Below are 144,179 nucleotides of genomic sequence, written 5' to 3'. Positions count from 1 at the left end.
AGCTCACCAATGCCTCTACCTCCTCAGAAGGCTAAGGAAATCTGTCGCAACCTCAGTGATTCTTGCTATTTTTTTTCCTGATGTACCATAGAAAGCATCTTATCAGAGTGCATCACAGGTTGGTGTACCAACTGCTCTGCCCAAAACTGCAAGAGGTTGCAAAGAACACAGCCCAGCCTCCACTCCACTGGCACCATCTGTACCACCTGCTTCCTTGGGATAGCAGCTAAAATAATCAAGGACCCTCTCGACCCGATAATTCTGTCTTCCCACCACCCCCCCACCCCCAGTCAGGCAGAAAGATATAAAAATTTGAAATCTTGTACCAGTCTCTTGAAAGGACCTCTTAAACATTAAGGATAAATTCCTATTCCCAGTTCCTCTGTCACCGCCACATCTGCTCCCAGGATGAGGCTTTCCATTCCAGGACATCCCAAATGTCCTCTTTCTTTAAGGATCGTGGTTTCCCTTCTGGCGTCATCAATGATGCCCTCACCCGCATCTCCTCCATTTCCCGCACTTCGGCCCTCACCCCATCCTCCCATCACCACAACAGGGACCGTGTTCCCCTTGTCCTCTCCTACCACCCCACCAGCCTCCGGATCCAACACATTATCCTCCGCAACTTCCGCCACCTTCAACAGGACCCCACCACTAAGCACATCTTTCCCTCTCTACCCCTCTCCGCTTTTCGCAGGGATCATTCCCTCTGCGACTGCCTGGTCCACACGTCCCTCCCCACAGATCTCCCACCTCGCATTTATCCCTGCAAGAGTAAGTACTATACTTGTCCCAACACCTCCTTGCTTACCACCATTCAGAGCCCCAAACAGTCCTTCCAGGTGAGGCAAAACTCCACTTGTGAGCCTGTTGGGGTCATTTATTGCATCCAGTGCTCCCGGTGCAGCCTCCTCTACATCAGCGAGACCCGACACAGATTCGTCGAGCTCCTCCGCTCCATCCGCCACAACAGACAGGATCTCCCAGTTGCCACCCACATCAACTCTGCTTCGCATTCCCATTTGGATATGTCCATACATGGCCTCCTCTATTGCCATGATGAGGCCAAACTCAGGTTGGAGGAGCAAAACCTCATCTACCGTCTGGGTAGTCTCCAGCCCCTTGGCATGAAAATCGAATTCTCCAACTTCCGGTAATTCCCTCCCTCTCCCTTCCCCCATCCCAGTTTCACTCTGCCTCCTCCTCCAGCTGCCTATCACCTCCCTCATGGTTCCGCCTCCTTCTACTACATAGTGCTTTCCCCTTACATTCCTTCTTCACCTCTCCTGCCTATCCCCTCCCCCACCCCTTGATCTTTCCTCTGATTGGTTTTTCACCAGGCACCCACCAGCCTTCTCCTTCCCACCCTCCCCCCACCTTCTTTATAGGGCCCCTGCCCCCTCCCTCTTCAGTCCTGACGAAGGGTCTTGGCCCAAAACGTTGACTGTTCATTTCCACGGATGCTGCCCGACCTGCTGAGTTCCTCCAGCGTGTTGTACGTGTTGCATCTGCAGTGTACTTTGTGTAAGGATAAACTCTTGATTTCTGTATCTACCGCACCGTGACTCTTGCATTTTATTTGTTTACGTGCATTGTACTTCCCCTGTAACTTTATATTCTACAATCTGCTGACTTTTTACTACCTAGATGTATGGATGTATGAAATGTTTTGAGGACATGCCATGCATACAAAATCGTTTCACTGTATCTTAGTACATGGGGCAATAATAAACCAATAGCAGTCGGTGAGTTCCGAGTGCCTCACACGAAGGTCAGACCCACTGTCACGTTCTTCCCTCAGAACCACTCCAACAGGCTGAGTGAGAGTGCTTCAGAGTCACGGAGTTACACAACTTGGAAACAAGACCCATGACCCAGCTCATCCTTGCCAACTGAACAGAGCTAGTCCTATTTGCCTGTGTTTCACCTGCATCCCTCTACACTTTCCCTATCGATCTAACTATCCAAATGCCTTTTAAGTGAGGTAATTGGTCCTGGCTCCACCACTTCCTCTAGTAGCGTTCCATGTACTCACCAGCTTCTGTGTGAATAAATTTGCCCCTCAGTTCCCTCCTGCTCTCAGTTTAAACCCATGCCCTTTAGTTTTGGATTCCCCTACTCCAAGGAAAAGGACTTTGGCTATTCTCACCCTGGATCCCATGTGATCTAACTGTCCAGATAGGCCTACTGTCAAAGACCTTGCTAAAGTCCATGTCAACATCTATTGCACTTCCTTCAATCGTCCTTTCCGGTCACCTTTTCAAAAAACTCATTCAAATTTGTGGAACATATTTTCCAATGCACAAAGCTATGCCGACTACTCCTAAACAGTCCCTAATATTCCAGATGATAGAGATTCTACCTCTGAATCTCCTCCAGTAATTTACACACAGCTGGCTTAGGCACTAGTCTGTGGTTCCCAGGTATTTTCCGGCAGCCTTTCTTAAATAGAGGTACAACATCTACTGCATGGATTTGGCATTGGCTTGCCCACAGAAAGCAGACAGAGGCAGTGATAGAGACTATTCTGTCTGGAGGTCAGTGATTCACGGCGATCGGTTCTGGACGAGGAAATGGAAGGGTGGGTTCAAATAGCACAAAGATCAGTGGTGCTGTTGATAGTGTTGAAAGCAGTTGGAGGTTACAGTGACGTAGACAAGATGGGCAGAGAAGTGACAGATGGAGTGTGAAGTGATGCACTTTTGAAGTTTGAGCTTGAAGGCAGAGTACCAAGTTAATCACAGGATTCTGAGCTATGTGGGGTCAAAGTCTACAGATCCCTCAAAGTTTCTGAACAGATTGATAGGGTGGCGATGAAAGCATTTGCTGCTTTGGCTTTCGTCAGTCTGGGGTCTGAGTTCAAGAGCTACGAGATAATATTGCAACTTTATAAAAGTCTGGAGATCAGACTTGGAGTATTATATTCGTTTCTGATCAACTCATTATAGGAAGGATGTGGAAGCTTCAGGGGAAGATGCAGAGGAGATTTACCAGGTTGATGCCTGGATTAGAGAGCATGTCTTATGAGGACAGGTTGAACGAGCTAAGGGTTTTCTCGCTGGAGCAGAGGAGAATGAGAAGCAGTTTGATAGGGTGTACAAGATGACGAGAAGCATAGAGTACACAGCCAACACTTTCTTCCCTGGGCAGTAATGGCCAATACCTAAAGACATCCATTTACAGTGAGTGGAGAAACGTTGAGGGGAGATGGCAGAGGTAGGTTTTTACACAGAGAGAGCTGGCTGCCTAGAACAGAGTAGCAGGGGTGGTGGTAGAGGGACATTTAAGAGGCTCTTAGATAAATACATGCAAATGATAAGATTAGAAGGTTGTGGGCTGTGTAAGGGAGAAGCATTAGATTAATCATGGCATAGGTTTATATTGGTTGGCAACATATCACAAGCCAGAGGATCTGTACTGTGCTATACTGTGCGTTCTATATTCTATGTTCTAACATTAGCCACCCTTTAGTCTTCCATCACCTCACTTATGGCTATCGATGATACAAATACCATAAAACCATAAGACAAAGGAGCAGAAGTCGGCCATTCGGCCCATCGAGTCTGCTCCGCCATTTCATCATGAGCTGATCCAATCTCCCCTTTAGTCCCATTCCCCCACCTTCTCACCATAATCTTTGATGCCCTGACTACTCAGATACCTATCAATCTCTGCCTTAAATACACCCAATGACCCGGCCTCCACTGCCGCCCATGGCTACAAATTCCATAGATTCACCACCCTCTGGCTAAAAAAAATTTTTTGCATCTCTGTTCTGAATGGGCGCCCTGCAATCCTCAAGTCATGTCCTCTCGTACTAGACTCCCCCACCATGGGAAACAACTTTCCACATCCACTCTGTCCATGCCTTTCAACATTTGAAATGTTTCTATGAGGTCCCCCTCATTATTCTAAACTCCAAAGAGTACAGTCCAAGAGCGGTCAAACGTTCCTCATATGTTAACCCTCTCATTCCCAGAATCATTCTGGTGAATCTTCTCTGAACCCTCTCCAATGTCAGCACATCCTTTCTTAAATAAGGAGCCCAAAACTGCACACAGTATTCCAAGTGAGGTCTTACCAGTGCCTTATAGAGCCTCAACATCACATCCCTACTCCTATACTCTATTCCTCTAGAAATGAATGCCAACATTGCATTCGCCTTCTTCACCACCGACTCAACCTGGAGGTTAACCTTAAGGGTATCCAGCACGAGAACTCCCAAGTCCCGATGCGTCTCAGAACTTTGAATTCTCTCCCCGTTTAAATAATAGTCTGCCCGTTTATTTCTTCTACCAAAGTGCATGACCATACACTTCCCAACATTGTAATTCATTTGCCACTTCTTTGCCCATTCCTCCAATCTATCCAAGTCTCTCTGCAGACTCTCTGTTTCCTCAGCACTACCGGCCCCACCACCTATCTTTGTATCATCAGCAAACTTAGCCACAAAGCCATATATTCCATAATCCAAATTGTTGATATACAACGTAAAAAGAAGCGGCCCCAACACGGACCCCTGTGGAACACCACTGGTAACTAGCAGCCAACCAGAATGGGATCCCTTTATTCCCACTCTCTGTTTCCTGCCTATCAACCAATGCTCTATCCACGTATGTAACTTTCCCATAATTCCATGGGCTCTTATCTTGTTTAGCAGCCTCATGTGCGGCACCTTGTCAAAGGCCTTCTGAAAATCCAAATACACAACATCCATTGCATCTCCCTTGTCTAGCCTACTTGTAATTTCCTCAAAAAATTGCACTAGGTTTGTCAGGCAGGATTTTCCTTTAAGGAAACCATGCTGAGTTCTGCCTATCTTGTCATATGCCTCCAGGTACCCCGTAACCTCATCCTTGACAATCGACTCCAACAACTTCCCAACCACCGATGTCAAGCTAACAGGTCTATAATTTCCTTTTTGCTTCCTTGCCCCCTTCTTAAATAGCGGAGTGACATTTGCAATCTTCCAGTCCTCCGGAACAAGGCCAGAATCTATCGACTTTTGAAATATCATTGCTAATCATTGCTCCGCAATCTCCACAGCTACTTCCTTCAGACCACGAGGGTGCATTCCATCTGGTCCAGGAGATTTATCTACCCTTAGACTATTCAGCTTCCTGAGTGCTTTCTCTGTCATAATTGTGACTGCGCATATTTCTCTTACATCTCTACAAGGTGACCCTCTTTCTTCTGTAGCTTCCCATAATATCCTATGATACACTTGATCAGTCCCAAGGAATTTATCTACATTAATGTGTCCTATGGCCTTCAGTAACTCCTCTTCTATGATGTGGACTGTCTTCAATTTCCATGTCTTTCTCCACGGTAATGGCGAACTCACATCTCCCCAGATTCTTTACTCCCAGGTGAAGGAAGGTCAGTGAGCTGCTGTTAGGCAAAGGAAACGCTTCAGAGACAACATCAAAATCAGTCTGAAGAAATTCAATGTTACATCTAAAAACTGGAAAGACATTGCACTCAACAGATACAGCTGGAGGAAATCTGTTTGAGAAGGAGCTGTGCTACATGAGAACAACCTCAGAGAACAAACAGTCGCTGTGAATGGAGAGACGGAACAAAATTAATCATCATATCCAAGTCCCTTTGGCACCATTTGAGGACCCTGATCAATGGTTTGACCATGTCAATGTGGACCTTGTTGGTCCTCTTCTTCCCCCTCCCCCACACCCCTCGCGGTTCCACACACCTCCGTACCATGGTGGACCGTACCACCTGGTGGCCAGGGGTCGTCCCTCCAGCATTGACGATGGCCGCAGGTTGGCTCGAGCATTCATCAACACCTGAATTGGTGGCTTGTGCAAGCAGTTTCACCGCTCCTTAAAGGCTGCTCTGGGAGCACCCCTGGAGGATGAGTGGTGGCATGATCATCTCCCGTGGGTCCTGCTGGGGCTCAGAACAGTTGTCCACAGCTGAGTTGGTACACGGGCAGCCATTATGAGTGCCAGGTGATTTTATTCCTGATGCCACAACTGCCTGGTCGGACTCTCAACAGCGTTCCACCCTCCTCAGTAAATTATTCCTACCGCCCATCATGGCGTACAGCTCTGTTAGGTTCCTGTCGACCTACATTCTGCCTCATTTGTTTTTGTCGGCCATGATGCACACCGAAAGGCCCCCTTTCAGAGGCCCGTTCCATGTTTTGGAATGAGGAGAGAAGACTTTTATCACAGAATGTAACCTGAAAGTACTTCAGTAGATCACCTTAAACTGGCCCACGGAGATTTGGAGTATTCCGCTGCCACACCCCTGCCGTCATGGCATAACCATGACTGTGTCAACACACCTCTGGACGAGCCAAAGGCACCTGCTGTTCCTCCACCCGTGGAACACAGGACTCGAGCTGGGTGATCGTCCGAGCTCCAGACAGGCTCACAATACCAGTTTTAGTCAATTCTGGAGGGTCCTGTGTAGGGTAACATAATTGGTGGAAATGTACATAATTCACAACCACTGACATAGAGTTGGGGTTTCACTTTAAAAGGCTGGTCTGATGTGATGACATAATTACTTAAAGGGTTTTAGAGCACTTTGTGTTCAGGTTTCAGAGTTCAATGAATACGTTATGATCTTTTTCTTAAAGATAAAATGCCTCACGCAGTTTTGTTTGTAAGAACCTACAATATTACCACTGTTGTTCTGGCTGTGTTGTGCCAACGCTCAGCTCGAGCGGACGAAGAGCCTACTGGATTCTCCTGGGAGACATGCCTCCCAGCACTGGAATCTCCCTGCAGTGTGCTTCACTGCGGGTGATTGAGACAGAGGTTCTACCCAGGAAACGGCACGGCGTTCGGTGATGGCCCAAGTGCTCAGGGGAGGCACAGAAGCAAAATGAACAGCTTACAGAGTTTTAATAAGGACTTTGCAGAACAGGGCTGCTAACTAAAACTCTCAAACTAAAATGGTACACCATCGCTGAGGCTCGGAGGCAGTAACTTAATACTAAATTAATATCAATTTACTTGACAAAATTGAAATGAAAGGGTGTTAAATACAACCACAAAGTACTCCTATTTGGCTGGAACGTGCATAGTCACGAATGGGTTTGCTCAGTCCTTTCAGCTGCCCACCTGCGAGGGCCCCCAGACTCCACGGCACAGTCCATGGTTGTGACTGGAGTTGTGCGTGCGCCTCCAGGACCTTCTTCTCATCTCTCACGTTGAGAGAATAGAAACCTTTGCTGTGGTGGGGACCTGATTACAAGAGGGCAAGGGGAGCCCCCAGTGGAGCAGATCCCAGCAACCCGGATGCCATCTGCTCCACACTGAGATCAAAACATTTCCCTGAAATTACAGAGTCTGGGTGTTCTCCCTGATGCAGCGTGACCTCAGATGCTGGTCTGTCAAGCAAGTGAACGATAGGGCCCTGGGAAGTGCGGTAGAATATCGAGACTTAGAAGTCCAAGTACATAGCTCCTGGAGTGATGTCAGAGCTGAAGGAGATTTTTAGCCATGACAATGAGTTGTGATGTTATGTTGCAGCTGGGAGAGGATGGAGTATTGTCTTTCGGTCTGTTGTTGCGTGAATGAGGTCTCTGGAGAAAAGTACGAGTAGAATCGAAGTAGCCTCTTTATTCGACAAAACAAGGTACAGCCGGCATCATATGGAGACACTTCCAGTCGAAAGGTCTGCCTATGTCCCCCACTACACACATTTTATGTGCTAAAGAACAGAGAAAATTCAGGACATCCATATTTACATTCTTCCCACCACTGCACCCAAAACAAGCGCTCATCACCGTCGCAAGCACGCGATGGAAGTTTGACTGGACTCGTGCGCATGCAGACTATCAGCTAAGCGCCTGGTTCCTGCTCCGTGAATCTATTCAGAGCTGCATTAAAATCAAATCCACGATACATATTCAGAAGTGAAGACTGGTAGCCAAAGTCACTGGCTAAATGTAAACGTGCTAATCCCAAAAGTTGCTCTAACAGGTCACCCTGAGGTAGGGAAGATGCCAGTACGCTTGAAAGAATGCAGAAAAGGATGTTGCCAGACCAGAGGGACTGAGTTACAGGGAGAGATTTTGCACGGTAGGACTTCATTCCTTGGAGTTTTGGAGACTGTAGAAGTGTATAAAATAGTGAGGGGTGTAGTGTAGGTCGGGTGAATGCACAGAGTTGGGGAATACAGTGGACATAGATCCAAGTTCCAAGATGGCGGTGTGACGCAACTTGCAGCGGCCACTCCGGAGCTGATTATCTGTTATTTGTGAAGTGGGGTGCCGTGCGCAATCATAATCGATTGAAAACGGACGTGGGAGCATGGAGGAACATCGGGAAATCTCCAGGAAGGCCCTCTTCGTTGCTGCTGCTGCTGTGAGGTCCGGGTCTCTGCTGAGAAGAACAGGCCGCCAGTCCTCGGGGTCGCATTGCCGATGGCCGTTGGCGGGGCCATCTTAATACGCTCAGCAGAGGATGGTGCTCGGAGAAGCTGTGCCAAAGGGGATGGTCGTCGGCTCGGAGGTTTGACAGATTTGGAGTCCGCTGCAGTCAGGTCGCTTTCGGTGTGTGCTGCGTCTGCGAGGCTGGTTTCGACAGAGCTTTCATTGTATGCTGCGTCTGCGAGGCTGAGTCGGGCGGCGCCGTGAAAGTCCATAGTGGGGGTATTCCCTTCTGCCGCTGGCGTGGGATGACGAGTCTGTTGGGGCCCTGGGAACTTGTGGAAACTGTGTGGTGATTTCTTTTGAACTTATAGTCCTTTAACATCTTTGGACTATTTTTACTGTGCCCATGGTCTGTTTTTTTTTATCAATTATGCTATTGTTTGCACTGTTGTAACTACATGTTGTAACTATGTGGTTTTGTGCAGGTCTTGTAGCTTTAGTTTTTGGTCTTGTTTTTGTCTGGTGGGTTTGGAGCTCCTTTCCTGGGAACACACTAAGACGGTAGCGCGATATTAATACGCAGCAGCCTCTCCAGATTGGGGATTGCCAAACGTCATGTGGATTTTCTGGTGTAGTCTGTTTTGTCCTATGCTTTTGTGATATCATTCTGGAGGAACGTTGTCTCATTTTTTAACTGCATTGCATTTGTGGTTTCTAAATGACAAACAAAACTGAATCCGAATCTGAATCTGAATAGGCTTAAAATGAGAGGGGAGATATTTCAAAGAGATCTGAAGGGCAACTTTTTCACATAGAGGGTGGGTACATGTATGGAGCTAGTTGCCAGAGGAAGTGGTTGAGAGGTACAATATCAACATGTAAGTACATTTGGGTAGGAAAGGTTTAGACTTTAGAGGGATTTGGGTCAAACACTGGCAAATGGTTTTAATTGTAAGCAGTCTCCACTGGGATCCACATGATCCTCTACAGTGCGGGCATCTGCTACTCACCACATTCAATGCATTTCTCTTCAGTGTCATCCAAGGCCACACTACATCAGCATGGTGAAAAGCTGTTGCTACGCAAGGTTGCCCCACTGGGTATTCAGGTGCCCCCCCCCTCCCTCGGAGAACTCCACATCTAGCAGAAGGTGCTGATCAGGGGCAGCATAATGCATGTTACCAGAGCAGAGGCAGCACAAGACAGCAGATCTTTGGAAAGCTACCAGCATAAAACTAGTCAACAGAAGCAACAACAGATAGATGGTAAAAAAAAATCGCAGAGCACTGCAAATTTATTCTTCAGATAATCGCACGGCTCATTCATTTCCTTCGATTTGTGTTCATGTGCCAGTAAGGCAGATGTCCAAACTGTAACTCACATATTAAACTCTTGATGCGTTAGCTCCTTAAAAGTTCTTTGCACAGCAAATAATTCAAACACAACTCACTGACACATCGGTTATCACTGTGGATGTGTTCAGCAAATTGAAAATGAAAAAGAGGGCTTGTCTAAATGTACAAAATATCTCATAAAATAGCCCAACAAATCAGAGAAGCAAAAGAAAAAAACATGCTAGAAAGCAGAAATAAAAACAAAATATGGCAGAAAGACCCGGGAGTCAGGGAGATAAACCGAGCTATGGTCAGGTCAGTGAACCCTCTATCAAAGTTCTGTTTTTGTTCCCACAGTTGCCGCTTGACCTGCTGACAATTTTGAGCATTGTGTGGTTTTGTGTTAGGTAGTAGATCAGAACTAAAAGGAGGACCAAAGATGACAGTAGTTTGGCTCTTTTTAATTATCTGGCCCTGGAAGTTCTTGCCTATGAGAGCATGCAGCAGGAAGCAGATAAGGTTGACCATTGTTTCACTTTGGTAATGGCCTGCCCTTCCCCACAGGCTGATGCAAATTATGCATTCCACCATTACACACAGCATGCAGCAATGCAAACTCTGTCCAGGAACCTGAAGTAACTTTAATTTCCAGTCTAAGATAACAGGCCTGGAAGACCTATCAGTCAGCCTTCTAGTATTCTCATGGTCCAATGGTCTCATGGTCTCAAACCATAATGGTTTTGCATGCAGCAATGTACTCAGGAGGAAACAGCTCCAGGGTTGGGTAGCATCCTGGAGAAGGAACAGTGAGGATGGCAAAGGAGGAGGAACCGAAATGTTTGCTGTTCTTCAGTCATCTAGTTGAGTCTGACTCTTCATAGGGTCCTTATAGCAAGATACTGAGGTACATTGCGAGGCCTTTCTTCTGCGTAGATACTGCTACTGGGACCCAGCTGGGTTTGAACTCAGGACCATCTGCCTTGAAGTCCAGTGCTGATGCCACTACGCCACCAGCCGGCCTTAAGTTGTTCTGCTTTGGTGATATTGGATAAACGTGTCATGTGCTATTGTCAGTCAGTTGGTAAATGAGGGTGATGTACTGGCTGATATTTGCAGAAGTTATCAGCGCACTGATGATATCTCCTCGCATGGTGACAAAACGTTTGCAAATGGATTGTCAAGATTGGAGAACAACTCAACCCAACAGCAGATCATCTTTAAGCCAACCAGACTGGGTGAAAAATCATTGGAATTAAGGGAGATGTTCTTAAAATTGAGTGATAATGCTGTAAGCTGGTTGCAATTGACCCTGCAAAAGGAGGCATTATTGTATCCCTATCAGGCAGAGCAATCAAAGTCTCAAAAGATGTGACAGAGAAAGGGGCCATTTTACCACAATGTATTTGCACATGCCCACTTTTGTTCTTTAAAGAATTCAGTACTTTGAACTACACTTGTCACTTCAGCTCATTTGAAAAAAGGTCTGGGGTAATAAGCAGAGTTACACATTCCTGAAGTTAACCACCTCAAGCCTCTTTCTTTGGCTGTCCATCAATTTCGATGTTGACTGAGGCCTGAGCAGGGTTGTATGGAAGACCAGCAGTCTCCCCTCTCCACGCCATCGATGTTGTCCAAGGGAAGGGCACTAGGCCAATACAGCTTGTCGTCGCAGAGCAATGTGTAGTTAGGTGGCTTGCTCAAGGACACAACACATTGCCTCAGCTGAGGCTCGAACTAGCGACCTTCAGATCACTAGACCTACGTCTTAGCCACTTGGCCACATGCCCTGTAGATAAACTGGTGCTGACTGACAACCTTAAACTCACCCTTTCCTACAATGTGAGATGCAGCTTTAGGTAGGGTTATGATGGGAAGGTGCAGGGTGTAGAAGGGGTGGAACAGCTGCTGGAAGCCACAACTCACTAACCTGCAGGTTCTCTTACTTCCTACTCAACCCTTACACACTGGACACAGGCCCTGGCCAGGAGTGGATGGGGTCCTTGATCATTTCTGGGACTGGAAACAGAGGAGAGAGAGACTGCTGTAATTGGGAGAAAAGTACATAAATCACAACCACTGACATTGAGCTGGAGTTTTGCTCTAAGAGGTTGGTCTGACGTGATGATGGCTATATCTAAAGGGGTTTTTAGCATGCTTTGTGTTTGGTTTTTGTGGTGTTCAATAAATCAGTTTCTATGGCTTTTCTGAAACATAAAACTCCTCCACCATTTTATTTGTGAAAACCTACATTATGAATGTCTTTTACAGCTGCAAAATGTAATTCTGCATTTGATTACGATATTAAACCAACTGGCCATTTGAAAGTTTAGAGATACTCAGGTGATACAAGGATCTGTTAGCCAGTACTAAGTTCTGTGAAGTCTGGCATCATAATTCCCTCAGGTTTATTGCCCTCACCCTGCACCCTGACATAAAAGACATGGAATTAGCAGGCTTTTTCCACCTTTACCATCAAAGGGTTAGCTCCACTGGGCCACCGGAGGTAAAGCAGGTCTCTTTGTGTCGCCTGAGGGAAGGACAAGGGGCTCAGGCTGCTTCCTGTGCTCTCTTGCCACCTGTGGTTGTTCCTTGGCCGTCTCAGGATTAACGTGACCTCCCGACCCCTGACCCAGCCTTAGTGATCTTAGGAGGACGACCTGTGAATGAGAACATGGTTTGTTTGCTGATGGAATAGTAACATCATCTAGGAATGAAGCCCTTCAGACAGAGATGACTAACTTTACGCTCTGGTGTTGTCAGCAGGACTGGGGCAACTCTGGAATAAGAGTGAAACAGACAATGAAGAATGCAAGTCTTTCTTAAAGTCCAGTTTTAGTTCTCAGTTTGATCTTGTCTGGTGTTAATGAGGATCCAAACGTTGTTATAGGTGCTAAACCTACAGAAGTCACACACAGAACAGTTTTTGTGCACTGGTGCCTGTGAGCTCCTCACACCACGACACTGAGAGGTGTGGGGACAGGGTGTAAGGGAGAAGACATACAGGATGTGGGACACATGGTGTCCACCAGCTCCCACAGGACTTCAACTGTGTTGCCCTATATGTTACAATTTATTTTATTTAATTGTGAATGAGTTCTTACAACCTGTTATTCAAGTAACTGCTTCTATCCCAGAAAAAGCAGGATCTGCCAGAAACACTCAGCAGGTGAGGCAAAATTGATGGAGAGGGTCACCATCTCAGGTTCATGACACTTCACTTGAACTTTACTTTCAGATGCCTCCCCAGCATCCAGGCCACCTTCATGAAGCGAAGCCTCAAAACGGCGGCATCCATCATTAAAGACCCCCAGAACATGCCCTCTCTCTCATTGCTACCATCAGGGAGGAGGTACAGGAGTCTGAAGGAACACACTCAATGATTCGGGAACAGCTTCTTCCCCTCTGCCATCAGATTTCAGAATGGACATTGAACCCATGAACACTACCTCACTATTTTTTTCTCTTTTTGCACTACTTATTTAATTTAACTTTTTAAATGTATATACTGCATATACTTCTTGCAGTAATTTACGGTTTTTACTATGTCGAGGAAGTTGTAACATTCACTTTGCCTCCTCAAAGTGTCTGTGTAGATTAGTAGACTGAGAGGGAGATATTTCAAATGATCAAGGTATATATTACAGATCATTTTTCCATTTTGGGAAAGGGTAAAGCTAGAGGCGATAAATGAGAGGGAAGTGAACAATAAAGGAGAGAACTCAGAGGAAACTTTACCCGTTACAGTTGTGGTTGATCTCCCTCAGGCCTTGATTTCTCTCTTATGCCACTTCCCTATAACCCTCAATTCCCTGATCTTTCAAACATTTATCTACCTTCACTTTACAACCTTTTGTGAAAAGTAATTTCTGTGTGCCTCGGTGTTAAATGATCGCTTCCTAATCTTGCAACTGTGACCCCTCTTTTGAGATACCCCCATAAGTGGAAACATCTTACATCTACCCTACCCTATGCCATTGTGACCTTCAATGTTTCATTAAGATCAACCATCATCTATCTAAACTCCAAAGAATACAGATCCAATATCATTAGCCTCTCATGATAGTACACCCCTCTCGTCCTAGGAGTTAGCCTGTGAGCTTCCAATGCTAGTATATCCTTTCATTAAAAACTGCAATACTCAAGTAGGTCTTCACCAACACCCTATATAATTCTAGAAATGTCTCCCTTTTTCTAAACTCCAACCCCCTTGTAATGAAGGTCAATATGCCATAATACCCTCTAACATCTCCTGAGTGTTCTTTGGCATTCGTGAAAAAAAAAACTCAGCTCCCTCTGTACTTAACTCATTCACAATCTTACTCAACTAAGCTAAGAGTCTGCCTTTTGATTTCTCTTATCAAAGTGCATGACCTCACACTAGCCAAATTTTCACCTACTCACTCAATCTATCTTCATTTTGTTATAGACTCACAAAATCCTTAATGCAACATGCTCTCCTGCCTCCTCCTGTCATTGGCTAACTTAGTCACTTACATACTGCCTCCTTCCTGCAGGTCATTGACAGAAATGGGAAAAACTGGTCTGCGCTGGCCTATTAAGGACAATACTTATTATACAGAACATCAAATCCGTGTTTTCATCATGTCATTTTAATAGCACAGAATCCATTATCATTCAGACACAATCCTGTGATTTTATGACAGATTCCAACCAATAAGTTTGCAACAGTGCTTCAGTAGACCTGGAGTTTGGAGCTGGCCACTTCACAACACTTAGTCTCAAATGACACTTCACTCTGGGAGGTCAGTGAGTTTGGGGCAGGACAGAAGATGACACACAGTTCTGACCCTTATTTTCAAATCTGTCCACTGTCTTGCTGTAAAACCCCAAACTCAGCATCGCAGAGTCACCAAACGAAACTCAAAGCTCGGTGTGACACGATCAACAGTAGGTGGAACAAGGAACTTGGGAAAACTTTATCCAAAGCTGGTAAGAATGTGAAACTGGTAACACAAAGAGAAATTAACTTCATCGGTGCATGTAAGTGGAAGCTGATGGAGAGCTTGAGGGAGAGGGGAAGAAACAGAGGTACAGAGCAAGTCAACTGAACTTGAGTGGGCACAGGATGATAACTGGAGCAGTTTGTCTTGAATGAATTTGACATATGGGTCTTCCTTTAATGAAACTGTGTTCTCCAGTTTGGCACAGTTGCTCAGGTCATTGGGTCAAAGGATAATTCTTCCAAATGCAGTCCTCACTGTTAGTTGTTCTCTTGGGCTAGTTCCCATGCAGTAGGGCTCCTGCTTTGCAGGATTAATGATCCAGCCTCCAGTATTTCTGAGGTGCTCATCCTGAGATGGCAAGTGGTCTTCTTCTCTGCAGCATCCTCCTTCATCATGACTATGTGTAACCTGGTGTGTGATGGTATTGAGACAACACTCCCTTCTACATGTTGGTGTTTTGCTGATGTTGGCTTCATCTTCGCACCATCTCCAACACTTGGAGGTAACAAGCTGCTGACACTTCTGCTGTAGCAGTGTGATTGTCTGGCCAACCAATTACCATCCTCCATGTCTTCACACATAGTTCTGGCAATCTTCCTAAAGCTAGATCACTAGACAAGAAAAATTTTGCTTCCTGAATACCTTTAGCTGTATCTTATGTATTTTGGGCTACTGATCATGAAAATCACCATGAACTTTCCCTATCAATAGACAATAGACAATGGGTGCAGAAGTAGACCATTCGGCCCTTCTACCTATCTAGCTCCTTCTTGAAAGCATCCAGAGAATTGGCCTCCACTGCCTTCCGAGGCAGTGCATTCCACACCCCCACAACTCTCTGGGAGAAGAAGTTTTCATGCACCATTTTTTGAAATCACTTTTGTTTATTATTTCAATTCATAATTCAAGTCAATTAAAATGTTGCCTACAATGTAAGCTGGAAAGTTTCCTATCTTGTCCAGGCATGCTTAGGCGGCGTGGCTGCTGCATGGCAGGACAGGTTTTAGTAATAATTATTGGGTTCAGGACTATAAGGATGGAATTTGCTATCACCAGGCACAAAGATTTCTATGAAGGATTTTGATATTTGAGACAGATGCTTCCCAGAATAACTGATGCCAAGATTAAAGAAAGCACTTTTGTTGGTCCACAAATCAAACAGGTCATCAATGTCAGGATATTTGAAGAATTTCTAGTGGGACCAGAGAAAATCACATGGAAGGCATTTAAGGAACTTGTTGAAATTTTTTTCGGCATCTATAGAGCACCAAACTACATGCAGCTGGTTGAAAGCATGCTTCAAGCATATAAAACCATGAAATGCAACATGTCACTAAAGATTCATTTTCTGCATTCCCATTTAGACTTCTTCCCTGCAAATCTTGGTGCTGTTAGTGACGAGCATGGTGCAAGGTTTCACCAGGCCATTGCGGTCATGGAGAAAAGGTACCAGGGCAACTGGAATCCATCAGTGCTGGTGAATTATTATTGGACACTTAAGCGAGAAGCCTCAGACACTGAGTACAAATGAAAATCATTAACAAAATATTTTTAACTTAGTTGAACTATTGCAAAGCATCAGCACCATTATGCAATTAAACACATTATATTCAATAAAAGTTAATTTGTTGTTTCTCCAAATTCCTACGTGATACAAGTAGTCTGAAATTATATTTGTATTCACCTTCAAGCAGTCTATCATAAACAAAAGAAAATTCTGAGGAAGCAACACGTTTGAGAAAATGTGTTGTCCAGTGTTATTGTTCATTTCAGCACAGGACTGTTCATCACCCTGTGGGCTGGGTGTTAGGGAAGGATAGGAAGTTAAAAGTGGGATCTGACTGTAATAACTTCACAGCATTCTCTGCCTTCCTATACTCCGTGGATGGTGAGGTGATGCTGTGCAGCGTTATCAACGTGGCCTGTCATTAGAGCATACCACGCCCATTATCCATGGTCAGACAACACATATTCTCTTCAGTCCTGACGAAGAGTCTCGGCCCGAAACGTTGACAGCGCTTCTCCCTATAGATGCTGCCTGGCCTGCTGTGTTCCACCAGCATTTTGTGTGTGTTGTTTGAACTTCCAACATCTGCAGATTTCCTCGTGTTTGCTAACATATTCTGCTTTCTTGTTTTTCTTTTCACTAACTCAATGTTCTGATGTACGACATGATCTGACCAGATGACACACAAAGTTTTTCACTACCTCATGGTACATTTGTCAATAATAAACCAATCCCATTGCCTTTCCTTCTGTTGATGGAGCAGACCAGATCCACCTCTTCCCCAGGAATGCATCAGAGTGTTGAGGAGATTGGAACATCTTCTTTGGACGGCTCATTTTTAGGTATCTGCTGGTGTCAAACTTCTGCACATGGTGCTACTGCCCCCATTCAACCCTAGCCAGGAAATGCATCCCTCCTCCTGCAGAAGCAGTTGTTCACTTCCCCGTACGAGGAATACTGTTCCTCGATAATATTGTTCCGTTACAGCTTCCACCCTGGTGCGCCACCCGCCTCTGACGTGCAAATAGTCAGCTGCACGGCATGACTCTTCCCATCCTGTCGATTTCAACTGTTGTACCATTCCATCCTCCAATAGTTTCTTCAGCCTCTGCTTCAATTATGGACAGACTGGGATATTTACAAATAAAAACAGCAATTCTAGAAACAGCTGTCAGACAGCATCCAGTGAACGCCTTATTTTACGTTTCCAGTATCAGCAGTCATTTTTTATTTTAATTTACTGTCACATATACCCTGAGATTCATCTTCTTGCAGGCATTCACAGTAGAACAAATAAATACATCAGAATCAATTAAAAACTGCACACAGTGGATCTCTGTGAAGAGTATGAATTTCAGGTTGTATATGTATACGTTCTCTGATAGCAAAAGGACCCTAAAGACTGACGAACAACCTATAGTCATTTATTATGTTCATAATACAAATCCCTGCTGAAGGGAATCAAGGCATAAACTGGGGAATGACATTGTAGTAAAATATCAGACAAAAACATAATAAAGAGAAGAAAAGGCCTAAAAGGCTGGTAGTCCTCAGTAAGTTATAATTGCCCATAACATTTCAACTACCTCGCCTCTCGACACTGACATTCCCCAGGGTTGTGTACTCAGTTTCCTGCCCTACTCCCTGTATACCCATAACTGTGTGGCCAAATACAGTGCCATTTGATCTTCACGTTCATCAGTTATCAGCTAGGTCAACAACAATGATTAGCTGGCGTACTGGATGCTGAACCTCTATGGAGGAGAATAAACTTCGGGTCGAGACCCTTCATCAAGGCTCACAATCAGTCCAGCTGAAGGGTCTCAGCCCGAAAGGTCCACTGCTTATTCCTCTCCATAGATGCTGCCTGACATGCTGAGTTTCTCCAGCATGCTAAGTATGTTGTGCAAGGTTTCTAGCATCTGCTGAATCATTTGTGTTTAAGAAAGTGAACCTTGTGTCAATGGTACCAGTACAACAACCGTTAACTGCAACAAGATGAAAGAGCTGATTGTCCACATTAGGTAGTCATTGTGGTGAACACAACCTTGTCCTCATTAATGATGCTGCTAAAGAGATGGGTGAAGCATCAAATTCCTTAGCATCCACATCACCAGCAGCCTCACCTGGTTCCTTCACAATGAGGCAGTGGTCAAGGAGCTCATCGGCATAATTACTTTCTTGGGTTGTGTTGTGTAATTAATGTTTCAGTAATATTTGAGTAATATTGTAAATATATTGTTCAATTAAGCATTCTTTATTGTTTAAATAATTAATTACAGGTTACATTAAAAGTACATGAGTGAAATGCGTCATTACACCACTGCATCACATGTGCGTGTCTCACTAACATAAATAAACCAAGCATACACATTCTCCCGGTCTCCCTGTGTTGTTGTGCAATTAGCTTCATGTTTTGTGCTTACAAAACAGAACAGTAGTGAAGAGTAAGCTTTAAACAAGCCCAAAATGACTACCTGCCTGTTGAAGAGCAGCAAGACGTTTGAGTTTTTTTAAAAAAGCAGAAGCAAATGTGTTCGTAAACTGTAGGTTTAAATGTGAAACCTCCAGAAAGTGTAACAAAGTAGAACACACAGAAAGAGCGTGTTGGGCAGACAATAATAAATGGACTGCACAAGGTACAGAAAAAGATAAAAAGTCAAGTTGCAGTTTCAAAAAGAAAATGTGAAAATTAACATCAGTTAGTTATATGTAATAAATGTTAGATAATAATATGGCTAACATCAGAAGAGCACATCAGATTAATTAAACTGGTATCTGACACTGCTTGGCTGGTACAGTCATTCCACTGGGGTTGAATGGCATTTAAAAGATACTGAACTGAAGCCTGCAGATAGCCAACGAAGATCTTATACTCAGAAAAGCTAACTCCTGTGGGAATGACAATCATAACAGTGGATGCAATGACCAACAAGTCACATTAGGCTTGTTTGTGGTAAAAAGGTGAGGGCCAGCTTTATGGGGTCGTAATTGGCTGAGCCAACTACAGCTTGATTGGAGATCCATCCACATTTACATGCCACATCACTTGCAATAGAGTCAACTGCAAGTGAATTAAGAAAGGTACTGGATGATGCCACAGTGGTGTTCAAAGATGGCACTGGAAAACAAACAAATCAGGGATAAAATTGTGCTAAGTGGAAGTGCCACATCGAAGTTTTTAAAAGCCCATAGTGTTCCTTATACCATCTGTGATTAAGCACCCAGTGAGCTAGATCGAATGGAGGCTGAAGGAACTTTTTTGAAGCCCATGGGCAATGTCAGTTGTCCCAGTAGCCAAGAGGAATGGGTCTGTCAGGATCTGTGGTGATTTTAAAGTCACCATCAACCTGTACTGAAAGTAGATCAATACCCTCTGCCCAGATATCACCCTTTCTGGAGGAAAACACTTCTGCAAAGTGAACAGCTGAGGCCTATCTACAGATGGAGATGGTCCAAAGTGTTTCCCAACATGAACACTTACAAACAGCATTATCGCTATAACAGGCTTATTTTTGGAGTAGCATCTGCACCTGCACTCCGGCAGAAAGCTATGGACCAGGGGCTGTGAGGCTGCCCAGGCACTCAGTGTTACCTGGATGACTTCATCGTCACCAGTGAGGGTGACAAGGAACATCTCCAAAATCTCAAGACAGCATTAAAAAGATTAGAATGCTATGGCCTCAGGGAACAATGCAGTAAGTGTGGATTCTTTAAACCAAGCATCACTTACTGTGATCACACCACTGACGCACAAGATTTACATAAGTGTGCTGAGAAAGTTCAAGCACTGCTGCATGCCCCAAGGCTAAAGGACATGTCATAGTTGTGGTCCTTTTTCGGATTTGTCAAGTACTCTTAACAGGTTCCTGCCAAACCTGGCTACAGTGCTCCATCCCTTGAGCCCATTATTAGAGGTCGGGAAGAAATGGCAATAGACAAAGCCGGGTGAGGTGGCTTTCTGAACGGTAAAGGAAATGCTGATATCTGACACTGTACTCACACTTTATGATCCACAGCATCCAGAGAAGCTTGCCTATGATACTTCACCTTATGGTATCAATGCAGTCACGTCACAGGTTAGGAGTGATGGAAGTGAATGCCGCTTAGCCTTTGCATCACAGTCCCTTGCTTCTGCAGAGAAAAATTTCACACAGATTAATGGGGAGGCCTTGAGTCTGATTTGGGGTATAAAACATTTCATCCAGTTTCTTGTATGGAGGAGAGTTTACCTTCATTACTGATCATCAACCACGAGTGTTCAATTTCAATCCACAGATGGGAGTTCTGTGCAAAGATGGGTTCTGTTTCTTGGAGGACATAAGTACAAGATCAAATTCAAGAGGACAACTATCACAAAAATGCTGATGGATTGTCCTGTTTACACTTGGAAAAGGAAATACCTAAAAATTTTACAAAAGAGGACCCTCCTCTTAACATATTCTTGAGAACAGTGTCAGATGTCACTATTTCCTTTTGGAAAGCCGCCTCACACTATTTCTTCCATCTCTTCCCAATCAGTAATAATGAGTTCAAAGGGTGGAAGACAGTAGCCAAGTTTGGTAGGAACCTGTTATAGTAATTGACATATCTTACAATGGACCACAACTGACAAGTACTTTGGCCCTGGGGCTTCCAGCACTGCTTGAATTTTCTCAGGGCACTTGTGTAATTCTTGTGTGTCAATGGTGTGACCACAGTAAGTGATGCTTGGCTTAAAGAATTCACACTTGCTGCATTGCGCTCTGAGCCCATAATTGTTCTAATTTTGAACACTGTCTTGAGAATTTGGAATTTCCTTGTCACCCTCACTGGTGACGATGAAGTCATTCAGGAAACACTGAGTGCCTGAGCAGCCTCACAGTGCTTGGTCCATAGATTTCTGCCGGAGTACAGGTGGAGATGCTGCTCCAAAAATAAGTCTGTTATAGTGATAAAGCCCTTTGTGAGAAGTATTTTGGACTCTTCTTCCTGTCCTGTCAGTAAATAGGTCTCAGCTAAGTCCACTTTTCTGAAGTGTTCTCCACCAGAAAGGTTTGCAAAGATATCCTCTGGTACTGATCTACTTTCAGTGGGCTGATTGTAACCTTAAGATCACAACACATCCTGACAGATCAATTCTTCTTAGCTACTGGGATCACTGGCATTGCTCATGGGCACCAATCGACCTTGGAAAGAATTCCTTCAGCCTCCATGTAACCAGACGAGCTTTGCAAAAGTTGGCTGTGGCATTTTCATCTAACACCATTTTACCCTTGATATGTTTTGAGTTTTTCTAGTCCCATCCTTGAAACCTGTTACATCATCTGGTACCATTATTAATTTGTTTTGAATTGGCCCTAGTGCATGGGTGTGGCATTCAAATGGTGGATGGATCTTCACTGAAGTTTTAGATGTCTCTGCCAATTACTTCCCCACAATCCTGGCTCTGCTGATCAATCACATTCAAGCTAATGTGACTTATTGATTGTTGTATTTCACTGTTATGAATATTATTCCCAAATGAGTTATCTTTTCTCCAGTATAGGTTCTTAGTATGATATCTGCTGGATTCAGTTCGGAATTTTTGAAATGTCATTCTAACTCATTTTGTGGAATGACTGAGAGATCCATGCCAGTGTCCAATTCCATTTTAATTAATTTGCTGCTCAATTCTAGTGTAAGCCACATTGCTTGTCACTTGTTAGTTTACACATTGTAAATCTTAAGGCTACGAAGTCCTAAATCACTCTCATCATTATCAGTTTTTTCATCAACAGTATGCAAAATTGCTCTTTTAGAAACTGTAGCTTAACTTTTCATCTTTTTCTCTTCCCTGTGCAGTCCATTTATTTTTGTCTGGCTGATATGCTCTTTGTACTTGTCCTACTTTGTTGCATTTTCTGCAAGTTTCACCTTTAAACCTGTATTGTTCTGGTGTATGTGAACCTCTGCCATGATGGTAATACTATTTGTTCAGGCAGAATGGTTTCTCTTGAGCTGTAACAATTGTGTTCACGCTCACTGGCAACTGACTGCAACTTAATTGCATCTCCATCTGCTGTTTCCATTGAAACAGTGATTTCAGCTGCTCTTTGAAATGTGAGTTGTGCTTCAGTTAGGAGAAGTCTTTGAATGTTTTCTTGTAAAATTCTACAAACTAAACAATCTCTCAGTGCATTGTTAAACCTATTATAGAACTGGCAATGCTTATACAATTTCTTCAACTCAGTACGTAAGCTGAAATGGTCTCCTGTGCCTCTTGCTTCCACTTATGAAATCTAAAGTGTTCTGCAATCAACAAGGGTTTCAGTTCAAAATGTTCCTGGATTACTTTCACAATCTCAACAAAGCTCATTTCTGCTAGTTTGGTTGGACCAGACAAACCTCTATGCAAACTGTATGCCTTTCAACCTAATGCATTCAGCAAAACTGGCACTTATTTTTCATACATCAGAACAATACAGGTTTAAAGGTGAAACTTGCAGAAAATGCAACAAAGCAGCCCCACTACTTTCAAATCTCTTACTATCTTTCCTTTCGGTTAGTCCTGACGAAGGGTCTCAGCCCGAAACGTCGACAGCGCTTCTCCCTATAGATGCTGCCTGGCCTGCTGTGTTCCACCAGCATTTTGTGTGTGCTGTTGTTTGAATTTCCAACATCTGCAGATTTCCTTGTGTTTGCACTTATTTTTCATAAACAGTGAGTACCAAGTGATAATAATAATAGATTAAAATTCCAGAAACGGTTGACTAAATCTGAAAGATAGACTCATTCAATTGCACAAAAGATAACTGGCTGAAGTATACTGAGTGACTTGAACAGTATTTTTAAGCAAATGAAACTGTTTCTTTCCCACTTCCATCATAATTCTGAAACAATCACCTCTCTCACAATAATCAGACTCAATTCTACCCCTCTCAATTATTCCATTATTGACATTTCTGCAATTCTTTTTGCACTAGTTCAGATCTCGATTCCATCTACTGTTTCACACTCATTGCATTTGTTATTACCATGTATACTGTTTACTTTGTGAGCTTCACACATGCGAGGAATTGCTTTGCTATCTGCTACATATGATGATAAGCTGATCTAATCTAATCCTACTCCTAAACACAAGAGATTCTGCAAGGACTGAAAATCTAGAGAAACACATACAAAATGCTGGAGGAACTTAACAAATCAGGCCTACTCCTATTTCTAATGCTCTCTTGGAAACAGAAAGGTGCCACACAGACAATGTCCAGTGTGGGAAGGGAGGGGGTGTGGGGAGAAAATTATTAGTTGTATTCTTTACTGATGTGAGCTATAAAATAACCTCACTCCTGTACACACTAAGGTTTCCTATCATAGACCAGTGTTGGGATTTCTCAAATGTTTCATTAATTAACAAACTCTGCCATTCATATTTAAAGAAGTACTTTTACTTCATAATCTTCAAAAGGTCAGTAAAATTTATAGCCCTCATAATGGCAAGATTCCTCGTAATTTTAACTAGATAGCCACTTTCATCATATTTTGAAATGTCACTTTGTCCATAATATGTATGAGCTCATTACTCACATGGATCCAAATCATTCCTTGCTTGGCCACCTGACCAGATTGATAACATGGCAACAACTTGAACTTAATTTAGGGGGAATTACAATTTATGCAACGCATTAAAACTGCCAGTAATTGAATAAATGAACTTGATAAGCACATTTCTTCTAAGCATTTTTCCTACCAAAACCCTGAAAATGGACTTTTTTATTTAGGATTAGAGAACCCCAAGTCATTGTATACATACTTCAAGATCCAGAGGACAACTAGGGAGAGGGTGGAACAACTCAAAGATAAAGATGGCTGGAGGTGGAGGATACGGATATGATCCTAAATGACTACTTCACGTCAGTATTCAACAAGGAGAAGGACATGGAGGTTAGTGAGATCAGTGCAAAGCAAACTAATATGTTAGGGCATTTTAAGATAAAGAAAGACGTTGAGATGGATTTTAGGAAGGCACTTGACAAGGTTCCTCATGAGAAGTTCATCAAGAAGATTAAGATGTATGGGATCCATGATGAATTGGCCATTTGGCTCACCCACAAAAGACAGAGGGTAATGCCCAATGGGTTTTATTCAGGCTGGTGTTACACGGCCTGAATAACACCAGGCTGTTATTCAGTACAGACCTCTGCTGTTTGTGATATATATAAATGACTTGGATAAAAAAAAGTGGATGTGTGGGTTAGTAAGCTTGCTGATGACACAAAGATTGGTGGTGGTATGGATGGTGTAGAAGGCTGCCAAAGGATACAATGAAAAATACATCTGTTGCAGATAGGCACGAGAAATGGCAGATGAAGTTTAATCCAGGTGTTGCACTTTGAGAGATCAAGTGTAAAGGGAAAGTACACCGGGACCCTTACCAGTGTTGTTGTGCAAAAGAAACTTGGGGTCCAAGTTCATATCCGCTGTAAGTGGCTGCACAAGTCAACAGGATGGTAAAGAATGTATATGCCTGGCTTCCCTTTATTGGTCAAGAGGTAGTCAGTTATATTGCAGTTTTATAAAACTCTGGTTGGCTACATTTGGGTTTTGCATTCACTTTTTAAAGGAAGTATGTGGAACCTTTGGAGAGGGTGCAGAAGAGTTTCACCAGGGTCAAAGGGCACATGCTGTAAGGAGAGTTTAGACAAACTTTTTTTCTGGAGCAGCAGAGGCCAAGGGGGAACCTGATGGAAATTTATAAAATTATTCAAGGCACAGATAGAGTAGGCACCCAGTATCTTTATCTCAGGGTTGGTTTGCCCAATATTAGAGTGCAGTCCAATATTAAGGTGAGATAGGAACATTCAAAGAAGATGGGTGGGGCAAGTATTTTTTCATATGCAGATAGTAGTGGGTGCCTGAAACAGACTGCCAAGGGAGATACAACAGTGTCTTTTGAGACGCTCTTAAATAGGCAGATGAATATGGATTGTATGTGGGCAGCAAGGATCGGGCGTCATTAGGTCAACTGCTTTGGCACAACATCGTTGACCAAAGGTTTGCTCCTTTGCTGCAGTGTTCTATGTTCTAGGGCTCAGCCTGACTCACCGAATGTTCCTGGCATTTTCTGTCTTTAATTATTTAAATGTACATCCTGTTCCTAATGAGTGCTTCCTCAGTGAGACCCAACACACAGGTTACCACGACTGGTTATTACATGGTACCCTTGAAGAAATGTAAAGCTGGCTAAGAAAACAGCATTTTCTGTTTTTATCTCAAAAGTCTTCAGTGCGCATCAGTGCAAGTAAACGTGCATTAGTACAGGTGAACAAGTGTCGTGTCAATACTTGTTGAATTTAGTACATATTGCACCCACGAGGTTGGGTTCTCAAGTCACACATTTGATAGAACATCTTTTAAGGATATAAAGTTTTGGAATCTCCAGACCTTCAGCAAGAAATTTACTGGTTGTTCTTTGGGTTGGGAATTTTGTACTCTCCCAACCGACTGCTCTTTAAAACTGTGGAAGTACTGCAGCACGTGCAGCTTGTGTCCAATTTCTGTCCATCTTCCACGGTAGGAGCAAAGGAAATTCCCGTAGGAATTCTGCAAACGGCAGATCCTGGAATAAGTCACCTTCGGCAAGGATTGCTGGGGATAGGGGGAAGATTAGAAATTCATCCAATACCGGAGGGAAAACTGAATTTAACAAGTAGTGGGAGCTGGAGCAGATGGCTCCTGACATGTGGACACTGTGTAAGGATATTGGTTGCTAACACACATGCTGCATAATTAATAAATATTGGATTTATTTAAACGATCGTAATCCCCAAGGACTGACAGTACAAATCAATGTGAAATGTACAACCCAATATTACATTGCACTCTGAAACCAGACAGAGTTTATAGCTGTTAATTAAGAACAACATTTGGCTTTAAGATTTTCAGGGCATTGGAACATTTCACTTGCAATTAAACATGTATTTTTTTAAAGATACCCTGGTTTTCTTACTTCGGAACAAATACTGTTGGAAATGCTGCTTTTCAGAAAGTGGACTAAATTTAAGCCACAGAGACCATACAGTCAGGGGCCATTATTAATTCATTTTGACCAGTCTGCAGTTTATGTAAAAACAGAATTCAGCAGTCAATATTCTGCAGAGGCGGTGCAGATATAAAAATTTTGCTTTCAAAGTCAGGGCATGAGAATATACCATCATGTTTTTAACACAGATGCCATTTTCAACATGGCCACTTTCAGAAATAAATACCACAATAAAATGTCTCTAAGGACCCCCTTTCTCCGTGAGACTGCCGAAGAGAAATGTGCACAGAGAGCGATCTGTCTTGTCAGAAGAGAAACATAAAAGACAGGCTTCAATTAACAGATGAGCCAGATGGTGCCGAGGAGAAGCCGGTGAGAGGGGATTTGATGTATTAGCAGGAAGTAATAAAATCAGCCCTCACTGTTCGGGCAGCATGAGGAGCTACAGAAAGCAATAAGGACACAGGTGGAGGCAAAGAGAGAAAATAAGGTGCTGACAGTAGAAATGAGCAAAAGGAAATGACAGAGTGGGGCAGTGATGCAGGATATGATGGAATGACTGAACAAAATGGTGTGGATAACCAAGAGAAGTCGTTAGTTTCTGAATTTCTACATTTTACATGCTGTCTTCTTATGTATGCACACATATATGTGATTAAATTGGCAATTGAAAAAGCAAATTAACACAATATTAATATCATTATAATCATGGTCTTAGATAATATGCAACACCACAAAGAAAAAAAATGCCTGAGGTCACCGGATGCAAACTTTACACAGTTCATATATATTAACACACCTATTACCAGCAAAAAACTAAAGACAAAAGCAGCAGCATCAAGGACCCTACCTACTTCCAAACTGCACTAATGCCAGGCCTTTAATACAGCAAACAGTCCCAGGCTGATATACAAGAGTATTTTCGAGACCTGTTTGACATCAAGGACATGAGGAAGGGTAATAAATAGCTGAGAGCTTGGTCCAAGAGGCACGTTTTAAAACGGAGTCAAAGCAAATAGTGAGAGAGTGGTGCCTTGGAAATTCCAGAGCTTGGGCCTTCAACAACCAAAGGCAAGGCTGTGCAAGATAACATGATTAACACTGCATATGGTCACGAGGTCACAGATGGAGCAGAGTCAGGTTTACTATCACCGACGTGTGAGTGAAATTCATTAACTTTAGACCAGCAGTACACCGCAATACTGATAAATAAAACTGAATTACAATTCATATATATATATATATAGATCTGTACAAGAAAACCAGGTATAATGTGCAGAAGATTATTTCAAGAACAAAGGTACAATTCCAAGCAAGGTTGGAGGTGACATCGGATGGCAGAGTTTACAGGACATTGCTTCCTACAAAGCAAAACCCAATAGCATGAATGGCAGCGGTGTTTCACCTCTAGATGAACTCAATGCCTTCTATGCCCGCTTTGAAAGGGAGATCACCACTACAACTGTGAAGATCCCTGCTGCACCCGATGACCCTGTGATCTCTGTCCTGGAGGCCAATGTCAGGCTGTCTTTAAGGCGGGTAAGCCCTCGCAAGATGGCAGGCCCCAATGGAGTACTTGGTAAGACTTTGAAACTTGTGCCAACCAACTGGGGCGAGTATTCAAGAACATTTTCAATCTCTCAGAAGTACCCTCTTGATTCAAAAAGGCAACAATTATATTGGTGCCTAAGAAGAATAATGTGAATTGCCTTGATTACTATCGCCCAGTAGCACTCATATCTACAGTGATGAAGTGCTTTAAGAGGTTGTTCATGGCTAGAATGAACTCCTGCCATTGCAATTTGCCTATCGCCACAATAGGTCAACTGTAGATGCTATCTCACTGGCTCTTCACACGGCCTTAGAACAGTTGGACAATACAAACATCTATGATAGTATGCCATTTGGTGACTATAGCTCAGCGTTTAACACTATCATTCCCACAATCCTGATCAATAAGCTAAAAAACCTGGATCTCTGTACTTCCCTCTGCAATTGGATCCTTGGCTTCCTAACCAGAAGACCACAGTCAGTGTAGACTGGTGATAATATTTCATTTTCAATGACAATCAACATTGGTGCACCTCAAGGATGTGTGCTTAGCCCACTGCTCTACTTTCTCTATACCCATGTCTGTGTGGCTAGGCATAGCTCAAATGCCATCTATAAATTTGCTGAAGATACAACAATAGTTGGCAGAATCTCAGACAGAGATGAGAGGGCATACAGAAGAAAGATATACCAGCTAGTTAAGTGGTGTCATTACCAGTAAGCATAAAGAGTTGTTTGTGGACTTCATGAAGAAATCCTCATAGAGGGATCAGAAGTGGAGAGAGTGAGCAGCTTCAAGTTTCTGGGTGTCAAGATCTCTGAGGATCTAGCCTGGTCCCAACATATCAATGCAGCTATAAAGAAGGCAAGACAGTGGCTATACTTCATTAGGAGTTTGAAGAGATTTGGTTTGTCAACTAAAACACTCAAAAACTTCTATAGATGTACCATGGAGAGCATTCTGACAGACTGCATCACTGTCTGGTATGGGGAGGGTGGTGCTACTACACAGGATCGAAAGCTACAGAAAATTGTAAAACTAGTCAGTCCCATCTTGGGCACCAGCTTCTGTATTATCCAAGCCATCTTCAAAGAGTGGTGCCTCAGAAAGGCTACATCCATTATTAAGGACACCATCGCCCAGGACATTCCCTCTTCTCATTGCTACTGCCAGGTACATTAGCCTGAAGGCAAACACTCAGCAATTCAGGAACAGCTTCTTCCCCACTGCCATCTGATTCTTAAATGGATTCCTAAACAGTCCTCTGTTTCCTTCTAGAAAATAGACCTAACAATTTCCTCTCCTCCACCACCCTCCTCTATCTGGCAGAACTGGCTCTCACCCTCAACAATTTCTTTTTTGGCTCCTCCCATGTCCTTCAACTCCATAGAGTAGCCATAAGCACCCACATGGGCTCCAGAATGCCTGCCTTTTTGTCAGTGATGTGGAACAGTCCACGTTCCAGGCTGGTGAAGCTCCACAACTCTTTCTCTGCTACACTGACGACAGCATTGGTGCAGCCATGCTGGGCTTGTCAATTTCATCAACTGTAACTCAGACTTTCACCCTGCCCTCAAGTTTACTTGTTCCTTCTCTTTCTCCTCTTTCTCAATCTCCCTGTCTTCTATCAGACAGACGACCTACTGACATCTTTTTCCAAGCCTATTGACTAGACCCAGCTCGGGAAACACCCAGCTTCCCTACTTGGGAAAATGCTACCCTTTTATCTCAGTTCTTCCATCTTTGCCACATCTGTTGTCAGGATCCGGCTTTCCATTCCAGAACATCTGAGATGTCCTCCTTCTTCAAAGAATGGAGTTTCCCTTCCACCACCATCAATGCTGCCCTCAGCCACATCTCCTCCATTTCCCAGATATCTGCCCTCACTCCATCTTCCTGCTGCCATAACAGGGATAAAGTTCCCCTTGTTCTTACCTACCACTCCACAAGCCTCCATATCAAACACATCATTTGCTGTAACTTCCACCATCTTCAATGGGATCACACTATCAAACATATTTTTACCTCCTTCCTAGTCTCCACTCTCTGCAGGAAACAGAGCTTGCCCACTCAGCCCTCCTCACTGATCTCCCTCCTGACATTTATCCCTGTAAGTACTACAGCTCCTCCGTCATCACCATTCACAGCCCCAAACAGTCCTTCCAGGCAAGATGGAACTTCTAGTAATCCAGTAACCTCTATAATCAGGTTAATCTAATCTAGTAACCTCTTCCTTCTCCCTTTTTCCACATCCCATTCTGGCTCCCCTCTCACCCTCCCATCACCTCCCTCTGGTGCCCCTCCTCCTCCTTCCCTATCCCCATGTCCCACTCTCTCAGATCCCTTCTTCTTCAGTCCTTTACCTCTTCCATCTATCACCTCCGAGCTCCTTACTTCAAACTCCTCCCCTGCCCACTCAGCTTCTCCCTCACAGATTGTTCTCTTTCGCCTCGCCCCCCACCTTCTCGTTCTGGCCTCTCCCTGCTTCCTCTCCAGAGCTGATGAAGAGTCATGATCAAAAACATCGACCGTTTATTCTTCTCCATAGAGGCTGCCTGACCTGCCGAGTCCCTCCTGCATTTTGCATGTGTTGCATTAACAAATGCAACTTGTTGAGAGTTCTGCAAGACCTCCAAATAAAATAAGAAAGATATAGAGGAATATATTGTCTTTGCCACAGGTTAATCTGGTTAATTTCAGTACATTCATCGTGAGCACATGCACCATTAATATGGGACTGTTGGGGGTATCTTTAATTCTTAAACAGGTCATTTGTTCAATCAGTAGCATCAGCAGTTTTTGACACTTATGCTAGCCTACAGATTCCTTCTAGGATTTTTCACTGAAACTTCAATGAAATCAAGAGCCAACTCTGTATGGCCCTGACCAATGAAACTGAAGAGTCCATACAGAGACACAAGTTGGAATAGTGATTTGAATAGCTGATCAGGCATGGAAAGAGGAGTGGTAGAGAGGAAGGAGAGGGCTATGAGACAGGACTAGAAAGGCAAACAGAATATTTAAATCTGCTTAAATCTGATGGCATGAGACTCCACAATTGCACAAGTTATGTTCAGAGAGTTTGATTAAAAGTAATGATAACTGATTGTGCTACTAACTGGTCATGTGGACAAAACTAAACAAGACCTGTTTTGGGCTTTGCTTGTCCTTTAGGCTAGATTCACTTCCATGATTTTCACTCATTAATCTATAAATCAGATACATTGGAATTCCCATGGCAACTCTGGCTTCACCCTAATGGAGATATTCCATTTGTCCTATCCAATACTTTCCCACCCTCTCTTCAACTTAACACTTTTTAAGACACTTTTCTCTCTTCTCCATTCCTGAACCATTGGCTCTGTTTCTCTCTACAGAGATGCTGCATGGCCTGTTGTGAGTCTCCAGCATTTTGCAGTTTTATTTCAGATTTCCAGCATTTGCAGTTTACTTTGATTTCCAACCCTATCATTTCCTGGACAGATTAGTTTTTATCTGAGGCAGCTTTATCCTTCTGAATGCATGGTCAGATAATGCTGCAATCAGATACTCTGCTATCAAACACTTTCAGGAGCAGAAAGGAATTCAGGCGATGTTGCCTCGATTTATGCTTTTTATTTGAAAATGCTGTAAACAAGTCGCAGTCTATTTTCTAGATAACAAGAATGAAGGTCTGTAGTCTGTCACTGTTATAACAAAAACCATCTCGAGTATCAACAACACAATTTTCAAAGTGTAGGAGTTCTGTGTTTTTAATATTCCAGTAATATTTGAGTGATATTTTATATGCATCAGTTGATTAAGCATTCTCATTCATTACAGGTTATATATATTGTGAATTGCATAGGTCATCAAGCTACCACATAATATGTGCGCACTTCACTTAAAATAAACTTAAAGTTAGACTGCGTTCCCAGACTTCCTTTGAATTAGTTAAATATTTTGTAATTTATAGAACATAACAATGAGGGACAAGAGGTTCAGACTATGGAGTGAGTAAGTGCTCAGAAAAGGACAAACTCTTGATTGGTCACAAGGAAGAGGAAGAATGAGAAGATTTTCCTGCAATATAAACAAAAAAGAAAAATGAAAAAAAATAGCTGCAGATGCTGGTAATCTGAAGTTTGCAGAGATTTAGCATGACATCTAAAACTTTGACAAACTTCTATAGGAGTGTGGTGCAGAGTATATTGACTGGAAGCATCACGTCCTGGTGGGGAAACACCAATGCCCTTGAATGGAAAACCTTACACAAAATAGTGGATGTGACCCAGTTCCTCACGGGTACAGCCCTCCCCACCACTGAGCAACCTACAAGGAGTGCTGTCACAGGAAAGCAGCATCCATCATCAGAGACTCCTGCTATCCAAGCCATGCTCTTTTTCCCCTCCTGCTATCAGGAAGAAGGTACAGGAGCCTCAAGACCCACACCAGTAGGTTCAGTAACAGTTATTACTCATCAACCATCAGACTCTTGAACCAGTGGTGATAACTTCACTTTCCCACAACCTATGGACTCGTCATCTAACGTTCTCAATATTTATTGCTTATATATTTATTTTCTTTTATATTTGCGCAGTTTGTTGTCTTTTGCACGTTGGTTGTTTGTCCATCCTGTTGGGCGCAGTCTTTCATTGATTCTATTATGTTCTTGGGTTTACTGTGAATGCCCACAAGAAAGCAAATCTCATGGATGCATACGGTGGTATACATGTACTCTGATAATAAATATACTTCGTACTTCTTTGAAATAAAAATACAAAGTCGTGTAAACACTCAGCATGTGTAACGAGAGAAGGTGTCAGTATGTTAGGCTGAAGACGTTTTATCAAATAGCAATGTTGAAGTTCTGATGAAGGGTCTTTGACCTAAAACATTGATTATTTTTCTCTCTCTGTAGGTGCTAGCTGCCCCACTCTGGGTATTTCCAGCATTTGCTGTGTTTGTTTCTGCTTTAACAACCAGGGATCCTTGTAGCTAGTTGATCAACAGCACCTTCTGGGCTGAACCAGGTGGTGAAGCACCTGGAAGTGAGGCTGCCGGGGAGCTTCGTGCGTTTCCCCGGAGGGCTGTGCTGTTATCCTGCTTTAACACCCTGGCGGTGGAACGGGCTTTGGGAAGAAAACGCCAAATGAGCAGCAACCAACAACGTGGGATGAAAATGGCTTGTAGTCTGAACAAATTAGCATCCTGTCTCAGTGCTTGGGCATAAAACGCCTTTTCAAAATGAGGTATTTCTGCGGTAGTATGCCTTGTCTTGTCCTGTCCAGACTGCACCAACCGCCGCCACTAGGCAATAAACGTGCAGGAGCAGAGTGTGGTTAACTGCCTTACTGAAGGACACACACACTGCCTCGGCTGAGGCTCGAACTAACGACCTTCAGATCGCCAGCCCAAAGCCTTAACCACTTGCCCACACGCCACACCACCATTTTGATCCCCATTTCACCTTGAATGAATCAGAATCAGGTTTATTATCTCTGTCTTGAGTGACATAACATTGTCGCTCTGCAGCAGCAATACAACACAAAAGATAAAATTACCTGAAATTACAAAATTAGTAAATAGTGCAAAGGAATTAAGGGGTAGTGTTCATGGGCTCATGGACCATTCAGATTGTGGAGAGGAAGAAGCTGATAGTAAATCATTGAGTGTGGGTCTTCAGGCTCCTGCGCATCCTCCCCAGTGCAAACAGAGCATTCCCTTCTTGACATTTCCTTCGAAGAAGTCCTCAAACTGTCAGTGCTGGTGACTTCAACATGGATGGGCTGACCCTTGGCCTGAGTACTGGCTTCCTGTTTCGCTGCAGTGTGAGGCTGTCGTTTCTGCACCCTCTTTGCTTTCTTACTAACGGCACAGATGCAGGCCATGCAGTCTCTCAGGTCCATGCCAGCACCCGGTCCCATTTCCAAATTCAGAACCAGAATCACAGGCATACATTGTGAATTCTGTTACCTTGTGGCAGCAGTACATTGCAATACATAATGATAAAAAATACAAATTACAATAAGAAGAAATATATATATAATTACATTAAATAAGTAGTGCCAAAAGAGAGCAAAGAGAACAGTGAGCTAATGTTCATTGTCCATTCCGAAATCTTATAGTGGAGGGGAAGAAGCTGTTCCTAAAACATTAAATGTATGTTCTCAGGCTCCTCCTTCATGGTAGCAATGAAAAGATAGCATGTCCTGGGTGATGGGAGTTCTTAACGATGGTTGCAGTCTTTTTAAGGCATTGTCTTTCGAAGATGTCCTCAATAACTTGAGGGGCCTCAGTCTGAAACTTTGAGTCTTTATTCCTCTCCATAGATGCTGCCAGACCTGCTGAGTTCCTCCAGCATGTTGTGTGTATTACAGAGACTGAAAAGTGCCAGCATTCAGGTAACCTGGATCCCTAGACACTGACTACTGAAAGCTGCCACTGACTGACCCTGCATTAGGAAGACTAATGTCAGCCACAAGTAAAGATGTTTTACTCCAGTTATATAGGGCACTGATAAGGCCTGGAACATTTGCCATAGCATGCAACAAATTGATCTATGGGATGGTGTACAAGGCAAAAGTAAATAGCATAAGCCTTTAAACTCTTGAGTTTCAAAGCATGTGAAGTGTTTTCATTGAGGTAAACAACATACTTCTAGAGTTTGATGAGGTGGATAAGGGAGAACTGGAGTGATTACATACAAACAGAAAACCTACAGCACAATACAGGCCCTTCAGCCCATAAAGCTGTGCCAAACATGTCCTTACCTTTGAAATTACCTAGGGTTACCCATAGCCCTCTATTTTTCTAAGCTCCATGGACCTATCTAAAAGCCTCTTAAAAGACCCTATCGTATCCACCTCCACCACCGTTGCCGGCAGCCCATGCCACGCACTCACCACGCTCTGCTAAAAACTTTACACCTACATCTCCTCTGTACCTACTTCCAAGTACCTTAAAACTCATGCTAGCCATTTCAGCCCTAGAAAAAGCCTTTGACTATCCACATGATCAATGCCTCTCATTATCTTAGACACCTCTATCAGGTCACCTCTCATCCTCTGTCGCTCCAAGGAAAAAAGGCCGAGTTCACTCAACCTATTCTCATAAGGCATGCTCCCCAAACCAGGCAACATCCTTGTAAATCTTGTCTGCATCCTTTCTATAGTTTCCACATCCTTCCTGTAGTGAGGCAACCAGAACTGAGCACAGTACTCCAAGTGGGGTCTGACCAGGGTCCTATATAGCTGCAACATTACCTCTCTGTTCTTAAACTCAATTCCACAATTGATGAAGGCCAATGCACCTTAAACACAGAGTCAACCTACGAAGCAACTTTAAGTGTCCTATGGACTCAGACCCCAAGATCCCTCTGATCCTCCACACTACCAAGAGTCTTAACATTAATACTATATCTATCATCATATTTGACCTACCAAAATGAACCACTTCACACTTATCTGGGTTGAACTCCATCTGCCTCTTCTCAGCCCAGTTTTGCATTCTATCAATGTCCCACTGTAACCTCTGCCAGCCCTCCACACTATCCACAACACTCCCAACCTTTGTGTCATCAGCAAACTTACTAATCCATCCCTCCACTTCCTCAGCCAGGTCATTTATAAAAATCAGAAAGAGTAAGGGTCCCAGAACAGATCCCTGAGGCCGACTGGTGACCGACCTCCGTGCAGAATATGGAACCACTCTTTGTCTTCTGTGGACAAGCCAGTTCTGGACCCACAAAGCAATGTCCCCTTGGATCCCATGCCTCCTTATTTTCTCAATAAGCCTTTCATGGGGTACCTTATCAAGTGCCTTGCTGAAATCCATATACACTACACCTACTGCTCTACCTTCATCAATGTGTTTAGTCACATCCTCAAAAAATTCAATCAGGCTCATAAGGCACAGCCTGCCTTTCACAAAGCCATATTGACTATTCCTAATCATATTATGCCTCTCTAAATGTTCATAAATCCTGCCTCTCAGGATCTTCTCCATCAACTTACCAACTACTGAAGTAAGATTGCCTGGGCTATCTCCGCTCCCTTTCTTGAATAAGGGAACAACATCCACAACCCTCCAATCCTCCAGAACCTCTCCCGACCCATTGATGATGCAAAGATCATTGCCAGAGGCTCAGCAATCTCCTCCCTCGCCTCTCACAATAGCCTGGGGTACTTCTGGTGACTTATCCAACTTGATGCTTTCCAAAATCTCCAGCACATCCTCTTTCTTAATGTCTATATGCTCAAGCTTTTCAGTCCACTGTAAGTCATCCCCACAATCGCCAAGATCTTTTTCTGTAGTGAATACTGAAGCAAAGTATTCATTAAGTACCTCTGCTATCTCCTCCCATTCCATACACACTTTTCCACTGTCACACTTAATTGGTCCTATTCTCTCATGTCTTATCCTTTTGCTCTTCACATACTTGTAGAATGCCTTGGGGTTTTCCTTAATCCTGTCTGCCAAGGCCTTCTCATGGCCCCTTCTGGCTCTCCTATTTTCATTCTTAAGCTCCTTCTTGCAAGCCTTATAATCTTCTGGATCTCTGTCATTATCTAGTTTTTTGAACCTCTTGTAAGCTTTTCTTTTCTTCTTGACTAGATTTTCAACAGCCTTTGTACACCACGATTCCTGTACCCTACCATCCTTTCCATGTCTCATTGGAACGTACCTATGCAGAACTCCACACAAATAACTCCTGAACATTTGCCACATTTCTTTGTACATTTCTCTGAGAATATCTGTTCCCAATTTATGCTTCCAAGTTCCTGCCTGATAGCCTCATATTTCCCCTTACTCCAATTAAACACTTTCCTAACTTCTCTGTTCCTATCCCTCTCCAATGCTAAAGGAGATAGAATTGTGATCACTATCTCCAAAGCGCCCTCCCACTGAGAGATTTGTCACCTGACCAGGTTCATTTCCCAATACCAGATCAAGTACAGCCTCTTCTCTTGTAGGTTTATCTACATACTGTGTCAAGAAACCTTCCTGAACACACCTAACAAATTCCACCCCATCTAAACCCCAATCGATATTTGGGAAACTAAAATCTCCTACCACAACAACCCTGTTATTATTACACCTTTCCAGAATCTGTCTCCCTATCAGCTCCTCAATGTCCCTGTTACTATTGGGTGGTCTATAATAAACACCCAGTAGAGTTATTGACCTCATCCTGTTCCTAACTTCCTGCCACAGAGACTCAGTAGACAATCCCTCCATGACTTTCCTTTTTTCTGCAGCCATGACACTATCTCTGATCAACAGTGCCACGCCCCCACCTCTTTTGCCTCCCTCCCTGTCCTTTCTGAAACATCTAAAGCTCGGCACTCAAAGTAACCATTCCTGCCCCTAAGCCATCCAAGTCTCTGTAATGGCCACAGCATCATAGCTCCAAGTACTGATCCATGCTCTAAGCTCATCCACTTTGTTCTTGATACTCCTTGCATTAAAATAGACACATCTCGAACCATCAGTCTGAGCGCGTCCCTTCTCTATCACCTGCCTATCCTCCCTCACACACTGTCTCCTAGCTTTCTCCATTTGTGAGCCAACTGTCTCTTCAGTTCAGTTCCCACCCCCCAGCAATTCTTGTTTAAACTCTCCCCAATACCCTTTGCAATCTTAGAATGAGGGGTCAGCCATTCAGGAATGAGAACTCTCCTCACTCAGAGCGTGGTGAATCATTAAAGCGCATTTCCCAAGCAACGCTGGTGGCTCAGGGTAGGTTCGAGACAGAGATCAATAGATTTTTGGATATTGAGGGAATCAAACACAGCTGTTATGGTCGCTCCAGATATTCACCTTTACAGAATTTATAAATCACCACTGAAAGATTTGAATATAAAATTCATTCTCAAGGAAATTGTGCATAAAGAAAGTAAATAAGTCAACATAAGAATTATATCTTTGCAATTTGTGCTTCTTGACCCAGGCACAGATGAAATGGCTTCTTGTTGCTGAACCATCGGCTGTAACTCAGGGTTGCCTGTACAGTCTGTTCTCTCTAAGCCACGCAGGTGCACTGCCGCACAGTAACCAAAATGCTTCCACACACATAGACTTTGTTGCCACGCAGTTGGAATAAAGTCAGATGAGGAAAAAGTTTACAAAATGTGGAAGGGAACTTTGGCCTGCACTATGGGGATGCAACAATAAAATGGTGCAATCCTATTGAATGCTGGAGCAGGAATGAGGGGCTGAATGGCCTCCTCTTGCTGTGCTGACCAGGCCCATTCCAAAGCCCCAGCACACCTGCTATCACCAACCCCCTCTTCCCCTCGACCCCCTGCCGCCCACCTTGGCAGAGGACTGGTTGTTTCTCTGTGTACAGTGCACATGCAGTAGCTGCCAATATGAGCTGTGGATGAGTACAACACAGCAGGTCTGCGATCGAAGCAGCCACAGCTACACCGTTTAACAGTGCGTAGAGCACCTGCTATACATTGCTGCACTATAACGCGTGTGTGTGCAAACGGGTTCCAGCTATTGCTGCTGCTGATGGGTTGTGTGCTGTTCTGGGAGATCCTGAGTTCAGGAGCGGAGAAAGCTCTTCACACCCTCCTGTCCTCCAGGTCAGCGTGGCAACTCTCTCCGACAGACTCAAAACATTCGGCCAATTTCTCTATCAATGAAGGGATGGGAAAAACTCTGATAGAGACCAGTATCAGTCAGCGCATAAGAGGGAGATTGAAAACCTAGCTGAACGGTGCCGCAACAGCAACCTCTCACTCAATGTCAGCAAGACCAAGAAGCTGATTATTGACTTCAGGAGGAGGAGACCAGAGGACCATGAGCCAGTCCTCATCAGGTGTTACTAATCCTCGATGTTATTATTTTGCAGGACCTGAGCCCAGCAATTATGAAGAAAGCACAGCAACTCTCTTACTTCCTTAGGAGGTTGTGAAGATTCAGCATGACATCTAAAACTTTGACATACTTCTATACAGAACGGAAACTGACCTTTTAACGAACTTACCCATGCTGACAGAAGTGCCGATCTAAGCTCGTCACACTTTCCTGAATTAAGCCCATATCTCTGTATACTTTTCCTATCCATGTTCCTGTCAAAATATCTTCTCAACATCTCAACTATCTCCCATGGCAGTTCTTTCATATTGCTCGTCGTTATGGGCCATGTCATATGACGTAGATGATCATGGTCTTTCCATGACCATGATTGTCCTTGGTAAATTTTTCTACAGAAGTGGTTTAAAAATTGCCTTCTTCAGGACAATGTCTTTTCAAGACAGGTGACCCCAACCTTTACCAACACTCTTCAGAGAGTGTCTGCCTGGCATTAGTGTTCGCATAACCAGGACTTGTGATATGCACCAGCTGCTCCCATGGCTTCACGTGACCCCAAATGGTAAAGAGGTGGGGTCTAAGCAGGTGCTACACCTTGCCCAAGGGTGACCTGTAGGCTGATGGAGGGACGAGTGCTTTACACTTCCTTTGGTACAAGGAGCTCCGCAGGGATATGTACTTAGCCCCCCCACCACCACCCGTTCTACTCACTTTACACCTATGACTGTGTGGCTAAGTACAGCTCCAACGCTATAGACATTTGCTGATGATACCACTGTTGTGGGCTGTATCAAAGGGGGTGATGAATCAGCATACAGGAGGGAGATTGAGAATTTGGCTGTGTGGTGTAATAACAACAACCTCTCAGTCAATGTCAATAAGAGCAAGGAACTGATTGTCGACCAGGAGAGGGAAATCAGAGGTCCATGAGCCAGTAATCATTGAGGATCAGAGGTGGAGAAGATCAGTAACTGTAAATTTCTGGGTGTCACTATCTCAGAGGACCTGTCCTAGACCCATCACATAAATAAAATTGCAAAGAAAGCATGACAGCGCCTCTACTTCCTCAGGAGTCTGCGGCATGTCATCGAAAACCTTGGCAAACATCTACAGATGTGTGGTGGAAAGTGTGTGGACTGACTACATTATGGCCTGGTACGGGAACACTAACGCCTTTGAATGGAAAATCCTCCAAAAGGTAGTGGATTCGGCCCAGTACGTTATGGGTAAAACCCTCCCAACCATTGGAACACCTCTGCACGAAACATTGCTGTAGAAAAGCAGCATCTATCTTCAAAGATCCTCACCACCCAGGCCATGCTCTTTTCTCGCTGTTGCCATCAGGTAGAAGGTACAGGTGCCTCAGGACTCACACTGGCAAGTTCAAGAACAGTTACTATCCTTCAACCATCAGGCTCCTGAACAAAAGGGGATAGCTACACTCATTTAAGGACTCTCATATTGTTAATTCATATGTGTTATTTTTTGCTATTTATTTATATCTGCTTTTGCACAGTTTGTCTACAGTTAACATTTCCTGATGTTTACAGTCAGTTACTGTTCTACAGATTTGCAAAGTAATAAATTTTACTTCAAACTTTGGTAGAGACATATCTCCATCCCAACTTTCATATACCCACTGGAAAAAATATGACCCTCAGGCCTGCTTTAAAGCATTGCTCTTTCACCTTAGACCTATGCCCTCCAGTTTTACACTCTTTGTAAGCTGCACTGAGACGTTCTAAGAATGTGAAAGGTGACAGAAATCCAGTCTAATAGTTACTGCACTTCATTATCCATGAACAGAAATTCTTGTTCATGTTCGTTTCCTGCTGGAATAATATCAATGCCAAAAAATCTGTAGTTATAAAGACCAGAAATTCTTTGGACATAATTGCCTGACATTGTAAGAGATTACAACGATTGCCCACAGCAGTCTATAATTTTGTCAAAGACACTCTCATGGATTTCTGGTTGTGCTGGTGATGTTGGTGTTATTTAGCAGAAGTAACTTGGTCTTTGTACTGGTGTCTGCTGGTGTTCAAGGGGTCCCAGCTATCTGCAGAGCACAACTTGGCCCTAACCAAGTTCCCAAGTTCTGTGAAACTGTGCCTTCTGTTTGTTGCATCAAGCAAAGGGTGTGATTGACCACAAACACATCTCTGTTCCCTTTTACAGTGCATTGGGGGGGGGGGGGGGTGCTGCAAAGAGCCTCTCAAATCACTGTGAGAAAACACAGTAAAACATTACATTATGCATGTATCGCCAATAATACAGTAAAACTCTGATAACCTGCTAATCAACAACCCAGAAATTGCAATGCTTTGTGATCTGGCTTACCAGGTCATGTTTGTACAGTTCCCTGACTCTCACCAAGGCACCTCATTCCCAACCAGTTACTAGGATTCTGGTTCCTGGCCTATCTCTGGAGCCTGGTCCTCATATTCCCCAACCACTCATTGAATCCATAGTCCCCATCACTGGGGCCTTTCTCCATACTCCCAGACAATCACTGGAGTCTTGCTCCATACTCCCCAACCAATCACTGGGGCCTTACTCCATACTCCCCAACCAATCACTGGGGGCATGCTCCATACTCCCAGCCAATCACTGGGGCCTTGCTCCATACTCCCCTTCCAATCACTAGAGACTTGCTCCATACTCCCAGCCAATCACTGGGGCCTTGCTCCATACTTCCCAACCAATCACTGGAGCCTTGCTCCATACTCCCCAACCAATCACTGGGGCCTTGCTCCATACTCCCCAACCAATCACTGGGGCCTTGCTCCATACTCCCCAACCAATCACTGGGGCCTTGCTGCATACTCCCCAACCAATCACTGGGGCCTTGCTCCATACTCCCCAACCAATCACTAGAGACTTGCTCCATACTCCCAGCCAATCACTGGGGCCTTGCTCCATACTCCCCAACCAATCACTGGAGCCTTGCTCCATACTCCCCAACCAATCGCTGGAGCCTTTCTCCATACTCCCCAACCAATCACTGGGGCCTTGCTCCATACTCCCAGCCAATCTCTGGGGCCCTGACCCCCATAATACACAACAAATCTCTGAAGCCTGATCCCCATACTGTCTAACCAATTACTGGAGTTCTGCACCATACTCTCCTGCCAGAGACTGGGACCATGACCCGCATATTTCCCAACCAATCACCGAGGCCATGGTCCTCATACTCCCCAGCCAGTCACTGCAGTCCTGACATCCCCTACATCTCTTTCCACTCACTGGATCCTCAGTTCCTGTACTCCCTCTAAACTGTTGGACACTTTCCCTTGAAACTTAGCATGTTTCCTGAAACATTGCTGTATTATACATGTGTTTGAAAAAGGAATTAAGAGGTTAATGTAGTATTAATAAAATAGAATCTAATAGTCTGGAAAATCAGCAGGTCTGCAATACTGAAGTTCTGAGAGTTATGACGTGCTGTTAAAGAATGCAACATCCATTTCATTTCCTATGTGATGCACCATCAATAACTCACTCTGAGACGTAAAAGCGAGGTATCGGATTTTATTGACCGGAAGAAGGAACAAGCAGTGAGTGACCACCATACTACATCCTGGAGACTGAGAGGCCGGGCTCAGACCTCCATCACCTTTATACAGGGGTCTGTGGGAGGAGCCACAGGAGCAGTCATCAGGGGGCGTGTCCAGACAGGTATATGTAGTTCACCACACTATGTTCACTTCTTCAAATTATTGCCATTTTACAAAGTTTCAACTGACTTAATAAAAGAGGGTTCTATACGACTTTTCTTTCTCGATTTCTCCATTGAATGCTGTCCTTTTTCATACGTATTTCCAAGCTGTGAACATAATTTTCCAATTTATATTCTGTGTGTGTCGGTATTCCATGTGGATTTCATTAAAGTCTATGGTGAGTTGCTCTGCCAGGAAGGGTTATCTTTATTCATGTAGTCTGCTGCATTGACAGTATTTAGTCACCATTAGAAAGAACTGCCCAACAGCCTGACACTCATCCAGTCTTCCTGTGTATAATGACACTGTGCAAAACTCTCAAGCTACAACATACAGATAGCTTCATTTAGCTATATTGCAGTAAAACAAGGAGGATTTTGCCATCTGACATGTGAGACCAGCAAACAATTCTCTCTCTCTCTCTCAATCAGATCTATGAATTGTGAACTCCTTCCATGCACTGTTCAATCAGCATAGGAAAACCATATAGAGCCACAATCACCTCATGGAGTAACATTCATAAACTGTCAAATGATAATGTTTACTCTTCTTCCTCGCACAACTTTAAAAGGACAGGAAGGCTAAAGCTTTAAACTAATTTCTTTAAATGCTTAAAATAGTATCACTGACACATAGTTAACTAAGTTAATAGAAAACTAAGTTGACTTAATTAATAGAAAACAGAATATTGGGAACAGTGGATCAGCTGTCGGAGGACTGTTCTCAGTGAATTTTTCTCTCTTCTCTCTCTCTCTCTCTCTCTCTCTCTCACCCTCCTTCTCTCTCCCTCCATCTCTCTCCCTCTCTCTCTCTCCCTCCTTCTCTCCCTCTCTCCCTCCCCTCCCCTCTCTCAATTTCTCCCTTTCCCTCTCTTCCTCCCACCCTCTCTCTTTCTTTCTCCCTCTCTCCCTCCCTCCCTCTCTCCCTCCCTCCCTCTTTCTTTCTCTCTCCCTCCCTCTCTCTCCCTCACCTCCACCTCTCTCTCTCTCTCTCTCTCTCTCTCTCTCTCTCTCATTTGCTGCCGATTCTCAAGTCAAAGAACTTGAAACAAAGTGATGTAGCAGACTTTATCAGTGTACTCAGCGAGTTATTTCATTTTTGTCTCCCCTCTCAGCCCCTTTCTTAGGGAGAGAGAGACAGAGAGAGGCAGTTGCGTGTTGAATTGTTGGGAGAACGATTAGTTCTTCCTGTACTGTAGATCACGGTCTCTCTTGGGGGTTTTGCAATTGCTTGCTTGGAGTGTGGTGGCTGCTGAAATAATTGGGGGAGGGGAGGGTTGATGCTTTTCTGCTGCTTGTGTGTGGGAGTGTGGTGAAGGGGGCTTTGGGGTTCTAACATTTTTACTCATTCTTTGGGGGAAACTCCAATTTTTGTGGGTTTCTGCGAGGAGCAAGAATTTCAGGTTGTACATTGTAAACAATCTCTGATATTGAACAGAACTATTGAACTACTGAAAGAAGTACCAAAAATCTTCAGACAAGTTGGTGAATTTTAAATGGTCAGGGGAAGATAGAGAGTTCCAGAGCTTAGAGGCAGGGCAGTGAAAGATTGAAGGAGTTTACAGTGATGTGGATACTGAGCTGTAGTCAAAGTCAAAGCTGAGTTTATGGTCATATGCACAAGTACACGTATGCATAGTTACAATGAAAGACTTACCTGTGTCAGCATCAGATCAGCAGCATTCCTAAAAAAGCAGAAATTTGAAAAAATGTTTATAAGAAAGAACATAATTGGAACAAAGAAACCACAAAATCAATTTCAGTGCACACCTGAAGATTTGAGTTGAATCACACAGGGCAGTCCAGCACTGACTGTAATGATGCCTGGGCCCACCTCTTCAAGGTGAGGGCATTTTCTGGGGCCAATCTTCATTTCGGTCCTGACGAAGGGTCTCGGCCCGAAACCTTGACTACTCATTCCAACGGATGCTGCCTGACCTGCTGGGTTCATCTAGCTTGTTTGTACGTCTTCATTTTGGTTAACTGGATATCCCTTTGTCGATCGCTTTATAAATGCCCGATGTGTTCCGTCCACTAAGTAGTCATAGTGTGAGGCTCCAGTGCCACTTGTGGTCTATCAGTGATGGATTCACACCTCTTCAGGGTTGGGAAATTTACATTTAAGTTGCTGGCAAACAGAATAGGTCAGAGGTCATTGCCCGTGCTCTGTTTACCATCTTCACTGGAGGCTGAGGCACTACTAGGTGTTCAGAATCAGAATCAGATTTACTATCGCTGAACTATGTCATGAAAGTTGTAGCTATGCAGCAGCAGTGTGGTGCAAGAAATGAAAACTACTAGAAGTTACCAAAATAAATAATTATTGCAAAAGATAGGCTCATGGGTTCATCAACCAATCACGGAGGGAGAGAAGCTGTTACTAAAGCATTGAATGTGAGTATTCAGGCTTCTGTACCTTCTTTCTAATGGCAGCAATGAGACAAGAGTATGTACCAGGCAGTGTAGAGGGGCTGCTGTTTGGGAATAGAACCGTTACTACAAGTATTTGCGGCTTCAGGGATGCACGCGAGTTGTGATGCTTACATCAGACCCTGGTTTTGTTCACACCTGAAGATTTGGGCAGAATCACAAAGGCCATCCCAGCACTGGTTGTAATAATGATTAAACTTGCCTCTCAAGGTGGGGGGGGGGCGGGGGTGTTCCGGGGCCTACGCTTTGTTTGCTTCAAGCAAATATATATTTGTTCACTTTGTTTGGCAAAAGGGATACAGAGCTGGAGAAGGTTGAGGAGGCCTAGGGAGAAAGAAAGGGGGAGGGGAGCACCAGAGGGAGATGGAAAACAGGCAAAGAGTGATTGTGAGAGGGGCAGAGAGAAAAAAAAGAGAGAGAGAAAAAAGGGGGGGGGGATAAATAAATAAATAAGGGATGGGGTAAGAAGGGGAGGAGGGGCATTAACAGAAGTTTACAAATCAATGTTCATGCCATCAGGTTGGAGGCTACCCAGACGGAATATCAGGTGTTGTTCCTCCAACCTGAGTGTGGATTCATCTTGACAGTAGAGGAGGCCATGGATAGACATATCAGAATGGGAATGGGACGTGGAATTAAAATGTGTGGCCACTGGGAGATCCTGCTTTCTCTGGCGGACCGAGCGTAGGTGTTCAGCGAAACAGTCTCCCAGTCTGCATCGGGTCTCACCAATATATAAAAGGCCACACCAGGAGCACCGGATGCAGTATACCACACCAGCCGACTCACAGGTGAAGTGTCGCCTCACCTGGAAGGACTGTCTGGGGCCCTGAATGGTGGTGTGGGAGGAAGTGTAAGGGCAGGTATAGCACTTGTTCTGCTTACAAGGATAAGTGCCAGGAGGGAGATCGGTGGGAAGGGGAGGAATTTGATGAATGGACAAGGGAGTCGTGTAGGAAAACTTTGTTTTCTATTTTACAGATGCCCCATGAATCTGGCCATCCTATCACTGCTCAGGATAGGGAAACCCATTGGAGCCCAGTCTTTATCCTGCATCATTTTTTAAAACAGTGGCATGATATTTCCTGCCTTCCAGTTCTCTGGGTCCTGTCCAGAGTCCAGAGAATTTGGGTAAGTTATCACAAATGTATCTGCTACAACTTCTGCCATTTCTTTCAGTAACCTGGGATACACCCATCAGGACCAGGGGATTTGTCTATCTTTAGGCCCACTAGTTTGCTCATTGCTACCTCTTTAGTGACATCAATTGCCAACGTTTTCAGCTATACCTTTTCTCTTTGGCACGTTAGATGTGTCCGCCACCATGAAGACTGACACAAAATTGCCAATCAAGGCCTTGGCCATTTCCACAATATCCAATATTAATTCTTCATTCTCATCTTCCAAGGGACCTACTTTCACTTTGGCCATCGTCTTTTGATTTAGGTAATTATAAAAACGTATACTATCTTCTGTGCTAGTTTAGTTTTATAATCTAAATACCCACTTCTTTATCGCTTACTCAGTCGTTCTTTGCTGTTTTTAAAGTTTTCCCAACTTTCCCATTTCCCATTACTCTTGCAGCTTTGATGTCTTCCTTTATCCAAAGCTGCCACTCCCCACTCTTGCTTTTAATTGGAATATACTTTTAAAGAGTACCTCAAAAGATCTTTTTGGAAGTCTTCCACTGTTCCTCAACTTGTGCCACCATATAGCCTGTGTTCTCAAACTACCATAAACATGAAGAAGTTTGCAGATGCTGGAAATCCAAAGCAACACACACAAAATGCTGGAAGAACTCAGCAGGTCAGGCAGCATCTATGGAAACAGTCAATGTTTTAGGCCGAGCCCCTTTTTCGGAACTGAAAATGAAGGGGAAGACGCCAAAGTAAAAAGGTGGGGGGAGGGGAAGGAGGATAGCAAGAAGATGATAGGTGAAGCCAGGTGGATCGGAAAGATAAAGGACTGGAGAAGAAGGAATCTAATAGGAGAGAAGAGGAGAAAGGGAAGGAGGAGGCAACCAGGGGGAAGTAATAGGCAGGTGAGAAGAGTGGGGAATAGAAGAGAAGAGGGGTGGGAAAAATTTTTCTGAGTTCACATTAGCCAGCTCTTGTCTCTTGTCACGTTAGCCATGCCTTGCTTAGGCATAATACACTGGTTTTAGATCAAACTACTGTACCATCGATTTGTATGAGAAATTGAATCTTAGTGATTTTTCTTTCCTAGAGGATCCCTAACAACAAAATTGTTCATTTTACTTGTCTCATTGCACAGGACTAAGGTAGCATATTGCCTCGAAAGTTCACTAACATGTTGTTCAAGAAAGCTATCAACAGATGTATCCTCAAGGCTGCATCGACCAACTCAATTTGCCATTCCGTTCTTCCATGCATCACATATTTCTTGGCTCAGTGCCTATGCCACTGTGAAGTTACTAACTGGTGGTCTGTAGACAACTCCTGCTGTGGTGTTTGCCTAAACTATTCGTAACCCCTATCCAGATGGACTCAGCGTTCTACTCCTGAGCACATAGCACATCTTTAATTAAGAGTGCTATCCCACTGTCCTTTCCTTCCTGTCTATCCTTCTGTATTACCTGCTATCCTTTGATATTTAATTCCCAACCATCTCCGCCCTGTAAGCATGTTTCTGTAATGAACACTAAATCATTATAACCCGTGCAACACCAGTTCACTGACCTTGTTTTGAACACTACAGACACTCAGATAATGTGCCTTTGTAGAAGATATTTTCCTCACCTCATGCACAATATACAAAGTTACTCACCCACACCACTCACACACGGCTCCCTGATGTCAGAATCAGAATCAGGTTTATTATCACCAGCATGTGTCGTGGAATTTGTTAACTTAGCAGCTGCAGTTCAATGCAATACATAATATAGAAGAGAAAAAAAAGAAAAAAAATTAGTAATAAGTAAATAATCAATTACAGTTTACATATATCGAATAGATTAAAAATCATACAAAAACAGAAATAATAATTATTTTAAAAGTGAGGTGGTGTTCACAGGTTCAATGTCTATTTAGGAATCGGATGGCAGAGGGGAAGAAGCTGTTCCTGAATCGCTGAGTGTGTGCCTTCAGGCTTCTGTACCTCCTACCTGATGGTAACAGTGAGTAAAGGGCATGCCCTGGGTGATGGAGGTCCTTAATAATGGACACTGCCTTTCTGAGACGCTGCTTCTTGAAGATGTCCTGGGTACTTTGTAGACTAGTACCCAAGATGGAGCCGACTATCAGCAGTTGTGAGCTAACACCACCCACCTGAAGGTTTCCCTCCAAACGAATATATCACAGGTCTACCATTGTCACTGGGGCTAAATGATGACATTCCCTCCCCAATAGCAGAGTGGGAGCACCTTCCACAGGAGGACAACAGTAGATCATCACCCCCTCCTCAAGGGCAACGAGTGCTGGTCCTGCGCATAGTGATGGGGATGGATGTTGCCGAGTTTGAGGTGTCCTGCGCCATGTACAGCTTCACTGATCAACCTCAGAACAGCACCTTCCTGTGGGACTGAGCCCGAGGCCACACGGGAAGAAAGAGCCCATCTACTCCGCATTCTTACCGGCCACAGGGAGGTATGTGCCCAGATCATCTCTCATCCTTCATCGCTCCACACTGCACTGATACCCCATAAGCTCCCAAACTCTGGCGGGCCCTCCGGCACCGGTGTTACCTGCTCCTCCTCGTGTAAGCTATCCACCCCACGTCTGCTCACGCCCCGCCCTGACTACCCGCCTGCCAGCCTGCCGACAAACTCCCATCTTCTGACAAGTTGCTCCCCAGTTATTTCCTCTTCAATCTGCAGATGTGCTGAAGTCTGCATTCCAAGTCTTCCAGAAAACAGGCCCAGCCCACTGATGCCATGTACAGTGTTCTGTCCTCGTACAGCATGGGTTCTGTTGGGAAATGTGCAGAATTTAACCACTTGTGCCTGAGGCTGTTACGTGCACTCTGCTCTGTACCATTCAATGCACCTTTCCAGAGCTTCAGAATCTCAGGGCGGAGGGATTTATAATCCCATTGCACTGGGCACATCAGTTCTGGAAAGCCATGAAACATGTTGCCAACACTAGCAGATCAGGCAGCATCTCTGGAAAGTGAAACATGGTCAATGACTTTTCACCAGAACTAAGGACGGTAAGTTTAGGTTCTCCAGAGAGTTCCTAGGGCTGATTGGGACAAATAACAAACTCATACATCAGTCTGTGAGTAATACATGTTTAGAGTTAGAAAGAGATTTGTTACGGTAAATGCAGAGAAGACACTTTCATTGTATCTTAGACAAGAATTTTAAATTATAAAAATCAAAATTAGAGCTAGATTGCCAGAGGTGATATCAGTAAACTTTAACAAGCAAGCAAGCGTGTTAAAATTTCCAGATGCCACAGCTCCCCGGAGGAACCATTCTTTCCCAGGTATCAATCTCTACCAATATCGCACCCCCCTCTCCCATCAGACGTACATAGCTGCCCGGCTGTGCCTCGTTCAATAATTCTTGCCAGGGTTGATCCGAAAGATTGATATTAAACCACTACAGTGCTGGATCTACTGTTGATCTCCGTCCGAGTACAGATACAGAAGGGCCATTCCTCAGAGAGGGAGGGGTCTACATTAGCAAGACCCCCATGGTGGGCCAGAAGGCTGAACTCTGATTCTATGTCTTATGGTCTTCAATACATTGACGTTTGTGAGGATATCTTCAGCTTTATAAACTTTGCCTCATCTCTGTCTTCTTAGATGATTTCTTATTTACAAACAGTAAGCCCGAGTTCCTAGATCTCCCACAAGAGGAAACACCTTCTCCCCATTCACCTGTTAAGATGCCTCAGGGTCTTGACAGAAATAGGCGATTCTCGAACATGATCAGAACAATCTCCCAAAATGGTTACCAAAATAAAAATGACGATTGGGTGAGGATTTTAAAGACATAACCAACCAGACAGACAATAATGAACCAGTTCACTTGATGTCGGAAACCCTTTGATAAAGTGCCACTCAAAAAAATAGTAAATATAATTGGAGTGCATTGAATTGAGGTGAAATACTGGTGTGGACTGAGGATCCACAGTCATAGCAATGGGTAATGCAGTAAGCAACATCGTTTAAAGACATTTTAAAAATCTATTGATCCTCAAAATCTACGGACCCTGGACAGTAGACTCGGGATACGAGTGTGGTTCCCCTTTCAGAAAACGTAAGTGTAGAAAGAGGGCTGGTCTGCAGATACGATTGAAACACAGAGACCTTAGGCCCCTACTCCCAACTGTCCTGCTGTCTCTGGAAAATAAAACTGAAGGCCTCAGAGCAGGCTTGCAGTATTAGAGGGACGTCAGGGACTGCTGTGTATTTTGTTTCGTGGAAACGTGGCTCGCCCCTCCACCATTTCAGATTCAGCACTGCAGCCCACAGGCATTGCCATCCACCAGAAAGATATGACAGCTGACTCTTTGGAGGTAGTGGAGGGGGAGTATGTTTCATGATCAACTCATTGTGGAGCACAGATGTGATGGTTCTGTCTTAGTTCTGCTCACCCCATCTGGAATATCTAGCGGCCAAATGTCGTCCATTTTATAAGCCGAGGGAGTTTTCCACCATCATCCTGGCAGCGGCATACATTCCACCTCAGGCCAATGCCAGGCAGGCACTGGAAAAGGTGAGAACTATAATCAGCATGAAACAGTCCACCATCCCTATCACTGAGGGGGATTTTAACCAGGCCAACTTGAAGAATTCTGAACAGCTACCACCAACAAATCTCCTGTGGAATTGGAAGAGACAGCACGCTTTACCACTGCGTGAATGAGTCTGTGCCTTCGAGAACATACCAAACAAAGCCACGCCAGAAGCTGCGAATGAACCAGGAGATTCGCAGTCCGGTGAGGGATAGATCTGTGGAATTCAAGACCAGTGATCCAGAACTACACAAAAGTCCAAGTACAAAGGCTATTTCAACAGTGAGAAAGTAAATCTGATTGAAGACAGAGATGGAATCGGATGCACGTCAACTCTGTCAGGGTTTGCAAGTCATTACTTCCCACAGGGTGAAACCCAACAGCATGAATGACAGTCATGCTTCACTCCCAGATGAGCTCAATGCCTTTTAAGCATGGTTTGAAAGGAAGAATAAAACTACACCAGTGTGGATCCCTGCAGCATTTGGCAACCCTGTGAGCTCTGTCTCCGAAGCTGATGTCAGAACATCTTTTGAGAGGGTGAACACTCGCAAGGCGTCAGACCCTGATCTGGTAGGGCTCTGAAAACCTATGCCCACCTTCTGGCAGGCGTGTTCAAGGGCATCTTTAATCTCTCATTGCTGTAGCTAGAGTTTCCCACCTGCTTCAAAAGGGTGAAAATCATACCAGTGCACCAGAACAGGGTGGGCTGACTCAATGACTGTCGCCCAGCTGCACTCACATCGATTGTGAATGTTGCTCATTACCGGAGTCAACTCCTGCCTAAGCAAGGACCTGCACCCACTGCGTTCTGCCTATCACCACAATAAGTCTACAGTGGATGTACCCTCACTGGCTCTCCTGGACAACAGACTGCCGTTTGTTGATTGCAGCTCAGCGTTCAACACCATCACGCCCTCAGTAATAATCAACCAGCTCCAAAACCTGGCCTCTGCAATCAAATCCTTGACTTCCTTGTCGGGAGACCACAGTCAGTGTGGATCAGAAATAACCTGTCTTCCTCGCTGACAATCAACACTGGAGAACCTCAAGGATGCACGTTTAGCCCACTGCACTACTCTCGCTACACCCAGAACTGTGTGTCCACACACAGCCCAAATGGCGTCTACTAATTTGCCAATGACACAACTATTGTTGGCAGAATTTCAGATGGTGACAAGGAGGCGTACAGGATTGAGATAGATCAGCTATTTGAGTGGTGTCACAACAACAGCCTTGCACTCAACATCAGTAAGACCAAGAAACTGATTATGAGCTTCGGGAAGGGGAAGTTGGAGGTACACACTCTCACACACACACACACACACACACACACACACACACACACACACACACACACACACACACACACACACACACACACACACACACACACACACACACACACACACACACACACACACACACACACACACACACACGTCCTCGTCAAGGAAACAGCAGGGGAAAAGGTGAGCAGTTGCAAGTTCCTGGGTGTCAACATCCCTGAAGATCTATCCCTGGGCCCCACATATTGATGCAGTTACAAAGAAGGCACAACAGTGGCTATATTTCATCAGGAGTTTGAGGAAAGTCACCAAAGACTCTCATAAATTTCTACAGATGTACCATGGAGAGCATTCTAACTGGCTGCATCGCCTTCTGGTACGGAGAGGCCACAGCACAGGATCGGAAAAAGCTGCAGCAAGTTGTGAACTCAGCCAGCTCCATCATGGACACCAGCATGGAGGACATCTTTAATAGATGGCATCCATTGTTAAGGACCCCCTTTTCTCATTGACGGGGAGGTACAGACCCTGAAGTCACACAGTCAATGTTTTCGAACAGCTTCTTCTCTTCCGCCATCAGATTTCTGAATAGATAATTAACATTACCTCAGTATTTTGTGAATGTACACTACCTCAATATGTTTTATCTGTCTTGCTCTCTTTTTGAATTACTTATTTAATTTAATTTTTTTAAATATTTCTTATTGTAATCTATAGTTTATTATGCATTGCAACATACTGCTGTTGTACAACAAGAAAGTTCATGACATATGCCAGTGATATGAAACCTGATTCTGATCTGATTAGTTACAGACAAAAAGCATAGGAATAAATGTTCGTTTTCAGGTTGGGAAACCTTTGAGCAGTGGGGCACTGCAGGGACTGGTTCCAGAGTTCCACATGTTCACAGTTTATACCAATGACCTGGTTAAAGGTATCAAAACTGATATTTATTCAAGTTTTCTGACAATACATAGTTGTTATGCCTTGATGCTTCTCTACATCCTCCTCAAAGTGGGTTATGAGAGTACAAAGACATACCGGGCAATCTGGTATCGGGGGGGTCTACTGCACAGGATCAAAGTTAAGTTGCAGAAAGTTGTAAAATTAGTTAGCTACCTCATGGTCACTAACCTCCATGATATCCAAGACATATTCAAGGAGCCATGCCTCAGAAAGGTGGCATCCATCATTAAAGATCCCCACCAGCCAGGACATGCCCTCTTCTCACTGTTACCATCAGGAAGGAGGTACAGAAGCCTGAAGGCACACACTCAGCGATTCAGGAACAGCTTCTTCCCCTCTGCCATATGATTTCTGAATGGACATTTAATCCGTGAACACTACCTCATTACATTTTCAGTCCTGTTTTTGCATCACTTATTTAATTTAACTATTTAGTATTTACAGTATGTATACTACAATTCACAGTTTTTTCTGCATTATCATGTATTGCATTGTACTGCTGCTGCAAAGTTAACAAATTTCATTACATATGGCAGTGATTCTGATCTACACAGCTGAAGTTAAACTGGCAAGGATGTGGCTGAAGGAACGTGTTGATGAAAAGAAGAATTTTTTTTTTTAAAAAGCAAAATGTATTGTAGGGCTCTCAGTACCACTAACTGTGGTGTTAACTGTTCAGGCTAACAAAATGGCTTCTCTGTATTGTTATAATGAAATGACTTCTCTGTAATATTATTTAATGCTGTAATGGGTTTCTGTGTCTGAAATGCATGGGTTATGACTGCAGATAAGGGGGGAACTAACCAATGGAGAATTGTTATGCTATCTTGTATGTGTAAGCTGAGCAGGAGTTTGCGGTCTTTTTCGGGAGGCGAACGAGGAGGACGGACGTGTGAGGAGCAGACAGCGGTTCCAGGGCGGCAGATACTGGACATCGGCAGTTCAAACGGTGACCGAAGGCTCAGAAGATCGTTGTGAATGGAACCGGAGGCGTGAGCTCCAACGTATTAAAATATTTTGTGCACAAACTGATAAACTTACTGATTTGGCACCTTTAGGTTATCTGTTTCTGCTAACCCATCACTAAGAAATAACTATAAGGTTGCAATTATTTACTTGCCTTTGGTGTATTGTCTGATATTTGTGTTGTAAACGTGTACTGGGGGGGCATTACACCATATTTACGCTGAAGTACTGCACTATTAGCGGGGCGACGGTGGTTCACCCTAGGCAAACTGGGGTAAATTGGGGGCACAGATGCTACGTTTGTGGGGGCTCATCCAGGATTTGAATTTGTCACATACGGTGTAATTCACCCCGGTTTAAATGAGGGGAGATGGATTCAGATAAGATTGAACTCTGGTGTGAGATCGAGGATATACCAGTTATTCATGCCTGCATATTAAGTGGGGTGGACATGCGTACCTCGGACGAAGAGTTAATTCAATGTTTGAGTACGGTTAGAGCTATCGGTAAGGTCGAAATCGTAGGCAGGAAGACTGGTAAAATGGGGGATTTAGGCTTTGTGTTAACGTGGATTGGTGCTGACGTCTCGACGGTGGGACTGCCGACGTCTCGACGGTGGGACTGCCACCGTCTCTCGGTGACCTCAGTGACGCAGGGCCATGGGGCGTGCACATTGTCACCGAGGAAAGGTTTGACATGTCTGATGGGACACCAGAAGAGTTGACAGCAGCTGAGGGCAGAGATTTTCGAGAGCGGGTCCTATCGTTTCTGAAGGATGAAGGAAGGGAGTGGTCAGATTTGGAAAATCTCATTAGTTCCCCCCTCCCACGGAAGGGGAAAGATTCGGAGTTGGTGTCAGCCATTAACTCCTTGGTGAACAAGGCGGCGGGTCCTCGTCAGAAGTTAAGAATTTTCTCAGGGAGGACTCCCACCCCTGAAGGGAACGATGATTTTGAGACCTGCATAGAACATGTCTCTGGGCTGCTGGGTGAGTGGCAGTGTTCTGAGGAAGAGAAGTGGCAGATATTGGTTGACAGTTTGAGAGGGGTGGCAGCTGAGGTAGTAAAAGGCAGGAAGGGCAGCAACCCCTTGGCTACCTGGAGGAGGTATCTGGAAGCATCGGAGGAGGCTTTTGGTCTGACAGGGAGGCACAGTGGAGCTCTTAGGGGGTCTTCGGAGCCTGCGTCAGGAGAAAGGGTAAAAGCTTTCTGAGTATCTTTTCTGGGTAGAGCAAATGATAAATTGTTTGAGACGATGAAGGTCATTTCAGAGATGGAGGTGAATCAGATAAGGATAGACCAGGTAGCCCGGGGTGCCCAGAGGCATGATGAGATTGCTACGAGACTCCAGCAGTCCCGTAGATCACGGGCCCACCCCCCCATCCTTTGTTCGATTGCTCAGAGAGGTGAGGGAGGAGTCGGACGCATTGGAAGAGGTCTCCGTCAGTACAGTGCAGTCCTCCATGGTAGCCCCTTGTAGTGAAGTGACTGGGGCCAGCTCCAATGGGGAGATAGTGAGGGGGGGTCACGGCAGGTGGGGTCCCTACCATGTGAGGGGACTGGCAGAGAGGGCCCGTCCCTGAAGGGACGGACTGCACAGAATCCCAGGAAGGCTGGGATCCTGCGAGACGAGGTGTGTGTTATAACTGTGGGGAAGAGGGCCACTTCAGGCAGGAATGTGACCAGCTGGGAGCCCCTCGGAGGAAGAATCCATGGGTATCCCAGCAGGAAGGGGGGGTCGGGAAACGTTAAAGGATACCCAGTGAGGGAACGGCCTGGAGTCTCTGGGAAAACAGGTTCCCAGCAATGTGCCACGGGACCCCGGAGAGGAGAGGACCCTATCCCAGAAGGATTAGTGGGACCCCGATCCAGTGTGTCGATCCAGATAGAGGGAATAGATTCAAAAGCCATACTCGACACTGGGTCGCAGGTCACGCTACTGTACCGGTCATTCTACGATCAGTATTTGTCGCATTTACCCTTGACGCCCTTCAGTGCCCTGGAAATTTGGAGTATCAGTGCTGGTGATTACCCATACGATGGTTATTTGTCTGTGAGGCTGGAGTTCCTAGAGGTCGAGGTGGGGGTGTCTGAGGCTCATGAGGCCTTGGTGGTAGTTTGCCCGGACCCAGTTGTGACTGGAGGTGTGTCAGTTCTGGTAGGGACCAAAACCAGAACTGGGGGGAAGGCGGGTGAGGACTTTTTGGAGACCCAGTGTTTCAAGCTGCCTTTGAGGAGGTGTGTGGTCGCACCGGGCAGGACACGGCATTGGAAAGAGGAACTGTATGGTGTGCCCAGTCGAAGCCCGGGGTGAAGTAGCGAGAGCGATGGGGATCCCCAGATACCCCGGAGTGCCTGAGGGTGAAGCCTTTTCAGTGGACACCCCGGAGGATCTCGAGGGGGAATCGAGATTCCCGGCTGGGGTGCTGGTGAGACCTGAGCTGCCGAAGCTCTCGGTGGTGCAGGCACGCCGGGTGATGGTGATCGTCAGGAACACCACGTAACGGGAGGTCACTTTTAAACGAGGGAAGCCCCTGGCGCATTTATTCCCAGTGACGGTGCCCCCGTGAGGCTCGCTGGGAGGGCCATTGGAAAACAAGGATAAGTTGCCCAGTCCCTGTGAGGGATACTGACTCGGAGGATGATGTCTTGGATGATTGGCACATGCTGCCGTTCGTCGATGCCCCCGTGATGGAGGGAGAAGCTCCTGGCCTTCCCCCACTGGGTTAGACAGGGTAAGGTGGGCTAGTGATGGGCCGTCAGGGGTACCACAGGGCGTTGGAGAGGAGGATGTGGGGCCCAAGCAAGAGATAGAGGGTTCCGAGGTGCAGAGGGGTTTGGGTGACCGCTCGCGGGAGGGTTCGCCTCGTAGTTCCCATGAGTCTCCCGTATTGTCCAAGGTGGAGGAGCTAGAAGAAGGAGTGCACAGGTCTCAGAGAAGTAGGCACCCCTCCAGGTAGGTTGGCCTAAGTAGCACCCGAGGAACAGGGTATGATCTCCACTGTTATGGGGAGTTATGTCACTGCTTTCTGCACTTGGGTTGGGCTTTGTGTTTTGCAGGAAGGGTTGGCAAATTATCTGAGTGTCATGAAGGCATGACTAAATTTGGTGGGGGGAGAATGTAGGACTCGCAGTGCCAGTAACTATGGTGTTAACTGTTCAGGCTAACAAAATGGCTTCTCTGTATCGTTATAATGAAATGGCTTCTCTGTAATGTTATTTAATGCTGTAATGGGTTTCTGTGTCTGAAATGTTTGGTTTATAACTGCAGATAAGGGGGGAACTAACCAACGGAGAATTGCTATGCTATATTGTATCTGTGAGCTGAGTGGGAGTTTGCGGTCTTTTTCAGGAGGCGAGCGAGGAGGATGGACATGTGAGGAGCGGACAGCGGTTCCCGGGTGGCGGATACTGGCGGTTCGGACGGTGGCCAAAGGCTCAGAAGGTTATTGTGGATGGAACCGGAGGCATGAGCTCCAACGTATCAAAATATTATGTGCACAAACTGATAAACTTACTGACAACAACACACACAAAATGCTGGTGGAACACAGCAGGCCAGACAGCATCTATAGGGAGAAGCGCTGTCGACGTTTCGGGCCGAGACCCTTCGTCAGGACTTACTGATTTGGTGCCTTTAGATTATCTGTTTCTGCTAACCTATCACTAAAAAATAACTGTAAAGTTGTAATTATTTACTCGCCTTTGGTGTATTGTTTGATATTTGTGTTGTGAGTGTGTACTGGGGGGCATTACACCGCATTCACACCGAAGCGGGGCGACGGTGGTTCACCCTAGGCGAACGGGGGTAAATTGGGGGCACAGATGCTACAGTATTATTTTTTAAACAGTGAGATAGAGAAGACGATTGGTGCTCCAAGGGACCAGCATATTCTAGCATACAAATCACCGAAGATTAATGTGCAGGGAAAGGAAGCAATTGTGAAGGTCAATAGTAATTTAGCCTTTTCTGCAACAGGATTTGAGTACAAGAGCTGATACATCTTGCTCCAATTATATTGAGCACTGGGTGTACAGGTCAGGTCTCCCTTCCTAGGGTATGATATTCTTACCATAGAGGCTGAATCCTGGGAAGAGGAGGATTTAGCGGACAGCGCTGACCCTGAAGATCAGAATCAGGTTTATTAACAACGACATACCTTGTGAAGTTTGTTGTTCTGCAGTACAGTGCAAGGCAGAAAAACAACTGCATGTAGCAGAAGTAAATAAACAATGCAAAAGACAAATAACAAGATAGTGTTAATGAGTTCATGGCCCATTCAGAAATCTGAGGGTGGGGGCAAGAAGCTGTTCCTAAAACATTGAGTGGGTCTTCAGGCTCCTGTACTTCTTCCCTGATTGTAGTAAGGTGAAAAGGGGTATGTTCAGATGGTGAGGGCCTTTAATGATGGATGCCCTCTTCTTGAGGCACTGTCTCTTGAAGATATCCTCGATGGTGAGGAGGGTTGTGCCCGCGACAGAAATTCTACAACCCTCTGCAGCTGCGTGTGACCTTCATATCTGCTTCGAGGCTTCATATCGAGATGTGATGCAATTGTCAGAATGCTCTGCACGGTACATCTGTAGAAATGGTGACAGACAAATCTCCTCAAACACCTAATGAAGGAGAGCTGCTGGTGTGCCTTCTTGAGGTCTCCTGTGTTAAGCAGAATTTTTCAATGAGGCCTGACAGGCTAGATGTGGAGCAGATGCAAAATGTCAAAATCAGATGATAAGATGTTGGCCTGTCAACACTAGGTAGGAAGAAATTTCTTCAACAAGAGGGTGGTAAATGTTTAAAATTCTCTGGCCTAAAGAGCTTTGAACTCATCGGAGGAAAGATGCTCTTGCTACAAGAGGGACTGCGACAAAGGATTATTAGCCTGATTCTTGGAATGGCTGGCCTAAGGCATAAGGAGAGAATGGGTCAGATAGTGAAGCATGAAAGGATGAAGACTAGAACATTGCAACAAGACCAGACAGATGAGATGCAAGGAAGATGTTCCCATTGGCAGGAGAATCCATGACGGAAGCTCACCACCTCAAAAGACAGTAATTGCCAAATAGTCATTTAGAGACATTGGGAAATTTTCTACAAGCAGAAAATGGTAAGTGTGGGGAATTCTCTGCCACATACTGTAAGGCCAAATCATCAAATATCTTCAAGAAGGAGGTAGATTTACGAATATTAAAAAGTTCAAGAGGTATGCAGAGAAAGTGAGAACTGAGCCCTGAGCAGCCATGGCCATATAGAATGATGGTGTAGGAGGAATAGGCCCAACACCCTCTCTCTCCTGTTCTCCATGTTTCCTTGGTTTACACAGTGTTGTACAGCATCTGGTACTCAACATATTCAAAATCAGAGATAGATTTTTAGAGATTGCAGGAATCAATGAAGACGGGGTTAGTACAGGACGTGGAGCTGAGGCAAAAAGCCATAGTGATCTTATAAATTGCCAGTCTAGAAATGAGGAACTGAATGGCTGCTTCTATTTGTTAACAGTGAGCTTCAGTGGGTGACAAAGTTATTTACAGATAATGAGGAACTTTTGGAGTGCGGTCACTGTGCTAAGAGAAACTGCAAGTATGTTCTCCAACAGCAAACCCCACAAACAGCAACGTGGCAATGACCAAGTAACTTTCTTGAGTGAGGTGCATAGAATAAGTCCTGACCAGGACCGCACTGAGAAACAGCCTCCTCTTCCCCAAAATAACATGGCTATTTTATTTGCCAGTCACGGTATAGAGAGATATTTCAAAAAGACTACACTAGATTCAGTGCTGACTTGTTGGCACGCTGCGGCCCTAGTACTGCACTGGAGGACAATCATCTCTTTCGCATCAGTTGTCCCCAACAAAGATGGTTGTGGCTGCTAGAGGTCCATCATCGCAGTTCCAGGACATTACTGAAGAATTCCACAAGGCAGTGATTAAGGCTCAACCATCTTCAGCTGCTTCATCATTGACCCTCCTTCCGTCTCGAGATAAGGAGAAGGGGTGTTTGGGGTGTTCACTGATAACTGTGCAACATTCAGTTCCTCCGCACATGAAGCAGCCCATGCAAACTTCCCTCCAAATCACACACCATCTTGACTTGGAAATATATCATCAGTGTTTCATAGAACAAAAATAGCTGCCTGAAATTTCTTCCCTTGGTATCCATGTCACTCTGTCGTATTTCTAAGTTCTACCAGTATAGCATCAGTGCCTTCATCATCACTGGTTGAAAATCCTGGAAATCTCTCTGAAATAGAACTGTGGGAGCTCACTCACCAGAGCAACCTTCTTGGTGGCTCATCACTAAATCATTTAGGGGATTTAGATAACAAATGGTGGCTTTGTGAATGAGAGAAATACAGACACCAAAGATGAATATTTTTTAAAAATGCAAAAAAAATGTTCCTGTAGAGTGGATTTGCACAGCTCCATTCATTAGTATTAAATCCATGAGTATAGTTTTGTCTTCTTTGCCCTGGTAAACATAAAATCTCACTTGGATGATTTAATGCAAAGCTGCATATCAAATCATAAACTAATTGATTGCACAGAACTCCCATCCTGTTACTAATGCTTCGACAATTTGCCTTTCCCATATCAGTCTGAACAAAAGAATATATTTCATATTTTCAATTGACTTGTTACACAGATGACATTTCCAAAATGTCACTTGTTATTGTTGATTTATGCTCAGCCACTTTCCAGAAGGAACAAATTAGCAACTACAAATTAGCTGTAAAGTAATGCCCACCATTTGCTTTGAACCTGTTCTCTTATCAAGATCAGAGTTAAAGCGATTTAGTCAGCCCACTATGATCTTTTCATAAACAAACAAGACATAACTCATGTTTAAATTTATTCCAGACTTGCAAAGTTACACCAAAAGCAGTGAGAGAACCATGTAATTACCTCCTTTCCCAATTGAAGACCAAGTATTTTCAGGCCACATTGCTTTGTGATACAGCTGTTTGATCAGGAGCAGGTTGTAAACTTTACTCCTACAAATGAAATTCAATGCTAGATGTTGTACTTACCCTGAGCGCACTTTCAAAGGCAGTCAGATCACAGCGAACAATTCAGATTTTCCGTATTAATTGAATTGGCACTCAGGTCGTTTTAACTTTTGCAGGAGTCCATTAATCTGTCACCGGTACTAATGTGATTAGTACCACCTCAGTATAGTCATCATGTGTGTACAACTTTAATGAGAAAGAGATTTACTCTGCTGTGCAAATCTTTCTTTTAATTTACACAGAATCTGAGTGAGACATTTCTGTAGAAAACTGAGCAGGATTACTTCATGGATTTTGACTATCGACACCATTTTGATGTCCCTCTCATTGACAACTAATTTGAAGGTCAATACAGGGGTGTACAAGATGGAACATCATTCCCCAGTGCTTGAGGCAAGGTGAAGGCATCTGGGTCAGGGTATTCTTTATGTGGGGTGCAATAAAAGTGCAAATTGCGGCCACTTCAGTGAAAGGTGCATCCCTGAGGGTTAGGGTTATCACTAAGTAGGCATCAGTGAATGGCCACACAACTCTCAAGGACCTGTCTGTCTCACTCCTACTAGACAGACAGCCATGGGCAGCAGATGCTGAGGCCACCTGCACAACACCCTGGTGGCATTCTGACATAGAAACATAGAAAATAGGTGCAGGAGTAGGCCATTCGGCCCTTCAAGCCTGCACTGTCATTCAGTATGATCATGGCTGATCATCCAACTCAGAACCCTGTACCTGCTTTCTCTCCATACCCCCTGATCCCTTTAGCCACAAGGGCCATATCTAACTTCCTCTTAAATATAGCCAATGAACCGGCCTCAACTGTCTCCTGTGGCAGAGAATTCCACGGATTCACCACTCTCTGTGTGAAGAAGTTTTTCCTCATCTCGGTCCTAAAAGGCTTCCCCTTTATCCTTAAACTGTGACCCCTTATTCTGGACTTCCCCAACATCGGAAACAATCTTCCTGCATCTAGCCTGTCCAATCCCTTTAGAATTTTATACGTTTCAGTAAGATCCCCCCTCAATCTTCTAAATTCCAGTGAGTATAAGCCTAGTCGATCCAGTCTTTCTTCATATGAAAGTCCTGCCATCCCAGGAATCAATCTGGTGAACCTTCTCTATACTCCCTCTATGGCAAGAATGTCTTTCCTCAGATTAGGGGACCAAAACTGCACACAATATTCTAGGTGCGGTCTCACCAAGGCCTTGTACAACTGCAGCAGAACCTCCCTGCTCCTGTACTCAAATCCTTTTGCTATGAATGCCAACATACCATTTGCCTTTTTCACCGCCTGCTGTACCTGCATGCCCACCTTCAATGACTGGTGTACAATGACACCCAGGTCTCGTTGCATCTCCCCTTTTCCTAATTGGACACGGTTCAGATAATAATCTGTTTTCCTGTTCTTGCAACCAAAGTGGATAACCTCACATTTATCCACATTAAATTGCATCTGCCATGAATTTGCCCACTCACCTAACCTATCCAAGTCACCCTGCATCCTCTTAGCATCCTCCTCACAGCCAACACTGCCGCCCAGCTTCATGTCATCTGCAAACTTGGAGATGCTGCATTTAATTCCCTCGTCTAAATCATTAATATATATTGTAAACAACTGAGGTCCCAGCACTGAGCCTTGCGGTACCCCACTAGTCACTGCCTGCCATTCTGAAAAGGTCCCGTTTACTCCCACTATTTGCTTCCTGTCTGCCAACCAATTCTCTATCCACATCAATACCATTCCTCAAAACCGTGTGCTTTAAGTTTGCACACTAATCTCCTGTGTGGGACCTTGTCAAAAGCCTTTTGAAAATCTAAATATACCACATCCATTGGCTCCCCCCATCTACTCTACTAGTTATATCTTCAAAAAATTCTATATGATTCGTCAGACATGATTTTCCTTTCACAAATCCATGCTGACTTTGTCCGATGATTTCACCTCTTTCCAAATGTGCTGTTATCACATCTTTTGATAACCGACTCTAGCATTTTCCCCACCATCGATGTCAGACTAACCGGTCTATAATTCCCCGGTTTCTCTCTCCCTCCTTTTTTAAAAAGTGGGGTTACATTAGCCACCCTCCAATCCTCAGGAACTAATCCAGAATCTAAGGAGTTTTGAAAAATTATCACTAGTGCATCCACTATTTCTTGGGCTACTTCCTTAAGCACTCTGGGATGCAGACCATCTGGCCCTGGGGATTTATCTGCCTTTAATCCCTTCAATTTACCTAACACCACTTCCCTACTAACATGTATTTCCCTCAGTTGCTCCATCTCACTGGACCCTCGATCCCTTACTATTTCCAGAAGATTATTTATGTCCTCCTTAGTGAAGACAGAACCAAAGTAGTTATTCAATTGGTCTGCCATGTCTTTGTTCCCTATGATCAATTCACCTGTTTCTGACTGTAAAGGACCTACATTTGTCTTGACCAATCTTTTTCTTTTCACGTATCTATAAAAGCTTTTACAGTCAGTTTTTATGTTCCCTGCCAGCTTTCTCTCATAATCTTTCTTCCCTTTCCTAATTAAGCCCTTTGTCCTCCTCTGCTGGTCTCTGAATTTCTCCCAGTCCTCAGGTGTGCCGCTTTTTTTTTGCTAATTTATATGTTTCTTCTTTGGACTTGATACTATCTCTAATTTCCCTTGTCAGCCACGGGTGCACTACCTTCCCTGGTTTATTCTTTTGCCAAACTGGGATGAACAATTGTTGTAGTTCATCCATGCGATCTTTAAATGCTTGCCATTGCATATCCACCGTCAACCCTTTAAGTACCATTTGCCAGTCTATCTTAGCTAATTCACATCTCATACCTTCAAAGTTACCCTTCTTTAAGTTCAGAACCTTTGTTTCTGAATTAACTATGTCACTCTCCATCTTAATGAAGAATTCCACCATATTGTGGTCACTCTTACCCAAGGGGCCTCGCACGACAAGATTGCTAACTAACCCTTCCTCATTGCTCAATACCCAATCTAGAATGGCCTGCTCTCTAATTGGTTCCTCGACATGTTGGTTCAGAAAACCATCCCGCATACATTCCAAGAAATCCTCTTCCTCAGCACCCTTACCAATTTGGTTCACCCAATCTATATGTAGATTGAAGTCACCCATTATAATTACTGTTCCTTTATTGCATGCATTTCTAATTTCCTGTTTAATGCCATCCCCAACCTCACTACTACTGTTAGGTGGCCTGTACACAACTCCCACCAGTGTTTCCTGCCCCTTAGTGTTATGCAGCTCTACCCATATCGATTCCACATCCTCCAGGCTAATGTCCTTCCTTTCTATTGCGTTAATCTCCTCTCTAACCAGCAATGTTACCCCACCTCCTTTTCTTTCCTGTCTATCCCTCCTGAATATTGAATATCCCTGCATGCTCCCATCCTTGGTCACCCTGGAGCCATGTCTCTGTGATCCCAACTATATCATATTCATTAATAACTATCTGCACATTCAATTCATCCACCTTGTTACGAATGCTCCTCGCATTGACACACAAAGCCTTCAGGCTTGTTTTTGAAAAGTGGCTCTTTTTGCTTTTTGCCCTGGATTTGCCTGCCTGCCACTTTTACTTTTCACCTTACTACTTTTTGCTTCTACCCTCATTTTACACCCCTCTGTCTCTCTGCACTTGTTCCCATCCCCCTGCCACATTAATTTAAAGCCTCCTGAACAGCAGTAGCAAACACTCCCCCTAGGACATTGGTTCCAGTCCAGCCCAGGTGCAGACCGTCCTGTTTATACCAGTCCCACCTCCCCCAAAACTGGTTCCAATGCCCCAGAAATGTGAATCTCTCCCCCTTGCACCATTTTTCAAGCCACGTATTCATCTGAAATAGCCTCCTATTTCTACTCTGACTAGCATGTGGCACTGGTAGTAATCCAGAGATTATTACCTTTGTGGTCCTACTTTTTAGTTTATCTCCTAACTCCCTAAATTCACAGTGTAAGACCTCATCCTGTTTTTTTACCTATATCATTGGTACCCATGTGCACCACGACCACTGGCTGTTCACCCTCCCATTCCAGAATGTCCTGCAGCCGCTCAGAGACATCCTTGACCCTTGCACCAGGAAGGCAACATACCATCCTGGAGTCTCGTTTGCGGCCGCAGAAATGCCTATCTATTCCCCTTACAATCGAATCCCCTATCACTATAGCTCTCCCACTCCTTTTCCTTCCCTCCTGTGCCGCAGAGCCACCCATGGTGCAATGAACTCGGCTGCTGCTGCCTTCCCCTGATGGGACATCTCCCCCAACAGTATCTAAAACAGTATATCTGTTTAGGAGCGAGATGACCTCAGCGGACTCCTGCACTACCTGCCGACTGCTACGCTGTCTAGTGGCCACCCTTTCCCTTTCTGCCTGTGTAGCCTTTACCTACAGTGTGGCCAACTCATTGAGCGTGCTATTCACGACTTTCTCAGCATCGCGGATGCTCCAATATGAATCCAATCGCAGCTCCAGACGCTCAATGTGGTCTGCCAGAAGCTGCAGTTGGACACACTTCCTGCACACATAGTCGTCAGGGACACTGGAAGTATCCCTGATTTTCCACGCTGCAGGATGAACAAACCACGGGGCCGATCTCAGCTGCCATGACTTACCCAATACTTGCCTCAACTTTTGAAACTTTCTCCTTTGAGAAAGTTTCTCCTTTCTTCTTTCTTACCCAGCCTTACCTCACTTGGAGTGAAACTCGTCCTCTGCCTCTTCTTGTCGAAGCCTCTTGAGTCAAAGCCTCAAATCTCCACTCCTTCACTGGCCCACTCACTCACTGGCCGCTTTCCACAGGCCACTCCACTTGAGGTAACCCTCTATTTATTTGTTTGAGCTTGTCAAAATGCTTGGTCACCTGACCTCAATTGCCCAATCAGCTGCTTTCTACTGAGTCTGAGCTATTCAAATCTTGATTGTCTAATCAACGGCTTTCTGCTGAGCTATTCAAATCTTGATTGACTTGATTGCACAGTCCAACTGCCAAAACTGCCAGAATCTCTTGAGTCAAAGCCTCAAATCCCCACTCCTTCACTGGCCCACTCACTCACTGGCCGCTTTCCAGTAAGTGTCCCAGGTATTCCTGGAAAGTATGAATTACTAGAAGAAGGGGAAGCTTCATAGATGAAAGGTTTAAAGTTGGTCTAACAGACCATCAGTGAGGCACACAGACTTTCCATGGCAAACATAACTGCTTAAAATGTGGCCAAGGAAATCAATCGAATTTGAGGAGGAAACTACAGCACTATGTGACACTTTTTTCCACCAATACTGTTGACAACTAAGTCAGTCCAGCAAAATGAGCACACACAAATTGGCTTAATATAGCAATGGCAAACTGTAAGGTTAGGCTCTAAAACTGTTGGTTTTCTTCTCCATTAAGCGTTGCTGAAGTCGCTCAATTTTCACCTTACAAGATGAATAGATTGGGAACTGAGAAACAGGCTTCTCACAACTTTCTGATGCTTCGATTTTTCATTGTGGTTGCTTGAGTCCACGTGTATCCACATATTTGCAAAAACCAAGCTTTGATGTAATACAGAATTATGTTTTGAAAATAAAATTAATTATATAAGTTTCAAAATAAAAAACCCTTTTGAGTTATAGTACACATTATTTATGCATGAACTAAACTGATGTGCTTATGGATACATGCCAATCCTTGCAAGAGAAAACTTCACTGCAAAATAACAAACTAGTATCACTGGCAAAGGCCTCATTTCATTGCTCCCTCTCCAGAACATGATTTCTTTCTTTCTTTTCAAATCTTTTTATTATTATTATTATCCAAAATAACAAAAGTACATCGAAGTAAATAACACTTACAATGTCTCAAAGGGAAAAAAAGACAATATTAAGGATTGAAAAATATAGTGACCCAAAAAAAAGAGAAGAAAAGAAAAACAACCCTACTAAAGCGAGAAAAAAAGTGAGAAAAAGAAGAACCCATTAGGTGTTGAGCCCCGGAGCCATGCGTCATACAAAAAGCTTCTAAAGATAAACATCAAACCGCCAGCAAAAAAAATTATACCAAAATTTACAATTAGATCCTAGAGGAAATCTATCAATTAACTCAAATGGTAGTAACAAGCAAATGAACCCCATCTTTTCTAAAAATTAGACGGTTCAACTTCTAATTTTCTCCAAACTAAGACATAACATCACTTGAGAGAACCATTGTGACAGAGCGGGAGCCGACAAATCCTTCCACTTCAACAGAATGGCCCTCCTAGCTATCAATGTAACAAACGCAACAACATGTTGGTCAGACAAAGAAATACCACGGATATTTTGAGGAATAATTCCAAAGAGCACAGTTAATTTGTTATGTTGTAGATTAATTTTAAGTGCTTTAGAAATTGTAGAAAAAAACGGACTTCCAAAACTGTTCCAGTATAGAACAAGACCAAAACGTGTGTGTCAGTGTAGCTGTCTCAGTTTTACATCTATCACAATAACTATCAACATTAGGAAAAATTTTAGACAATCTCTCCTTCATCAAATAATAACAATGTCCAATTTTAAATTGAATCAATGAATGGCTAGCACAAGTAGAGGAAGAGTTAACCAACTTCAAGATCCACATCCAGTCCTCCGTTATAAAAGTCAAATTAAGTTCCTTTTCCTAATCTTGTTTAATCTTAAAAAAAGGGCGTTTATCCCATTGTAATAATAAATCATAAATTCTTCCAATCGAACCCTTCATCAAAGGGTTCATACTCATAATAGTATCTAAAAGGTCAGCCTGTAATATGCAAGGAAAATTACTTAAATATTTTTGTAAAAAATGTCTAACTTGAAGACATTGTAAGGTGTGAATATGAGAGTATTTATTAACTAATTGTTCAAAAGACATCAGTCTATCTTTTTTAAATAGATCCAAAAAAGAATTAATACCTTTATTTTTCCAAAATAAAAAAAATTGGATAACTCAAAGAAGGCTTAAAAAACAAATTTGATAAATTAAACTACAAAGTTTAAAAAAATCTTTAATTTTTTTAAAGATTAAAATGAAAAAACCTCACTGCAAAATAACAAACTAGTATCACTGGCAAAGCCCTCATTTCATTGCTCCCTCTCCAAAACATGACTTCCTTTCTTTCTTTTCAAATCTTTTTATTATTATTATTATTATTATCCAAAATAACAAGAGTACATCGAAGTAAATAACACTTACAATGTCTCAAAGGGAAAAGAAATCTTAAGGATTGAAAAATATGATGACATAAAAAAAGAGAAGAAAACAAAACCCTACTAAAGCAAGAAAAAGGTGAGAAAAAAAAAGAACCCATTAGGTGTTCAACCTAATGCTCAGTCCACTGAAGCCCAAAGTTAAAGACACAACCCTAGCACCAATGCAGCCACACAGGCTATGTGGCTAATTGGCACATTCCTTCCAATGATATCAGTGCAGCTATATATATAGCTCAGCATTTCTTACACACAAACTTGTATCCTCAATTGAAAACCCTCAATTGAAAGTTGATGGGACACAAAGGATGGATAAGCAGAGAGAATGCATGGGATATAGTTGGACCAGGCACTACATGGATGTGTATTCCAGCTGAATTTTATAGTTCCATGTAATATAGAAGGCCATTTGGCCCATTAGATCTATATGAACACTATAGCAACCCATCAATCCCAATTCCTAACTCATGTCCATGTAACCTATGCTCTGTCACATGCCCATGAACTCGCCAATGATCTTCCTGCCATCCACTTACACCAGGGAAAACCTACAGTGGCCAATGGATCCATCTTGGAGATGTGGGAAGAAATAAAAGCACACAGAGGTAACCCATATGGTCATGGGGAGAACATGCAAACTCCATGCCAGCAGCACTGGGGTCAGGATCAAAGCCAAGTCAAAGGACCTGTGAGGTACCTGCTCTGTCACTGTGCTACCCTGGCAGTGCATGTAACTGATGGGATTGTCAGTATCTTAGGCCTCTGCTGTGGCCAGAGCCAAAGCAAGTTAACCATAATAATGTGTAATTGTACTATGAGAGATCATTTGGGACAATGATCCCATAACAATGATGCCTGGTTGGCTTCGTTTTTATGCCTGTGACTACAAAATGGCAGCTAAATCACCTTCACTAACATTGTCACAGAATACAGTACATGTATAATAAATTGATTGTCAATTCCCCTTTGATTTCGTAGACTGCAGTTTCCTATAACTCTAAATTTCAACTACACAAATGGGATAATCAATACTAGACAGCGACCCATGTAATTCCTAAGTGAAGGAATAACCAACAGTTGTTTGTCATGATGAAACTGATGCAGAATGTGAGCTTGTTGGGGCCAGGTCTCATTTGATCATTAAGAAAGGGTTGATAAATGCCTATTGCAAAATGTCTCGTTCTTCCCAAACCCATCAATTGTACAGCTGTCACCATGAAAATTTCACCTTCACACAAGTCAATATGTAGAAACACGAAATGGTGCAGCAGAGAGTACTCCTCTCTCCACGGAGCCTGTGTCAGCTACTAGGAAGAATAGGAACACATGCCTCTGAAAGAAAGCAACAACACTTCACCTCCAAATCATTTGGGGTTGTCTATTGTGTCCAGTGCTCCCGATGAGGTCTGCTTTATATTCGTGAGACCCATTGTAAATTGGGGGACCTCTTCGTTGAGCACCTCCACATCATCCACCACAAGCAGGACTTCCCGGCGGCCAAGAATTTTAATTCCGATTCCCATTCTGTCATGTCAGCCCGTGGCCTCTTCCTGTGCCAAGGAGAAGCCACCCTCAGGCTGGAGGAGCAACACCTTATATTCTGTCTGAGCAGCCTAAAACCTGATGGCATGAATATTGATTTCTCCTTCTGGTGAACAAATTCACCCCACCCCTTGTCTATTCCAAACTCTGACCTGCCTATTAATTCTCCTGGTTCCCATCTTCCTTCCCTTTCTCCTATTGTCCACTCTCCTCTCCTGTCAGATTCTCACTTGTCCAACTGTTGACCTTTCTCTAGCCCAAAACGTCAACTGTTTACTCTTTTCCATAGATGCTGCCTGGCCTGCTGAGTTCCTCCAGCATTTTGTGTGTGTTGCTGTGGATTTCCAGCATCTGCAGATTTTTTTGTGTTTATAAATTAAGTACTGTTACGAACCCCGTAACTGGGTCACTTACCAGCAAAGATAGAGAGGTCCGTTGAAGTCTGATGATACTATTTTTAACAGTATTTATTAGTAAAAATACACAAAAATAATATCAATGCAAACATACAGATAATATACATTGTCAATACTAAATCTAAAAGTGCGGGTATAATAATAATCAATAAGAAATAAGCTCTATCGTTGTCTAGGGGATAATGTATTGTCCGATGGAAATATAAATGTCACTCAGTTCATGCAGGCTGCAGCCTTTGGTTGGAGAGAGAGAGATTTTTAGAAACTTGCCGGCTTTCCTTTTTATGATTTCGATCCTTCGGGAGTCCCATTGGTGTGGCTGTTCACTTGTGGCCTCTCCTTTAGCTAAAGCCGTTCTTCCGTGATGAGCCCGCTACCCTGGCAAGGGAGGACGCACACGAGCCCTCACCGGCGTTCACTATAAAACGCTGTCACTGGCTTTCCAGCGTTTCTCCTGGTGCGTCTAAAGGGGTTGTTCCCCAGACCCTCTTTTATCCTTACTCACGGGGTCTCAGATGTCAATCAGGTTGGGATGATGCAATCCCTCAACCAGCCCACTCTGGTCATCCCCGAGGGGCTTCAATGAATAGTACAGTACTCAATACACAATTCCGTCTCCAAGAGACAATAGCCGCTATCAGGGGTTTTGTTTTCACTGAGGCCAGGACACATTCCAACCCTTGTGGATTCTGCGTGTCTCTCTCTCATTTCCTGGGTCCCAGACCCAAATTAATAGCGATCTTGCGATTCTCAAAAAGGAGGGGGCGACTTTGTACCCTTCGGCCCCTCAGAGTTGTGGCACATTCGTAACAGTACCTACAGTTTTGTGCATTGTTGCATTGTCTATAGTGGTTTACATGCAGAATGTATGAACAAGATTCATACAGGAGTAAACTAATGGCCTGTGATGAGGAATAGATGTATACACACAGACTATTCCGAAATTCTCAGTGATTCCTCTTGAAGAACTACACTCCATGCTCACTTCATTAGGTACAGGAGGTGCCTAATAAAGTGGCCACAGGGTGTATTTCTGGAAGTTCTGTGGTCTTCTGCTGCTGTAGCCCATCCACTTCAAGGTTCAAAGTGTTATGCATTTAGAGATGCTCTCCTGCACACCGTTGTTGTAACATGTGATTATTTGTGTTAATGTTGCCTTTCTGTAAGCTTAAATCAATGATCTCTCTCATTAATACGCATTTTCGCCCACAGAACTGCTGCTCATTGAGATTTTTTTTGTCTTCCCTACCATTTTCTGTAAACTCTAAAGACTGTTGTGTGTGAAAATCCCAGATCAATAATTTCTGATATACTCCAACAACCCCATCTGGCACCAACAGTCATTCCACGGTCAAAGTCACTAAGATCACATTTCTACCCTATTCTGACATTTGGTCTGAACGACGACTGAACCTCTAGACCATGTGTGCATGCTTTCATGCATTGAGTTGCTGCCACATGATTGGCTGATTAGATATTTCCATTAACAAGCAGATGTACAGGCGTACCTAATAAAAAGGCCTCTGGGTGTACAGTATATGACAAGCTTTAGATCATCCTGGGTTAGCAAAGGCTCCAACCAGGTGTAAGTCCTTGTCCCTTCAAGAATACTGATTGTGCTGCTTTTCAGCTAACGATTGCAGTGCACGAGCTGGCTGGTTGACAACTTCTTCTACTTTGATTACAGCTCAGATGTCAGGAGGTCAGGTGCTGGCAAATTTGACTGCTCAGTCTGCCAGGATGATTGACATTTGGTGGGGAGGAGGGACTCAGATGTGGTAAGAGACAAATAACATTCCACCTCTCACCCTACCTCAGCCACATTAGTCTGTGCAGTGTGTCACCCACTCATGAGAAATAGGGTCATAGGCAACTGTAAATAAGTTGTATGCTCGTAGGGTTTTTCTTATTTTACTTAATCTTCATGTTTTTAATTAACTTCTATCATATAAACACATACTTATGGAGCATCGAATGAAGCAACATGGAAACAAGCTCTGCAGCCAACCATGTCCAAGCTGGCCTTCAAGTTTCTGTCTATACCATTTCCATTTACCAGGATTTTATCCACAGCCTTCCATGCCTTGGCAATTCAAATCCTCTTTATAATTATTCAAGAGATGTGGGCTTCATAGGATGAGCGTTTAATTGTCCATCTTAATTGACTTTGAGAAGGTGCTGGTGAACCACTGTATTCCTTAAGGTGTTAAGGATAAACCTCCAGAATTTTTACCCAATGATAGTGAATCTCCAAGACAGGATGATGCATATCTAAAGGGATGCTTCCAGGTTCCCATTCTTTGCTGCCCTTGTCCTTCTAACTAGTAGAGGCTTTGGAAGGTGCTGCCTAAGGAGCATTGATGAGATGTTGTAGTATGTTTGCTGATATTACAAACTCCTGAAGACCTGATTATTAAAAGCCTGGTAGTGATGGCAGGCGAGGCCAACATTTATACTATTAAATGATTAAAGAACCTTGAAATTTTGAAAAAGGTCGAGAAGTTTCAGAAGAATGGGAGAAGAAGTGCTCCATGAAGAATTCAAAATGGAGTTTGGGCACTAGGAGGGAGGTAGACTCAAACTTGCAAGTCCATGTGGTGATCCTGGGAAATGGAAAAATGGGCTGGCATTGTCAGGGCAACACAATTTTAAAAACAATAACATCTCTAACTCTGGGATAAGTCAGAAAGTCAGAAGGCATGGGATTCAGGGAAGTTTGGCCAGGTGGATTCAGAATTGGCTTGCCTGCAGAAGGCAGAGGGTTGTGGTGGAGGGAGTACATTCAGATTGGAGGGTTGTGATTAGTGGTGTCCCACAAGGATCTGTTCTGGGACCTCTACTTTTTGTGATTTTTATTAACAACCTGGATGTGGGGGTAGAAGGGTGGGTTGGCAAATTTGCAGACAACACAAAGGTTGGTGGTAGATAGATAGATAGATACTTTCAACTTTTTTTCCCCAATGTCCCATACACTTGTTGTAGCAAAACTAATTACATACAATACTTAACTCATTAAAAAATATGATATATATCTAAATCACTATCTCAAAAAGCATTAATAATAGCTTTTAAAAAGTTCTTAAGTCCTGGCTGTTGAATTGTAAAGCCTAATGGCATTGGGGAGTATTGACCTCTTCGGTGTTGTTGAAGATTGCAGAGAGACATTGATAGGATGCAGAAGTGGGCTGAGAAGTGGCAGATGGAGTTCAACCCCGGAGAAGTGTGAGGTGGTACACTTTGGAAGGAAAAACTCCAAAGCAGAGTACTTGGTAGTGTGGAGGAGCAGAGGGATCTGAGGGTACATGTCCACAGATCCCTGAAAGTTGCCTCACAGGCAGATAGGGTAGTTAAGAAAGCTTATGGGGTGTTAGCTTTCATAAGTCGAGGCATAGAGTTTAAGAGTCGCGATGCAATGATGCAGCTCTATAAAACTCTGGTTAGGCCACACTTGGAGTACTGTGTCCAGTTCTGGTCGCCTCACTAAAGGAAGGATATGAAAGCATTGGAAATAGTACAGAGGAGATTTATCAAGATGCTGCCTGGTTTAGAGAGTATGAGTTATGATCAGAGATTAAGGGAGCTAGGGCTTTACTCTTTGGAGAGAAGGAGGATGAGAGGAGACATGATAGAGGTGTACAAGATAGTAAGAGGAATAGACAGAGTGGATAGCCAGCGCCTCTACCCCAGGGCACCACTGTTCAGTACAAGAGGACATGGCTTTAAGGTAAGGGGAGGGAAGTTCAAGGGGGATATTAGAGGAAGGTTTTTTACTCAGAGAGTGGTTGGTGCGTGGAATGCACTGCCTCAGTCAGTGGTGGAGGCAGATACACTAGTGAAGTTTAAGAGACTACTAGACAGGTATATGGAGGAAATTAAGGTGGAGGGTTATATGGGAGGCAGGGTTTGAGGGTCGGCACAACATTGTGGGCCGAAGGGCCTGTAATGTGCTGTACTATTCTATGTTCTATGTTCTGCCTCTGTCCATCCAGACACTTTTTAAATGTGTGGGAGTACCTGCCTCCAACTTCTCAAGCGGTGTGCTCCAGACTGCAAACACAGTCTAGGTGAAAAGATTCTTTCTCAAATGCCCCTGTGAACCTCTTACTTGTCATCTTAAACCTATTCCCTCTTGCTTTAGGCACCAAAGTAGCCTAATTGTATTTTATTTCATTTTAATATGGTCTTCATTTTTTCTTTACTTAAATCTATTTCAACTGTTTTAAATGCCTTGATTGTAAGAAACGTGAAAAGTTAGACGTTCCTTGATGACCTGACAAAAAGGTATCTTTATCCATCCACCAGCATCTCCTGATAGCCACCGATTTCAAATCTACTTCCTGTTCCCATTCCAACATGTCAGTCCATGGCCTCTTCTTCTGCTGCAATGAGGCCACACTTGAGTTGGAGGAACAACACATTATATTCCATCTGGGTAGCCTCCAACCTGATGACACGAACATCGATTTCTCGAACTTCCTGTAATTGCCCCCTCCCCTCTCCCTTACCATTCCCCGATCCCATTTCCTTCTCTCACCTTATCTCCTTATCCCTTATCATGTCCCTCTGGTGCTCCACCCCTTCCCTTATTTCCATGGCCTTCTGTCCTCTCCTATTAGAGTCCCCCTTCTCCAGCCCTTTATCTCTTTCACCAATCAACTCCCCAGCTCTTTTACTTCACCTCCTCCCTCTCTTCCAGTTTCACATATCACCTACCACCTTGTACTTCTTCCTCCTCTCACTCTGACTTCTCTTTCTTTCCAGTCCAGATGAAGGGTCTTGTCCTGAAATGTCAACATTGACTCTTTTCCATAGGCGCTGCCTGGACTGCTGAGCTCCTCCAGCATTTTGTGTGTGCTGCTTTGGATTTTATGCATCTGCAGGTCTTCTCATGTTTGTGAAAAAGGTATCTGAGCGATTTCGAGCAAGGTCTCAGGATCAGCCACTTTAGACTAAGATGCCATTTGTGCCTGGTCTACAGAAGTGATTCCATGACAATCCCTGAATCTATGAAGCAAAACGTGTGGCCACAGAAGTGGCAGAGGGTTCTAGCACAACTGACCCAGCATTATCCTTACTTCCATCCTGAACATGCAGAGAAAGCAAGTATCAGTGAAAGGAATCAGTGAAACATTTGGGAATTGGGGAAGGTGGAAAAATTTATTAGGAACATGAGGGGTAACTTTTTCACTGGGAAGGTGGACTATATATGGAAAGAGCTGCCACAAGAAATGCTTAAGGCAGTCACATTAATGTTTAGAACGTACTTGGACAGGTACACAGATAGGAAAGGTTTAGAGGGATATGAGCCAAGAAAGACAAATGGTACAAGCTTAGATGGGAATCTTGATCGACATAAACCATTTGGGCTGAAGAGTCTATTTCCAAACTGTCCGATTGTATGAGACCATAATACAAATCATTAAAACTAACAGACAGTTGAAGAAAGCAGAAGGTTAGCAAACTGTTGGTTTTTACCTCAAGTGGGCTGGAATGCAAGGGGGAGGAAGTCACAGTTCAAATGTGTGGCATCTTTTATCAGTCCACCTCTGGAGCCTTGTTTCTTCCTTGAAAGCCTGATAAAATGTCATCAACCTGAAAGTTAATCATTGTTTATTTTCCTACAGTTATTACGTGATCTGTTGGCTGTTTCCAGAACTATTTTCTCTGGAGATCTGTATACTGTTCTAGGAACCTACATCAGGAAACCTATTTTGGCCTTGCAGAGAATGCTCTGCAGGTTCACCAGAATACTAAATAAGGTTAAAGTGGTAAATTATGATGACAGGGTAAATAAATGTGATGTATTCCCTTGAGTGGAGGAGGCTGACGAGTAATCTGACTTTCCTGTATGAAAAGGACTGTCTATGATGGATATAGAGAAACTTGGAATAAACATCTGCAGGAAGCTCCAGCTGCAAGTGTGGGAATGTAGGATGGAAGGGTAATGAAGGGATGGCTGAGAATATGCTGTGGTGGAGAATAAGAAACTTCGGGGCTACATGGAAGGAATGCTGTATGTGGGATGGGCTGGCTTGTGGTTTGTGAAGAAGGAGGAAGGATGAGAGCTTATTACATAGGGTAGAGTGATCAGGTATGATGGGGGGGATGTAAGATACTGGTTGGTAATAGGAATTTTCAGCAGTAAGCTAGATTTATTTTTGTTGAGTGGGCACCCTTGGTTAGGGGTTTTTGAAGTTTGCAGAACCTATTGGTTGGTGAATTTGCAGGATCCAGGGATTTCCCCGGGGACTGGAATCCCCATCAGCTTCACTTAGACCGGACACTAATTATGTCAAAGATTTTGAAAAATTCCAGGGTGATCTCATTCTTTGTAGTACTGATGAAGATAGGTTTGTCACTGATCAACACCGGGATACAGTCATAGAATATAGAACACCCACAGTGGGCATAGTTTACAGTAGCTCGATTGCAGAAATGGGAACCAGCAGACAATGTATTATATTTACAGTATATGTATATTTTCTTTTTCCTTTCAGTTCCTTAAGAACAACTTGATCAACATCCACAGTCAGAGCAAGTTTATCCTATTGAGCCTGTCCAACTTCAGGATCTCCTCTAAAATAGTTGGGCTTTTGGTCCCAGCCTCAATCAATTCTCATTCACTAGCACTTGCAGTTTGGACTATTTGATGGGAGAAGCTTTCAGCCTGCTGTGTAAGCAAACACAGTGAGACAGCCGTGTCTGGAGAGCTTTCAAGCAGACAGAGCAGCCCCCACTTGGTTACAATTTCTACCTGCCAGGGACCCCCACAGACATCTGTTCCCCAGATCACAACATGGATTCTGCCCATGTAGAGACATGGTCATTACAATGTAACTCCAAGGGAAATGAAGGGAACTGCATCAAATATGTGCGCCCTCTTGGTAGATTAATCAGTCACTGTAAATCACCTCTAGTGCATAGGTGATCAAATATGGGTGGTAGAATGGATGGGACAGGTTTAGCTCTCATTCGGTACATGGTGTACACTTTACAAAGTTCAATATCGTGCTCAGTGTACTGTATTGCAGTTCTGCTCTAGTATCCCGTGTGTACAATGTTCAGTTGCAACGGGCCGTCCTTCAGTCCCATTTAGTGTTCTGTAAGTGCCTGCTGCACTGCTAAAGAAGGAAATTAAAATTCATGCTGCGTTGGCATGCTGTTGTAAAGCATTAGCGTCATACCCTGAGGAGTATAGGGAACACAATGAGAGAAAATCTGGATCAATGACTATTCTGCTGCAGCCCCTTTATGAATGTTAAATAGGAGCAGAGCAAGATTGTAAAGAACTTATGCTGTGTATGTGATGTGTACATGTCTATGATATGTAGATAAGTTAGAAATAATAATAAATTATACAAAATTGTGCCAAATTGAAAATAGCTTGTTAACCAGACAGCTTGTTGATGAATTGGGGAAGGAACTTAAGTTTTTGGTTATTGGAATGTATGCAATTGACAAAAGTTCGCCAAATTTAACTCAGAGGGTGTTCAACTAAAATTACATACACACAGTAGCACAGTGACAGCGGGACCTTTAAAATCCTTCCCCTTCTATTCCCAAGCCATTTTTGTCCTCAGCAGGAAACTTTTTTGATTCCAGCTGAAGCCCAATTCTAATGTGGTGAATGGATCCTAAGGCATTCAATGTGTACGATACTGCTGGTGGTCAGTATCCTTCACACAGGAACTAAAGTACTGGTGCGATGTGCCACTGTCACACTCCTATTTACACTTCTAACTACATATTTTGCAGTTACAGCAAATGAGCAGTTAGGTAAAAAGGGGTAGAAAAACAGTTTAAATTCCAGCATTTCTTCCTGACAACAAAGCACATCTAGATGTCATTCACATGGAAGAGACCTAAACTACTTTACGTACAGGACATTTTAGCAGTTGCAGACCAGAAAACAAATCGTCTCTCCCCTTCAACAATCAGCCAGTTTGTGTAGCCACATGCCCCATCTCAATGAGCACACAGTTGATAGCTGTGAGAACCTTTATTCCTGGCTGCTTGGCAACTGCAGGTTGCAGACATATGTACACAAAAGCCATGACAAACAGAAACAAAGTGATGGATTGCCATTAAAACAAAGCCCTAAAAGTGCTTCTCTCTCTCTCACGCTGTTGTTTTTCCTCATTTCTAGGTTCATCCCACCACTGCCTCAGCAATCTCCATCTTCTCAGTCGGCAGGAGGACAAGTTTACACTCTCAGGTTATGGGCTCTGAGGTGTTTGATGAGGCCAAGGTGGAAGCCACAGCCGGAAATCACAGAAGCAGAACTTATCAGCACAGCTCATCCACGCTGACCATATCCACCTACACTAATCCCATTTTTCACTTTAAGAACCATACCCCTTTCTTATCTAAGTACCTGTCCAAACGCCATATAAACAATCTAATTGTCTCTGTCCCCACTATCTAGTCAGGTAGATGGTTCCAGATAATCACCACTCTCTGTGTGAAAAACTTACCCCTCAAATCCCCTTTAAATTTTTCCACTCTCACCTGAAGCCTGTGACCTACTCTCCAGCCTTGGTAAAACTACCTTACTATGCTCCTTATTATTTTATAAACATCTATAATGTCAGCCTCCAGTGTTCTACTGTTAATGAAACAACCTATCTAATCCCTCCCTATAACAGTCCCCCAATCCAGGCCACATGCTGGGGAGTCTCTTCTGCGCGCTCTGTTGCAACTACAGCCTTCCTCTAGTGTGGTGACCAGAACTGTGCTACTATAAGGCAACAACTCATGCTCATTGCATCAGCCTATAAAGGCAAGTATTCCAAAAGACTTTTTTACTGCTCTATTCATGTGTCACCACGTTCGGGAAGCCATGGACCCAAGATTTCTCTGTTTATCAACTCTCTTAAGGTCCCTGCCATTTACTCTATGTGTCCTACCAGAATGTGACCCTCCCCCCCCCCCCCAGGTGCATTACTTCAAACTTGTCTGGATTAAATTCAATCTGCTATTGCTCCACTCAACTGCTCAGATGGTCCATGTCCCTCTGTGTCCTTAGATGACTATCTTCTCTATGACTCCACCAATTTTTGTGTCACCTGCAAACTTGCTCACCTTATCCTACATTCTCAACCATTCATGTATATGAACAATGAATGCTCATTGCACTGATCCCTAAGATACACCTCTTGTTTCAGATTTCCAGTCAGAAAAACACCCTCCACACCCAATGCAATGTTGTTACAGCTCGGGGTGTCGTGGTTCAGAGTTCAATTCCAATGCTGTCTGTAAGAAGTTTGTATGTTCCTTCGGTATTGTTTTCCTCTGGGCATTCCAGTTTCCTCCCACAGTCCAAAGACATAGTGGTTAATAGGTTAATTGACCATTGTCAATTGTCCAGAAATAAACTAGGCTTCAATAGATGGGTTGCTGGACAGTGCAGACCTTTTCTGTGCTGTATCTCTAAATAAATAACTTATTAAACTCTCTGCCTCCTGTCACCAAACTGATTTTGGATTCAGTATGCCAAAACACCCTATATCCCTCATTGCTGGTGGAAAAGCTCCATTCAGTGTAGATAGGCACTTCCATTGTATCCTGGATAATAGACTACCTGATTGACAGATCAGTTTGTGTGGCTTCGGAGCTGCTATAAGCAGCACTGTGGTCCCACAGGGGACTGTACTGGCCCCCTTCCTTTATAACTTGGACTTTAGATATAACACTGAGTCATGTCATCTGCAGAAATTCTCTAATGACTCAGCAATAGTTGATTTATAAAGGGAGGATGGAAGGATGGGTGGAGGACTTTGTCAAATGGTGCAAGCTGAAGTATCTGCAGCTCAACATCAGTAAGACAAAGAAGATGGTGACGGACTTTAGGAAGACTAAGCCTTCATTGCTCCCTGTTACTATTGACGGTAAGGACATGGATGTGGTGAGGACCTACAAGTACCTGGGGATACACCTGGATGACAGGCTTGAGTGGAGCAGCAACACAGAGGCTGTAAACAAGAAAGGCCAGACCCACCTCTAGTTCCTGGGGAGACTGAGGTCCTGTGGAGTATGCAGGCCTCTCCCTCATTTGTTCTACCAGTCTGTTGTCGCCAGTACAATCTTCTATACGGTGGTGTGCTGGTGCAAAGGCATCAACACAAGTGATGCCAACAGGCTCAATAAACTGATAAGAAAGGCTGGCTCTGTTATACAAATCAATCTGGACACTGGAGGCTGTGGTGGAACAAAGGGCCCCATGGAAAATCCTGGTAATTCTGGACAATATTTCTCGCTCTCTGCATGCCACCTTGGCTGAACAGAGCACTTTTAGTAATAGGCTAAGACAACTGTGCTGCTCCAAAGAGCGCTATATGAGTTCATTCTTACCCTTGGCCATTAAGCTCTATAATGAGTCAAGCTATAGTCAGCTGCATTTGGATTGCTGATAAATGGCAAAAAGACCAAAGTTATGGTGATAAGCAAAACTGCAATTCAAGCTGATATCTACATCGGAAACAGTAAGATCGAACAAGTGTCCTCCTTTGTATACCTTGGTGCAGAACTAAATGACACAATCAAATGCAGCAAGGAAATAAGGCAAAGGCTAGCAATGGCCCGCACAAACACTACCAAACTCTGGAACATCTGGAAAGCTAGATCTGTGAGCAATGACACCAAGATATGCCTCCTCAAGAGTCTCGTCTGGCCAGTAACCCTATATGACTTTGAAACATTGACCCTAAAAGCAGCTGATGAAAAGAAGTTGACAGCATTTGAGATGTGGACATACAGACAAATCCTCAGAGTATCATACACTGAAAGGAGATCCAACAATTTCATCCTAGAAAACATTGACATGAAACCAATACTTCTGGAAACCGTTATCCAAAGGAAACTTCACTATTTTGGACACATCTCAAGAACTGATGACACACTGGAATGCACTGTGCTTGAAGGTAGAGTAGAAGGAAGCTGCTCCCGAGGCAGACAGAGGACAACCTAGATCGCCAATATCAAGAAGTGGACCAGCTTCACCACAGAGATGCAAGAGGTTTGACTGCCGACAGATCGCAGTGGAAGAAAGTGGTTGCTGAGGCTCTGGCAGAGCATGGCACATGATGATGATAGTCAGGGAAGTGATTACCCGCTCCTGTTAGGCAGCTTCTCTTCTAATATTTGTATATCTGTGCAATTGTGATGCTATTGAGACAGTGTAATTTCCTTTGGGATCAATAAAGTATGTTTTCTTTGTGCCTTAACATTCTGAACCAGTCTATCATGAGGGACCTTATCAAAAGCCTTACAAAAATCAAGTAGACCTTCTTGAACAACCAAGCAACATTAGTTATCCTCCAGTCCTCAGTCACCTCACCTGTGGCTAAGACTGTTTTACCTATCTATCCAAGGGCCTCTGTAATTTTGGCACTATCCTCTCATAAGGTCCAAGTACGGTGTGGATTGCAGCAGATCAGAATGCCATTGCCAACAAGTCCACTGATAAGTACATCTGCATTATGGACCTTGATATGGTCGTCATGTAGAACTGGTGTTAAACAGTGCAGGAACAGAAAGTGGAGGCCAGAACCAGACTTACAACATCATGATGTGTAATTTCATAGGACAAAGAAGAATAAGTTTTCTTGTTTTACAAGAACAAAGAAATAATTGAACAAGTTGCTATAGCAAATCTTTTTATTAATTAAAAATGTTAAATTAAAATGTTAATTAAAGATGTATTTTATTTTCTTCATTTAAAAATATATAAATGTATTTATTTATTTATCAACATGCAGCACCGAGTAGGCCCTTCCGGCCCTTCACTGTAAATACAGAGTTGATTCCATTTAATTGGGACACATCGGGAAAAGTACATTTTGGCCTATTTAAGCAGCTGCCCTTATTAGCCAAAGTTTCATTGAACTGATTAAAAAGGTATAAAAGATATACAGAGTAGCCTTTAACTGATTAACATATTACTTAGGTGAAATACAGAACAAATCAGAACACTATCAATACTAACACAGTACTATAATAACTGTATTATTAGTTTCTAATAATTATTGATAGAGGAATTCCACGTACATTGCCACATTCTTTTGATTGACCGCAAATAAACAAAATTAGCTCATGTAGATAATGGACTGCCTTCAACAATGCTGTTGATGATTGCAGCCTCCAAATCTTCATGTTCATTGTAATATTCAAGATGATTGTCAGTACCTTCAAATTCTTCATAATTTCTGACTTGTTGAAATAATGAAATCCTTTCATTTTGACTCCCGCCGTTTCTGGCATCTCCAACCCTGAATGCTTGAAATCACAGTGAGCAAAACAATTTTGCATTGTCTTACTGCTTACTTCTCACCAACTATCAGTGACAAAATCACTGCTTTTTGAACACAATCACACACAACTGACGCTATTTAAAAACTGTTCGCTCTAGGCACGGTGCAACAGGTGTTTGATGCTACTTAGAAATTGTTCAGCAACAGTCTCCTACCCAATTAAGTGCTATAGTATCCCAAATAAAGGAAGGGAATCACAGCTAGATACTGGTCTTTAAGTTGTCCCAAATAAGCAGCTGCATCCATTAACCAATGGCTCAATTAATCAGAATCCTCTGTATTTTTCCAGTTTTATGAAGCAATTCGTAAGTTGTACTTTATTTCTTATCATCTGTGCCATCAATGTTTTTCACAACAGATCAGCAGAAATTGAGATTCTTTTCCTATTAACATTAAATTGTTTTTGCAATGTGATTATTCTTTTCAACATTCATGGATAATTGCTGTCCTTTATTTAAAATGAGCTTCCTGTCTAATCCACAAGCTCTGATGAACTCACCTATGGCATCTCGTACAATACTTCATCAATTGGTTTATCATTTTCAGTTACAGGCACTAGATCACATATCTGCTCCTTGAAGGCCAAGGCAATAGTGTAGGGTCTGCCCTTTGGCTGCGCCAGACAACGCTCCAGGTAAGTGTCATAGTAACCTTTCCCTCTTCCCAATCTGTTACCATGTTTGTCGAAACCAAGACCAGGCATTAGGATTAGATCAAGGCCTCCTGTTTGAAAGAGAAAATAATATTAATGATATAACAATGCTAAGGTTAAAAAAGCACTCTGCTATAACTGTATGTCAGAAGAGAGTTGCTAGCTAAGGGACTTGCAGAAATACACACAATGAGTACATGTTTGGGGTCCTCTGCTGTTGTAAGCCCATCCACTTCAAGGTTTAAAATGTTGTGCATTCTGAGATGTTCTGCTGCACACCACTGTTGTAACACATGGTTATTTGACTGTCACCTTCTTGTCAGCTTAAACCAGTCTGGTCATTCTCCTCTGATCCCTCTCATTAACAAGGCATTTTCACCCACAGAACTGCCCCTCAGTGGATTTTTTTGTTTTGTTTTTCACACCATTCTCTGGAAACTCAAACTAAAACTCTGCATTAACATCCCAGGGGATCAGCAGTTTCTGAATACTCAAACCACCCCATCTGGCACCAAAGTCACTTAGATCACATTTCTTCCCCATTCTGATGTTTGGTCTGAACAGCAACTGAACCTCTTGACCACATCTATATGTTTTTATGCTTTGAGTTGACTGATCAGATATTTACATACAATGAGCAGGTGTGCGGGTGTACCAAATAAAGTGGCCACTGAGTGTACATCCTGTTTTTCTTTTTCATGTGTTGCATGGGCTGCTGTCAAAACATTCTGTACTACGGCTGTGTAATTTTTATTCAATACAGTAGAAAAAGATAGTATAAAAGAACAATATAAGGGTTTAGTAAAGTTTAATAAAGCTGCTGTGAAATACCTCAGGATTTTAATTAAAAATAATGCAAGTTGTCATTGTTGCCCTTGGGATATCTGTTGGGCCAACAAAATTACAGTCAACTCCTTGTCTAACATATCATACTGTTGATGTGGAAGTATTAGACTATTTAGACAATGATTATGACGTGGGAATGCTGGACATGACATTCTAGAAAAAGCTCTGCACAACTTTTAAGAAATAATACAAAACCCTGGTATTCTACAGGTAAAAATTTTGCAGATGCTGGAAAATTGTAGTAAGAACAGAAATTAGTCACATTTTTTAGGCCAATGACCTTTCATTAGAAATAAATATAAACTATTTTAAGACAAGAAATAAGTGACACTATTATTAGTTTGAGAAAATGTGAAAGGTTGAGAAAATATAAAGGTTACTGTTAACAGGTTTGTAAAAATGTCATTTTCATCTTTTTCATGGTATTTTAACGTTTTTTACAGTTGCTTACTTGCATCAGATGAACAGGTTTCTGAACATTAATGGATATTAGGATAATAGAGTATACAGGTGTCCCCCACTTTACGAAGGTTCGCTTTATGCCACTTCGCTTTTATGAAAGACCTACAGTAGTACCTGTTTTCGCTAACCGAAATAAATCCGAAGAGAATTTTCGCTTTTACGAAAAAAGGTGCCCACTTTAAACTTGTGTTTACCCTGAGAAAAACTACCATGACTGTGAAGACTTGCACGGACAGGTGTGTGCGCATTCAAGTACATGGGCATGCGTGTATGTGTCAATTTTTTTCTACAAATTGGTTTTGGCTATATCTTCCCGATTCTGGTACGTGAAAACACATTATTTATATTTTATATAGGCTGTGTATTTATTATATCATTCTTGATTTTACTATATGCTAGTGTTATTTTAGGTTTTATGTGCTATTTGGGTATGATTTGGTAGGTTACTTTTTAGGTCTGGGAACACTCAAAAATTTTTCCCATATAAATTAATGGTAATTGTTCTTCGCGTTACGCCATTTCAGCTAACGAAAAGTTTTATAGGAACGCTCTACTTTCAGATAGTGGGGGAAACCTGTACCAGCCATTATCTTGTTGCTGGCAGAATTTCAGAAAGCTTGCACTCAGCATCAGTCAGATCAGGAAACTGATTGTGGACTTCAGGAAGAGAAAGCTCCAAGAACACATGCCAGTCTTCATCGAGGAATCAGCAATGAAAAGGTTGAGCAGCTTCAAGTTCCCAGATGTCAATCCTGGGCCCAACATATTGATACAATTATGAAGGGGGCATGCCAGCAGCCACAGTTGCAGGAAAAAATTTGTGAACCCTTTGCAATTACCTGCTTTTCTGCATTAATTACTCAAAATGCGGTCTGATCTTCATCTGAGTCATGATAATAGACAAACACAATCTACCTAAACTAATAGCACACAAACAATTGTACTTCTTCATCAATACTGACTACACCATTTAAACAATTAAAGTCTAAGTTCAAAAAAAAAGTATGTGAACCTCTGAGGTAATGTCTTCTACAAATGTTATTTGGAGTCAGGTGTTCCAATCAATGAGGTGACATGGGAGATGTGAGTTGTAGAGGTGCCCTGCCCTACAAAAAAAGACACACAAACTCAGGTTACTAAGGGCCTGTTTTTCTCAAAAAAAGATTTCCTTATGTACACCATGCCTCGATCAAAACAACTTTCAGAGGACCTTAGAAGAATTGTAGAGATAGATCAAGCTGGAAAAAGTTACAAAAGCATTTCGAAAGATCTGAGTGTTCAGTCCACAGTAAGAGAAATAGTCTACAAATGGAGGAAACTCAGTACTGTCGCTACTCTCCCTAGGAGTGGACATCCTGCAAGATCACACCAAGAGCACAATGTTCAATGCTGAAGGAGGTGAAAAAGAACCCAAGGGTAACAGCAAAAGACCTGCAGAAATCTGTCCACTATAAGAAAAACGCTGAACAAGAATATTGTTCGTAGAAGGAAACCATGGATGAACCCACTGCTCTCCAACAAAAACATTGCTGCAGGTCTCATGTTTGCAAGAGACCACCTGGATGTTCCACAACACTGCTGGGACAATGTTCTGCAGATAGATGAGACAAAAGTTGAAATTTTTGGCAGAAGTGCATATCACTACGTTTGGAGGGAAAAGCAGCACTACACATCAACACTAAAACCTCATCCCTCTGTGAAGTACAGTAGAAGGAGAATCATGGTTTAGGGTTGCTTTGCTGCCTCAGCGCCTGGACAGTTTGCAGTTGTTGAGGGAACAATAAATTCAAAATTGTATCAAGACATTTTACAGGAGGAAGTCAGGACAGTGCTCCATCATCTGAAGCCTTATAGAAGTTGGATGACGCAACAAAACAATGATCCAAAACACAAGAACAAACCAACAACAGAATGGTTTAGAAAGAAGAAAATTCATGTTTTGAAGTGGCCAAGTCAGAGTCCAGGCCTTAACCAATTAAGATGTTGTGACATGTCCCGAAAAGAGCTCTCCCAGAAATATTGATGAACTGAAACAATCTTGTATGGAAAAATGGTCTAAAATTCTTCCTTGTCATTGTGCAAGTTTGATCAGCAGCTACAGGATATATTTGGTAAAGGTTACTGCCACGTAACTGTTAAACTAATTATTAAATACAAGGTGTCACATACTTTTTCCTGCCTAGGCTGTAAATGATGAAACAATGCGTTCAATAAAGACATTGTAGCGATGTACTACAAACAGAGCTAGAGACAACGACACGCAGTTGGTAAGTCGTTTCGAGATTAGTTTATTCAAACTTTGCGGCGCTAGCATTTAATCCCTAGCGCCCGCCCTCTCCGGGCGGAAATGACGTCAGAGGTACATTACAAAAGTCTCCCCTGCGCGCTGGCTATTTGTGAGCCGGTTCGCCTGCACAGAAAGTGGGTTGCCACATAACCCCCCCGCCCCAGAACCGGCGATACACCCCCCAATGTCCACAGTCTGGATCAGCCTCTGTTTGGGAGGTCTGCCTCTGCGCCGTGGTGCCTGAACCTTGACCGGCTGCGCCAAGTCCACATGGGGTGGTTTGAGTTAGTCCACCGTGAAAACCTCCTCTTTCCCCACAATGTCCAGAACGTACGTGGACCCGTTGTTGTTGATCACCTTGAACGGCCCCTCGTACGGCCGCTGTAGCGGTGCCCGGTGTCCGCCCCTTCGTACAAACACAAACTTACAGTCCTGCAGGTCTTTGGATACATGGGTCGGGGTCCGTCCGTGCTGTGAAGTCGGCACGGGGGCCAGGTTGCCGAGCCTTTCGCATAGTCTGTCCAGGACTGCTGTCCAAGCCAATAGGCTTTACAATTCAACCGCCAGGAGTAAGATATGTTAAAGTGCCGGGGTTGATTGTATTTAATGTATCTCAGTAAACTACTTAAGAACTTTTTAAAAGCTATTATTAATGCTTTTTGAGAGAGTGATTTAGATGCATATCATATTTTTACTGAGTTAAGTATTGTATGTAATTAGTTTTGCTAAAACAAGTGTATGGGACATTGGAAAAAATGTTGAATTTCCCCATGGGGATGAATAAAGTATCTATCTATCTATCTATCTATCCATTAGCCACTGGAACGTCTGTGCGGCATTCTTCAGGCCGAACGGCATTCGGATGAACTTGAACGGGGTGGTAAGTGCTGTTTTGGGGATGTCTTCAGGGTGCACCGGGATTTGATGGTATCCCCGGACGAGGTCTACTTTGGAAAATATTCTTGCCCCGTGCAGGTTTGCTGCAAAGTCCTGTATGTGCGGCACGGGGTAGCAGTCTGGAGTGGTAGCCTCGTTCAGTCTGCGGTAGTCGCCGCATGGTCTCCAACCTCCGGCTGCTTTGGGCACCATGTGCAGGAGGGAGGCCCATGGGCTGTCGGACCTCCGTACGATCCCCAATTCCTCCATCCTCTTGAACTCCTCCTTCGCCAGGCGGAGCTTTTCCGGGGGGAGCCTTCGTGCGCAGGCGTGGAGGGGTGGTCCCTTGGTCGGGATGTGGTGCTGAACCCCGTGTCTGGGCATGGCTGCCGTGAACTGCGGTGCCAGAATCGATGGAAAGTCCGCCAGGATTCTGGTGAATTCGTTGTCCGACAGCGTGATGGAGTCCAGGTGTGGGGCCGGCAACTTGGCTTCACCCAGGGAGAACGTCTGGAAAGTCTCGGCATGTACCAGTCTTTTCCCTTGCAAGCCGACCAGCAGGCTGTGAGCTCGCAAGAAGTCTGCCCCCAGGAGTGGTTGGGCCACCGCGGCCAGTGTGAAGTCCCACGTAAACTGGCTGGTGCCGAACTGCAGCTGCACTGTGCGGGTGCCGTGGGTCCGTATTGTGCTGCCGTTTGCGGCCCTCAGGGTGGATCCTGGCTTCCTGTTGCGGTTGTCATACCCCGTCGGGGGCAAGACGCTGATTTCCACTCCGGTGTCCACCAAGAAGCGGCATCCCGACTGTTTGTCCCAGACGTACAAGAGGCTGCCCTGGTGGCCAGCCGCCATAGTCATTAGCGGCAGCTGGCCCTGGTCCTGGCCCTTGCAGGGCAGGCGACAACGGCAGGCTTTTGTGCCCCACCGCTGGTGGTAGAAACACCACTGTTCACTGGCCTCCTAACTCCTGCCTCTGTGTTGTGTGCACCCCCATGCCGGGCCTGGTCTGGTCCGCTGTTGGGCGCGTGGCTTGGTAATCTGACCGACGGACGCCACGTTCTCCCTCTTGGCTTTCCACAGCACGTCTGCCTGGGCCGCCACCTTCCGGGGGTCGCTGAAATCTGCGTCGACCAGCAGCAGATATATGTCCCCGGGCAGTTGCTCTAGGAACGCTTGCTCGAACATGAGGCAGGGCTTGTGTCCGTCAGCCAGGGCCAGCATCTCGTTCATCTATGCTGACGTCAGTCTGTCTCCCAAACCGTCCAGGTGAAGCAGGCGGGCACCCCGCTCACGCTGTGAGAGGCCAAAGGTCCCAATGAGCAGCGCTTTGAATGCTTCATATTTGCCTTCTTCTGGGGGCGACTGTATGAAATCCGCAACCTGGGCGGCCGTCTCCTGGTCAAGGGCGCTCACCACATGATAGTAACGCGTGGAATCAGAGGATATCTGCCGAATCTGGAACTGGGCTTCTGCTTGGCTAAACCACACGTGTGGTCGCAGCATCCAGAAAGTTGGCAGTTTTAGCGAAACTGCATGAACAGATGAAGAGTTGGTCATCTTTGGTCCAAATCCCGTTTGGACCGTCGGGGTCACCAATGTAGCGATGTACTACATACAGAACTAGAGACAACGACACGCAGTCGGTAAGTCGTTTCAAAACTAGTTTATTCAAACTTCGCGGCGCTGACATTTAATCCCTAGCACACACCCTCGCCGGGCGGAAATGACATCAGAGGTGCATTACAGAAGTCTCCCCCCACGCACTGGCTATTTGTGAGCCGGTTCACCTGCGCAGAAAGTGGGTCGCCACAACATGAAAAGTACAATTGTTTGTGTGTTTTTAGTTTAGGCAGATTGTGTTTGTCTAATACCCTGACCTAGGCGAAGATCAGACCACATTTTATGAGTAATTAATGCAGAAAACCAGGCAATTGCAAAGTGTTGGCAAACTATTTCTTACAATTGTATATTTCATTAGATGTTGGAGTAGATTTGATATATCACCAAGGTCTCTAACAAATTGTGGTGAGCATTCTGACTGGTTGAATGACCATCTGGTACGCGGGCACCAATGTACAGAATCAGAAAATGCTACAGAGGGTTGTAAACTTAGCTCCAACATGGGCGATGCATCAAGAATGCAGCATCCATCATTAAAGACCTTTGTCATCCAGGACATGTCCTCTTCTCATTATTAACATCAGTGAGGAGGTACAAGAGCCTGATGACACACACTCAACATTTTAGGAACAGCATATTCCCCTCCACCATCAGGTTTCTGAACAGTTACTGAATACGTGAACACTATTTTTCTTTCTTTCTGCACTACATTTTTATATCTATTCCTCATTGTAACTTATAGAAAGTTTTATGTACTGCACTGTACTGTTACTGCAAAACAACAAATTTTTAACACGTCAGTGATAATCAACCTGATTCTGATCTTCAAACAACAGTGGAATTTGCTCCTGCTCCAGTTTGTTATGTAACTTAGAAGAGGGTTAGGGGGAATCAAAAACTCCCCTAATAAAAATGCTTTGGGGAAGAAGAACTGGAAGCTAGCTTGAGAGGATCACAAGATAAAGATGTTAAGGTTATTATGTTTGTGCATGTGTGAGGTGACAATAGCACTGTCCTTCTCAGATGACTGTACAGCCTACATTTTGTTTAGCAACAGTGTCACACCCTGGCAGACTCTGAAACCTGTACCTAAACAGTTTGGGCATATTTATCAATAAAAAATTGCTACCAAGGAGGTGGGACTTATACCTTTGGAGGGAGGGTTAAGATCTTATCAAGATCTCATCCTACAATGCTTTAAAAGTGAGATGAAGGAAGAATTAGAAACTACAGACCAAACCTGAAGACCTAACACACAAGTTGAAAAAGAAGTGGAGAGAAGAACATTGCTCTGCTGAAAATGGTATGTGAAGTTGCAGCAGCAACATTTTAAGAATGTGTTTCTTTATGGATAACTTAGAATATGTGCTTTATTTTATTTCAGAGAAACCTGCTGTATTTGATCCTCTTTCACTGTATCTGTCAATCCAGCACTCTGGAGAATGATATTGAAGATTTTCTGGTAAGGACAGAAAAGTAAATGCTTGCATTTTCTTACATTCAGTTTGCTTACACTAAATATTTCTTTCTCTGTCTGCTTTCCTTCCTGTCATAATCTTTGTCTATTTTCACTTTTTTCCTTCACCTTTCTGTTGGTGTCATTCTTTTGACTCTCTCTATAATTATCTTTGATTTGGCATCAGCTTTCTGTAACTCACTAGCTTGCCTCTACCTGGGGCTGTATTTCCCCTTCTTTTCTCTTTCTTCTAGTCCTATGTTCTTTCTCTCGTCTATGTTTATTCTTTCTTCACCTGATTTTTTCTTTCTCTCTGACTCCCTTTTTAGCTGTTCCCTAGATATCCTATCTCAACCTGTACCTCAGCCAATTCTATCCTTGTTTTGGAACCCCAGCATGGCCAATATAAAACTCTCATCCTATTATTTGAATTTGTTCTTGACTATGTCCCTTCCTAACCATGCAATTTCCCCTGGAAAAATTGTTCTACATAACCCATGACAGAAGCAAGACAGACATATCCTGGGGCAGCAGCTAAAAGTAATTTTGTACTTTAAACTTCATGGCAATACGAAGTTTAAGAAATAAGAGTACTTTCTTACTCCATCAATTAGGCAAAGCTCAGGTTCTCTGTTTGGAGAAGAGGGAATTGTGAACAGGCATCAAAAGCCTTCAAAATTACAGCTAGCATCAAGGGAGAAATTGTTCCCATTGACAAGTTAGTTAAGAACTTGGTACAAAGACTGAGTGTGATTGGTTAAAAAAGACAAAAGGTGAAAAGGGTAACTTTTTACACAAGGAGTAATTAGTACCTGGAATGGACTGCACAGAAAGTAATAAAAGAAGATTCAATTTGTACTAATCAAAACAGAGATGGATAAATATCTGAAAGGAAATATTCTGCAGAAGAAAATAGGAAGTGCTGGGAAGTGGGATCAGCTACACTGTCGTCACAATGAGGCGTTGTAAAATGACGGTCAAATGGTCCCCTTCCAATCTATAACACAAGAAAATCCGCATATGCCGGAAATCCAAAGGAACACACACAAAATGCTCTAAGAACTAAGCAGGCCACACAGCATCTGACTTCTTCCCCTACCTTTGCAGTCCTGATGAAGAGTTGCAGCCTGAAACATTGACTGTTGACTCTTTTCCATTCATGCTGCCTGACCTGCTGAGTTCCTCTAGCATTTTGTGTGTGTTGCTTCCTTCTAAACTATAGTACTTTTGTGATGCAGGATGGAAGATTTCTTAAGTGCCAACCCAGTAAGTTTGAGCTGATTTTGAAATTGTTTAAATATAAAGAACATAGGACGGTTTGTACTGTGAGGGAGACCAATATCCTGGCGGGGAGGTTTGCAGACTATGGGGAGAGTTTAAACTAGAATTGCTGGGGGGTGGGAACCGAACTGAAGTGACGGAGGAAAGGGAGTTTGGCTCACAAATAGAGAAAGCTCGAAGACAGTGCAAAAGGAAGGATAGGCAGGTGATAGAGAAGGGACAGACTCAGACTAATGGTTTGAGATGTGTCTATTTTAATGCGAGGAGTATAATGAATAAAACGGATGACCTTAGAGCGTGGATCAGCACTTGGAGCTATGATATTGTGGCCATTACAGAGACTTGGATGGTGCAGGGGCAGGAATGGCTACTTCAAGTACCAGGCTTTAGATGTTTCAGAAAGGACAGGGAGGGAGGCAAAAGAGATGGGGGCATGGCACTGTTGATCAAAGATAGTGTCACGGTAGCAGAAAAGGAGGAAGTCATGGAGGGGTTGTCTACGGAGTCTCTGTGGGTGGAAGTTAGGAATAACTCTGCTGGGAGACAGATTCTGGAAAAGAGAAATATTGGGGTTGTTGTGGAGGGAGATTTTAATTTCCCAAATATTGATCGGCATCTCCCTAGAGTGAAGGGTTTAGATAGGGTGGAGTTTGTTAGGTGTGTTCAGGAAGGTTTCCTGACACAATATGTAGATAAGCCTGCAAGGGGAGAGGCTGTACTTGATCTGGTATTGGGAAATGAACCTGGTCAGGTGTCAGGTCTCTCAGTGGGAGAGCAATTTGTAGATAGTGATCACAATTCTATCTCCTTTACAATAGCGCTGGAGAGGGATAGGAACAGACAAGTTAGAGAAACATTTAATTGGAGTAAGGGGAAAAATGAGGCTATCAGGCAGGAACTTGGAAGCATAAATTAGGAACATATGTTCTCAGGGAAATGTACAGAAGAAATGTGGTAAATGTTCAGGGATATTTGTGTGGGGTTCTGCGTAGATACATTCCAATGAGACAGGGAAAGGATGGTAGGGTACAGGAACTGTGGTGTACAAAGGCTGTTGTAAATCTATTCAAGAAGAAAAGGAGAGCTTATGAAAGGTTAAAAAAAAGGTAATGATAGAGATCTAGAAGATTATAAGGCTAGCAGGAAGGAGCTTAAGAATGAAATTAGGAGACCCAGAAGGGGCCGTGAGAAGGCCTTGGCGGACAGGATTAAGGAAAACCCAAGGCATTCTGCAAGAATGTGAAGCACAAGAGGATAAGAAGTGAGAGAATAGGACCAATCAAGTCTGACAGTGGAAAAGTGTGTATGGAACCGGAGGGGTTGACAGAGGTACTTAATGAATACTTTAATTCACTACGGAAAAGGATCTTGGTGATTGTAGGGTTGACTTGCAGCAGACTGAAAAGCTTGAGCATGTAGATATTAAGAAAGAATATGTGCTGGAGCTTTTGGAAAGCATCAAGTTGGATAAGTCACCAGAACCAGACGGGATGTACCCCAGGCTACTGTGGGAAGCAAGGGAAGAGATTGCTGAGCCTCTGGCGATGATCTTTGCATCATCAATGAGGACGGGAGAAGTTCCGGAGGATTGGAGGGTTACGGATGTTGTTTCCTTATTCAAGAAAGGGAGTAGGGATAGCCCAGGAAATTATAGACCAATGAGTCTTACTTCAGTGATTGGTAAGTTGATGGAAAAGATCTAGAGAGGCAGGATTTATGAACATTTGGAGAGGCATAATATGATTAGGAATAGTCAGCATGGCTTTGTCAAAGGCAGGTCATGCCTTATGAGCCTGATTGAATTTTTTGAGGATGTGACTAAACATATTGATGAAGATAGAGCCGTAGATGTAGAGTATATGGATTTCAGCAAGGCATTTGATAAGAAACCCCATGCAATACTTATTGAGAAGTAAGGAGGCATGGGATCCAAGGGACATTGCTTTGTAGATCCAGAACTGACTTGCCCACAGAAGGCAAAGAGTGGTTGTACACAGGTCAAATTCTTCATGGAGGCCGGTGACCAGTAGTTTGACTCAGAGATCTGTACTGGGACCCCTACTCTTTGTGATTTTTATAAATGACCTGGATGAGGAAGTGGAGGGATGGGTTAGTAAATTTGCTGATGGTTGGGGGTGTTGTGGATAGTGTGGAGGGCTGTCAGAGGTTACAGCGGGACATTGACAGGATGCAAAACTGGGCTGAGAAGTGGCAGATGGAGTTCAACCCAGATAAGTGTGAAGTGGTTCATTTTGGTAGGTCAATTATGATGGCAGAATATAGCATTAATGGCAAGACTCTTGGCAGTGTGGAGGATCAGAGGGATCTTGGGGACCGAGTCCATAGGACACTCAAAGCTGCTACACAGGTTGACTCTGTGGTTAAGAAGGCATATGGTGCACTGGCATTCATCAATCTGTGCTGTGCTCAATTCTGGTCGCCTCACTACAGGAATGACGTGGGAACCATAGAAAGGGTGCAGAGGAGATTTACAGGATGTTGCCTGGATTGGAGAGCATGCCTCAGGGGAACAGGTTGAGTGAACTCTGCCTTTTCTCCTTGGAATGATGGAGGATGACAGGTGACCTGAGAGAGATGTGCAAGATAATGAGAGACATTGATCATGTGGATAGTCAGAGGCTTTTTTCCACGGCTGAAATAGCTAGCACGAAAGGGCAGAGTTTTAAGGTGCTTGGAAGTAGGTGCAGAGGAGATGTCAGGGGTAAGTTTTTTTACACAGAGAGTGCTGAGCACGTGGAATGGGCTGCCAGCAGCAGCGGAAACGATGGGGTCTTTTTTTATATATAAGTTTCTACACTACAACAGAAAAAAACCCGACAAAATGGAGATTTATACAGTGCTAGACAAACATGTCTAATGTACAATTCATAACAATACAGAAAAAGCACCAAAATGAAATCATATAAAGTTAGTATCCTCCCCTCCCTCCCACTACAAAACTCCAAGCCAACCATTACAATGTAAAGTTAATCAGAGCTTTCGTCACCACAGAGCTGTAAATATTTTTAAAAAAGTATAATGCCTACTATCTAAACTATAATGTATTTCACAACAAATAAAACGTAAAACTTAAATCAGAAAAAAAAGCTGAAAGGGATTGCAGTACACAAAAAAAACTGATAAACCATTAATCTAAAGAAGAATTATGAAAATATTCAAGAAAAGTTCCCCACACCTTATGAAACTTTATGTCCAAATTAAGAAGTGAATAATGAACTTTTCAAGGTCTAAACAGGACATAATATCTTTAAGCCATTGAGCATGAGTGGGTGGGGCAACATCTCTCCACCTAAGAAGAACTAATCGTCTAGCTAAAAGACATGCAAAAGATAATGTTCGATGTTTAGTCGGATTCAAATGCATGTCAACTTCACCCAAGGTGCCAAAAGAGAAATCAAAGGGTTAGGTTCTAAACGTCAATTAAGAATATGGGATAAAGTTTAAACAAATCTCTCCAAAATTTCTCCAAACTAGGACAGGCCCAATACATAGGAATAAGAGAAGCCTCGCCCCCTTTACACTTATCACAAAAGGAACTAATATCAGGATAGAACAATGGGGTGTTTTAAGAGACTCCTAGATGGATACATGGAGCTTAGAAAAATAGAGGGCCATGGGTAAAGCCTAGGTAGTTCTAAGGCAAGGACATGTTCGGCACAGCTTTGTGGGTTGAAGGGCCTGTATTGTGCTGTAGGTTTTCTATGTTTCTATGTTTAAATCTGGGTTAAAAAAAAAACTGGGTGCAGTTATATAATGCACATGGTCAATATTATGTAGAAACCAGTGCAAGTGAAAATCCAGACAGGAGTATGAAAAATTGCTTTGGTGGTAGGTATTCTCTGTAGAGTAGCTCTTACAGTGTATTCAAAGGAACATCTGCCCCTTCTTTACCATTTAACATACCCTATTCCTTTGTGTAATGCCTCAAAGTGTTAAAATCTTGGTTTGGTAGACAAGAATTCAACACAGTTTGGAGGCCTATCTAAATTTTCTGACCGGAAATGTTTTCTTCCAATTTTTAAAATGGTTCCAGGACACAACCGATGAAGAAGTGGACACAACCAATGAAGAAATGGACATAAAACCACTGAAAATGATCCCTGAGGCAGAAGACAGAAGGGGAAGACCTTGCGGTTACTGGCATGGTGAGTCTTTTTTATTTGCAAGAAGATAGTTCATAGGTGTAACAAATGATTGCTTGTCATGAATCCCAACTGATGCACAATAAGTGATCTATTGAAACATTCACATCTAATGTCAATTTTAACAAAGGCACTAAACATTGAATCCTCCACAGATGGAACAGCTGTGGAATGAAGTCAGTTTAGAGCCTGGTTTACTGATTTCCAAAGTTAAATATTAACATCCAAATAGGGAACTAGATATTACTGTGAAGCACACATTTTTGTCACTTCTGTGTTTAATTCAACCTCAAACTGATAGGACCTGTAGCTGCTAGGATGTGATGTCCTGATGAAATTTCTCGCCCTGAAACGTCAACGGCTTTTCCCCTCCATAGACGCTGCCTGACTTGCTGAGTTCCTCCAGTATCTTACGTGTGTCACTCAAGATTTCCAGCATCTGCAGGATACCGTGCTTAGGAAGTAACTTTTGGCTGGTTTCAATCCATTCCTAAGAACCACAGCACCAAACTGGCAACACTAATCAGAAAGAGCTAAGGGCAGATGCTGTCAAATTGAATGAACTTAACACTAGAATAAGTAGAGAGGATGCTCTCATGAAGTTGAGAAACATGGTGATAGTTGTACAAAGAGTGAAGGAGGAGCCTGTCAAATCCATAAACTCAAAGAAAATCAGCAAATCATTTTAGTCTTTAAAAAGGCTAATTAATCCAACAAATCAATGTCAACATTCTCTGACAGCACTTAAGATAGCCTGATTCATTAGCTCCTTTCTCATAGCTTAGGAAGTGTTTTTCCTTTAGATACAGTAGTTCTCCAACTCTTTATTGAGAACCATGACTGAATCTCTCCCTTTATCACCTTATCAATGATAGTACATTACGGATCATACATAATTTCTGAATGAAAGAGTTCTTTCATGTCTTCTTTCATTCTTTTTACAATAACTAAAATTCTGTCTGTATCGTGACACTTCAACCAATGGTAATTTTTAAAATTTACTATATCTAGGTACAGAAGTCCCTGCTTCACTTATATTGACTGCTTGTGCACTTCTATTCTGCCTTTTCATTTCCCCTCTAATGATTTCATATACAATCTGGTTGTATTACATATTAATCCAACATCTGCATTACATCCCCACCCCCCCCCCTTCTGATTTACCTTACTCACATCCCTGTAGTTACTCAGGAAGCTCCAGCTTTGATTAACATGTCCTTTTGTCACATGAATGCACCCATAAATGGTATTCAAGATCATTAGCACACAAACATAAAATGTGGTGTACTGTATATTATTTACATCATGACATTTGGATTGGAAATGAAAGGAGGCAAACAGCACTCTGGGACAAAAGTGTTTAATTTGAAGACTGTTTCAAAGAAAAAACAATGAATAATAGAAAATAAGCACCCTTTATAGAGGATATGCAACACTCTCTGACTCGTGCATCCCAGTTCAGGCAATATATTAGTATGAACATACAGACAACTGCATTCCAGGAAGAGACTGTGCTGAGAGATTGGGGGGAAACTGCAAGAAAACAGGTTGACAGAGTCCCTCTTCAGCACATCAGTATAAAAGTGAGAAACTGTGAAAAGTTCAGATGGTGAAAGAAATTATAACCCTCCAAATTCTATTCATTCAGTGACTCAATGCAGACTTCTCTGTCAATGTCAGCATTTGTTGACCACTCCAAATATACTTAGATATTGTCTGCCTATAAATTAGGTGGTAGGGGCTCCACACATAAATTACTGCATCTTCAATTAGGGCAGAAAGTGGAATTAGTTGTATTGTCATTGAATTCTACTCTACAATTTTTATTTTCACAGGCTCCCGTGTGGTATTTGATGTGGAAACCTCTATAATGAATCATATGGTGAATCCCGGAAGAGCCATAGTTTTTAATCTGGTCAATGTCAACCTGGGCAAGGCATACAGTAAGAGTTCTGGGATGTTTATGGCTCCTAGGCTTGGCATATACTTCTTCAGTTATACTTCACTGCCATTCAGAGGGATGCATACTGATGTGGTCCTGATGAAGAATGGACAGAAAATCAGTAGGATCCACAGTGTTCTTTCAAGAAGTACCAGCCAGCTTGCTAGCAAGAATGCAATATTGAAACTCAAAAGAGGAGATCATGTGTGGGTCCATCTTGAAAAAGGGAAACTCTGGAGCAATGATGGATCAATTAGTTTCCAGGGATTCCTACTGACTCCCTTTTACTAAGTAGCCAGCTGAAAATGTCAGGGCCATGCTTATTGCTGCAACACAAGAGCTTGATAGACTAGAAGCCAACATATCAAGCAAGCCGCTGAATATTATTTCTGTAGTCAGAAAATAGCAAGCCTAACATTACATGCAAGGAATTTGTTTCACTACACTGAAAAAGAAAGTAGGCTGTCCCTGACAATCACAGATGATTTCAAGTGAGGTTGTGCTTTAAAAACGCTTAATATTTTGTGCTTTTGCAGTATGTGCTTGAAACATTGATCTAGTTCACAGATAGTGGCTGAATTAGAGGCAAAACAAGAAGCTAATTACACAGAATAACCAAAAGGGGGAAGCAAAGGCACGAAGCACTGAAAACTGCGAGTGGAAGTTAAATTATGACCTGCTCGGCCGAGATACACAATAATTCCACCTTCAAGATACAAAAATGATGCACACAAACTGTATTTTTAACAATGTAATCAGTAGCTTTTGCTGTTTGCAAATTTATCAATAAAAACCAAAGCACTAGCACTGGAGTTTGTGTACAATTTTCACAAAACATAAAATGACTTCTGATTTTAACTAAAACATCACCAAAATAATGGAAGGTTATAAGTACTGCACTTAGCTTTCAGAACTCCATCTTAAACCAATTATTTTAGGATGGGAGGTAATGATAGGATTGGTCCATGATTAGAAACCTTTTCATGGATTGAGCCAAACAACATCAGGGAGTAAGCAGCCACTGAGGAGTGACAGGAAGGCAGGTTGGGGTGGGGGATGTGAGGAGAGTCTGGAGGCAGAGTTGGGGAGAAAGTTGGAATAGGAAATCTATGGAGGATGGGGTGGGAAGAAAGTTGGAATGGGAAATCTTTGGAGGATGGGGGGAGGGGAGGGAGTGATGCACCATCAATAACTCTCGGAGACGTGAGGCAAGATATAGGCTTTTATTTGCTGGAAGAGAGCAGTCAGCAGCAAGAGACCACCATACGACATCCTGGAGACTGAGGGAGGAGCAGTGCCTCCAATCGCCTTTTTCAGGGATCTGTGGGAGGAGCCACAGGAGCAGTCAGCAGGGGGGGTTGTGTCCAGACAGGTATATGTAGTTCACCACATTCACCCCCCCCCTTTTGTTTTAAAAGAGAGAGTCCACATGGGGCGAAGTTTCTTACAAGTATATTTACAGGTTAAGTCTATCAGGTGGTCGAATCTGTCGCTGCGATCTACGTAGCACCGACAGTGATTGTACCGGAGACGGTGGTTGTGCTGGTTTCGGCCTGACTTGAGGTGTCGGCCCATTAGGCGTCAGTGATCCCTCATGCGTGTGCGAGGCGCCTGGTATATGTGTGTACGAGGCGCTCGGTATGGGAGTGTCGTGAGGAGTCTGTGTAGGGCTTGGTGTGCGCGGTATCAGGTGGGTATACACCTCAGTGGGTACAGGGTTCATAGTTACCGTGGATTGTTCGGGGTAGTGGTCTGCTGCTCCTGCGGGCGCCAGGTCGCGGATGGAGACCGTGTCCTCCCACCCATCAGGTAAGACCACGTAGGCATACTGGGGGTTCGCATGTAGTAGGTGAACCCTCTCGACCAGCGGGGAGTATTTATTGCTCCGCGCATGTTTCCGGAGCAGCACTGGCCCTGGAGATGTAAGCCAAGCCGGTAGGGTGGTCCCAGTGACAGACTTCCTGGGAAAAGAAAATAGGCGCTCATGAGGGGTGGCATTGGTGGACATACATAACAGGGAGCGGATGGAGTGGAGTGCCTCGGGGAGGACCTCCTGCCATCGAGAGACCGGCAACCCCTTTGACTTAAGGGCTAAAAGTGTGGCCTTCCACACTGTGGCATTCTCCCTCTCCAACTGTCTATTTCCCCGGGGATTATAGCTCGTGGTCCGACTAGTAGCAATGCCCCTAGCCAGCAGGTACTGGCGCAGCTCATCACTCATAAAGGAGGACCCTCTATCACTGTGGATATAGCAGGGATATCCGAACAGAGTGAAGAGCTGGCGCAGGGCTTTTACGATGGACGTGGCAGTGGTGTCGGGGCAGGGGATGGCAAAGGGGAACCACGAGTACTCGTCGATAATGTTGAAAAAATAGACATTGCGGTCGGTGGAGGGAAGGGGGCCCTTAAAGTCAACACTCAGTCACTCAAAGAAGCGGGTGGCCTTGATAAGTTGCGCCTTGTCAGGACGGTAGAAGTGCGGTTTGCACTCAGCGCAGACTTGGCAGTCCCTGGTCATCGTCCTGATGTCCTCAAGGGAGTAAGGCAGGTTCCGGGCTTTCACGAAATGGTAAAATCGGGTGACCCCTGGGTGGCAAAGATCTGCATGGAGGGCGTATAGCTGATCGAGCTGTGCACTGGCACACGCTCCCCGGGATAGGGCATCAGGGGGCTCATTGAGCCTTCCAGGCCGGCACAGGATGTCATAGTTGTAGGTGGAGAGTTCTATTCTCCACCGCAAAATTTTATCATTTTTGATTTTGCCCTGCTGTCGGTTGCTGAACATGAACGCAACTGAGCGCTGGTCAGTCAGCAAGGTGCACCTTTTGCCGGCGAGATAGTGCCTCCAGTGCCTAATAGCTTCCACTATGGCCTGGGCTTCTTTCTCCACCATGGAGTGCCGAATTTCAGGGGCCTGAAGGGTACGAGAGAAGAATGCTACCGGCCTTAATGCCTGATTGAGGGTGACAGCCAGCGCGAAGTCGGAGGCGTCACTCTCTACTTGGAAGGGAATGGTCTCGTCCACCACATGCATCATTGCTTTGGCAATGTCCCCTTTAATGCGGTTGAAGGCCGCGCGGGCCTCGGCAGAGAGGGGAAATGTGGTGGACTTGACCAGGGGGCGGGCCTTGTCTGCGTAATGAGGGACCCATTGGGCGTAATAGGAAAGGAAGCCCAGGCACCGTTTGAGGGCTTGGAGGGTGGTGGGAAGAGGGAGTTCTAACAGGGGGTGCATAAGGTCGGGATCAGGGCCAATGACCCCATTCTCCACAACATACCCAAGGATAGCGAGTCAGGTGGTTCCGAACACACACTTGTCCCTGTTATAAGTAAGGTTCAGGGCTTTGGCCACTTGGAAAAATTGTTGGAAGTTGGTGTTGTGATCCGGCCAGTCATGACCACAGATGGTAATGTTGTCCAGATATGGAAATGTGGCCTTCAGTTGGCACTGGTCCACCATCCGGTCCATTTCCCTCTGGAAGACAGAGACACCATTCGTGCCTGCTGCCCGCCTCGAAGGCAGTGTAGGGGCGGTCCTCCGGGCGGATGGGGAGCTGGTGGTAAGCAGATTTCAGATCTATGGTCGAGTACACCTTGTACTGAGCTATCTGGTTGACCATATCCGCGATGCGGGGTAGGGGGTACGCGTCAAGTTGTGTGAACCTATTGATGGTCTGGCTATAGTCCACGACCATCCTATTTTTCTGCCCGGTCCGAACAACGACCACTTGGGCCCTCCAAGGACTTGTGCTTGGTTCAATGATCCCCTCCCTGAGCAGTCACTGCACCTCCGACTGAATGAAGGCCCTGTCCCCCGCACTGTACCTCCTGCTTTTAGTTGCCACAGGTTTACAGTCGGGGGTCAGGTTGACGAACAGTGGTGGGGGAGGGATCTTGAGGGTGGAGAGGCTGCAAGTGGTGTCAGTAGCGCAGCTGTCGGCATGGTGCTGGGTGGGATGTGCGGGTCGGTGTGTGTGTGTGGTCAGTAGCGGGGTATATGACGAAGTCCCACAAAACTGAGGATTCCTGACAGTGAATGGTGGGAGGGGCCCGTCATACGCCACTGTCACACTTTTTAGGTGGCTCTGAAAGTCCAGCCCCAATAGCACAGGCGCACACAGTTGAGGAATAACCAGTAGCACAAAGTCCCAATATTCTGTGCCCTGCACCATTAATGTCGCTACACAACCCCCCCGGATGTCTATGGAATGCGACCCAGAAGCCATGGTGACCCTCTGGCTTACCGGCTGTGTCACGAGTCCGCAGCGTTGCACCGCGTGTCCGGGTAAATAAAACTCTCAGTGCTGCCCGTGTCAAACAGGCAGCTAGTCCTGTGCCCTCCACCTGAATGTCCATCATTGACCTTGCAAGCTGGTGTGGGGCGCTTTGGTCGAGGGTCATGGAGGCCAGAGTTGAATCGCCATCTTGATGCCCGGTAAGCACCCGTGGGTCGGAGGCGAGGCGAGGTGGCGCCGACAATGATGGCCGCCCCCATGCCTCGCACGAGGCGGGCAGGCAAGATGGCGGCCCCCATGCCTCACACACGGCGCTGCTCAACCCTGCTTGTGGTTCAGACTTACAGACCTTGGCGAAATGGCCCTTCTTTCCGCAGCTGGAGCAGGTAGCTTCTCAGGCCGGGCAGCGATTTCGGGGGTGTTTTTCGAGTCCGCAGAAGTAACACTGCGCGGACTTGCGACTGGCAGCAGCCATGGTCGATTGCGGGGAGTTCACGGACTCGCAAGTGGCAGCAGCTGAGGTCGATTCGCTGGCGGGTGGCGGGGTCTGCAGCGTTCATGGGACCAGCGGGAGCTCGCGCAACTGGACAGTGACAGCGTTGTGCAGAGCAGCCTCCAGCATGTCAGCCAGCTCGATCGCCCAGCGTAAGGTAAGATCGGCGTTTTCCAGCAGCCGCTGGCGCATGTATACTAACCTGATCCCCGTAACGAAGGTGTCTCGTACCAGGAGCTCCGCATGCTTTTCCACTGTCAGTCCCTTGCAGTCGCAGGCCCGCACGAGTGTCTGTAGGGCCCAGACAAACTTAGCACTTGACTGTCCGGTCTGCTGCCGCCTCGTCACTAAGCGATGTCTTGCGTAGACGGTGCTCACCGGCCACAGGTACTGTCTTTTGAGGGCGTCCAGTGCCCCTTGGTAGGTCAGCAGGTCCCTGATAAGGGAGAATACCCTCGGACTGACTCTGGAAAGGAGGATTTTGTGCATTGTGGCAGGCTCAGTCACAGGAATCTCTTCCAAGTATGATTGGAAGCATGCAAGCCAGAGTTCAAAGGCAAGAGCTGCTTCTGGAGCTTGAGGGTCCAAGTCCAATTTTTCCGGACGTAAAACACTCTCCATATTTTAAAATTCCAGCGAATAAAATTGATGCACCATCAATAACTCTCAGAGATGTGAGGCGAGATATAGGCTTTTATTCACTGGAAGAGAGCAGTCAGCAGCAAGAGACCACCATACGACATTCTGGAGACTGAGGGAGGAGCAGTGCCTCCGATCGCCTTTATACAGGGGTCTGTGGGAGGAGCTACAGGAGCAGTCAACAGGGGGGCGTGTCCAGACAGGTATATGTAGTTCACCACAGGGAGGGAGAGGGAGAGGGAGCGAGAGAAGGATTTTGCCCTTAACCCAATCAAATCTGGCAAGACCTCAAGACTGCAGTCCATCATCACTCCCAAAGTACTTAAGCTATGGATAGGGAGGAATGGGTAAATTTTGGTCCTTCATGTTGTGCAAAGCTAATACAGGCTTATCCAAAAAGACAGCTGACTGCAGTCGCTGTGAGGGGTAGTTCAACCAAGTACTGAGCAAAGGGGGATGAATACTTTTGAACTGCTATCATTTTGGTTTTTGATTTTTTAGATTTTCATGCTTTACAATTTTCGCTGCTTTTCGTTTTGGTCTACTGTGAAAAAAGCATGTGATTCACAAATAAAATTCGCAGTTAAATTGATCAAAATCCCTGGTTGTAACACTCATTTATGTGATCAAACGGCTGATTGCTTTTACAAAGCACTTTGAAGTAGTTATCTAAATACAATATGATTCCAAAAGATGTCATAGAAGACAAACATGAGATGAACAGAATGGATTGGTCCAGTCAACACACACAAAATGCTGGAGGAACTCAGCAGGCCAGGCAGCATCTAGGGAAAGTTGATTGGTGAAAGAGATAGAGCTGGAGAAGGGGAAATCTAATAGGGAAGGACAGAAGGCCATGGAAGAAAGAAAAGAGGACAGAACACCAGAGGGAAGTGATGGGCAGGTAAGGAGAAAAGGTGAGAGGGAAAAGGGAGTGGTGAAGTGGGGGGGGTTATTACCGGAAGTTAGAGAAATCAATGTTCACTTTCCCTTCTCCAGTCCTGTATCTCTTTCACCAATCAACTTCCCAGCTCTTTACTTCAACCCTCCCCAGTCCATTCCCTGGTTTCATCTACTACCTTGTGGTTCTTCCTCCCCTCCCCTCCCCCCACCTGCTAACTCTGACTCTTCATCTTTCGTTTCTTCAGTCTTGATGAAAGATCTCAGCCTGAAACATTGACTATACTCTTTTCCATAGATGTTGCCTGGCCTGCTGAGTTCCTCCAGCATTTTGCGTGTGTTGCTTGGATTTCCAGCATCTGCAGATTTTCTCTTGTTTGGATTGCTCCAGTGACTGTGAATGCGAGTAATTCCATTCATCTTGACACCAGAGCCCAGGTGAACTGGTTGGCCACGGAAGATTACAAGATTCTCAAAGTTAAGAGCAAGATTTACCAATTCTGTTTGTCTTTATCAAGAACAAACATAACTTAACAAGGATAACCAAGCACATCTTCCCTCCATCCCACTTTTCACATTCCACACGGATCGCTCCCTACACGACTCCCTTGTCTGCTCGTCCCTCCCCCTGATCTCCCTCCTGGTGCTTATCCTTGCAAGCCACACCGCCCCTACACCCCCTCTGTCACTACCTAGTATGTCCTTCCAGGTGAGGCAACACTTCTCCTGTGAGTCTGTTGGGGTCATCTACTGTACCCAGTGCTCATGGTGTGGCCTCCTATATATTGGTGAGACCTGATGCAGATTAGGAGACCGCTTCACCGAGCACCTACGTTCCATACGGCAAAAAAGGAGGATCTCCCAGTAGCCACCCATTTTAATTCCACTTCCCATTCCCATTCCGACAAGTCAGTCCATGGCCTCCTCTACAGACACGATGAGGTCACACTCAGGTTGGAAGAGTAACACCTTATATTCTGTCTATATAACCTCCAACCTGATGACCTGAACAATGATTTCTCAAACTTCCGGTAATTTCTTTCTCACCTCCTTCCCCATTCCCCACTTCTGTTTCCCTCTCTCACCTCAACCAATCACCCCCAATCACCTCCCTCTTGCCAATCACCCCACTCTGGTGTTCCTCCTCCTTCCCTTTCTTCCATGGTCTTCTATGATCAGATTCTCCCTTCTCCCCCTTTATCTCTTCCACCAATCAACTTCCTAACTTTTTACTTCATTCATCCCCCTCTCCTGGTTTCACCAATCACCTACTACCTTGCACTTCTTCCTCCCCTCATCCCCCATTCTTACTCTGACCTCCCCTTTTTTCCCAGTCCTAATGAAGGGTCTCAGCCCTAAACATCGACTGGTTATTCTTTTCCATAGATGCTGCCTGGCCTGCTGAGTTCCTCCAGCATTTTTAGTGTGTTGATGTAGTGGAAGATACTCCTTAAATTATAACAATCTATAATGTCCTGCAAGATAAGATCTTGAGGGCAGTGGAAAGTTGCCTGATATAAAAATGAATTCTGATTTGGTTAATGGTGGGGGAAGCAGTGAGAGGTCCCATTTTTCCTGCTGATATTACCTCAGTATCCCTATCTTACTGAACCAATTCTCTCCCACTAATACTCACTTGCTCTCTCCCCAGCCGTCCTCTGGAGGAGGTATCAATTTCATCTGCATAAAATTAAAATTTTTAGTTCACATCAGGCTGGTGCATCACAGGAAAATGTGCTTTAGAGGAGCACTGCAAACTATGCCCCTCACTGCTCCTTACCAAAATTTTCCAGTCCAACTTCTGTACCCATTCAGTACAGAGTAACATTAAATCCACCCAACTTCAGATTTTCTAATAAAATGCTAGTAATCTAAAATCGACCCCTAGCCTCCTCTGAGATATCAGACCTATGCCAGTGGTCGTTGGGAAGGATAAAATATACAAGGTAATTTCCATTTACAATGATAAATAGGTTTGTATAGTAGAGAATATCAGGATTCCAGAGAATTCTGTAACAGGGCGATAGAACACTTTAGCACCCCATCTTTCTTCTGAGGATGCCAGCCTTCCAGAGTAAATATCAAATTCAACAATTTCAGGCAATTCACTCACTCTTTTTAAAACCAGTGATCAGTTCCACTGTATGTGTGACATTAATTCTCTCCAAAAATACCTGCTCGATGTTAACTGCATTTCATAACTTTTACATGTTCCTTTATTTTCTTTCTAACTTTCCTCACTAACCTAACAACTTATTGGCTTCATCCATAGCTTATCATTGTGGCAATACTAACCACCCACTGTCAAAAGAGGGACAAGTGACTGTTGGTACTGTAATTTGGAGCAAAACAGATCTTAGCAGGTAGAGCAGCATCCATAGGGGTAAAGGAATTATCAACATTTCATGCTGAAACCCTGCATCATGAGTTCAAGGCAGCACAGTAGTGTAATGGTTAGCACAACCAGCGGTAAGACTGAGGTTCGATTCACACCACTGTCTATAAGGGTTTATACGTTCTCCCTGTGACCTCTGGGTGCTCCAGTTTCCTCCCACATTCCAAAGTCTTTCAGTTGAATTGCAAACATGCTATGTTGGTGCTTTAAGCGTGGCAACATTTGCAGGATGTCCAACACAACCTTCACTGATTTGATTTGACGCAAAACGACACATTTCACTGCATGTTTTGATGTACATATGACAAATAAAGCCAATTCTTAATTTTCTTTCAGAAACATCAACAGATCCTTTCCCTTGCAACTGCTGCTTGACCCATTGAGATTTTCCAGCAGTTTGTCAGGTCCCAACCTGTCAAAAATGCTTCCTATCCAACCTTCCCCATTTCCAATTCGAAACTAATTTGATTTCCCTTTTCCTCGCATTTGATGGTCATGGTAACTCCCTTTCTACAGATGCTGCTTGACCTGCTAAGTGTTTACAGCATTCTCTATTTACCGGGAGAGAGAGAAAGGGGAGAGGGGAGAGAGGGAGGGGGAGTGAGAGGGACACACACACACACACACACACACACTGGAGTGGCAAGCTGAAACTTCAGCTTGTCACTGCGATGGTTTGGAACTCTTCAACGCCCAAAAGATTGGGTTAAACATTGGCACACGGTGCACAACAAATGTGGGACTGTCACTTTGTATAATCCATAGAAGTGGATTTTTGGGGATATCTTGTGGGACCACTTTGGTAGCCCTTGCCTGGGTATGTTGTGTGGTAAACCAGTGAGACGATATTCCTGTGACAGGTCACTTTTGGTGATAATTCGTATGTGGGTTTGGAACGTCACGATGGACAAGATCTACAGCGACTGTTATCTCGTTTCACCAGCGTGGAACCTATGGATACTTTGTACTTACCTTTTCTCTACATTTCACCTTGGAGTACAAATATCTCTCTCCCATCATTTATTTCGTGGATTACTGAACTTTCCTACTTTACCATCTCAAGACTCTTAAGCCTTGTTCCCCCAAGCTCAATAGTTTGGGAGTTATATTTACACACATAAAAATGTTAACTTTTGTTTATCTTGGTTGAGTTACTATATCATAAGTAGTTACCAATAAAGATCGTGGTTTAAACATCAAAACCAGACTCCATGTGTAATCTATTGCTGCTGGTTCATTTCTAAAAAGTTACATTTCATAACACTGGGTTTGTAGAAGCCTGGAGACTTTGGATATTTATCCACCAAGATATCTAATATCTCCTCTTTTTCCATGACAATTTGCTCCAGAATTTCATCAACCTTAACTATCCCTGAAATCTGTAATTACAAAGTACTTCTCTTATTATAAATACAAATGAAAATACATCATCTGGCTCCAGGCACAGATTACCAGATAGGCCCCATGGTTTTCAATGGGACTCACTTGATCTTATCCACCAGCACTATTTTATCTCCACTTCCTGTCCTCCTATCTTTTCTTTGTTCCTCCACAGCCCCCTCCCACAATCCTTATACTCCTGAACGGCCTTCACTTGATTCAGATTTCTACACCTACCATTACCCACTTTATTTTTCTTTATTCAGCCACCAAATATTATTTGACATATGAGCTTCTTTGGGTCTGCTGGCCCTAACAATGACCCCTATATGAAGAAGTTCCATGTTTCAATTGTTGAATGACTCTCACTGGTTGCATGTAGAGTTTCCTGCAAGCAGCTACAACTGTTTCATTTTTCCCAGATTTTGTCTTATCATTTAGAAATCAGCTTTCCTGTACGTTAGGACTTTGTTCCTTTTGTTAACAACTTTAATACCAACAGAGTTGTGGTCACTACCTGTAAAATGCTCTCAAGCAGGGAGATGGTGCTCTGGAATGACACGTATTCCCAGAGTATCTGCCTGGCTTTCTTCCTCTGCCTGGTGGTCAGTCATTCCCTCCCTGTCCTTGTTCCTTAAGCTTTGAGCTTAAGTCTTAGCACTGTTATGCCTTCAGGAATCAGAGATCAAGCCGGTCAAACCAGTAGCATTCACTACAGATGTGATTATCCCGACCACAATGAATGCTTCAGAATTCCCATAGACTGCAAGTCATACAAGACATTAGAAATCTTGCTTCCAGCCAAAGTTTTAATGAAAAAGTTGAATCACCCCACCCTCACCAAGGCCGCTTCATTCACTTCAGTCCACACTGGCGACTGCTGTGTACAAGCTGTAGTTTCTCAGCCTCTCACTTCAAAAATTCAAACAGCATTAGCCTAGTCAGCTGACCACTTTCTTCTAGATACAAGTTCTCAGTAGTTTTCACAGTAAACACTGAAGAACTGATTGGCCTTTAATTAACTGTTGATTCAAGCAGCTTTTTAGGCTGAAGGATGCCTAAAAAGTGAGAGTCCATCATATTTGGTTGCAAGGCCAAATTAACTTTTGATTTAACTGAAGTCATCTTATACCCTGACATTTGACTTAGCTTCACCTTGATTTAGACTCACTACATAAAATCACCTCTGATACTAGAACTCCAAAAAGTGCATATATTCAAAGGTGGACTGCACTGTTATCTTTCTGACACTTTCACTGATATAAACACTGTTACAACGGTTCAGCCTGCACCACCATGAATTGCTTAAAATACAGTTGTCACGCAGCAGAATAGCTGCACTACCTCACAGAATTCAATGTCATAGCACAGAAACAGCCAGCTCAAAAATCTTAAACAACAGCTTACAAGCACGTCTCTGTTCAAAATCGGAACTTCCACAAAGAAACAGGGGTAACTATCAGCAAAAGCAGACTACTCCATGCACCAAGAGCAGTTCACAAAAACCTTTAGTGCACTGCCATCTGCTGGAAGCCATTTAGAATTTTCAATGACTATGATATATATGTCAACAATAGAGAAGGTAAATAAATCAGAATAATTACGTAAGTGATAATTACTTATAAAGTTATCAACTATTAAAAAAGGCTATTTAAGTATTCCTATGCAGGAAAACAGGAATTGGACATTCTGATTAAAGGCTCTGCCCAGAAGTGAAATCACATTGAATTGTTCTGCAATATATTTAACACAACACAGATCCAAGTTCTTTTATTGAATTAGCCGCAAGTTAGATATAACATTGTTTTGGTATGCCTCTCACAATACCTTCTCCAGTCCACAAGGGACTAGTGACACCCTAATGCTGGTTCCCTTTACTGCAGATTAGTTAACAGCAACCTTGTCCCCAAGTCAAAGTCTTTAGTTCAGTGATCTGCTTGAGAACTGTATACAAAAAAATCTTGTTTGACAATTGTTATGATACCAGCCCCCTCCTTTGTGAGAATCGCAAGAGCCCTAGTGAAGGGGGGGGGGTCAATGACCCAAGAGAGAGAGAGAGACGTGCTGAATACCGCGTTCCACCGGGATGCAGAATAAGGCGACCTTGACTATTGTCTCATGAAGACCACGTGTAAAGCCCTCGGGCAAAGTGGGCTGGCTGAGAGAGAGATTGACACCTGCGATCCCGTGAGGAAGTATAAAGGAGGGTCGGGGGGGGGGGGGGGACACCCTCCAGACGCACCAAGGAGACACGATAGCGATCCCGTCGTAGCGGGAAGCCATTTTGAAGGAAGCCACGTGCGTTAGATTCCGAATCGGGAGTCTGTGGCTGCAATCACGGAAAATCGCTTTTAACTAACAACAGGAAAGCCTGCTCCCCTGATTCCACGGCTTTGCTCCGAAAGGACCCGGGCAAGTGTTCCTTTTCTCACCAATCTCTCTCTCTCTCTCCAACACGGGAAACCCAGCGGTTCCCAAAAGGCTGAAGCCTGCCGACTTTTGAATGACTGTTATAATTCCAAATGGACAAGATATTATCCCCTAGACAACGATACAGCTTATTTCTGATTGATCATTACTATACCTGCGCTTTAGATTGAGTATTGACGACGTATGTTATCAAAATGTTTGTATTAACCTTCCTTTTGTGCCCCTTTATAAATAAAAATGTTTAAAAATGGTACCATCAGACTTCAGTGGACCTCTCTATCTTTGCTGGTAAGTGATCCAGTTACGGGATACGTAACAACGTGGGTGCCTTGTCTCAAGATTTGAAACCTAATTGGGAGGGCAGTGAATTGGGATTGTAAGTCAAAAAAATAAATAAATAAATTGGATCTGGTACACGGGTAGCCAGATGGGAAACCAGCAAAGATGGACGTGGATGAATTTATAAAAAAACCCGACTGTGGAGGCGCTAGAGGCGGCCACCAAATCAGACTTGTTAAATTTGGCGAAGGGATTGGACCTCACAGAAGTGAGGTCATCCATGAAAAAGCGGGAGGTGCGAGGGGCCATAACTCAGTATTACATTGGGAAGGATGTGTTCGAAGCTGAGGTAGTGGAAAATATCCCTGAAACAGTACCAGTGAGTGGAATGGATCAGCTAGAGTTGGAGAAATTAAGGTTGGAACATGAATTTAAAATGAAGCAGCTGGAAGGGGCTGAGAGAGAAAGGGAGCAGGCGTTCCACATAAAGGAGTTAGAGGTGAAACGGGACCAGGAGCTCCAACTAAAGGCGTTAGAGGTGGAAAAAGAGCAGGACCAAGCTGAAAAGCAAAGACAGCATGAAATTCAGCTAAAAGAGCTAGAAGTAGCCGAGAACGAGAGGGAACGAGCCGAGAACGAGAGAGAACAAGCCGAAAAGCAAAGAGAGTATGAGGAGAGACGAGAACAGAGGGAACATGACTTGGAGATGGAGAAGTTAAAGAAAGAGCGAAGAGATCTAGGGTTAGATCGAGAGGAGAGGTTTAATGTTAGTCAGGAGTTGAGGGTAGTACCTCCATTCGAAGAGTCGGATGCTGATAGTTATTTCTTGCTTTTTGAAAAGGTGGCAGTAAATCAAAAGTGGCCCAAAGAGCAGTGGGTGGCGTTGTTACAAAGTGTGTTAAAGGGGAAGGCACAACGAGCATATGCGGCCTTGGCCGTCGAGGAAGGGGAAGCGGAGAATTATGCCAAAGTAAAGGAGGCCATTCTCCGGAATTACGAGCTAGTACCGGAAGCGTATAGACAAAGGTTCAGAAATTTACGGAAAGGGTGGAATCAAATGTATACCGAGCTAGCCTACGAAAAGGGTGTGCTCTTGGACCGTTGGTGCACCGCGGAACAGGTGGACGGGGATTATGGGCGTATCAGGGAGTTATTTCTGATTGAGGAATTAAAAAGGTGTGTTCCGGAGGAGATCCGGATGTATTTGAATGAGAAGGCGAATAAGTCCATCTCAGAAATTGCTAGGTTCGCAGATGAATATGCCCTAACCCACAGGATAAAGATTTCCTTGTCAAAAGGCTACCCGAGAGACCGTCGGAACGGTAGGGAAAGTCCGCCGGCTGAGGCAGAGGTCCCGCCGGGAGCTAGTGGTAAGGTTGAGGGGGAAAGGCCAGGCGGCCCGAGATTTCCGGGCTTGACTTGTTTTAATTGTGGGAAGGGAGGACATATTGCCTCTAGGTGCTTTGCTCCGAGAAAGGAGCCAGAAAAAGGGAGAGCAGCGGTCCCTATCGGGTGTGCCGTGGTCATCAGTAAATCGACGAGAGAGCCCCGGGTAGACAGAGTACGAGAAGGGTCAGAGACTTGGCTGTCACCCGGAACCATGTCCGTGAAGGGGGGAGACCCGCCCATTCCCGTCCGAATCTGGTGAGACACCGGGGCGGAGCTGTCGTTGATCCGCCGTGAGATACTAGATTTCGGTCGGAAAAGGGGAATGGTCGCCGTGAATGGGATAGGTACAAGAATAGAAATGGTGCCCCTACATCAGGTAATTATGGATTGTGAGCTGTTATCTGGACCAGTCGAAATAGGGGTGCCATCAGAATTCCCGAGAACTGACGCGGACGTCCTCCTCGGAAATGATTTAGCCGGGGGGCAGGTTTGGACACGGCTCAAACAGCCTGTGATTGCAGCCCCACCCCTCGCATCTCCAGTCTGTACCACAGGCGCGAGCATTCGCAGCCTGTCGAGAAAGGCAGCTGAGAAAGCGAGCAGTTTAAATCTGGCCAGTATTGATTTGGCCGAGACGGTCCTACCGACCCTGTACCACGAGGGTTCTGAGGGTGGTAAACCAAAGAGTAGTAAAGTGAAAGGGGTTAAGGGAGAGGAGCGAGATCTGCCCTTAGCGAAGAGAAAGGTCCTAGAGGTAGGAAATAAAGATGAGAAACGGAAAAAGCTGTTAAAAGGTCCAGAGTTGGACATGGATGATCTGTCGGGGGTGGCAGCCCTGTTTGAAGAAGTTGAGAGTTATCAAGGTGTTCCCGATAATGAGATGAAGGCAGTCCTAGATGAAAAGGATGCCATTACCTTGGAGTCTGCTGGGTTGGCAGACGAGGTTGTTTCAGCCCGCGGGGTTGAGTTTACTCCGGAAGGGAGTTGCCCAGAGAGGAACTGGGAGGATCAGGGGAATTTAGAATTTGAAAAGGGTACGGGTATTGAAAGCCTGGAAGAGGCAGATGTCCCGTTTGAGTGTGTCCAAGATGTGGATGCACGTGGTACTGAACCTAGTAATGGAGCTCAGAAAAAGTCTGAGGTATTTGATTCAGTTGAAAAGGAATGCAGTCCCTGTGGGTCAGATGGACTGGGTTCAGTGAAGACAGGGTTAACCTTGGTAATTGGGGGAAGGGAGGGTTCCCAGGTGTTGGTACACGAAGGGGTGGTGAACCTTAAAGTGGAACTCGACCAAGGGGGAATAAACATTATTATTGAAGGGAACGGGAAGTTTGTAGTTCCCAAATCAAATGAAGAAAATTTAAAGTTTAGATTGGTGTCAGAAGAAGCAACCAAGCTACAGAAACGAGGGCTTGGTAACGCGGTGTCTGCGCATCGATTACAGGTTGATTTGGAATGTAAAGGTGCCCCACACGCTGTTGTTATTCAAGAGAGCGCTGTGAAAACGCCGAAATTTAAATGCGGCCTGAGGGAAAGGTTCGAACTGAAACCCATCAGCCTGCATGGTCCTGACAAAAGGGCTAGCCGCCTGGGTAACATTACAGAATTGGGTGGAAATGGTCTAAGTGGTGTTGATAAGATGACCCCAATGAACGAGACGGGCGGGAGTTCACCACGCCAAATTACTCAAGTTCCCCACGGGGGGACTCACCGAAAAAGAGGCGACGGTTAATGCGGATGCCATTATTTAAACAGCAAAGCAGGTTGTACGGGGTTGCGCCAAAGCCTGTGAATAATAAAGACAGCCCCTTTGGAGACCTGCCGGTGAAGTGAAACGACCGAAATGATTAGTATTCGCATAAACTTTTGTAGATGCACCTAAGCTAAGATCACACCTCCTTAATTTTGTTGCTGAAGAAGAAAAAAATAAATAGCTGGTTATTGAATTGAAGTCTGATGCTACAAGATTTTTAGTACGGTACACGATGTTAAGATATTAAAGAAAGGGACACTGTAATCTTTAACGGTTTAGATACTGACTTGAATGTATAACAGTAGTACTCTGTGAAAAGAAAAGCTTGTGTATTGTGGCAGATTCAAAAATCCTGTAAGACTCTATACCACTGTTTTTAACCGCTGGTAAAAAACATTTAAGAGGGGAGGTGTTATGATACCAGCCCCCTCCTTTGTGAGAATTGCAAGAGCCCTAGTGAAGGGGGGGGTCAATGACCCGAGAGAGAGAGACGTGCTGAATACCGCGTTCCACCGGGATGCAGAATAAGGCGACCTTGACTATTGTCTCATGAAGACCACGTGTAAAGCCCTCGGGCAAAGTGGGCTGGTTGAGAGAGAGATTGACACCTGTAATCCCGTGAGGAAGTATAAAGGAGGGTCTGGGGGGGACGACCCCTCCAGACGCACCAAGGAGACACGATAGCGATCCCATCATAGCGGGAAGCCATTTTGAAGGAAGCCACGTGCGTTAGATTCCGAATCGGGAGTCTGTGGCTGGAATCACGGAAAATCGCTTTTAACTAACAGGAAAGCCTGCTCCCCTGATTCCACAGCTTTGCTTCGGAAGGACCCAGGCAAGTGTTCCTTTTCTCACCAATCTCTCTCTCTCTCTCCAACACGGGAAACCCAGCGGTTCCCAAAAGGCTGAAGCCTGCCGACTTTTGAATGGACAAGATATTATCCCCTAGACAACGATAGAGCTTTTTTCTGATTGATCATTACTATACCTGCACTTTAGATTGAGCATTGACGACGTATGTTATCAAAATGTTTGTATTAACCTTCCTTTTGTGCCCCTTTATAAATAAAAATGTTTAAAGATGGTACCACCAGACTTCAGTGGACCTCTCTATCTTTGCTGGTAAGTGATCCAGTTACAGGATACGTAACACAATCTAATCCAGTAGCAGGATGTCATGGTGTCACATTAAACTAAAGCCCTCTCTTCCCTTCCAGATCAATGTAAAAGATCACGTTGCATAATGTCAAAGGAAGTCTCTTCACTAAGAACATAACAAATAGAAGCAGGAGTAGTAAAGAACCATTTGACCCTCATGTTTGCTCCACCATTTAAGAAGAACCTGATAGATATTTCATGTCAGCACTGCATTCCTGCACGAAATCCATGCCCCTTGATTCGGTAGGAACTAAAAGCCTACTGATCTCTGTAACATGCAAACTGCTGGAGGAACTCAAAGGTCAGACAGCATCAATGGAAAAGAGTAAACAGTTGACATTTCAGGTTGAGACCCTTCATCAGGACTGATGAAGTTCATAGGTCCTGCTGAAGGGTGTCAACTCGTAATGTTGACTGTTTATGCTTTGCCAGAGGTGCTGCCTGACCTGTTGAGTTCCTTCAGTATTTTGCGTGTGTTGCTTGGACTTACAGCATCTTCAGATTTTCCAGTCTCAGCCTACTGATCTCTGTTCAGTGACTTGAGTCACCACACCCTCTTGGGAAGCAAGTTCCCAAAATTGAACAGCAACTGAATGGAGAGAGAGGGAGAGGGGGAGGGGGAGGAGAGAGAGATAGTAAACAAATGTTCCATGTGGGAAAGGACATACTAAGTAAGAGATGAGATCCAACATGGGGGCATGAGGAGCTTTATTTAGGTATGAAATTGAAACTGTGTGGGGAAAGGGAGGTGTTTCAGGGAATGCAACCAGGAGATAGGATTGCAACCAGCTGCTGGGGTTGGTGGAACCAGGGATAGGATCCATGATGGGGGTGAGAAGTGGAGAGATCACATTACCTGGTCAGCCTAATGCCATTTAAGTTACATGGAGGATGGCATCTTACAGAGCGGAGATAAACTCCTCCATGGACCATGTACATGCAAATGAATTTTGTGGAGATGGTCAGAGTGAGGTGATTAACTGGAATGAACTACCTCCACTGCTTAAAGATGGGTTGCTAACCACATTTAAGTACCTCAGATTGCACTTGAATCAGCTTAAGCATAGAGAGCTCTCCCAGTCAGCATGGACAAGGAAGGCCAAATGGCCTGCCACAAAAACCAAGGTAGCACGCCTGAACCACTAGCGCCCTGTCGCACTCACCTCAATTTTAAGCAAATGCTTTGAGATGCTTGTTAAAGACTACATCTGCAGTATCCTACCACCCACACTGGACCCCCTACAATTCACCTACCGACGGAATCAGTCTACCGAGGGTGCCACAGCCACAGCACTACACACCATCCTCACTCACCTGGAGAAGAGGGATACATACGTTAGAATGCTGTTCCTGAACTACAGTTCAGCATTCAACATCATAATTCCCTCCAGACTTGGCAGGAAGCTCAGAGACCTTACCCTGCACCCCACCTTGTGCAGCAGGATCCTAAACTTCCTATCAGATCACCGACAGGTGGTAAGGATGGGGTCCCTCATTTCTGCCTCTCTGACCCTCAACACAGGTGCCCCCCAGGGTTGTGTCCTGAGTCCCCTTCTATACTCCCTTTATACCCATGATTGTACTGCCACATACAGCTCCAATCTGCTGATCAAATTCACAGATGACACAACTTTGATCAGCCTTATTTCTAGCAGTAATGAGTCAGCCTGCAGAGGAGAGGTTGACACCCTGACACAATGGTGCCAGGATAACAACTTCTCCCTCAATGTCAAAAAAAAGAGCTGAATGTGGATTACGGGAGAAACGGAGACAGGCTCGGCCGATCAACATCGATGGGTCTGCAGTTGATAGGGTGAGTAGTTTCAATTTCCTCAGTATATACATCACTGATTAGCTCACCTGGACTGAACGCACCAGCTGTGTGGCAGAAAAAGCACAACAGCATCTCTTCCACCTCAGATGACTGAAGAAGTTCAGCATGGACCCCCAAATCCTCAAGACCTTCTACAGGGTCACCACTGAGAGTACACTGACTGGCTGTATCACCGCCTGGTACAGGAGTTGCACCAAACTTGATCGCTGGGCACTGCAGAGAGTGGTATGGATAGCATGGGCATCTGCGGATGTGAATTTCCCTCATTTGAGGACATTTCTAGAAACAGGTGCAGAAAGAAGGTCTGGAAGATAATCGGGGACACCAGTCACCTCAACCATAAATGACTTCAACTACTTCCGTCTTGCAAACAGTACCACAGCATTAAAACCACTACCAACAGACTACAGGACAGCTTCTTTCTAAAAGCCACTACACTTTTAAATTCACATCTGTATATTGCAATAGAGTCAATACACAAAGATGTTTCCCTCACATTGTGGGATAGATGTAAGATTTAAATAAATTCTAATTCTAGTTCCATGCTGTATGATTCTGTGACACTATGAGAAATGTGTTCAAGCAGCTACTAACAAAAGGGCAATATATTCCCAAAGTTCTTCAAACAATCGACTATCCCAATACATGATCAAGTTAGAGAATTGTAATACAGCATGGAATAAGGCCTTTGGCTCATACTTGTCCATGTCAACCAAATGTATATTCAAATTAATGCCAATTTGTAACACTTGGCCCATATCCCACTTTCCAACTTAGTTACATCTTTCCTATAACATGGTGACCAAAACTGAACACAGCACTCCAAGTGTTGTCTCATCAGCATCTTGTACAACTACAACATAACCTCTCAACTTCTATATTCAGTGCCCTGACTGATGAAGGCAGCATGCTAGGGGCTATCGTCACCACCTTGTCCACCTGTGATGCTATTTTAAGAGAACTGTGTACCTGTATTCTGTACCCATTTTACAACTGTACCCAGGACCCTTACATTCAATGTAAAAATCCTGCCTTGATTTACCTTTATAAAGCATAACACTTCACACATCTGAATTAATTTCCATTTGCATTCCTCTACCTACTCACCCAGTTGATCTTGATACTCACCTTCACTGTGTGACACCATCTACTTTTGTGTTATTTGCAAACATGTTAACTATTCCTCATATATTCTCATCCAAATCATTAATACAGAATGCAATTAGCAAAAGGCCCAACGCTTTCAGTCCTCCAGTCCGAGAAGCATCCTTTCACTTTTATCCTGTTTCCTACCACCCAATTTTGAATCCAGTTTGCTAGCTATGCAATCTAACCTTCCAGAGCAGCCAACCAAACAAAACCTTACCAAAACACTTACTGAAATCCATACATAAGACATCAACTACATACCCTTCATGTCAATCTTTCCCTCACTTCATCAAAAACCTCAATCAAATTTGTATCACAAAATCTCCCATGCATGAAGCCATTCTGGCTACCCATAATCAATCTTTGCTTTTCCAGATGTAATTAATCTTATCCCTCAGAATGCTTCCCAGCAATTCATCTACTACAGATTATTAGGCTAATAGGTCAACAAATACCAGGACTTTTAATTACTGTATAGTCTTTCTTAAATAAAGGCACATTTGCTATCCTCTAGTTTTCCAGCTCTCACCAGAGGATAGTGATGTTACAAATATCTCAGTGAGCGTTCTCACAATTTCTTCTCTAGCTTCCCATAATGTTCTTGGATATACAATACCTTGTCCAGATTTGGAGATTTATATATCTTCCTAAATATTAACACATAACATAGCTCTTCTGTAAAATGAACTGCTCCCAAAACATCTCCACTCATTGTCAGGCTCTCAAGTCGTCACATTTTTTCATGGTAAAACAGAGGAAAAATAATCACTGAGAACTTTGTCTTTAACCAGCTGCTCCAGACTTGGATTTCTGGTCTCTGAAGGTCACTGTTGCCTCTAAGCTGTGCGGATGTGCAGCCCCACAGTAACTGAAATGCTCCCATACGTAGCCTTTGTTGCTGCACAGCTAGAACTTTCTTTTATATGTTAATATAATTTTGAAAGCTATGTTAATTGTGAAATATCCTGTAATCATGTGTTAATGAATAATATTGCATAAATTTTCTAAATATTAAACATACCACATTTTACTTTGAAACATTTTAGAGCGTCAATGTTTTTATATTGTCTGTAATTAGTTTTGCTACAACAAGTGTATGGGACATTGGAAAAAAGTTGAATTTCCCCATGGGGATGAATAAAGTATCTATCTATCTAAGTTACAACATTGTTACAATTTGTAACGATAAACACAGAATGGAAGGCAAAACAATACAGCCAAAATGCTGGAGGAACTCAGCAGGCCAGGCAGCATCTGTAGGGAAATGTACAGAACTGCACTTTTTTTCCATAGATGCTGCCAGCTTGCTGAGTTTGAGTTCCTCCAGCAGTTTGGGTGTGTGCTTGGATTTTCAGCATCTGCAGATTTTCTCTTATTTATGAAAGTCGTACGTTGTTAATAATCCACCAGTTCACTGAATGCCGACACCATTTACTTGTGTTGAGTTATGATTTATGTTTGTTTGATGTGAAAAATTCTATATTCTGACATTGTTGGGACATTTCAAGCTTCTAATGCTGACTACAAATGTGGATTCAGTCTTATGAATGCAGCCAAATGTAAATCCAGAAACAGACTAGAAGTCGAACATTTGGTTGATCTATTAAGGATTATGATGTATTTTTCACCTAAGTGCAAAGTTAACCTGGTCAGTGTTTGAGACCCTCCTTTTGTCAGGGTCAACCACAGATATTGCATCCTAGCTGTCTACATGATACGTAAGCCAGCACATATACCAGGGTGGTACAATATGGAGAGCAAGCTGTTGCCCATGTAGCAGGCTCCCCCTTTCCACGGCTGATTAATCCAAAGAAATGGCAGAGACCAATACAGTTTGGCACCAGCGGCATCACAGGAGTTGCCAGTCAAAGTTGAACAGCTTTTGGGACTTCAGCTCCAGGTGTTTCTTTGGGGTTTACTCCAGAAACCTTTTCCATGTGTGGGCATAGCCATAAGGCAGTGGAGGTTTGAGATGAACTGCCGACCACAGCTGGTGAGCACCTTCTGACCAAAACAAATGATTTCGAGGCACCCACCTTTACCCCTTCTCCTCTCGGAAGTAGTTCCACCAGACTTAGTAGCTAAGTCACATGTGAAGGCCAGGAGCTGGATTTGGTTGTCAGAGGCTATTTGAGGTGCACGCCATTGAGAGCATTTAATAGGTAGTGGAAGCTTACCCCATTACCACACCTAGCTATTAGAACTTTAAGGAAAAGTGTTTATAGACTCTGGATTTGTAATAAAGATAGCCAAGAAAAAGTTTACAAAACGTGAAAGATTTTTGTTGTACTGTATTTCATTATACTCTTCAGTTAATAAGTAAAATCAAAAGTATATGATTTTTCAATTTTCATTCTAAACATTCATAGTATGCATATTGCAAAAAGAATTTCATTTAAAGTGCCGAGCAGTTTTCAGGCTGTGTAAATAATTCCTGCTCAGAGCAATGGTTTGTCCATGCAGTTGTAAAACAAAATATAGGGAAACTCTGCTAAGGGCCCTTATTTTCCCTTCATATACTTTAAAAATCTTTTGGGATTCTCCTTAATTTTCTCTGCGAACCCATCTCATGACCCAACACTGCCCTCTTAATTTCACTTTTGTATATATTCCAGTATCCTCTCTATATTTCCAATGGATCACTTGATCCCAGCTGTCTGTATCTGACCCAAGCCTCTTTTTTCTTGAGCAGAGTTACAATCTATATACTACTAAAACTCTCATTCTCAGTTTGTGACCTCCAATTAGCCCAAACAGTGCATTACAGCAGCACTTTTTTTGACTAAATCGACTTAAAATGCACTAACTTACAGAATGCATGCAAAGTTCAGGGTTATATATTCCTATAAAATTGCTCACTCGTCAATCAACAGGCCCCATTTTCTACAATGACCTGATTCCACCTTTCATGGAAACTGCGATGCCACGACGCATGCACACGGCCAGCCTCAGCAGCGACACCAAGCGGAGCAAAAGGGATAGGGCAGCTCTATTTCGAGTGGTCACATTCTGATAATCACCATCAGCACGTGGAGGATTGGGACAGATCAAACTGCCACTCATCAATAAGGGATAATTAAATCTTATTGTAATGACGTACTTCGAAACACCCATCAAACCCTTCGCTGCAGTCAAAGGACAGTGGTGACTATATCACATCCATTTAGTAAAGTGCCAACCACATCATCAAGAAAAATCAGCATCCTGGAGGCTTTGGGGTTACTGCTTCGTACCTTCTATCCAGCATTAGGGTAAAAAAAATATGGACAGCCTAATTATGCCGCACGGGAAGAGAAGGGGGACATTATGGTCAAGAGATGATGCCAAAAGTAGTTGGGAAGCAGCAAGGAGAGGGAGAGAACAAGAATCGGATGAGGCCAGGGCCGCACGACTCCAGGATCAGAGAGAAAGAACAAATGGTAGAAGAGATGACGAGATGAAGGATGAAAGAGCTGCATGTCTCCAGAATGACAACAACAGGCATAGGAGGAGGAGGGAGGAAGAGACAAAGGAGCAGAGAAATGCACATCAAGTGAACTTTGTTAAACGAGGAGCTATATTTTCCTTGCTACATATCGTTCTTCTTTAATAAACAGAGTTTTTCTTTAATTTCCAAAGCAAAGCGATAGCAATAGCATTCAGGAAAATTTAATGTTCATTCTGGTCACATCAGACTGCACTGCCTTTCTCTCAAAGGGTGCCCCAACAGGTCACCCAGTTGTCTAGTATCCCTTAATATCCAAGGTTTCCTACTCCCAGCACCTTTGCCTTTTACCTTAACAGGAACATGAATAAAAGCAGAAAAATTCTGCAGCTCAGACAGTTGTGGAAAGAGGAAAAGTTAAGGCCTGAGGTCAAGGGCCCTTTAGCAGAACTGAGAAAGAAAGTTAGTCAGTCAAGATATCAGAGAAGGTAGGAGACCACAATGGGTAGAACAAAGGAAATTCCTCTTATTGTTAAAATTACATGGCACTTAAAATCCAATTAAGCGTCTTTGTATGTGTAATATGTTATTAATGTTTTTTGAGGATGTGACGAAACACATTGATAAAAGAAGAGCAGTAGATGTAGTGTATATGGATTTCAGCAAGGCATTTGATAAGGTTCCCCATGAAAGGCTTATTGAGAAAGTAACGAGGCATGGATCCAAGGGACATTGCTTTGTGGATCAAGATCTGGCTTGTCCACAGAAGGCAAAGAGTGGTTGTAGACGGGTCATATTCTGCATGGAGATTGGTTACCTCAGGCATATGTTCTGGGACACTCACTCTTCGTGATTTTTATAAATGACCTGGATGAGGAAGTGGAGGGATGGGTTAGTAAATTTGCTGATGACACTAAGATTGGAGGTGTTGTGGATAGTGTGGAGGGCTGTCAGAGGTTACAGCGGGACATTGACAGGAAGCAAAACTGGGCTGAGAAGTGGCAGATGGAGTTCAACCCAGATAAGTGTGAAGTGGTTCATTTTGGTAGGTCAAATATGATGGCAGAATATAGTATAAATGGTAAGACCCTTGGCAGTGTGAAGGATCAGAGGGACCTTGGGGTCCGAGTCCATAGGATGCTCAAAGCAGCTACGCAGGTTGACTCAATGGTTAAGAAGGCGTACAGTATATTGGCCTTCATCAATCATGGAATTGAATTTACAAGCCAAGAGGTAATGCTGCAGCTATATAGGACCCTGGTCAGACACCACTTAGAGTACTGTGCTCAGTTCTGGTCGCCTCACTACAGGAAGGATGTGGAAGTCATAGAAAAGGTGCAGAGATTTATAAGGACGTTGCCAGGATTGGGGAGCATGTCTTATGAGGATAGGTTGAGAGAACTTGGCCTTTTCTCCTTGGAGCGACGGAGGATGAGAGGTGACCTGATAGAGGTGTATAAGGTGTTGAGAGGCATTGATTGTGTGGATAGTCAGAGGCTTTTTCCCAGGGCTGAGATGGTTGCCAGAAGAGGACACATGTTTAAGGTGCTGGGGAGTAGGTACAGAGGAGATGTCAGGGGTAAGTTATTTTTACTCAGAGAATGGTGAGTGTGTAGAATGGGCTGCCAGCAAAGCTGGTGGATGCAGATACTATAGGGTCTTTTAAGAGACTCTTGGATAAGTACATGGAACTTAGAAAAGTAGAGGGCTATAGGTAAGCCTAGTAATTTCTAGAGTAGGGACATGTTCGGCACAACCTTGTGGGCCAAAGGGCCTGTATTGTGCTGTAGGTTTTCTATGTTTCTGAGTTATACAATCTCGCCCACCGTGACAAGCCCAGCAGACCAGACTATATATAATTTTTAAAAAGGCAAGCAATAATAACCACTTCCATACAAACAAAAAGAGAGCAAATTATCTAAAATTGAACAACATTATATTGAGTACTACAGGCTGTAATATGAGGTATTATTCCTTGAGTTTGCATAGGACTTTATTGTGACATTTTAGGAGGCCACAGATGACAGGAAGGTCAGAATAGTAGTAAAGCTCAGGTTTACTCTTGCAGACTGAGTGGATGGGTGGCGAAAAACCACCACACAATCCAGACTTGTTTTCTCCACTGTAGAAATGCAAACTCTCAGTGGTGTATGTTGGTTTGGATGGAGTGCAAGTGAAACACTTCTCCACTGAAAAAGACTGCCAGAATCCCAGATAATGAGAAGGGAAGATGTGAAAGTATGGGTGTTGCAACTCCCTCCTACAATGTACAGAAAGTACACTGACAGCTGAGGAGTGAACCAAGAGATTATAAAGAAAGCAATTCCAATAAAATGCTGAAAGGGAGGCAGAAGCATATCCAGTGATGGAATCTTGTTGGAACCAACAGACATTTCCTAGAATTTTCCTTATTTTATTGCTCGGTGTCTTAATCTGCTTTAACTTAGATTTCCAAAACCTAGGATTTTAAAATTATTCATTCTTTAAAATAATGTAGATTAATGGGTAACAGAGTAATTTATAATTGTAAAAGCACAAAACTAGGAGGATGACTAATGTAAAATAAGATCTGGGGGTGGAAGAGATGTCACAGAGGTATTTACAGACTTTGTATAAGTCTTGACAGTTGCAGCAAAAACTAAGTCAAGATTTGATTGAATAAATGGATGTGGGGAGAGAGGAAGCAAATTGGCCATGGAATATGTTCAGCAATTAGGATTCAAATTTTTTAATCTGAAGATTAAATATCATAACTGTATTGTCTGCATTGTCTGCTGTCATAATACAACTCTATGTATTCTATAAAATAACTTTGATTTTAGTTTAACTCTAAACCACTTCCGGTTTAAGATGGTGCTACCGAAGATATGACAGCTCACTGGTAGCTTGAAAGCAAAGGAATTCAGTAAAAACCATTATCAACACTTTTTTTGAAGTAAATTGTGGCAAACCATCACCACAAACAATCAAGAAACGAGCAAAGGCAAAGTGAATTTGCAGGACGTGCCCTGCTGTTGCGCTGCAGAATCAGCACATTTAGAGTTCAAGCCTTGCAGGTTGGAGTGAGTGATTCAGAGGGGAGAAGATGGGACAGAGGAGTTCCGATGCTCGTTCAACTAACCTTGGTACGGGGGGTGGGGATCACTCTAAACGTCGAGCCAAATTGGAGAGGACAAGAACTGCTTCTTCAGCAGTGAAATCCAAGTCCAAAGCAATTTGATGGGCAGCGTGTTGAAAGCCCAGAGCGACTCACTGCGGCAAGGCCCAGGTCCTAATGCAAAGTACAATCCACTGTTTGGACAATCTAAATGCCGGTCCATATAGATGGAAAGGCAGGGTGTCAAGAGATGTACGAGGTTGGATCGCTCAGGGTGCCGCGCCAATTTGGAGAGGTCAAGAACAACTCCTTCAGCAGTAAAATCTAGGCCAGCAGCAATTCGCCGGCAGCAGGGCCCAGCTCTTAGTGTGAAGTTCAGACAATTGAAATGCCAGCCCAGATAGTCTGGGGCACCTCTCTCTGCAACACTAAGGTCCTGAGACTACCCCCACTGCTGCGCTTCATGTCTGTGAACTTTGGGGCCATTTGCATGACTAAAATGATGAACTTAACACTGAGGCTTTGGGCCAGCACCAGGCTGCTCCAAGGACACAAGTTGGTTCAGAATGCTGTTGTTGTTTCTATGATTTGTTTTATGTTTTCTTTCTCTATGAGCACAGGGGAGGGGTGGCTGGTCTTTTTTCAAATTGGGTTCTTTCGGGTTCCTTGCTTTACAACTGCCTATAAGCAAGCAGATCTCAAAGCTGTATAACATATACATTCTTTGATAATAAATGCACTTGAAACCTTGAAACACTAACTCTTGAAATTAAGTAATCTGAAAGCCAGTGCTTTAATTTTTATAAAAAGTGGAAGTACTGACCTAGAACTATGCAAAGTCATTAGGGAAATGCAAAGGTACATATATAGGAGTATGAGGTACTACAACAGCACCTCACAATGAAGAGAAATCTAGATGATCTTAGGAGGACCCGTGAAGCTCTACTCAGTTATAATTATGCATAAACAATTTTATTATTAAGAGAATCTTTATTGAAGCAAGAGGCTAATACTAGAATTTTCTCACAAATCAGTGGCAGGACAAATTATTAGGTAGAATATATTATACTACAGGAGGAATCCCAATAGCACAATGAAACAGACTGACACTCTGGATAAATGTGAGGTAATACATTGAGAAAGAAAGAACATAGAAATAAAACACTTTAACTTGTCAAGATTTCCAAAAGTAGAGCAGATCTTGATATGCAGGTCATTTAAAGTAACATCAGAAAACTGAACCGATTTGAATCAAGGAACATATGACACAAAAAACTTCAGCTCTGTCTTATCAAGAGACAAGTTTAAGCATCTTATCACAAGAAAAAAATACAAAAAATAAAAAGTCACCAAAGTTAAAATAAAGTCGTAAGTAATTATTTTACAGGTTAGGGCTTAGTTTTATATAAGATTGCCCAGTGTAGCGCGTTTTAGAAGTTATCTAGTTTGGTTGCAAGAATAGAAAAGCAGAATATTGTGTAAACGGAGAGAGACTACAGAATGGTAAAGACAGGTCTGACAGCCCCCATTCAAAAAACAAAGAAAGTCTACAAGTTGGCACAACAAATAATGGATCAGCCATGATAAAATGGCGGAGCCACTCAATGGGTCAAATGGCTTAATTCTCCTCCTATATTTTATAATTACGAACACAAATGGTGCATTGGCCTTTATGACAAAGTAAGAAAGTCTTGCTGCAACTGTTCAAGAAATCGGTGAAACCCTCTGGATACACTCTTTACACTTTTGTGTCCTTGCTTAAGGAGAGATGTAATTGCATAGAAGCAGTTCAATGCGGTTCCTATTAAGTTGTAAACACAGAAGGAGAATATAACCTGTTTTTCATGGTCTTTTTTTTTTAAATAAGTGAATTGTCTTCAAAAAGGAAAAGTTCCAAAAGCCATAAGAATCAGATACAAAAGTAGACTTGGAGCAAGTTAAATATTGGAAAGAACTTGGAGAGACTCTGATTAGGCTGTCAGATATTAAAGGATATCTAGAGAGAGCAGTAGAGTGAAATTAGATCTGGAAAATATAATATTGGGAATAAGAAGCTATTTATACTAGACCCACCTCCCCATTTTCAGTGCACAGCTTTGTATATCCAGTGTACAATGAAGTGCTTCACGTGAAAAGTGCAGTGCGTCATTTTATACCTGTCTGCTGCTGAAATCATATTAGATGCACAATGTGACTCAGGCCTGCAAGTGTCGGCTTGAATTTCCAGTGATATGGAACAATTTTCTATTTCAATCTCATAGCTTTATTTTATCCACAAGAAAATGGCAGACTTTTTTTTATATAGTGAATCAAACAACAATCTGAAACCACAGCAAGTAGGCAATATTTGGGCACTGCTGAGGAACCTGTGGGCAATATTCTGTCACCTTGTCCAGAAATAAAACGAGACCCCAACATCATTTAATTTTATCTAGATATGTTCTATTTCAGTTGAAACACTGTAGGCCAACAAGCAGCTTTCTTTGGCCCAAAGAGTTGTAAATATCACTTTTTTTGAATTCCAGTCACACATTTTGCCATCATTTCTCTTATGACTTTTATAAAAAGGATCTAGTACTTTCCCAGCGTATCTGATGAATAAACACTTCTCCAGCTTCCAGCCAGGTATGGGTATCAACTTTAACTGACGTTTCAATGACAAACTCTGCCATCTTCATCAGGGATGATGCTTAGGCATGTCTAGTCTGCTGGTATATATACCCCCGTCATCCGTCCCTCCTGGTTGGTTAGTCCTCATCCAATCAGGTTTCCACTGTCCCACCTTGTTTACAATTGAATTCCATTTAAATACTTACAGTTACTAAGAAACTGAGGTTTCACTAATGATGCAAAGACAAACAGATTTTAGTTCATCAGTTTTGGGAAGCAACCAAAGTTCATATTAATCAAATTCTATGTCGGTGAAAATAGAACAAAGTAACAAAGCAAATAACCAGCAGAACAATACGGACAGAAGCTGAAAACCATGAATTACTTCTTGAAAACATACATTCTTTTCTGTTTCATTAATAATCAAGCCAGATTTTCACCACAGTGGACCAATCATGGATGAAATTCACATAGTTTAAAGTGAATCATTTTAGCAAACAAAACTGAATTGGAGGAATAGGCAACAGACACAAAATGCTTGAGGAACTCAGCAAACCAGACAGCATCTATAGAAATGAGTAACTTCAGCTGGCTGCTGCCTGGCCTGCTGAGTTCCTCCAGCATTTTGTGTGCGTTGCTTGCATTTCCAGCATCTGTGGATTTTCCCTTGCTTGTGATTGGAGGAATAGGTATTTCTTGCTTGGGAGTATAGTGGTCAGAACAGAGGAAAACAGCTGTAGGGCTGGAAGAGGTCATGAGAAAAAGGAAACGCTACTTGAACACAGATGAAATATCAAGATCAGGAGGCTGCTGCTTTAGCAGTCAACAATGTTCACCCAGCAGAGGGATCAGGTTTAAGAAGGGTGGAAGATGGGAGCCCAGCAATGACAGCATTGAGTAAGGAAGTCTGGAGGAAATAAACCCACAGATGAAGATTTCACCAGAACCTGTGCTCAGTCAGTGCAAGGGCATATAAAAATACAGGAGGCCGATGTCTTTTTGGTGAGGAGAACATAGTTTCAAAGACCAATGTCCAGGCCAAGCAGAGCACTGAAGATTTAAAGTGTTTGAAATCTTAAAGCTATTAATTGCAAGTTTAACAAACCTGTGTTTAAAGCATCCTCAAGCAAATCATCTTCAGCAGGCTGCTGAATATTCCAGGATGTCACAGGCAGGTTGCAGATTTCTTCAACTGAGCTAAGCTTTACCATATCCATGCGATTGCTTCCAGTCTTGTACCGTGGAATGAAGCACTCTTTGCTACTCTGGAAAACATCTTTTATTATATCTTCTGTCTGAATTTCATCAGACATGCTCAAAAAGACAGCAATTCTTTGGCAGTTCTGGTATTTGGGATGAGCCAGTAACTGAAAGAAAAAGCAGATAGAAGTAAAATAAAAAGCCACATGGAAGATTTAATTAAATCAATCAACTAACCTAACAGTTGAAGGAGACAACACGTAGTCATGATTTGAAATCACCTCTTTGTAATGGTAGTGCAATCAAGTTCAATAAGAATTTTCAAATGAAAATTAACCAATTACATAAGAAATATATAGCAACATAGCAATCAGTAAAGACAAAGTTCAAAGTAAATTTATTATCAAAGTACATATATGTCAACACATACGACTCTGGGATTCATTTTCTTGCAGGCAGTCACAGTAGATACAAGGAAACATAATAGAATCAATGAAAAAATTATACACAAAGCCAAACAACCAATGTGCAAAAGAAGACAAACTGTGCAAAAGCAGAACTAATAAAATAATAATAATAAATAAATAATACTGAGAACATGAGTTTTGGAGTCCTTGAAAGTGAGTCCATAGTTTGTGCAATCAGTTCAGTGTTGAGGTGAGTGAAGTCATCCACGCTGGTTCAGGGGCCTGATGGTTGAAAGGTAATAACTGTTCCTGAACCTGTTGGTGTGGGACCTAAAGATCCAACACCACCAGTGCCCTGTAAAGCTGTGTCCTCAGTTCTTTGCTTTACTCCCTACACAGTCAAATATGTGTTGCCAAATTCTGTTCTAACATCACCATTGTGGGCCGGATCCCAAACAACAGATGGAAATACAGAGTCCAGCAGCAATGTGTCCAGACAACAACCCCTTCTTCAGTGTCAGCAAAATGAAGAAGCTGGACAATGACTTCAGGAAGTGGAGTGGAGAACACACCTATGTAAATGGTGCCAAGGTAGAAATAATTGAGAGCTTCAAGTTCATCAAATACTTCCGCTTGAGTCATCCAGATGGACTCTAGTCAAGAAAGTACAACTAAGCTTCTACTTCCACAGAAGGCTAAGGAAATTTAGCACATCTCCAGACACTCTGACATATTTTATAGAAGGTAACCTACCTAGATGCATCACAGTTGCTCTGCCCAAAACTGCAAAAAACAGCAGACACGGCCCAGTCCATCACACTAACCGGCCTCACCTCCACGGACTTTGTCTACACTTCCCACTGCCCCAAAAAGCAGATAATGTTACCGAGGACCCCCTTCATTCTCTCTCCTCTTCCCCTACCCCTCAATCGGCAGAAGGAACGAAAGTTTGATAGCACATACCACCATAATCAAGGACAGCTTCTATTCCACTGTTATCAGACTCATACTCTAAAAGATAAAATCTTGATCTTCCAATGTACCATATTAAAGCTTTTGCACTTTATTTTTTGATTTGCATTACACTTTCTCTGTAACTGCAACACCATATTGTGCATTCTTTTCATTTGCATGAATGATCAGTTTTCTCAATCACCATCCATCTGATGGTTGTTTATTCATTCCCCTCCTCTTCTAAACATGAAAGAAAATATGAATTCAATCATACAGTACCTGTGCAAGTCTTAGGCACGTATATATAGCTAGGGTGCCAAAGACTTGTATAGTAGGGTAGGCAGCCATCAATCCCAAGGGCCATGGGTTTGCGCTTCTGGTGGACTATGTCCTCTCCAGGGGCAAGCCTGGGCGGGAAGATTTGAAGAACCAGCTGTTGCTCATGCAGAGGGTACTCCCTCTCCACATCACTGATGTAGTCCAAAGGAATGTCAAGTACCAATACAGCTTGGCACCAGTGTCGTTGCAGAGACTGCCAGAGTGAAGTTGTAAACAACACCAAATTGCCTTAGTTCCGAATTTCTTCCTCGGGGTTTACTCCTAAAGCCTTTCCCATGGGTGGGTATGGCCGCAAGGCAGCGGAGCGTTTAAAATCAGAGTTTTCCATTTCTTAGGTGGGCTGCCATCCAAGGCTGACGAGCCCCACCCGCCCAAAGCAACTGGTTTTGAGATGCAAGTGGTCCAACTTTGACCGTTCTCTTGTAAGAAGAAACAGTCCCGCCTGGTCTAGTAGCTAAGCCACAAGTGAAGACCAAGAGTTGAACGTGGTTGTCAGAGGTTGTTAGAGATGCATGCCATAGGTAGTGGGAGCTTATCCCCACTACCATCCGGGCTATAACAACCTTAGGAACCTTTACAGTAATGTAGTAATTTTCTGTCTTGCATTGTACTGCTGCCTCAAAAAAAGCAAATGTCATGACGTATGTGAGTGGTGATAAACCTGATTCTGATATGGGTCTCTATTGTGGACAGAGAATGGGAAGGGAGCAGAGCGAGGGGAATCGTGTTTGGGAAAAGAGGAGAGGGAGCAGGAAGTACCAGAGAGACATTCTGCAATGATTAATAAATCAAACGTTTGGAATCAAATGACGCTGCCTGGTATCTCAGGGCGAGGTGTGTCTGCACCCGTACCACAACCCCCCCCCCTCCCCGGTACTCCTTCTCTGCCAGCTGTCCACAGCACTCCACCCTCACCATCCCCAAGATCTTTTGCTCCTGCCAGATTTTGACAAATACAGTACTGTGTAAAAGTCTTCGGCACCCCAGCTATATATAGGTGTCAAGACTTTTGCACAGTACTGTGTGTACAAAGTCACAAAGATGGAGCTTGAAGGAAGATTGTTTGAACTGATGCTGGCGCTCACAGATTTGGTTAATCAAGATGGCATTGCGGTTTACAGGAATGGAAATCTAGCATTCATTTTGTCAATGACCAAAAAGGATCTTGTATCTTCCTTCCTAATCTGCAAGATTTGTTTGCTCATGGGCGTAAAAAGAAAGCATTTCATTTGTATCTTGCAATAAGTAAAGACATCCTTTATAGTCATAGAGTACTACAGCACAGAATTAGGCTCTTCCGTGTCAAACAGCTATTCTGCCTAGATCAGGGGTTCCCAGCCATTTTTATGCCATGGATCCCCTATCATTAACCAAGGAGTCCATGGATGTCAGGATGAGAATCCCTGGCCTAGATCATGGACCTGCACCTAACCCATAGTCCTCCATACCCCCTCCTATCCCATCCATTATTCAAACAACTCTTAAATGTTGCGACCAAATCCACATCCACCACTTCTGCTGACAGCTCATTCCACACTCATAGCTCCCTCTGAGTGAAGATGTTCCCCTCAGGCTCCCCTTAAACCTTCCACCTTTCACCCTTAATCCATGAGCCCAATTGTACTCTCACCCAACTTCCGAACTGGACAGAGTACTCCAGATTGGGCCTCACTGAAGTTTTACACAACTTCAACATAACATCCCAACACAACATTCGGTTCTTTGTGGGAATGGAACCTGCTCTCGGGGTTTCACAACTGGCCATTATTCAAAGTGCCAAGAGCGTGGCCTAATAGCTCAGCTCACCTTCAGAGGACCAAGATCTCGGGGCTCTGCAAATAGACAGATCAAAAGTCGGTGTCCCGGTAGGAGACCAGTATGTCATGTGAGTCAGAAGATCTATGGCTATGTGTCCAGAGACCTGAGATCTTTGGGCACAGAGCTCGGAAAAAGCGACACAACAGACTTTTAACATCGTGAACCAGCAAATTGTTTGTTATGTCTCCCCTCACGCTGTGAAACAGAGACACCTCTTTCTCCCTTATTAATGAGAGAGAGAGCCTGTGGTATGTCGAATACCGGGTGAACGAGTAGTCTTTGGAGTAATGCAAGTCTGTGTCTTTGCTGTTGCTTTGCTGTATGCTTGAGTGCTCGGTGGTGGGCACCATTGCTTTTCTTTGCTGGTGGGAGGAGGGGGATCATTGCTTGCTGCTGCTTACGCACAGGAGGGAGGAGAGCTGGGGAGAACTTTGGGGTTCTAACATTTAACTTTGTTCATTCTTTGGGGGCACTCCTCTGTTTTTGTGGATGGTTGCGAAGAAAAAAACATTTCAGGATATATATTGTATACATTTCTCTGACATTAAATGCACCTTTGGAACCTTGAAACCTTTGAACTCCTGCACAAAATGCTCTGATTTATGAAAGTCAATGCGATAAAGATTCTGTGGATGCGATAGAGACACGCAGATGGTATATTGCTTCCCAGGTGTCAGGGTCAAGAATGTCCCAAGTCGGTCTAAAGGGTGAGTTGCCAGAAATATTGGTACATATTGGCATCAATGAAAAAGGTAGGAAAGGTGAGGAGGTCCTGAAGGGAGATTTTAAGGAGTTAGATAGAACGCTGAAAAACAGGACCTGCAGGGTCGTAATCTCTGGATTGCTACCTGTGCCACATGCCTCTGAGGGTAAGAATAGTTGCATTTGGCAGATAAATGCGTGGCTGAGAACTGGTGTATGGAGCAGAATTTCAGATTCTGGATCATTGGGATCTCTTCTGGGGAAAGTACAACCTCTACAAAAGGGACGAGTTACCCCTGAACCTGAGGGGGACCAATATCCTTGCAGGCAGGTTTGCTAAAGCTATTCAGGAGGGTTTAAACTAATTTGACAGGGGATGGGAACTGAAGTGATAGGACTGAGGATGGAGCAGTTTGTTTACACAGAGAGGTAGTGTGTAGTGAGACTGCTAGCAAGATAGGCTAGAGCAAAATTGCAGTCAACAGGATGAGTTGTAATGTAAAAGATGGCCAAAATTGAAAAGAGTGATGAATACAGAACTGAAGGTGTTAAATTTGAATGCACACAGTATGCGGAATAAGGTAGATGAACTTGTAGCACAGTTACGGATCGGCAGGTATGACAATATGGGCACCACTGAGTTGTAGCTGGAAGATGATTATACAGTGCCTATAAAAGGATTCATTCCCCTTGGAAGTTTTCATCTTTTGTTTTACAACATTGAATTACAGTGGATTTAATTTGGCTTTTTTGTCACTGATCAACAGAAAAAGACTCAAACTCTTCTCAGCCCTCAAGCCAGGTACAGGTAACAATTATAACCAATGTTTTGATGACAGACACTGCCATCATCTTCAAAGATAATGCCTGGCCATGTCTTGTCAGCTGGTATTTATACCCCTGCATTCTGTCCCTCCTGATTGGTTAGTCCTCATCCCACCTTGTTTACAATCGAATTCCAGTTGTTCATCTTTGTTAAAATTCTTTCCTTCTAGTTTTATTTCAATGACTTCCTTCACTAGGAGATCACAAAAGCCACTAGCATGGCACAGTAGTTTCAATTTCCTTCACCTTGTAGCCATTCTGTAAAACAGCCACCATCATGCCTCCCCAACATGGAGCAGTTCTTTCTATTTTGATTAAATGTGCAAAAACTATTTTGGACCTGGAGAGTCTCAAAGAGAGAATAACGCACAATTTTCTACAGAATTACACATAACGTTCCTACAGAATGGCTACTAGGTGAAGGAAATCCATTGGGCCTTTAAGAGGGCTGACAGAAAAACCAGGAAACCCAACAACGAGGAACCCATGTCCACCGCCTGTCTTCCCCATATTTCCCACGGTTTCTGGAAAGATCACCAGGATCCTGAAGAAATACTGGATTAATATTATCAACAAACCTGTAAGGAAGCTCAAGTCACAGCTTACGCAGGTCAAAGATGACTTGGGACTCAAGGTCAGCGGGCGTTTACAGGATTCCCTGACTAATTGGCCAGACGGAATGCACAGTGGAAACCTACATCAAGGAGCACAGCAGGTATATCTCTTTGGGTTACCCAGAGAAATCAGCGGTAGCAGAACACTGCATTTGCAATGGCTGTAGGATTGACTTGGTGGCACAAAACTACTGTGCCATGCCAATGGCATTTGAGACTGCCTAGTAAACAAAGCTATTTCAAGTGAGTTTTTTTTCCAACAGGGGCTTTGTCTTTTCCTCTCTCCCATAAAGCTGTGACTGGTGAAGCACTCAGACAACAATCACTGTGTGTGCAGTCTCTCCCAACTCAGTCACTGAACCTTGTAACACCTCCAGAGTTGTCTTAAGTCTCTTGGTGGCCTCCCTCATTATTCCCCTTCTTACATGGTCACTCAGTTTTTAAGGACAGCCTGTTGAGGCTTTCTAAGGCACTGATGAGCAGTTATGAGTCTATTATCAAAGAAAGGATTGGACATTAGAGAATGGTCAAAGGAGGTTCACAATAATTCAGGGATTGTCACATGAAGAGCATTTGATGTACTCACTTGAATTCAGAAGAATGAGGAGAATCACATTGAGACCTATCGAATGTTGAAAGGCCTTGATAAGATTGTATGCATAGAGGATGTCTCCTATGGTGGGGTGTCTTGGAAAGAACAGTCTCAGAAGAGAGGGATGTCCATTTAGAACAGAGACGAAGAGGAACTTCTTTAGTCAGAGAATGAATCTGTGGAACTCATTATCACAGGTAGCTGTGGAGGCCAAGTCATTGGGTAGCTTTAAGGCAGAGGTTGATAAAGATTATTGATTAGTCAAGGCATGAGAGGTTATGAAGAGAAACCAGGAGACTGGGGCTGAGTGGGAAATGGATCAACCATGATGAAATGGCGGTGCAGACTCGATGCACCAAACGGCCTAATTCTGCTCCTATATCTTATAATCTTAAAAGAAAATATGTCATCAGTATTGAGTTTGAACACAAGAAATAAACATGAGCAATTTTTATTACTGCCACAAAACAATTGTAATTATTTTGAAATTAATTGCATCAGTGAGGATAGCACGGTTTATGTATTCTACGTGGACTACAGTAAGAATTTTACAGAGGCAAAAAAATATGAGCCCACAGAATCCACACAATTTGGTGGCATAGGGTCAAGGCTTGTCATGTGTACTAACAATCAGAATGGGAATGAGTGATGGACGTAGGATTGACAAAACTGCAAATGACACAAGAATTGGTGCTGCTGTTGTAGAGGTGGCCAGCGTAGAAACTGGCCACTACAATCATGCCAAACTTTCAGCCCTGATGAAGAATCTCGATTGGTCTTTTCCCTCCATTGGCATTCACCTCGCAGTATGCCTGACCTGCTGAGTCCCTCAAGCATTCTGGGTGTGTTGTCCATCTACACTAATCCAATTTACCCATAGTTAGGGCCGCGTCCTTCTAAATTTTGCATATTTAATACCCCACTAAACGCTAGCATTAAGGAGCATTATTTTCAGTGAGGAATAATATTATGGGTGAAAGGGGCAAGGAGTGACAGATCCTGAAACGTATGAGGAACGACTGTTAAGATGAGGCATACTCTGAGGAACGGAGCGTCGGTGCACAAGCCCCAGGTCGCTGAGGTTGGCGGCACAGGGAAATAAGAAAACACACGAATGTTGGCTTCAATGGCCCACTGAATTAGCAGACCAGCCCAGGAGGGCCCATACTCACCCGCCGGCTCACAGCCACCGACTGCCTGTGCTTCTCGGTGTCACTCAGCGCCGCTACCCTCCGCTTCATCTCCAGGCGTAAGGCCTTCTTGGCGGCCCGTAACGCGGCCATGTTCCCGTGGCAGTCCATCAGCACCGAGGCCCCGCCCAACGCGCGCCCGTGTGCACGCCCCCTTGAACCCCCGCGAACGCGCACGGGCACAACTTCCTCGCGACCCTCGCCGCGCCACGGGCTCGGGGGCGCGCCTCGTTCTCCCTCTTGCCGGGATCTTTTAATGTTTTTCCGATTGTCCAGTTTCAATTTAACGTTGTGGTCTTGTTGCTGCTGATTATGATAGTCAGGGTTTCAATGCCATGTCTCACACACCTTTACTCATCTCCCTCTTTACAAAGACTCCCATTTATCTATGTATCACTGTCCTTCCTCAGATTTACTCCAGTCGAAACTACCTGTCCACTAGGATGCTCCTGTCAGTTATGGTGTGGTGTGGCCAAATTAGTTACCAGTTAAGGGTCTAAGTTTCCTTTTGTCACCTAGGAGATTTCAACTTTAGTTGATATATTTATGTTTTTAAAAGTGCCATTTTTGTTTGAACCCAGTGTCATCCTATTGTTCAGAACAGATCTGTGAGATTCTCACTAGCAGGAGTAAATTAGTATTAACCAAACCCAAATTTATGCCTTTCACAATATTGGTCAGGTAAACCCTGGCTCTAACTCAAACAAAAAGAGGTAACAGAACTTTGAACAGAAATCTACAGCACATTACACGCCCTTGGCCCACAATATTGTGCTGATCATGCAACTTACTCTAGAAACTGCTTAGAACTTCCCCTACTGCATAGCCCTGTATTTTTCTAAGCTCCATGTAGCTCCACCTAAGAGTCTCTTTAAAGACCCTCAACAGCACACACAAAATGCCGGTAGAACACAGCAGGCCAGGCAGCATCTATAGGGAGAAACGATGTTGACGTTTCGGGCCGAGACCCTTCATCAGGACTAACCAAAAGGAAAGATAGTAAGAGATTTGAAAGTAGAGGGGGGAGGGGGAAACGCGAAATGATAGGAGTAGACCGGAGGTGGTGGGATGAAGCTAAGAGCTGGAAAGGTGATTGGCGAAAGTGATACAGAGCTGGAGAAGAGAAAGGATCATGGGACGGGAGGCCTCAGGAGAAAGAAGGGGGGGGAACACCAGAGGGAGATGGAGAACAGGCAAACAACTAAATATGTCAGGGATGGGGTAAGAAGGGGAGGAGGGGCATTAATGGAAGTTAGAGGGTCTTTAAAGACCCTATTGTCTCTGCCTCCACCACCATTGCGCCCACCATTCTCTGTGAAAAACTTACCCCTGACATCTCTGTACCTGCTTCCAAGCAGCTTAAAACTGTGCCCTGTCGTGATAGCTATTTCAGCCCTGGGAAAAAGCCTCTGACTATCCACACAATCAATGCTTCTCATCATCTTGTACACCTCTATCAGGTCACCTCTCATCCTCCATTGCTCCAAGGAGAAAAGGTCAAGTTCACTCAAAGTATTCTTATAAGGCATGTTCTCCAATCCAGGCAAAATCCTTGTAAATCTCCTCTGCACTCTCTCTATAGTATCCACATCCTTCCTGTAGTCGGGTGACCAGAACTCCAAGTGGGGTCTGACCAAGGTCTTATATAGCTTTAACATTACATCACAGCTCTTGAACTCAGTCGCATGGTTGATGAAGGCCAACACGCCATACGCCTTCTTAACCACAGAGTCAACCTGTGCAGCAGCTTTGAGTATCCTTTGGCCACGGACCCCAAGATCCCTCTGATCCTCCACACTGCCAAGAGTCATACCATTAATATTATATTCTGTCTTCAAATTTGACCTACCAACATGAGCCACTTCACACTTATCTGGGTTGAACTCCATCTGCCACTCCTCAGTCCAGTTCTGCATCCTATCGATGTCCCACTGTAACCTCTGACAACCCTTCAAACTATCCACAACACCCCAACCTTTGTGTCATCAGCAAACTTAATAACCCATCCCTCCATTTCCTCATCCAGGTCATTTATAAAAATCACAAAGAGTAAGGGTCCCAGAACAGATCCCTGCAGAACGCCATTGGTCACCATCCTCCATGCAGAATATGAACAATTTACAACCACTTTCTGCCTTCTGTGGGCAGAATTTTGGATCCCCTTGGATCCCATGCCTCCTTACCTTCTGAATGAGCTTTGCATGGGGAACCTTATCAAATGCCTGACTGAAATCTATATACACTACATCTACTACTCTACCTTCATCAATGTGTTTAGTCACATCCTCAAAAAATTCAATCAGGCTCTTAAGGCATGACCTGCCTTTGACAAAGCCATACTGACTATTCCTAATCATATTATGCCTCTCCAAATGCACATAAATCCTGCCTCTCAGGATCTTCTCCAACAACTTGCCCACCACTGAAGTCAGACTCGCTGGTCTATAATTTCCTTGAACAAGGAACAACATTTGCAACCCTCCAATCCTCCAGTACTTGTCCCGTCCCTATTGATGATGTAATGATCATTGTCAGAGACTCAGCAATCTCCTCCCTCACTTCCCACATTAGCCTGGATACATCTCTTCCGCACTCAGCAACTTATCTAACTTAATGCTTTTCAAAAGCTCTAGCGCATCCTCTTTCTTAATGTCTATACATTCAAGCATTTTAGTCCACTGTGAGTCATCCCCACAATTATCAAATTCCTTTTCCCTGATGAATACTGAAGTAAAGTATTCATTAAGGACCTCTGCTACCTCCTCCAACTCTATGCACGTTTCCACTATCACTCTTGATTGGTCCAATTCTCACATGGCTCATCCTCTTGCTCTTCACATGAATGCCTTCAGGTTTTCTTTAATCCTGCTCACCAAGGCCTTCTCATAGCCCCTTCTAGCTCTCCTAATTTCATTCCTAAGTTCTGTTACGTTCCCAGTAACTGGGTGACTTACCAGCAAAGATAGAGAGGTCCGCTGAAGTCTGATGGTACTATTTTCAAATGTTTTTTATTTATAAAGGGGCACAAACATATGGTTAATACAAAACATTCAGATCATATACGTCATCAAAACTCAATCTAAAGCACAGGTATAGTAATAATCAATCAGAAATAAGCTCTATCGTTGTCTAGGGGATAATACTGAGTCCAATGGAATATAAGAGTCACTCAAAATCTGCAGGCTTTCCCATTTTGGGAACCGCTGGCATTTCACGTGTTGGAGAGAGAGAGTGGTGAGAAAGAAGGAACACTTGTCCGTCGTCTTTGCGAAGCAAATCCCTGTTGTTAGTTAAAATGGTTTTCCTTTGGTTTCAGCCACAGACTCCCGATCCGGAATCTAACGCACGTGGCTTCCTTCAAAATGGCTTCCCGCTCTGACGGGAAGCGCTATCGTGTCTTCTTCGTGTGTCTCCTTGGTGCGTCTGAGGCCCCGCCTCGGCAGCCCACCTTTTATCTGGACTGGCAGGGTTGTAGATGTCAATCAGGGTGGGGGTGAGGCAATCTTTCCCCCATCACCCAGCCCACGTTGCCCTGAGGGTTTGCACGTAGTCCAGTCCCTTATTCCACAAAGGTGTCTCCCAAGACAATGGCCATGTCCGTGGCTTTTGTCTGGCTGAGAGGCCAGACCACATTCCAAACCGTAAGGCTTCTCTCTCTCTCTTGCGATTCTCACAAAGGAGGGGGCTGGGGTCATAACACCTCCCCTCTTAAAAGTTTTTTACCAGCGATTAAAAACAAGTTGGTACAGAGTCGTACAGGATTTTTGGAATCTAACATACTACACAAGCTTTTCTCTTCACAGAGTACTACCGTTATACATTCAAGTCAGTATCTAAACAGGTAACAATTACAGTGCCCCTTTCTTTAATATCTTAACATCACGTACCGTACTAAAGTCTTGTAGCATCAAACTTCAGCTCAATAACCACCTATTTATTTATTTTCTTCAGCAACAAAACTAAGGAGGTGTGATCTTAGCTAAGGTGCATCTACAACAGTTTATACAAATACTAATCGTTTCGGTCGTGTTATTTCACCGGCAGGTCTCCAATAGGGTTGTCTTTATTATTCACAGGCTTTGGCGCAAACCCGTACAACCGGCGTTGCTGTTTAAAAATGGCATTTTCTATTAACCATCGCCTCTTTTCCGGGGAGTTCCCCCGTGGGGAACTTGAGTAATTTGGCGAGGTACTCTCCTGCCTTTCCTTTCCACGAGGGTTATTCTCTTAACTCCGTGTCCCCAACCTAGTCCATCATGGGAATTTCCACCCAATTCTTTAATGCTACACAAGTAGTTAACCCTTTTGTCAAGACCATGCAGGCTGATGTGTTTCAGTTCGAATCTTTTTCTCCGGCCGCATTTAAATTTTGGCTTCCTCACAGCACTTTCTTGAATAACAATAGCGTGTGAGGCACCCTTACATTCCAAATCAACCTGTAATCGATGCGCAGGCATCAATCTAGACTTTAACTTTTTTTCATTCGATTTGGGAACTACAGATTTACCGTTCTCCTCCACAACAACAGTTATCTCCCCATTCGTAAACTCCACATTAACTCTGAACACCCCCTTCAGCACAACCATCTGGGAACTCACACTTCCCAAGGTTAACCCCTCTTTCCCCGAACCAAGTCTATCTGATCCAAAAGGACGGCCGTCTCGTCCAGCTGAGTCAAATACCTCAGACTTTTTCTGAGCTCCGTGACTAGGTTCAGGACCACGTGCATCCCCATCTTGGACACACTCAAACGGGGCATTGGCCTCTTCCAGGCTTTCAATACCCGTACCCTTTTCAAATTCTAAATTCCCCTGATCCTCCCAGTTACTCTCTGGGCAACTCACTTCCGGAGTAAACTCAACCCTGTGGGCTGAAACAACCTCATCTGCCAACCCAGCAGACTTCTTCAAGGTAATGGCATCCTTTTCATCTAGGACTGCCCTCATTTCATTATCGGGAACACCTTTAGAATTTTCAACTTCTTCAAACAGTTCTGCCAAACCAGACAGATCATCCATGTCCAACCCTGGACCTTTTAACAGCTTTATCTGTTTCTCATCTTTATTTCCTACCTCTAGGACCTTTTTCTTCGCTAAGGGAAGATCTACCTTCTCTCCCTTACCCCCTTTTACATTACTATTCCTCGTTTTACCCCCCTCGAAACCCTCGTGGCACAGGGTCGGTAAAGACGTCTGGGCCAAATCAAAACTGGCCAATTTTAAACTGCTCCCGTTCTCAGCTGCCGCTCTCGACAGGCTGCGAGTGTCCGTGCATGCGGGATAGCTCAGGGTCTCTATGGGCGGGGCCTCAACACGCACCGGTCGGCGGGTCATAGTCATGGCCGACCAAACTTTTCCTCCTGCTAAATCGTTCCCAAGGAGGACATCCACGTCAGTTCTCGGGAATTCTGATGACTCCCCCATTTCAACTGATCCATACACCAGCTCACAATCCAAAATGACCCTACGCAAAGACACCCTTTCTGTCCATTTTCCTATTCCTCTCAGGGTTACCTCGCCCGTCGGAGGTCCGAATTGTAATACGTTACGGCTAATTAATGATAGCTCCGCCCCCGTGTCTCTCCAAATCCGTACGGGAATTGGCGGGTCCCCCTTCCTCACAGACACGGTTCCGTGTGCCAGATAAATCTCCGACCCCTCGCGCTCTCTGCTCCCCTGGGACCCTCTTGCCGATTTTCTGATTACCACTGCACACCCGATAGGGATCGCTGCTTTCCCTCTCTCTGGCTCCTTTCTCGGAGCAAAGCATTTAGATGCAATATGACCCACCTTTCCACAATTAAAACAGGTCAAGCCAGGACCTCTCCTGCCGTCTTGCCTCTCCTCCTCAATTTTACCACTAGCTCCCAGCGGGATCTCCGCCTCAGCCGGCGGGCTTTCTCTACCATTCCCACGGTCTCTCTGGTAACTTTTTGGCAAGGAAAACTTTGTCTTGTGGGTTAGGGCATATTCATCTGTGAACCTAGCAATTTCTGAGATGGACTGATTCGTCCTCTCATTCAAATACATCCGGATCTCTTCCGGAACACAACCTTTAAATTCCTCAATCAAAAATAACTCCCTGAGACGCCCATAATTCTCGGCCACCTTTTCCGCGGTGCACCAACGGTCCAAGAGCACACCCTTCTCATGGGCTAGCTCGGTATACGTTTGATTCCACCCTTTCCTTAAATTTCGGAACCTTTGTCTATACGCTTCAGGTACTAACTCGTAACCTCAGAGAATGGCTTCCTTTACTTGGTCATAATTCCCTTCCCCTTCTGGGGGCAACGCTGCATATGCCCGCTGTGCTTTCCCTCGTAACACACTTTGTAACAGCGCCACCCACTGCTCTCTGGGCCACTTCTGATTCACTGCCACCTTTTCAAAAAGCAAGAAATAACTATCAACATCCGTCTCCTCGAACGGGGGAACCAACCTCAACGCCCGACTAACATCAAACCCCTCCTCTCTCTCTACCCCTTGAGCTCTTCGCTCTTGCCTTCGCCTGTCCAGCTCCAATTCATGGCTCCTTTGTTTCTCTTTCTCAGCTGCTTCCAGCTGCTTTAACTGGAGCTCATGACCCCGTTTCACCTCTAATTCCTTTAGTTTGAACGCCTGCTCCCTTTCCTTTTCCTTTTCTTTCTCAGCCCGTTCCTTCTCAGCTCCTTCTAGCTGCTTTACTTTAAATTCATGTTCCAACCTTACTTTCTCCAACTCTAACTGATCTGTCCCACTCGCTAATCTCTTTTCGGGGATATTTTCCAAATCCTCAGCTGCAAACACCTTCTTCCCGATGTAATACTGAGTTATGACCCTTCGCACTTCCTGCTTTTTCATTGATGACCTCACCTCTGTGAGGTCTAACTCCTTTGCCAGATTTACCAAGTCTAATTTGGTAGCCGCCCCTAGCGCCTCTACAGTCGGGTTTCTCATAAATTCATCCACATCCATCTTTGCTGGTTTCCTGTCTGGCTACCTGCGTAACCAGATTTAAGTTTGGACTTACAGCCCGATTCACTGACCCTCCCCTTTGGTTTCAAATCCCGGACGAGCCCCCACTTGTTACGTTCCCAGTAACCGGGTGACTTACCAGCAAAGATAGAGAGGTCCGCTGAAGTCTGATGGTACTATTTTCAAATGTTTTTTTATTTATAAAGGGGCACAAACGTATGGTTAATACAAAACATTCAGATCATATACGTCGTCAAAACTCAATCTAAAGCACAGGTATAGTAATAATCAATCAGAAATAAGCTCTATCATTGTCTAGGGGATAATACTGAGTCCAATGGAATATAAGAGTCACTCAAAATCTGCAGGCTTTCCCATTTTGGGAACCGCTGGCATTTCACGTGTTGGAGAGAGAGAGTGGTGAGAAAGAAGGAACACTTGCCCGTTGTCTTTGCGAAGCAAATCCCTGTTGTTAGTTAAACCGGTTTTCCTTTGTTTTCAGCCACTGACTCCCGATCCAGAATCTAATGCATGTGGCTTCCTTCAAAATGGCTTCCCGCTCCGACGGGAAGCGCTATCGTGTCTTCTTCGTGTGTCTCCTTGGTGCGTCTGAGGCCCCGCCTCGGCAGCCCACCTTTTATCTGGACTGGCAGGGTTGTAGATGTCAATCAGGGTGGGGGTGAGGCAATCTTTCCCCCATCACCCAGCCCACGTTGCCCTGAGGGTTTGCACGTAGTCCAGTCCCTTATTCCACAAAGGTGTCTCCCAAGACAATGGCCATGTCCGTGGCTTTTGTCTGGCTGAGAGGCCAGACCACATTCCAAACCGTAAGGCTTCTCTCTCTCTCTCTTGCGATTCTCACAAAGGAGGGGGCTGGGGTCATAACAGTTCCTTCCTGGCAACCTTGTAATTTTCTAGAGCTCTAACAATAAGTAATTTCTTGAACCTTTTCTTTTCTTCTTATGTAGATTTTCCGCATACATTGTACACCATGGTACTTTTACCCTACCATCCTTTCCTGCCTCAATGGAACATACCTATGTTCCCTGAACATTTGCCACATTTCTGTCATGCATTTCCCTGAGACCATCTGCTCCCAAGTTTCTGCCTAAATAGCATCATATTACCCCTACCCCAATTAAATGTTTTCCCAAATTGTCTGCTCCTATCCATCTCCAGCGCTATGGTAAAGGAGATAGACTTGTGATCACTACCTCCAAAATTATTGCACTATTACAGAATCTGACCCCCTATCTGTTCCTTGATGTCTCTGTTACTATTGGGGGGGGTCTATAAAAAACACCTAGTAGAGTTATTGCCCCTCTTCCTGTTTCTGACTTACACCCACAATGGCTCAGTAGACAATCCCTCCATGATTTCCTCCTTTTCTACAGCCATGATACTATCCCTGATTAGCAATGCCACTGCCCCACTTCTTCTTCCTCCCTCCCTGTCCTTTTTAAAACATCTAAAGCCTGGCACACTCAGCAGCCATTCCTGTCCCGAGACATCCAAATCTCTGTAACGGGCACAACGTCATAGTTCCACGATTTGATCCACGCTCTTAAGTTCATCCACCTTGTTTATGATACTCTTTGCATTAAAGTAGACACATCTCAAACCATCAGGCTGAGTGCTTCTTTGCTCTAACATCTGCTTTTCCTTCCTCACAAACTCCCTACAAGCTGTCTCTACTTGTGCGCCAACCACCCCATCCTCTGCCTCTTCACTTCGGTTCCCAATAACCCTAATTCTAAACATTATATCATAATGCAAACTGCGCATCA

General features: G+C 43.9%; 1 protein-coding gene across 2 annotated transcripts; it reads right to left on the bottom strand.

Moving 5' to 3' along the window:
* Positions 1-81,380: 81,380 nt before the first annotated feature.
* On the bottom strand, positions 81,381-135,591 carry mthfs (5,10-methenyltetrahydrofolate synthetase (5-formyltetrahydrofolate cyclo-ligase)). Of its 2 annotated transcripts, none has more exons than XM_073032964.1 (4): positions 135,422-135,585; positions 127,904-128,165; positions 82,551-82,774; positions 81,381-82,016 (listed from the first exon to the last, which is right to left on the bottom strand). In XM_073032964.1, exons 1-3 carry the CDS (start codon positions 135,548-135,550, stop codon positions 82,551-82,553), a joined length of 615 nt encoding a protein of 204 aa, XP_072889065.1. In that variant the 5' UTR covers positions 135,551-135,585; the 3' UTR covers positions 81,381-82,016. The 2 variants fall into 2 exon arrangements, with proteins under 2 accessions (XP_072889065.1, XP_072889064.1); XM_073032963.1 differs by lacking the exons at positions 81,381-82,016; positions 82,551-82,774 and adding exons at positions 97,107-98,954; positions 99,363-99,594 and having other exon boundaries at positions 135,422-135,591.
* Between the last annotated feature and the right edge of the window lie 8,588 nt (positions 135,592-144,179).

The sequence above is a fragment of the Hemitrygon akajei genome, chromosome 30 (genome assembly GCF_048418815.1).
Source record: "Hemitrygon akajei chromosome 30, sHemAka1.3, whole genome shotgun sequence".
Taxonomy (NCBI): Eukaryota; Metazoa; Chordata; class Chondrichthyes; order Myliobatiformes; family Dasyatidae; genus Hemitrygon; species Hemitrygon akajei.
This window is presented reverse-complemented; position numbering and strand designations above follow the sequence as displayed.

What these genes read in the sequence shown, in the direction of transcription:
- mthfs (XM_073032963.1), bottom strand. Translation starts at nt 135,550, where the DNA reads ATGGACTGCCACGGGAACATGGCCGCGTTACGGGCCGCCAAGAAGGCC. An exon ending in TGAGGATGCTTTAAACACAG is followed by an intron (nt 99,595 to 127,903) that starts GTTTGTTAAACT and finishes TTCTTTTCCCAG; the next exon opens with GAAGTCTGTCACTGGGACCA. An exon ending in ACTACCCCGAACAATCCACG is followed by an intron (nt 98,955 to 99,362) that starts GTAACTATGAAC and finishes CTCCTCCCACAG; the next exon opens with ATCCCTGAAAAAGGCGATTG.